Source organism: Tursiops truncatus, chromosome 4, assembly GCF_011762595.2.
Source record: "Tursiops truncatus isolate mTurTru1 chromosome 4, mTurTru1.mat.Y, whole genome shotgun sequence".
Classification (NCBI taxonomy): Eukaryota; Metazoa; Chordata; class Mammalia; order Artiodactyla; family Delphinidae; genus Tursiops; species Tursiops truncatus.
The window spans coordinates 141,544,276-141,684,190 of NC_047037.1; the positions used below are offsets into that span (position 1 = coordinate 141,544,276).

Below are 139,915 nucleotides of genomic sequence, written 5' to 3' on the forward strand. Positions count from 1 at the left end.
CCAGCAGGGTGGCCCTAATCCAATCTGACTGGTGTCCTTATAGGAAGAGGAGATTAGGACACACAGAGGGGTACCCAGGGGCACGGGAGCACAGAGAAGAAGCCATGTAAGGACACAGCGGCAGACCACCTGCAAGCGACCCACCTGCCCACACCTTGATCTCAGACTTCTGGCCTCTAGATGGTGAGATTATATGTCTTGTTTAAGCTGCCCCTTCAGTGGTGTTTTGCGGTGGCAGCTCTAGCCGACTACTACACAGAGGGAAGGGAAGGCGGAGGGTGACAGGATCAGGAAGATGGCTAAGCTAGGACATTGGCCGAGACAGCTCCAACCTGGTCCCACCGGGCTCTGAGGGTGAGCTGCCCTCAGGGGGCACCCTGTCCCATGGCGTCTCCAAGTGTAAGCTGCCCTCGGGGGGACCCCCTTCCAGAGTCCCGGCAGCCGTGAGCCCCTAGCAGCACATAGCTGGGGGTAGGTGCTACCACCCAGCAAAGGGGATCAAGTGGGAGACCGACAGCACCCACTGCTTCACCCAGGGCAGCTCTGCTGGCAGCTCAGCCCGGCTCTCGGGAGCTGACGGATCACTGCTCCGAGCAGGCTATTGGCGTCTGGGTGTCAGAGCCGCAGAGGTGGAAGCCACGTGGCTGCGCACACAGGGACTTTGTGGGGAGCGGAGACCAAACCCTGGCTGGTGGCGGGGTCTCTGCTGCCCCATGTCCTCTGGACTCCCTTTTCGGTATCTGTCTGTCTCAAGGAGGAAAATAAACCTCTGCTCACTGGTGTTTGCAAAAGCCTTAGAGTCTTTTCCCGAGGAAATAAAACCGATGGCAAAGGCTTCCTTAGCTCTCTCTGCCTCAGTCATCCATGAAACCGAAGGGCGTTTCCTCATCCTGTGCTGCCTGTCCAGTAGCCGTGACAATTATTTTTCTTTTAATTTTTTAAAAATAAATAAATTTATTTATTTTTGGCGGCATTGGATATTTGTTGCTGTGCGTGGGCTTTCTCTAGTTGCGGCGAGCGGGGGCTACTCTTCGTTGTGGTGCGCGGGCTTCTTATTGCAGTGGCTTCTCTTCTTGTGGAGCACAGGCTCTGGGCACGCGGGCTTCAGTAGCTGTGGTGCATGGGCTCAGTAGTTGTGGCTCACGGGCTTAGTTGCTCTGCGGCATGTGGGATCTTCCTGGACCAGGGCTCGAACCCGTGTCCCCTGCACTGGTAGGTGGATTCTTAGCCACTGCGCCATCAGGGAAGCCCCTAGCCGTGACGATTAAATCAGACCCTCCCAGGCCCAAATGGGGCGCCCTTGGTGACCGTCCCCCATCCTCATCCCCTCCCGACCGCCAGGCTCAGGAGCCCCAGCACATCACGTGCGGTCCCCTGGTCCCCAGACCCACCGCTCCCCACTGCTCTTCACCACCAGGGCATTGGGCACAGCCAGGTGGCACAGTGGGCCCAGGTGTTGACAGTGTCAGTGATGCTTGTGGTCTCTATGTGACCGTCCTCTACCCTCCACTGACAGGGGCGTTGGTGGGACCAAGACCCATTCGCATCACTCGTTTAATTACAAACCAGAGCAACAATTAACATCCTGTGTTTGCATGGTGCCCTACAGCTTACAAGCCCCTCAAACAACCATGATCTCCTCCCATACTTCCGAGGCATGACAGTTACCCCGCCCTCCCCATCCTACAGACGTGGGAACAGAGCCCAAGACGTATAAATGACGTGCCTGATGTGGCTTCAAATGCATTTCCTCTCCTGATGGGTGCCCCTCCCCCAGGAACTGTCATCACAGATCTCACATCTCACCTGAGTCCTCTGCAGAAACACCAGGCAGAGTGGAAGGGAAGCTCGGACCACCCCCAAACTATTTTATAAATGAACACTTTCCACTATTGAGGCCAAATGCCCAGGGCAGAAAGACAAGGAAATATAATTTCCTTTTAAATCACAACAAAAGCAGAAGCAGAACCACAGCCATCGCGATGGAAATACCTGCTGTCTGGGATGCCCTGACCACCTGCATCTTACAGAGATCAAAAGCTAGGGTCTGTCTTCATAGAGTGGTCTGTTTAAAGAGACCTCTTACGTGAGAGCAAACACAGCACACACGCGCGTGGCCCACCTGGCAGCCCAGATCGCTTGTTATTGCTACTTCCCAGACCTTGTAGGATGTTTTCGGTCGCAGTGGTTTGGGCTGTGGCCCAGTCACTTGGGACGGCACGGTGGGGGGCCTGGCCCTCCTGAACGCTAACGTTTTCATTCAGGAGAGCTGGCCCTGGGGGGGTGGGGTCCCCATATGGACCCTAGGAGTTCGTAGCCCGGCCCAGGGGTCTGGTGATCGCAGCCTCTTTGTTTATAATTGGGATTGGTCCCCTGTGAACTCGGGTGACAATATACAGAGAAATAAGTTTTGGCCAAGAATAGGGTGAGGTAGGGGAGGGAAAGACGAAAAGGATCACTGTGCCAGAGGGCGCTGAGGTTTTCTCTGATGAGCCATGGAAGCTTTGAAGCCCGGCCCGGCCAGACAGCTCACCCCGGGCCGGGAGAGGGACCTCGGCAAACCCTCTTGCCCCTCTCACCGCAGAGCAGAGGAGGCCTGGATACCATTTCCCACCCCCGACCCCAGCCTGTCCACGACTCCTTTGCCTTTCTTGGGGGAACCGGCCCTGCCACCTGGGACCCCGCAGTGGGTGAGGGACACAGAGGGCTCTGGGCGAGACGCCCCCCGCCCTGTGAGCGCCGCCACTGCTTGATCGAGATGCAGGGCAGGATCTGAATCACGGCTCTCAGGGGTCTGCTTGTTTTCCCAGGCAACGGTGTCCAGGGGGGTTGCCCCCCTTGTGTCTTTTCTCACGACCCCCTCCTTCCCTCTCGTGTCACATCTCACGACGCGGCCTCTCTCCCGTCACACGTGGCGTCATCCTCGCTCTCCCGCACGGCGTCAGCTGCTCAGGGAGCCTCCACCGCCACCCAGGCCGCCTGCGGAGGCTGAGGCCACCCGCCCCCGGCTTCCAGGGCAGGACACGCCCCACAGGGGAGCAGGCGCTGCTGACTCGGCCCTCGTGGCCACCCGTCTGCGTCCCCCCACGGGTCACCCCCCGCCCCCCCACTCTCCGCAGCCCAAACGGCTTCTTCATTCCCTGAACTGGACGTGTTCCCAAAGCGCTGTCTCAGTGTGAAAAAACGAATCACACAGTGAATGCTCTCGGGGAAGCAGCTGTCGGTGCTTCTGGAAAATTAAGTGTTCTTTTCTGGGAAAAAAAGAGTCCTTTGGAAAGTGAATAATCTCTTCCTAACGTCCTAGTAGGAAGACGGGTTTTGTGTGTTAGGTCTCTTGAGGAGAGACACCCTCTTGGGATCGTTCAGGATGGAATGTGACCAGGCGGGCGGCCCTAGAGTTTATTGTCCATCTGGGGCCCTGAGGGCCAAGAGGACCTTGGAGCAGAGACCCTGGACCACAGGCAGCAGGTGGTCCCACCCTGGACCAAGTGGTCTCCGAGGTCACCCTGAGCACAAAGGAGGGAGTTGACCTTCCCTGAGGGTCTGTCTTTGCCACTGTTTCCTAGAGTCACCTCCTGGATCCCAGGTCTCCTGGTCGCCCGTCCTGGGGGCATTTCCCTCCCCTCTCCCGACCATAGTCACGTGATCTGGTTTCTGAGGCCACCAGCTCAGCAAGGGAGAGGCACGAGGGTTTCCCCCAAGAGCGTCTTTGCTTCCAGTGCTGCCGGGCCGGGAAGGCACATGGCCTCGAGGTGACCGACCCAAACCTCCTTCCCCGCCTCTCATCCGCATTTTGCTCTGGTGGAACATTTCCCGTCAGGCAGCAATGGTGCAAAACGTGTGTCCCCCGAGGCAGGCAGGGGCAGCATGGGCCGTGTGCTCAGTGGTTCCCTGTCCTCTCCTCCTGGGACTTCAGAGGGATCTGGGCTCCTCCAGTGGCCGTGCCCAAGGGCAGGCTGGTGGCCTCTCCTGTGTCCCGAGGGCAGTACAGGGGTGGGGGGTGGGTGCCGGTTACAGGTGAGCCAGCGAAGGCTCAGCTGCAGGAAACGGTGACCCCCTTGCTCTCCACCATTCCTCCCGCATCTGGGTCCTTGGGGGCTGACTCAGGCCAGGTCAGCTTCCCCAGCCTGAGGGGCCATCCCTGTGACCTGCCGGGAAGGCGAACCCTGGAAAGCAAGCAGCCACTCCGAAGGCAGGTCACGCAGCTGGACAGAGGGGCTCAGTGTGCTCAGAAGACTTGGGCGTTCGGGTCAAGGACGAGCCCACCGCATCTCGGGGGTCAGGACACTCCTTGGGGCGCGTGGCTGGGGACCCCTCACTGGGCTTCATCCTCCAGTTCAACTTCTGATCCCAGGGAAGGCAGGGGCCCAGCCCCGTGCCACAGGAGCTGTCTTCCCTCCTCTCTTGTGCAGGAGAGGGGGGGGCCTGCACAGGAAGATGAGGGGGGCCGGCCTTTTGCTCCCTCCCTGCCGGGCACTGGGCTTCCGGCCATGGGTGGCAGGCGTGGGCGGAGGCTTTGGCCGGGGAAATGATCACAGTGCCCCCACCCGCGAGGAAGCCACAGGGCCATTGCCAGCGCCAGCAGGCTCTGTCCCCTGGGCTACGAGGAGACGGCCCCAGGGCAGGATGCTTTCATCCCTGTCCCGGAACAAAGGGTCACAGCTGATCTACCACCAACAGGCCAGCAGGGCAGGAAATAAAGCTTCCGTCACAAAGCACGGTGCGTTCTCGGGCCTCGTGCTGTGCTCAAAGAGCCTGCCCTCTGCCCTGCAGGGGCTCCCGCCTCCTGGATGGGACGGCCCTCTGGTGAGGCCAGGGCGGTCCACCCTGGCACCCACGTGACGGCGGTGTCACTGGGATTGTGGCCCCGAGAGGCCCCCCGACAGCTGGACACACCTCAGGGCCGCGAGCTGTGACGGGTCCTGCCTCCGGAGGCCCTGCCACCCGAGGCCCTGCTCCCAGCTGCTGGCCGAAGAAGCCCAGGCCCGGGGCGGGGTGGGGGGGGCAGGCCTCCGCCCACCCACCCCTTGACACAATGAGCAAACTGCTCAAGGGCATCAGGACCCAGAGCCAGACAGTCTGAGGAAACCCCTGGAAGATCAGTCGGGCGGGCGGCTGGGGGGGGGGAGCCTGGTGGAGTCCTCCCTGCCCCATGAATAATTCATGCCATGGAGGATTCCCAGGTCTGGCGCCAGTCCCTCCACCAGCCCAGCCCCAGTTCTGAAGGCCAAGTAACAGCCAATGGGAGGGGGAGGCAGGGGGAGAGGGGACCGAACAGATAGTGTCTCGAGGAGGACACCGAGGGTCAGGGTGGCCCCTGGTCTGACCTGGTTGGGGGTGGACGGACTGCTATGCCAGTGGATCTCCATGGCAACTGGCCAAGATGCCACTGATGAAGAGTGAGGACCCCAAGGCTGTCTGGACGCTCCCGGGTAAGAGGCCCTTGGCTCATGACACGCAGCCGGAACCCCGCTCGGGGACTCTAGAACTGGGCACTGCCCTTGTTCAGGGCAGACTGGTTGCGTTTCCTGTGTGTGAAAGGCTGTGCTGGGGGCAGCGGGGGCCGCCCGTAGCCCCCAGACCCCTGCCTGGGTCTCCAGCAGACGCGGCCCAGGGCTGAGCCGCAAGACGAGGCCCCGCCCACCACCCAGGATGCCCGCCTCGGATTTTTGTTTCTGTCTTTCCAGTTCTTGGCTGCTTTCATTGTCTCAAGTCGACTGCCTCATTTATAAAGTCTAAACTATGGCGACAGGGAAAACTCAGTGATTGACAGGGGTTGGGGGGCGGGAGGGATGAACGGGGGGAGCACAGAGGACTTTCAGGGCAGAGGAACTACTCTGTACGACCCTTCAGTGGTGGATGCCGGTCCAAACCCACTGAACGCACAGCACCAGGAGTGAACCCTGACGTGCGCTCAGGACCTTGGGTGAGGCTGACATGTCCGTGTGGGGTGTAGGTCCATCGGTTGTGACAAAGGCACCGCTCTTGTGGGGCTGCTGACAGGGGGGAGGCTGTATGTACGTAGGGACAGCGGAAATGGGAAATCTCTGTACTCTCCGCCCAGTTTTTCTGGGAACCTAGAACTGCTCTAAAAAATAAAGTCTATTTTAAAAAAAAAAAAAAAAGCATATGCCTGGAAGTTCTTCATCTTTCCCCCAAATTCAAATGTATGTTCGTTAACAAAATACTGTGTGTTTATTTTTCAATCTTTGCAAACATCTCTCTAGCGACTGTATGATGTGTTCTCATTCTGTCCAAGACAGCGAAGAGCATCTCGGGGGCGGGTGTCCCTCCCTGCCCCTCATGACCTCCAGGGAGAGAGAGGCCCAGGGAGAGCACAGGAGGGGTCCCCCCAAGCCTAGAGGAAGTGCCCCAAGGCTCCACCTGGCTCAGCTTCCTGGAGACTTCCCGGCACCCTCTTCTCTCACTCCACTTTCCATCCTTCCAGAAGCTTCCCTGACTCTGCCCCACCGACTGTAAGCCTGATGCTTACACATTTTAAGGCACGACTTTAAGAAAAAGAATACAAAATTATATCCACGTGATGTAGGCGCAAAAGTGACTATTCAGAATGAGAAAAAAAATCCAGCAAAGGACAAATTTTAAATGCCGTACTGAGGACAAAATCCAAAAATATGACAAACTTTCATCAGTTAATCGACAGATCTGTATCGTTCCCTTTTTTTCTACATTTTCAACTGGATCCTGTGATTGTCTTTTCGTGTGACAAGGACATTATAATATTTCCTATAAAGAGAGTAAAAAGATAATTCAGCCTTTCCTATCACATGGTTGATCAGAATTTTTTTCTAACTAATAGAAATTTTCTTTACTGATGACGTCAAGCATGTTTTTAGCATCATCAAATTTAGGAAAACCTCTGCCGAGGTGTTCTGTCCTGTCTTAATGTGAGCTCTCAGATTTGGAGGAGCATTCCATAGACAAGCTCTGGCTGTGTTCCCAAGCCCTGTCTCTCCTGTGCCGTGCACAGACTTCTGTGACCCAGAACCGCCGGACGTGCTGGGGTCCAGATCCGACATCTGACCCTGCAGCCTCTGTGTCATGGCCACTGGGGCTGGGACACCAGGGGTAGAATGCTGACAACTGAGGTGTACCCTGTAGACCATCAGTACAGACATCCCACTACACCCCAGCAAAGCATGGCCCCAACTCTGCCCCCATACACCTGGGCCTCCTGCAAGGCTCCAGAGAGGACACGCCTGGGGTGGGGAGGGGTCCAGAGTGGAGGAGTGAGGTCATAACCGCTTGTCCTGGAGCATCTCACTCCTGCAAACTTTATGCCAACCCGGGAGGGCCCAGGGCCCACACTTCCCCTGTCCAAGGCCCTGCCTGTGCCTCATTTGGGGAGCGTCGCCCAGAAACAGCACCTGCAGCTAAGGGAGGACTCGCTGGATGTGCGGACAGGCCAGCGGGAAACCGCCACCAGAGGGCAAAGGTCTCTTCAGCTCCAGCGGATTCTGCTCCCAGCTCTTCAAGAAAAGCCCAGCCCGGGTCTGCAGGTGGCGCAGAGTAGGTGCATCTGGATCTGGAGACCGTGGTCCCTGGGCAGTGGATGGGTCCCCTCCTCCGCCTCCCTTGAATGAGGGTGACAGTCGCCCACGCAGAGCGTGAGAGGCACCCCCTGGAGAGCAGTGCCCCCCACCGTACAGCAGGGTGAGCAGGGAGAGATGGGAGCGGGCGTTGAGTGGGGCTGTGCCAGGGGGCCTGTCACACGCAGCTCGGGGGCAGCGTCCGGGCCGGGAAGGGAGGAGTCGAGGCAGGGTCCCTGAGTGCAGGAAGGGAAGGCCAGCCGAGGGCGCCCAGTGCTCTGCCCCCATCCTCCTGAAGGCTAATGGCTAACGGGACTGAGAGGCAGGGAGGCCAGCCCAGGTGTCAGTGGCGAGGTGACCGGGCGTCCGGGTTGGGAGAGCCCTGGGCTTCCGTCCCCGTGCCTCTGCTGGGTGGGGGGAGGGATTGGAGGGGCCAGGATGCACTTCTGCTTCTAGAACAACAGTGGACGGGGGAGGGGCCTTCATCAGTCACAACGGGCAAGGCCACGCTGCGGTAACAAGCAGCCCCGAGGTCTCCAAAGCTTAAGGCCTCCCGATTTCTGTCTCGCTCCTGGGACACACCCATCACAGTGGAAACTCCCAGAACCCAGGGTCACCACGGCAGGAAGACAAGAGAGACTTGGAGGTGGGGTGCAGGGCCCCTAAAGGCCGCTGCCCCCCCCCCCCGAGGGAGTCTTGTGTCACCCAGCTCAGTTCCACAGGACAGACAGGTTGCATGGCCAGGCGGAAGGGGACCCGCTCCTGCCCAGTGTGGACGGAGAGCCCAGAGCATCTGGGGACTGCTTCAGGAGGGCGGCTGGGAGGGGGCGACCTGAGTCTGTTTGGGGTACGGGGCGGGCTGAGGCACTGAGTGGACCAATCCCATGGAGGCCGGGCTGAGCTGTGGACCCGCTGGTCTGGGGGTGATGGTCGTCCAAGAAGGGGAACAGGTTCCCGAGGGCTTGCTCCTGGCCCCGACAGCGACAGCCCCAGCCACGCGGAGGGGCAGCGCCACCCAGTAAAAAGAGCAGAAATTGCCCCCGGGGCCAGGCTTGCCCTGCGTCCCCCTCTTACTGGGCGTCCCACAGGGAGCGAAATAATTCGTGATCTCTTTATTGGGGTTTAAGGCCAGTTTTGAAATAGCTGTTTACCCCACGAGCTGGAAAACAGCTGCTCTTCCTCACGTTGAAGCCACTTCACACACCTACCTCACGTCCACCTGAGGCCCGGGGAGCAGGGCTCCAGGCCACCCCTCCCTGCCCCAGCCCAGCTCCCTAAGCTCTGCTCGTGGTGTCCCCACCACCCAGGACCTCCCCCCTCACTCACACACCGTCTCCTGCCCGACACGCCTCTCCCCTTCCTCCCCTGACAAGTACTGCGTGTTCCTCCAGACACATCACCGATGTCACCTCCTCCAGGAAGTCTGCTGAGGCTGCCGCACCAGACTCAGCTCCGTTATCTTCCACCAGAGGCGCTGGCAGGCCTCACAGTGCCACCACAGCTCCCCCTGTACCCCATGGGCCTCCACAGCCTAAGGCCAGACCTGTCCCACCCACCCTGAATCCCCAGACCTGGTCCATATCCTCCAGTAAGTGATCACCATGAGGTGACCTGGCAGCGCTCCACGAAGGGACGAGACCTGTGACAACTGATGAGGCCGACGTAGAGGTTTGCAGCCCTCTTTGGACACCAAACCCCCAGCAGAGAGCCTGGCCTCTGGCTGCCACGTGCACTCGGACAGTTAGTTTCCTTGGGCGCCTCCCAGGGCCATGTCTGCCCCCGTCAGGGCACCCCTCCCACACACAGGCCGGGACTCGGGGGACTGGTATTGGGGTGAGGGTGGGAGGGGCAGGAGGTGGGGAACACTGAGACAGCCTAGGAGGGAGCTGTTTCTATGGTGACGACAGCCCCTCCTGCTCTGGGGGCCTTGCCAGGCTGGGGGACCGGGGCAGGGCGTGCCTGAATGCCAAAGCTCTCTTTTCCAGAAAACGCGCCCAAATGTTCAAGGCTGACCCTCTGGGCGATCGGCTCTTGCGTTGTGTTCATTTTCTTCATTTTGGCGAATCTGAGACTGTCAGGTTTTCTCAGCCACCTTTGTCTGGGGGAAGGTATCCGTCAGGGTCTTGCCGTGACTGCTCCAGGCCCTGTGGGCTCGCCCCTCACCCAGCCCGGTCCCGCCTCAGCCCCCGTCCCAGGACAGACAGAGCCCTCACCCTTGGGGAGGGGCCGAGGAGGCAGCTGTCGGGGACCAGGGCGCTGTCCCCTTTTTCAATGAGTCCCCCAAAATCTCTGCCTCCTGGAAGCCCAGCTTCTTCATTTGTAAAGTGTGAGCTGATCTTCCCCCACCCTGTCCCAGGCTTGCTTCGAGGATTAAATCCTGATGCTCTGGGACACGACGGTGCTGTCTGGTGTAAGGACCCCAGCAGCAGCAATGATCAGGGCTTCACAAGCCCCAAGAAGCACAGTGGCAGGAGGCCCACTGGAGTGGACAGGCTGGCACGAGGGGACAGCGCCTGCTGTGTGCAGGGTCCAGGGGAATTGAGCCCCACCAGCCTCCTCCTTCTTCCTTGTTAGCTGATTTCCAGTGCAAACAAGGGGAGGGGACCCAGCCTGAGTCTAATGCACGACAGGTCTAGGCCGGCCACGGTAACCCCACCTCCCTTTGGCAGGAACTGGAGGAGGGGTAGGCCCAGAACTCAGTCTGGCTGAGTCATAAGGGTAAGTCATTGGGGTGGGGGGGGGTCAGTGTCTGGGAAGGGTCTCCTTCCCTGGTAAAAGGAGCTACTCAAGGAGAAACTCTCCTTTCCTTTCTGTTGTGTGAGGATGTGATACTTGGAGCTGTGGCAGCCGTTTTGTGATCAGTAGGGAAAACCAGTAGGGAAGAATTGCTGAGAAAAGGCTCCAATGCTGAGCTGCTGAGGTAACCAACCCTGGAACCTCTCACCCCAGGCTTGTCAACTGAACCATGTTGACTCAAATATTCTGTTGTTTGTAGCCACAGGCCTTCTAAGGGACACTGTGTGTCCGAAGGTACTTGGAAAGCACTGTGATGGAGCTCTGAGAGGAATACAGCCAGAGGTCAGGGCAGGCAGTGAGCTGTGGCTATGGTGTCGCCTCCTCGGTGGGCGTGAGAGTGAATCCCACACGACCTGACTTCTCTGGTCCTCTCCATCCCCCGAGCTGTGTTCTGGGTGAATTTCCAGACCGCCGTCACCAAGTGCCTCTCCAGCTGTATCCCAGGCTCGTGCTTATCCCGCTGATTGAGGGTTTGGTGTCCATGGTGGCATCCATGGTGGTTTACGCTTAGCAGACCATGCTGGGTGTTTTCCTTGTGTCAACCCCCTTCTCCCCACCCCGTGGACGAGGAGATGTGAGCTGCAGGGAGGGGGCGAGACCGCTCAGGCCGCGTTGCGGGGAAGTGCCGTCCCTCTGTCACCTGACGCCCAAGGACCAGAGCCTGTCTCTGGAGACCCTCTGAAAGATGTTTTCTTCCATCCTCCTTGTCTCCATTCAGACCTGTCCACCCTTGTTCCACGGCTCCTGTCTGTTTCAGATGCGCCTTTTTCCTTCCTTTCGCCTCTTTGGGAACCTGAATCATGAGTATGGACGCAGCCAGTCAGATCGGCCTGCTCGATCCATTTCCTGGAGAGCAAGTACTCCGTCACGCTGGTTTTCCTCCAGTGCTTTGGAAACACGGTGTGTGTGTGGCAGGGGGGCGGGGGGTGGGGGAGGAAGAAGGGGGTTTTCTTTTTTTCTTTCCCTCCTCACGTATTAGGTTTCCGTGGCTGCAATTACAAAGTACTGCATCATTTGTCACCATCATCCCAGAGCTGAGGTGCTAAGTGCCTGGATTCAGGTTGCAGCAGCAAAACGGGGCAGAAAGGGACACATGTGAGAGATAGTATGACAGAATAATGTACAGACTTAGAGAGGAACTAAATGCTGAGGCGGAAAAAGAAAAGGGGAGCTGGAGATGGCCATGTGGTACCCAGATTAGGTGACTGGGGAAAAGAGAAGATTCAGGGGCGGCAACCACAGAGGCTGGAGGCCTGGGAAAGTGGGGCGGGGCAGAGCAGAGCGTGGGATGGGAACATGGGCAGGAGAGGATGGGGCCACAAGGGTGACCGAGAGGGACTACTGATGGGGAACATCAGAGGGTCAGGAACGGAGATCTGTGCTCAAGATTAGGCCGAGGATTTGAGCCAGAGAAAGATTCAGAGGAGGAGAAAAGCAGGAAATGGGAAACCAGATGAGGATACCTGGAGTTTTGTTCCTTTGTTGTTTTGGGGTCGATGTTGATTTGTCGTTGTTTTTAGGCTAAAGAAGGCCTTCACCTGAGTCAACCAAAGTGATCAGCCCCTCATTTTTCTAACAGAGGAAAGAGGGGGCCCCCTCTGGGGGAAAGTAATCTTTACTCCAGTGTCTGCAGTTCTTTTAAATGCAATGTGCAGAAGACAATCAAAAATTATGGGACATGAAAAGGAGAAAAATGTGACCCTCTATCAAGAGGAGAAATTTGGAGATAGAAACTGAGTCGTACACAGCTCAGATGTGAGTGTTATTGAGCAAGGACTTTAAAATCGCTATTAATATAAAATTATTATTGTTAAAGAATTTGGAGGAACATATAAAATAAATTAAGAGATGGGCAATTTCAACAGAGAAGTGGAAACTGAAAGAGAACCACTGGGCATCCTACAACTGAGAGCTCAGGGTATGAACTGAGGGATTTGTTGCATGGGTTACACAGCAGACTGCACACAGCAGAAGAAAGGAGAGTAAGACAAAGAAAAGCCCAGACCGGGGCTTAAGCAAGAAAGATGAGTGAACACAGGGCCATCACATCATCTGTGTGTTGGCTTTATGTGAATTCAACAATACATTTTGGGCAAACACAGGTCAATAGAAATTATCCGAAGTGAAACAGAGAGAGAAAAGAAATGAGGGAAAAAAGAGCAGACTTTTAGAGACATGTGACATAATAACAAATAGTCTAACATACAGACATGTAATTGAAGTCCCAGAAGGAGAAGAGAGTGAGGATGGGACATAATAAATATTTGAAGAGAATTTTTTCAAAATTGGTAAAAGATATCACCCCACAGACTTAAGAAGCCTAGATAATCCCAAGGAGGATAAAGACAAAGAAAATCACACCCAGACACATCCTAGTGAAGCTGCTAAAAACTAAAGATACAGAGAAAACCCTGGAAGCAGCTAGGGAAAAATGACACATCGCCTCAGAGGAATCACAATTAGGAACGAGGGAACCCAGGGACAATCAACCCAGCATCAAAGTACTGATGGAGGGAGCTTCTAACCTAGGATTCCACACCCAGTGACAACACCCTTCCAAAATGAACGCAAAACAAAGATATGTTCAGACAAACAAAACTGAAAGAATTTATCAGCAGTAGACCGACACAATGAAAACAGGACCAAAGCAAGTTCTTCAGGCTGAAGGAAAGTGTTCCCAGATGTGAGCACAGATCTTCAGAAAAGAAGGGAGACACCAGAAAAGTCCAGAAAGTAGGAGGAAAGGATGAAACAGGAGGTGGGACAAATGGAAAAACAATAGCAGACGAAGACTTGAACCCAACTATAACAAGTCATTACACTACACGTAAATGGACTAAACACTCCACTGAAAAGACAGAGCTCATCAGACTGGATAAGAAAATCATGACTCCACCATAAGCTGTTACCAAGCGACACAGTTTAAGTATCAGGACATGAATAGATGGAAATTTTTTAAAAAGGGAGAGATAAACCATGCAAACTCTAACCATAAGAAAGCTGATAATACAAGACAAAGTGGACACGCTTCCTCCTCCTCTCCCAGGCCTGCTGGGGGCTTTCTGGTGCTGGGCTCTGCTCTCTCCGAGTGGACAGGCTTGCTGGGGAAACTGCAGGCTGGGAGCAGGCTCTTCTGGACGAACGGCGGCCTGATGCCCCGACAGCTGGCCCCTGGCCGCACGTGCAGGCTGCCTTCCATCCGGGTGAGAGGTGTTCTCTGGACAACCCTGAGCCGGGTCAGCCAAGCAGAGAGCTGGTGTGTGTGTGTGTGTGTGTGTGTGTGTGTGTGTGTGTGTGTGTGTGTGTGTGTGGTGGTTCCCTGGGGACCCCACAGGCTCAGTCCACCGCCTTGGGCACCAGGGTGCTTGCTTGTTGCTGTGTCCCTGTGGAGACCACCTGCCTGCCCACGTGCTTCGTTTCCATCTGCCACCTGGGCCATCCCAGGACTCAGGATTGGGGAGAACACGCAGGCGCGATGGGGAGAAAGTGACGCCTGTGCTCTGCACACCTGGGATCAGATCCGTTCATGGACCTGCGTCCAAACACAGTGTTCGTACTGACACTCAGAACGTGACTCAGGGAGACATGGGCGCCAGACAACAGGGCAGAGGCGTGTTCTTCAGCTCCGACAGCCAGGGAGGGAGCTTCAAAAGCAGACGGGGCTGTCCTGATTCTAGAGGAGTCCAGGCCCTTGGCGGGGCCAGGTGGGATGAGGCACCGCCGTGGCCGTGCTGGGGTCCCTGACCCTCTTCGGGGAGGACTCACCGCAGCCCTCAGGGTTTTCCTGCCTCAGAAGCCCCCAGCCATCACTGCCCAGGGCAGTGGCCAGCAAGGACAAGCAGGCTTGTCACCACTGCTCTGTGTCCCTCTGGGCTGCCCTCCTGTCCTCTAGGTCAGGCCCCTGATGCTGACACAGGGCTCCAGTGGGGAACAAATGCTCAGGGCTTCAGTGTCCGCGGAGACGGCCCTATGCAGATGACCAAGGGGACTCAGGCTCTCGTCGGTCCCGGTCTTTGCTCTCAGAGCCCACCTCAGCCCCATGCGTCCCATCACCCAAGGATGGAAACCAGAGCCCGGGACAGGCCTTAAGGGGGCGCGCTAAGAGCTCACTCATCAAGATGGGCACTATTCCAAGGCAACACTTGGTTTTGAAGCTGAAGCACAGCTGATTTACAATGTTGTGTTAATTTCTGCTGCACGGCAAAGTGATGCAGTGATACATATAGATACACATTCTTTTTAAATATATGTTCTTTCCCATGACGGTTTATCATAAGCTACTGTGCTCTACAGTAGGCCCTTGTTGTTTGTTCATCCTATACATACGAGTTTGCCTCTGCTGACCCCAAACTCCCACTCCATCCCTCCCCCAACCCCCCCCCGCTTAGCAACCACAAGTCTGTTCTCTGTGCCTGTGAGTCTGTTTCTGTTCCTAGATAGGTTCACTTGTGTCATATTTTAGATTCCACATATAAGTGATGTCATATATCTTTCTCTTTCTGACTTACTTCACTTAGTACGATAATCTCTAGTTGCATCCATGTTGCTGCAAACGGCATTAGTTCGTTCTTTTTTATGGCTGAGTAATATTCCAGCGCATATATGTACCACGTCTTCTTTATCCATTCTTCTGTCGATGGACACTTAGCTTTTTTCCATGTCTCGGCTATTGTGAATAGTGCTGGTATGAACATTGGGGTGCATGTATCTTTTTGAATTATAGTTTGGTCTGGATATACGCCCAGGAGTGGGATTGCTGGATCATATGGTAGGTCTGTTTTTAGTTTTCTGAGGAACCTCCCTACAGTTTTCCATAGTGGCTGCACCAACTTACATTCCCCCCAACAGTGTAGGAGGGTTTAGGACAACACTTTTAAAAATCAAAATGTTCATGACGAACAAAACATTCAAACTTTTAAACAAAGGCAGGCTCCAGCCCTGGCCCAGGTCGCCGGGGCCCCCGGCCGGTGCTGCCCCGGATTCCACGGGGACCAGCCCAGGTGTGCGAGCTGGCAGTCAGGGCTCTGAGACTGGGACGGGGAATCCCTGCCAGGAAGAGACTTGGCTTCCTGGGCTTCCTGCGGAGGGAAAACACCAGTCCAGGGATGCAGCGAGGAAATCCCTGCTCCCGGGGAATTTCCCAGAGTGTGGGCGGGTGAATGCAACCTCCGCACAATGGGAACGCGGCCAGGGCGTGCCTGGAGCCCTCAGACCTCTCTCTCCAGGGGCTCCTGGACCCCCGAGACCATGGTTCCCACACACAGAGGAGAGGCTGAGTGGGTGATCACTGAACTGAGCAGGGCGTTCTAACGCGCTGCCCTGCGAGTAATTATTTATGGATTGACCACTAGAAATCAGAATGTAGAAAACATTGGCGTCTGAACGCATTTTATTAAAAGTTCTTACCAGTTGCCAATGCTACTGAGGATAAATCTGAGGAAAAAGTGAAAGCTGCTTCCAGATTTCTCCACCTGGGAAAGGCCTGGGAAAGTCCTTTCTGACGGCCGTTGGCCGTGTCTTTCTGGGGCTGCGGGTGGGCTCCAGGCTTGGGCCTGACAGGAAGCAGGCTTTACCATCACACTGGGCCATTTGAGGAGCGTTTAATAAAGGGACAATTTGCAAAAGTGTCCACAAGCCTTAGGAAGCAAGGCAGGGGTGGGCAGTGTCCACCCCTAGAGCTGGGGGAGGGGAGGGGCAGGGCTGACCTTGTGGGCCTTTGCTGGCCACGGGTTCTGATTTGGGGGCCAGCTATACGATAACAGTGAGAAGGGCCTCGGGGCAGGGAGAGCCCGCCTACCCACCCTTCCACCAGTCAATCCTGCCGCCAAGTTCAGTGCTTCAGCCTGGGGCACCAGAGGAGGAAGAGCCACGACCTGGAGGCCGAGAGGCTCCCCACAATTTCCCCAGAGCCCACACGCTCCGCTTGCTCTGGCCACACAGCCCCTACGGGCAGGAGCGGCCAGTCACTGAAGACTGTACCCACCCATACGCCACCAGGCGTCGTGCGAGGGGCCGGGGGTACAGAGACACCTAAAATGCACATCCCTCCCACCAGGAACGCATCCATCCTGCTGGGGGTGCGGACGCTGCCCAGTCTCCTCCCCTCTGCCAGGGACAAATCTCTCTTTTCTACGGGGCTGACCCCACTGGATAGAAAGACAGACACATACCCCACCCTCTAGCCACAGTGGTTGGTTCTGGGATGCTCACGTGACCCAAGTCACATCCTAAGAACTCCCTCTGGGACTTATCTGCAGAGTGATGGGAGAAAACTCAGCCTGTTCCCACCGGGGCTAATTCAGTGGGAAGCAAATGTGGGATTGCCAAAGGCCACCTCCACTCCGCGGGGAGAGGGTTGACACCCAGAGTGAAGTCAGCCGAAAGCAAGCAAAACCAAGACATGAAGAGAGAGGCAGAGCCCTGAGGCCATCATTTGGGCTCCCGGGTCCAGCCATGCCTAAAACGGGTCCCAGGTGATATAGTTCATGTAAGATAATACATTTCCTTTTTTTTTTTTTTTTTTTTTTGTGGTACGCGGGCCTCTCACTGCTGTGGCCTCTCCCGTTGCGGAGCACAGGCTCCAGACGCGCAGGCTCAGCGGCCATGGCTCACGGGCCCAGCCGCTCCGCGGCATGTGGGATCCTCCCGGACCGGGGCACGAACCCACGTCCCCTGCATCGGCAGGCGGACTCTCAACCACTGCGCCACCAGGGAAGCCCCACATTTCCTTTTTACTTACATTCATTTGAATTGGGATTCTGCACCAAGAGAGTTCTACCTAAAACAGAGAGACCAGGAACACCAGGTTCACATACTAGACACTCAGGTAGGCATGTGCACAGGTGCCGTGGAAACAAGGGAAAGGGCAGGGCTGGATCTTGAAGGACACATGCAGCTACCCGGGCAAAGGCCTGCAGAGCGTCCCAGAGAGGGAACTGCATGAAATCAGAGAGGACGGGGGCAGGGGCTACGCACCATCCGAGATGTCCGTGAAGGGCCAGGTACGGGCAGGGAATGGCAGGTGTGGAGGCCGGGTGCTGCAGAGAAGTGAGGTGGGCAGTCTGTGGATGGTACCACCTCTTTCCATCCTGGATCATGAGGTGACTAAATATACTCACAGCAACCAGACAAAATTTGCAAATAAATTGTTGACCTGCATTTTCTTCCAGCAGCGTGACTGAATTCCTGGACCATAGCATCTCTTCCTAAAACCCCAGTATTCCTCCCGTTCAGTCCTGCCCAGCAGACACGACTCTTCCTCACCCAGCCCCCCCAGTTTAACCACAAATGGATCTCTCCTCCCCTCTCCTTCTACCTCTCTGTCTCCCCTCCACCACCTTGAATCAGGGGGCCCATTAAAGGTCTTTGGACAGCACCCTCAGCCTCCAGGCTGGGAACCCTCGACCGCAGGCCCCCGTGGGCTTCACAGGTGTGACCCACACAGGTGCACAGGCCCCTCACCTGGGGCAGCACTGCTGTTGCTGCCTTGACTGTCCTGGTCATTTTGGACAACGGCTGCCTCGTTTTCCCTCTGCACTGGGCCTCACGAGTAGTGTTGCCGGCTGACTCCCCCCTCCCCCGACTCTCCATCTCCGCAGTGCCACCTTGCATCTCAAGCCAGACCTCGCCTAGGGAGCCCGAGCGTACGGAATGTGGACTCCAGGCCTGAGCCACCACCCTGCCCTGGGTCCAGGGGCTGGTTCACACCCAGGGACACCCAGGGACAGGGGAAGGCCTTGCCTCAGAGCCCCGGGAAGGCTGAGAGGGGCTCCTGGCGCCCAGAGTCAAGCCAGGAGCTTGTCACGGCCCTCAGTTTAGGGTGGACGTGGTGACAGAGTGGGCGTCGCCTGGACAAGCCAGTTGGACGCTCTTGACCCAAGGTCACGAGCAGAGTGCAGTCAGAGTGAGGAAGGGAGCTTCTCAAGGGCTCTAGTGCCTGCGTGAATCACCCCGAAAGCACTTGTCCCAGGCGCCTCCCTGCCAACCCCAATCCATCCCCACCTGGGTTAGACCTCAGGCGAGAAGGCGGGAGGGAGGGCGCTCCTGCAGGAACTGGTCTGGAGGCTTCCAGGCCTCCTGAGTGGGTTGGCTTGGGGCCTTCGCTGAGCTGGGGCCGAGGGGAAGGGGGCGCCTCCACCACAGCAGCCCCAGGGGGCTGAGGCCACTCTTCCAGGCACCAAGACAGAGACCCAGGGAGGGGCCTCCCAGCGGGCAGCACCTCAGGGACCAAGGGGCCACCGCGTCTGACTTCTAGAAGGATCTTGTCCAGGGGAGTTCAGTGCCAAGGCTACTGGGTCTCTGCATTTGGCCCCGAGTCTACCCCCAAATAAGCGCAGAGGGTGTCACCTAAGTTTCAAAGTCAAGGACGAAACGCCCCCGAAGGGGACCCATGTTTATGCAATACTTAGAGTAACACGTGTGCAGAAAAGCAGGCGAGCTCACGCCCGGCAAGTGACTCAGCTCTGCGCCGAGGCCAAGGCCGGCTCCACAGGACACGGAGGCGTGCGCGGGTGGCCGAAACCCCAGCTGCCGTGTCGAGGGGAGATTCTCAGAGCCCCACACTGGACGGAGCTGGCCCTCCGCACACCGGGCGCCCTGCTCGCCGCCAGCGCCAGCGCAGGCCCTCCCACCAGGGCCTTCTTCGAGGCAGGTCTTTATAATATTTGACAACAAACTAAGGCCCCAGGGAACCCTTTGCAGTAAACTTCCTCTTCCTTCCGCCTGGTGCACAGGGTCCCAGGGGACCAGGAGAGGGAAAACCCGCTTTGTGTTTTCTGGAGCAAAGGTGGTGCTGGCCTCAGCGGCCACGTGTGACACAGACCTTCGCCTGGCTCGGCCTCCAGCCCCTCCAAGACACTTTGCACTCTTGTGACCATGTTGCATTTTCCCCATGACAACAGAGGTCTCAGACTCAGGAACACGCACCTGCGAGCACACGTGGACACACGCACACATGCACACTGACACACGCACACACACAGGCAGGCAGCTTTCTGTACACGGAGTCTTCCTTCGTCTCGGGCAAGCACAGCCCTACTTGGCCGGGGGCTGGCATGGGTGACATCAGCAGCTCGGGGTCTCACGAGATGCCCTTCTCCTGCCAGGACCTCGCCCACCCAGCCCGCATGGCCAACAGCACTGTCCCCGGACTCCCGGGCACCTGACCTGGAGTCACACCGGCCACAGCAGCTGATGAGCTGGCCTCTGTCTGAGTCACTGACCCTCCCAAACCTCAGCTTCCTCCTCGGCAGCACGGGGTCCAAGCATTTGCTTTCGAGCCTGTTTTGGTGACCAAGTCAGAACAAGTGCAGCATGGTTTCTGCGCCTGCGTGCGCCCAGGTCCGTGCGCGTGAGAGCCACGGTGTGCAAACGCACACCTACAGAGCGGCCCGCTCGGGCCAGATCCTACAGGGCCTCTGCCACCCCATCCTGTGCCCCGGCCTTCTCAGAAAAGGCGGTCGGGCACGTGCCTCCCACTCCAGGTGAAGCGGGAGGATCCGGGGGCGCCAGGAGAAGTGGTGAGCCCCGGGGCGCAGCCACAGCCCAGAGTTCTCTCTTCCGCTTTCTGCAGCCGAGCCCTGGGACACGAGTGGCCGTGAGGGTGAGCGACCGTGAGTGGCCGCCGGCACAGCAGCCCTGCACGGGGTCCTGCGCCCTGCTCGCCGCGGGGCTGCAGAGCCCGCTAAGCGACCCCAGCACTGGGCTGGTCACCCGCAGGCGGGGACGCCGGCGCCACCACTGAGGATCCCGGCTGTGGTGGCCCGGCTTCGGCCCCTCCTCTGGCCTCAGTTTCCTGCCGGCTCCCCGCAGCCCTTTCTGGGGGCCTCTCCTGCTGTCCCCTGGCCTGTGGACACGGGTCCACGCCCCTGCCACCTCTGGAGCGGTGTCTCCAGCCGTCCTGAGCTCGGGGAAGACTCTCCTTATGGAGGGATCGCTGTGTCCCCGAGAGCAGCAGAGCCCCTGAGGCACCAGGGCCACAACGCCGCGTCACACTTCTGCCACCTCTGCCCGAGTCCCACCCCCGTGAACTGTGGGAACAGGAGTGGGACGTAACCCTGCCCGCCCCCGGGCAGCACTGCTACCCCGCAGGCCCTCACTCGCTGCTCTGGAGGGGCCTACCCCAAAGGGGGAGCCTGGAAGCCGAGGGCAGCGGAGGCGGGTGATTAGAGGGTGCTGCCCGACAGTTTCCCCGCGTGTCCGGGGTCCCGCCTGCAAGTGGGCAGGGGGCCCAGTGCTCTTCCCTGGGGGCCCCGAGGTTCTAGAACCAGGACCAGCCCAGCGCCCGCTGCCCGCTGCCCGCCGCGCCACCTTGTGACTTTGTGTCCTGCACTGGCTCGGCCGCCTGGGGCTGCCCACTTCCCACTGTGCTTTCATTTCCCTTTTTCCCACCGGCCCCACGCCCAGGACCAGCCCGCACTCAGGGCAGCAGCAGATCCAGGCTTGGGGGGCGGGTCTCAGAGTGGGCCTGGGGCACCCAGGGGCAGGGGGAGTTTGGGGACTCGGCGTCTTTCTTAAATTCATGGAGGGAGAGGCACCAGCTGCCCCAGAGGGGACAGGACTCAGGGCCGTCGTCGGGGCCCACAAGTCTGGCTGTAGGCAGCAGCCCTGGAGCAGGGCTAGGGAGACAGCAGGGTGCATGCCTCCCGCCCGCGGCGTCCCTCCCTCAGCCTCACCACCGGGAGGCCGCCCTGCCCTTGCCATCCCCAGGCCACCCCAACACGTCTGCTGGGGTCCCCACCGGCCCAAGCAGACCAAGACGAGCACCCCCAGCAACCTGGGCCCCCGTGCCGAGAGGCGGGGTGAGGCTCCGTGGCCAGGACAGGCGGGATGCGTGCCGGGGGAGCCCCTCTGCAGCCCTGCTCTAGCCACTGGCCGCGGTGCCGCGGCGGGGCAGACCCCGTGCCAGGCTCTTCCATCTCTGGGCCGGCCGGCACTCCCCACCCAGTGGCCCTTGCCCGGCCCTCGCCTGCCCTGGCCCGCCTGCTGGTGGCTCCCTCGGGCCCCGAGCCCTGGGCCCTGGAAGCAAGCCTGCCCGAGTTGCCCCACAAGCTCGGGGGGAGCCATTTTCCTGATAAAACCGGGCCTCGCAGGCAGTCTGCTCTGTTCACCCAGCAGCAACTCAGGGAGGGGACGGTGTCCTTTGGTCCAGGAGGAAGGGGCGCCCTGTGTCCCGGGCTCGGGTCCGGGCTTCGGATCCACAGCCCGGGCACACGTGGCCCCCTCCCACAGGAAAGCACGTGGCAGTGCCGGGCTGGCATCTCACTCCCCCTCCCGAGATGCAGGCTGAGAGAAGCCGGCGCTCCCGGGAGGAGGGCAGGAGGTCAGCAGGGAAGGGGCGGCTGGGTTCTGTCCCCTCTGTCTTCCCGTTCGCCTTTGCCCGCCCCAGTAGGACAGCGTGTCCATCTACAGATACCCCTGCTCATGACACAGTGTGTGTGTCAACCAAAAACACCAGTCTTTGGTAGGAGGAGGAGTCATTTCCTTGGGAAAATGCTTCTCCACCACATGCTTCTTGGCCCCCGCGGCCCTGGGCAGGGTGGCCGTGGTGGGCAGTGCGTCCCCGACCTCTGGCCGGCCCCCGAACCTCCCTGCACCTCTGCGGCAGGGCTGGCTGGGAGCCACGGGCTCTTTGAATTCCCGGTGGCCGACGGCACGCCGCACCCATGAGAGGTGATAATCACCGCCTGACTCAGACAGGCGAAGACTATGGGACTGCCATGCCTATTTCAGGGAAGTTAATTATACCCCACGTGGAGAGGAGACTCACCCACTAAATGTCTTCAATGCACCGGCCCGGAATCCACCGCACAGCCTGCCTGCAGCTCTGGGCGCGGGACAGGGCGGACAGAGCCGCCGGGGGCCCCAGGCGTGGGGCAGGGGTTCCAGCGTGGTGGCCAGCAGGGCTCCAGACCCTTCCAGCTGGGCCCTTACCCCGCCACCCATCTACCACTGATGTGGAGAGCTTCGACTGTGGCCCAGAGAGTCCCCCTGGGAATCGGAGTCTTTGGGCTGGCTCACTGCTGGGGGGCCGTGGGCGGGACAGGCTGGAGAACCTGGCTGGCCCCGTGTGCCCGGGGGGGCTCCTCACCCCCGAGGCTGAGGGTGACCCACGCACAGGGGAGGCGGCCCCTGTGCCCGTCTGGACAGCCCCCCATCCCCCTCTTTTTCCCACTTGTTCTTCAGGGTCTTCTGATTGTCCAGTGAGAGGAGATGGACAGCAGGGTCCTCCGAGGACCAGGCTGGGAGCCAGGCTCAGCTGGCCCCGGGCTCCACTGCCAGCCCCACGCCTAAGGTCCCACCTTCCCCACCCACAGGAGGTGAGAGTTGGCGGTGCCTGCGAAGGTCAGGGAGAAGCTCCACGGTGATAAGCAGAAGCAGCTCACATCACCCGGAGTGCCCGGGCCGCAGCATCCGTGCCTGTCCTCCCTGCTCCCCGGGCGGCAGCATCCGTGCCTGTCCTCCCTGCTCCCCGGGCGGCCAGGGCACAGGGAAGAAGCGGCCGGAGGGCTACAGCCCAGCTTAGCCGGGGGGTCGGCGCCTGCACCCACTGCAGGCCTGCGCAGGTCAAGTCCAACAGGTGGAACCGAGCTTGGAGCTCGTGGAAAGATAGATCCACTGGCCCCAGCTAAGTCTTTATCTCCGCCTCCAGCAGTGAAGCCTCGTGTTCGCAAGTGGTGGCCAATCTTTTGTCGCTATTGTTGCCGTTACCATAGAAGAAATCTTACAAGAACACTGTTGTACAAAACATGATAAAAGTGGTGGTGTGGCTGTGTGTCCACAGCCTGACCAACGGGAGGCGGACCAAGGGAACGTGCGCCACACCCGTCCCCACGTGGAGGCAGACGGTGTGATTAAAATGCAGTCGCGGCAGGCTTCCCTGGTGGCGCAGTGGTTGAGAGTCCGCCTGCCGATGCAGGGGACACGGGTTCGTGCCCCGGTCCGGGAGGATCCCACATGCCGCGGAACGGCTGGGCCCGTGAGCCATGGCCGCTGAGCCTGCGTGTCCGGAGCCTGTGCTCCGCAACGGGAGAGGCCACAACAGTGAGAGGCCCGTGTACCGCAAAAAGAAAAAAAAAAAATATGCAGTCGCGGGGCTTCCCTACTGGCGCAGTGGTTCAGAATCCGCCTGCCAATGCAGGGGACACGGGTTTGAGCCCTGGTCCGGGAAGATCCCACATGCCACAGAGCAACTAAGCCCGTGCACCACAACTACTGAGCCTGCGCTCTAGAGCCTGCGAGCCACAACTACTGAAGTCTGCGTGCCCAGAGCCCATGCTCCGCAACAAGAGAAGCCGCTGCAGTGAGAAGCCCATGCACTGTAACGAAGAGTAGCCCCCGCTCGCTTCAACTAGAGAAAGTCCACGTATAGCAATGAAGACGCAACGCAGCCAAAAATAAATTAATTAATTAAGTAAATTAAAAAATATATATATATATATTAAAAAATGCAGTCGATGCAGAAGCCGTCTGAAGAGGTCATGACAAGGAGCGAAAGGTCATGACAGGACAGACTGGAGTGAACAGTGGGTGGCAGGCAGACACACCCGAGTCACTAGTTACAGTATATGTTAAATGAGCCAAACACAATGATTAAAAAGCAGAGACGCTCAGGCTAGATAAAAATCCAGGACCCAACTACATGCTCTCTACAGGAAACCCACTTTAAAAGTGGGTTAAAAGTGTAAAAATGGTAAAAGATGGACCATGCAACCACAAACCCAAGAAAGCTAGAATCTCCTTATGGAAGTAGACCTCAGAACAAGGAAGATTAACAAGAGAATGAGGGACAGCTCATAATGACAAAAGGGTCAGTTCATCAAGACACAACAATCCTGAAAATGCAGGGACCGGGTAAGAGAGAGCTTCACAACACATTGCTGTAAAACTGAACGAACAGAAGAAAGAGACACATCCACACTCTAACCCACGTGATCTCAACACTCCTCGCTCAGTGTGAATAGAAAAGACAGAAAATCAGTAGAATGGAGGAGAATTCAACAGCGGCATCTCCCACCTTGACCCAACTGACGTTTATGATACACTCCACCCAACAAGAGCAGGGCTCACGCCCTTCTCAAGGGCACCTGGAGCATTCACCAAGGTAAACCACACTCTGGGCCACAAAACAAGTCTCGATGAAATGGAAGGCGTTGCTGAAGGGCTTACAGACAATAAAAGGACACTAACTTAACCCCACTTAAAGGAAGAGAAATAAAGCCAACAACTCATTTGAAATGGACAAAGTCTTGAAAGACATAAACTCCCAAAGCTCACTCAGAGATGAAATAGAAAACCTGACTAGTTCTCAACCTATAAATGAAATTGAACTTGTAATTTAAAACTTTCCCACAATGCGACTCCACCCCCAAATGCCTTCACCGATGAATTCCAGCAAACACTTAAGGAAGAAATAATGCCAATTCTACACAAATAAATAGATGGGATACAATTGATAGAACTCGACAAGCTGACTCTAAGATTTATACGGAAATGCAAAGGACCTAGAAAAGCAAAAGTAATTTAGAGAAAGAAGAACAAGATTAGAAGACTTACATTACCTAACTTTATCAAGACTCAAGCTGTAATAATAAAAATAATCAAGGCAGCATGGTATTGCCATCTGATATACATGTAGATCAATGGAACAGAGTCCAGAAGTAGGTCCTTAAATTTATGACAAATGTGACCAAGTAATTCAATGGGGCAAAGGAGAGTCTTTTCAATAAATGGTGCTGGAAAAATTGGATATCCATAGAGAAAAAAATACACTTCGACTGCCATCCCACAACACAGGAAAAATCATCTCAAAGTGGATTGTAGATGTGGACAGAAAAGTTGAAAGTATAAAACGTCTAGAAGGGAGCAAGGGCATCTTCTTAACTTTGGGGTAGACAGAGCTTTCTTAGGACACAAAAAGCACTGACCATAAAAGATAACATGATAAGTCGGACTTCATAAAAATTAAAACCTTCAACTCGGCTCTTCAAATGAAAGGCAAGCCACAGATGGGAGAAATATTCTCTGAGTGTGTGTGTACATACACATATATATATGCATATGTGTAGATACACATATATATGTGTGTCTCTATGTATATGTACATAGACAGATATACATCTATACACACATGTGACAAAAACTTATACGCAGAATATATAAACAACTCCCACAACTTAATGAGAAGAATTCAAACAGCCCACTTAAAAATTGGCAGACTTAAATAAACTTGAAAAATAGAACAGCCGATAAGCACAGAAAAAGTTGTTAAACATCACCAGTCATCAGGAAAATGCAAAATGAAATCAGAAGAGCCGACCTATTAGAATGGCTAAAGTTGTAAAGATTGACGCTACCAAGTGCTGGCGAGGACGCAGGGCAGCCACACATTACGGGTGGGAACGTAAACTGGTGCAGTCACTTTGGGTGACTGTCCGACTGCTTCTTATAAAGCTAATAGCTATCACACGATACACACAGCCATCGCTTCTACCTGTTACCCAAGAGAAACAAAACCTCTCCCCACAAAGACTCACCCACACACACTCATTATCTGCAGCACCATTTGTAATAGCCCCAGACTGGGAACAACCCGAGTGTCCAGCGACGGGTGAGTGGATAAACACACTCTCCTCCGGCCCATCCACACCGTGGAACTCTACCTGGCAGTGAAAGGGCTGAACTAGTGATGCCCACGACACCTGGACGGGTCTGCAGGTAATTCTGTCAACTGAAAACAGCCAAATGGAGAACACACACCGTATGATCCACTCGTGGGAAATTCTAGGAAATGCAGACTCACCCACAGAGATGAGAGCTGGACCCGGGAGAGGGCCCGGGGGCCCTCCAGGTGATGAAAACGTGTGTACTGATTTTGGTGGCCGTCACACCGTCTGTGCCTTGTGGAAGCTCGTTGACTACACGACAGGTGCGTTTCACTGTGTGTCCGTCACAGCTGACTGGTTCTGGGGGCACCTTGTTTCTGGGGGTTTGCAGCCCCTGCTCTCCTCACCGTCTTCAAACCTCAATCCAGTGGCACCTGGAGCCCCGGGCTGCTCACATAACCCTTTGCTGCTGGAGGTGGACACACTCGGTGAAGGAGGAAAGATACCTTCCCCCCCGATTGAACCCCAACCCCCCAAACCTGCTGGGGAAGTGTGGTTGGCCTGGAGCTCGTGGGCCTCATCCCAGCACACGGCTCCTCAAAGACCACGGGGGGAGCGCTGTCCCCGGAGCCTCCTGAGTGATGTGTCTAGTCTTTACAGAAATCACCTTCAAATAAATGAAATGATGATAATTAAAGAGTGAGTCAGACCGAGGCCCAGGAGCTCCCCTGAGGGGAGGGATTGAACATGCTCACTCTTTTTCTCCCCACTCCTCCCCCATCCCACCTCTCCCCCTTCCCACCTCTCCCCCTCCCCCTCCACTGCCCTCCCAGCCTCACAGTAATCAGCTCAGATTCCAGGCCCCTCTGGTTTCCGCCCTCTCCTCTCACCGTGGACAGTAGCCCACAGAGCCAGACCTGGAAAACCTCAGGTGGGCCCGCTAAGACATCTCCACCCTGGATACCCTCTTCAGGAGACCCTGTCAAGGTCAAAGGTCGTGCCACAGGCTGGCGGTGCCCATCCCCCGGCCCCCACCCCACCCCCGTGCGCATCTGGAACTCCCCGCTGTTATTCTGGAAGGAAAACTCATGGGCCAACACTTTTCCTTCCACCCCCAAGCTAGCCAGTTCCTCTAAGGTCAGGTTCAGTCCCCACCTCGGAGGGAGATGAGCCCCGGCTCCCCAGCCAGGAACCTCCCTCACTCTCCGAACCCTCCGACCCCGCCGTCCCTACCGTCTGTGCCCCATCCTCCCCCACAGAAGCCGCTCTCACTCCGAGGTGCCCAGAAAGGCTTCCTCCCAAAGAGGGCAGGCTCTGGCCACACACCGTCCCGTGGCCCGGCTGGGAGGGCGCTCCCAGCTCTGGGCAGCAACAGTCACACCGACCATGGCACCTGGCGCCTTCAGGGCGAGGCCTCCTACCTCTGCGGGAGGATTCAGTATTTTCAACACCAGTGTGGGGATGAAAGGGGGCCAAGCCTGGGCCCCCCGGCCCCCTGGCCCTTCCTCCCTGGTGGACACATGCCCTCTGGCTGCGGCGACCCTGCAGGGACCCTGCGGGACACTGCTGGGCGCTCCCGGTGTGCCTGGAGCTGTGCTAAGTGGTTCCCGGGGTGTTTAGTGGTCACACCCCCTAAGGGGCATCACGAGGCACGATGCCCTGAACACAGGAAAGCCGACTAGAGCTGCCCACACACAGATGTGCAGTCGTGTGCTAAGGGACGTGCCAGAGACTGGCTCGGCCCCGCTGCACCCCACACCCCACGCCCCACCAGGAACGCACCCATCCACAGCGTCAACTCCTCGCAAAACACCCGAGAAGGTGGGGTCGTCCAAGGTGCAGAAATGCTGGGAGAGCAAGACGCGGTGGCGGGGCCTCGAGAAGACCCTTCATGCACCGCGAGCCTCGCCGAATCCCACGGCCACTGGCCTCCTGTTCTGGGGGACGGGAGAGTATTCGTGAGCGGATCTGTAAGCCCAGGACAGAGTTCCGACATCCCGTGGGTCTACGTGAGGCTCCCTGCGCCGGGCTCATCTCCAACCTGGGAATTCTAGGAAGTGTTACATCACGAGAACAGTAACACCACCACCACCAATAATAAGAATGGCCACACCATCCGCTCGGAGCCAGCAAGCCAGCTCGAGAACAGGGGCTCACTCAGCTGCCGGCTCTTTGCCGAGGGGCCACGCAAGCCTGTCTGTGCTCGGGCCCGTGGGAGTGGGAGTCGGATGAGATATGAGGTCCCCACCAGGAGCTGAGCGTCTGGTTGGGAGCCAAGACACAGGCACGTCAAGCTATTAACACGGCGCAAACACGAAAGCCCAATACGTCAAGAGGCCCAGACGCATCTTGCTTGAGCTCTTCCTGGTTTATAAGACTCTCCGTCCCCAACAGTAAACTGGATTTTCTGGATTTCCCTTTAGTCTTCTCAACAGCAAGCCACAGGGCCTGAGCTCAGTGGCCGAGCCGGCCCCCTCCTAGGTGGGGGGGCAGAGGCGCCAGGGCGCAGAGCCAGCTCCGTGGGCCACGCCCCAGGGAGGCCCGAGCAGGGGTGTCCCCTTGGGGTCGCTGAGCTCTCCTGGGGGCACGTCTGACCCGTCCTCCTGCCAGAAGCCGGCCTCACGGCTCAGTCAGTCACTGTGAACCTAGCTCCCGACCTAAGATGCTAAAACTCTTCTTCAGCAAGCCCCCAAACTGCTGAGACGCCCCAGAAAACAGGGAGCCTTCTGCCGGGGGGACTCCTTCCCACGGCCGTGAGGACCCCCGCCGCTCAGCTCCCGTGGGCTGTCGGAAGGGCTCGGCATTTAGGCAACATGCACCGTTATTCCCAGAACGTGTGGAAACAGACTCCGAGCTTCCCCGGGATTCCCCGTGGATCTCACCCTACGGCCGTCTCACTCGCTTGCCCACTCCTGGCCCCTGGAGCCCCTGCTGTCTGCTGTCCACCTCTCAACCTGTCCCCCTGAAAGAATCTTTCTTCTTTTCATCTTGGTTAAATACACATAAAACTTACAATCTTAACCATTTTTAAGTGTACATTTCGGTGGCCTTGGGTACATTCACGTTGTTGTGTAACCATCTGTTGTGTAACCACCATCTGTCTCTAGAACTTTCCGTCTTCCCCAGACTGAAACTCTGCCCCCATGAAACACTCCCTCCCATCCCCCCCGCCAGCCCCTGGTCCCCACCGTCCTGCTGTCTGTCCCTATGAGTCTGGCTCCTCCAGGGACCTCACGTAAGCGGATCATACAATATTTGTCCTTTTGTAACTGGCTTATGTCACTGAGCATAACGTCCTCAAGGTTCATCCGTGTTGTAGCAGGTGTCGGAAGGTCCTTCCATTTTAAGGCTGAATAATATTCCATTGTGTGGATGGACCCCATTCTATGAATCCATCCATCCACCGGTGGATACTGGGTTGCTTCGACATTTTGGCTACTGTGAATATGCTGCCGCGAGCGTGGGTGTACAGATACCTGTTTGAGACCCTACTTCAGTTCTTTTGGGTCTGTGCCCAGAATTGGGATTGCTGGACGATACGGTCCTTATTTAACTATTGAGGAACTGCAATACTGTTTTCCACAGCAGCTGCACCACAAGCAACGCACAAGAGGTCCAATTTCTGCATCCTTGCAAACACTTTTGTTTTTTTTTTTGATAATGACCATCCTAATGAGTATGAAAGGGTTCAAGAATTTTTTAATCAAAAAAGATTTGCCAGGCATCAAAATGAAGAGAACCTTTGGTCTTCTGGCAGCCCCATCTGCCCTATTGCTAGAAGGTGGTGATGCCAACTTGAAAAGACCAGGAAATAGTTTGGCTGTGAGATTCTTCCAAAGCCTTGATTTCTAGGTGGATTCAGAGAACATTATGGGTGAAGAGTGAAGCGTGAATGGTGCCCTGGGAGGGGACGAACCAGCTGAAAACACATCTGGGTGTCAAGACACCCAGCCGATTAGCAGAGCTGCCACCTGGGAAGGGGTCTGAGCGCCAGCAGGCCTCCCGCGCCCCCAGCCGGGGCCACCGAGCACCCGTCCCTCCTAGCGGGTCAGGGCTTGGGCCTGCAGCTCAGCTGGGCGCGGGAACTGGCACCTGGCCCTCTTCTCCGAGACCTGAAACTCATCGAACCTGGAGGAAGCAGCTCGGAAGGAAGGAGCCCCCCACAGAGAAGCAGCTGGGGAAGGAGTCAAGGTTTCTTCCCCAAATGTTTTATTTAAATATTAAATTAAAAAACATACATCCACTAATCATTTGGCGTACATCTCTCATGTGAACATAGGAAATAAAATAATTAATTCAGTTATGGTAAAAAACCCAAACTATGTACATCTTCATCGGACGGCGTGGTGCCTCGGGACAGGCTCCCGCGTCCAGTCCGCGGGACAGCGCTGCCGAGCAACCCGCAGCACACGCGTCGCAAACACCGGACACAACACGACACACGTCTTGACGGTGACGGGAGGAAACGCTGAGAGTAAAGTGCTTGTCATGGCTCTGAGGCCTTTGATCAACGGCGTTAGGACAGATGCGTTAAGGAGGGAAGCGGCCTCGGGGGAGTCGACGGTGCCTCCGGAAGGCGGAGGCCGAGGCTGGCGCCCCGGGGCCTCCGGCGCTCTCCTGGCCCAAACCTTCCTAGTCACGGGAGGCTTTGGTGACTCCTTGGCAGCCAGGTGCAAGGACAGTCCTTCGTCCCGCTCCTGGACACAGCTACAGAGCAGCGGCGGCGGGGCCGGCGGGAGCGGGCCACACGCACAGACCCGGGCCGCCTCCCCGGCCTCTGGCGACCCGGCAATCTTTGGCTTCTACACGTGCCACCTTCCCCATTCGGCATCACCTGGGCCTAACACTGCAGGCTGCGAGAGCCGACACGAGCTGAAGGCACCTGCGCTGGTAAAGGGACGGCGCTGACTGGCCACAGGGATGGGGAGGGACGGTCCTCCTCAGTCCAGCGGCCTCTGACGGACCGAGCCGCCACCTGAGTTCACCTGCCAGGTGAGCACGCGCCTGGTCCGCTTGCTGCTGGCCCCGCCTCCACACGGACCTGGTGCCGGAGCTTGGTTACGTTACCAGGCAGGGAAGTTCACACCAGGAACACAAAAACGTAGTAAAAAGTATAAAAAATAAGTAGTGTACGTTTGTCTCCTATGTATACACATGTACAGTGTCCGCTTTAAAAAAGAACAAAGCGTGAACAGCACTGACCTGACCTCTCACTTCATTTTCCTAAAACGGAGGCCCACCAAGCGCAGGGCCCGGACAAGGTGGGCCGTCCCCCGACCGCAGGCGGCCCATCCCTGTCCGTCCCAGCATCACAGAATCGCCATATTGCACGATCCCCACTCCACCCCAAGTCAGTTGTTCTTTTTGGACCCTGATAATGAAATGCATAAAAACTTAATTAGCAGCAGAAATAAGAGGTGCAGGAGGAAGAGACTTCCCCAGCTCCCTCGGAGGTGCCCTGGGGCTCCAGGCCAAGTGACGGGGCGGGGGCGGGGAGCCTCCACCTCGCGGCCCCCCCACCCCAGCCAGGTTCCTCTTTGCAGCCCCTCCGAAGAATCCTGGAAAACCAGCTCCCGAGCAGTTTATAAAACGTCTCCTCTAAAATAAGAAAAACTCTCCTCTGGATTCTGATTTCAGGGGAGAGAATTCCAAGAATTTATAGATTATCTTCTCTTGGGCTGGATGTTAGAGCTTTTCAAGAACTGATACGTAAAGCAGAAAGTTCACAGTTTTCAAGTGAAGCCTAAGTGTTCCAGGAAGTGGAGAATTGTGAACTAAAAAAAAACCCACTAACACATGCACGCGCACACACACGCGATGGGGACGCACGGCTCACACCACGGTTTCCTGGGGGCAATCGGCGACCCCCTCCCCACCCCCCCACCCCGTGACCCTGACCACAGCGCTGCCAGCTCCACCCGCTGCCCTCCTCCCGCTTCCCATCCACCCGCCCCAATGACAGGCCCCTGGATTATTATTTTTCTTCAAAAAGTTTCCAGTCCCTACTCGGAGTTACAGTTGCTCAGTGCAAGGGGAAAAAAAAAAAAATCAAACAAAATATAAACTAAAAAGCCAAAACACCAAACGTATTGCTTGTTTTCCTGCTGAAAAGTTCTTGGCTTTGAGTCCGGAAACGTCTTCACATACTCTGAAATTATTGCTTCGAGAAGTCACAGCCCGGCCGGGCCCCTCACTGCACCAAGACGAAGGTGCCCGGCGGGCCCGAGGTCAAGTCCTCCATTTCACAGTCCCCCTGGGGCAGCCCCGCGGGTTCCAGGCTCGGGGACAGCGTGGCGAAGCATGGCTGGGGGGCCACGGCGGCAGGGCCGGGGGCCGTGGAGCTGCTGATGCGCAGGTGGGCGTCCAGGAGCTGGGCGGCCGACACCACGTGGGAGCCCCCGGCCTGCAGCAGCGGGGGCGGCAGCAGCAGGCCGGGCCCCAGCCCCAGCTCCTTCCGCAGTCCCGACACGAGGAGGGCGCCATCGCAGGGGGCGAGGACCAAGGGGGCTGGGGGGGGCTGGGCGGCCGGCTGGCAGCCGGGTGGGGCCGCCGGGTGGTGCTGTAACTGGAGCAACCTGGCCAGGCCGAGGGACAGGGAAGGCAGGTCAGTGCCGGCCGGCACGCGGCTGCCCCCGCCACCCGGCCAGGCTCCCACACGATCGGGTTTCCACCCGCCAGGGCTGAGGGCCCGCCCCGTGGAAGTACGGGCTGGAGCTGCTCGGAACACGCCACTCTGGGCGTGACTCATCCCCTGAGCAATTCCTGGCATTTCATTCCCCGTCTTGCTTTCGTAGCAGCTCAGAGATGCCAACCAGACGTGACATTCTTACCGGCCACCCCCTCCCTCCCCCACTGCGGGCCGATGCTCCCCACCCCCGCCCCCCAGCTACTGGGAAGGAGCCGCACAGATCTCCCCCAGCCTGGGCAGGGCAGCGCTTGTCTGGTTACGTGCAGAAGCGGGAGCTCAGGGGGTAAGGCCGCTCAGAAAAGCCCAAGCCACACGAGCCCTGCCCAGGCCCCGGCGCCAGTGCCACGCGGGCATCTTACCTCTGCTGGTGCAACACCTCCTCCAGCAGGCTCCTGCCCTCCCGGCCGCCAGCCCCGCCGCCGTGCAGGCCCGGGCTCTGTGCGGGCAGCTGGAAGGTGCTCAGGCCGCCCCTCGAGGTCCGGCTGGAGGAGGGCTGGCACACCTGGCGAGCCAGCCCCTTGATCTTGTTCAGCCCCAGAAAGCCTTTGGTCCTCGCGTTCTTCCTCAGCTGCTGCCGAAAGGCTTTCAGCCCTGGGGACAGGCAAAGTCAACAGGTATACGGACCCGTCCACCAGCCCTGGCCTGACGGCCCATCGCTTGCTGGGGCTTCCAGACAGCAGGGGAGTATGCGGGGCCGAGTGGTGTGAACGTGGTGGGATGAGGGGACCCGCACGCCTTCCTACAGGGTCGAGGGGCCCTCTCGTCACCCCATCACTTCACGACAGCCCCTCTCCTGGGGCTGGGACATCAGTCTCTTTTGGGGTTTGGTTTGGGACAGCAGTTCCAGCCCTGAAGCAGCACACGTCTGGGCAGACAGTGGATCCTTCGTGGAAGGAGGGCACGAGCAGTGCAGGGGCCTCGGGAGGGGGCGGGGGCCCCACAAGCCCTGGGAGGTGCCAGGAGACCCCGGCCGCCAAGCATGGGTTGCCTTTGTGGCGGGTGCCTCCCTGACCATCCTCCTCCAAGTCAGGAGCTGATGCCCGCCACCCAAGCATCTCTTGGGCTCTTAGGACCAGCTACTAGAGGCCGTGTGAGCTCATCCTAGAAGCCAGGGTGTCTAGAAGCCGGGCAGCAGCTTCGGCCTGCCCAGGGAGCACAGCTGCTCCACCAGGACCAGCTAGAAGAGGGGTTTGCCACCTGCCGTTAAGGACAAAGTGATGCCCCCCGGGGTGCACACGGGTCTCCCAGGGAAGGCAGAAGTGGCCGAAAGGGGAAGTCACCTTGAGTGAGAGAGGTGTCTGACGCCCTCCGGCCCTCCTGGAAGCTGACGGGGAGCAGGGCGGCTCCTCCCAGGGCCCCCTGCGCCTGCAGCACAGGGGTGGCGGACTGGGTCCCCAGGAGTGGCGAGGCCAGTCTGAGCGGAGAGCAGGCGCTCAGCAGCCCCTGAGCGACCAGGTGTCCGCTGAGCCCAGCCAGGCTGTCACCCGCAGAGGTCAGGCAGCTGTCGGAGCTGGTGCCTTCGGAAGGACTGGCCGCGGAGGGGGAGACAACGATACCTGCAGAGCAGCAGGCGCTGCTGAGGCCAGACGCACCCGGGGACGCCCGACACCCTTTGCAGCAAGTCCAGGTGCTCTGGCCCCGGAGCTTCGCGCCTGCTGCGGCGTCTCCCGGGCCCTCAGATGGCCTGTGGCTCACTGACGGGGCAGATAGCTGTGCCCTCCCCACCCCTAGCCTCAACTCTGGGGGTAGGAAGTCTGCGACAGCCAGATGCCCCCAGAGTCCAGGGAGCCTCGATGGGCAGCACCACGGGGCTGGGGGCGCGGCTACAGCCAACAGGTGGCGCTTGGACCTGGGACACAGAGGGGCCTGGGCCGAGGACCTGCCCTGCTAGCCCCTGAGGGCAGCTAAACCCCACGCTGTCCCTGCCACTCGAGGGCCACCGGCGAGGTCTAAGTATGGTCCCCGTGGCCTCGGGCGATTCAGGAACGGCAAACCCGAAGACGCTGCCCGTCACAGCCCACCCGCCGGGCATGTCCCTGACCCACGGGGACGCTTACATGGAGGGATGCGCGGGGAGAAGCAGGTGGAAACCTCGGCCAGCGTGTGTCTCCGGCCGGCGCTGCCAGGCGGGGGTCCCCGTGCGACCTGCTCCTCGTCCAGGCCCGGGCCCCGCCTGGCCTCCTCGCTGATGGCCGTGTCCAGCAGGCTGCTGGGGGAGACGGAGCGCCACTGGCACACGCCGTGGCAACCGGTGTCCACGGGGAAGAGCGAGGGCTGTGGGGACACACGGAGGCCGGTGACCCCAGCGCTCTGTGAGGCCCGGCCCGGGGCGTCACCAGCACTGGGAACCAGACGGGCCCACCCCGGACACCGCCTGCGAGGCGCTCGCACACCTGCAGTGAGCCGTGGAGGTCACAGTCCAGCTCGGCCTGCAGGACAGACTGCCCCAAGGTCTGGGGCTGTGCGCAGAGCAGGGCGGAGCGGAAAGCGTCACCGGGGGGGCCTTCCTGAGGCACCTGGGGGCCAGCAGATGAGGACAGAGGCCGTGAGGGACAGAGGCAGGGGACGACCGCAAGCAACACAGCGTCGCGGAACAGACTGGGCTGGCTTCCCGCTGACTTAACAGGCGTCGGCCGCCAGCTGCGGGCTCAGGACACGTGTGTAGCCCCCTCCAGTGCCTCACCGGCCGAGCGGTGCCACCAGGGGCCGTGAAGGAACAGGGGGTGGTCGGGTGGGGCCTGACCCCCAGCAGAACGGCTGGCACCCCCCACCCCGCTTCACCACACGGGACCCCTGCCAAGTGCCTAACGGGAGGGGGTAGGTGACCTGCGGGCTCAGCCTGCATGCCCTCCCAGCCATGTCCCAGCAGGGTATTCCTAACTTGGGGACACAGTCCAAGGCAGAGACTCGGGGCTGGGTATCGAAGGCGCCGCCCCTCACCTCAAATCCGCTGAGGTCCGAGCTCCGGGGCCTCTGTTGCCAGGCGTGGCCGGGGCGGGCCGGCGGCTGGGCGAGCCGGAGCTCCTTCAACCGCTCCAGGAGGAGGTAATAAATGGCAGCGAAGTGGTTGTAGCTGCTGTTCTGCAGCGACTGCGGGCAGAGAAGCGGGGTCAGAGCGCAGCCGGCGGGGGGGCTCCTGAAGAGCCCGCCCCCGCGCCATTCTGGGGTGGCCAAGAATACCCTCTCCCGTGGGCGAGCCGCCCTTCGATCAGCCGCGCGCCCGTTTTAACCCGGCTGGCGAGCGCCTGCTTCCCCCGTTCGGCGACCCGCCCCGCCCCCGACCGGGAAGGCGCACCCTCCCCATGGCAGGCCAGGCCGGCGGCGCACCTCCACGGTCCTCTGCCGGTCCACGCCCAGCGTCTGCATGATGCCCAGCGCCTGCTCGTCATAGCTGCCCAGGCTGGAGGCGTAGCCGAGCAAGGAGAAGACGGGGCAGGTGGGCTGCCGCAGGGCGGGGTCGGCCCGCATCCACCTGTGCTCCCAGATCTGGCTGATGGTGATGCGCTTGGTGGGGTCCACGGCCAGCATGCGGCGGACCAGCGTCTCGCAGTCTGGGGGGCAAGGGAGGCGCACTGAGCCCGCGAGGGCCTCCTGCACGCGTGTGCCCAGTGCCCACCTGGGTCCCTTCAGGGGACATGGCTCCCCTGCATGTGGCGAGCAGACAAGTGACCGTCCCAAAAAACGCTGAGGCCGGGAGCGGTGGCCTGGGTGTCACAGACCTGCCGCTAAGGAGGGCCACGGGTCGAGGGATCAGGTCCCTGGGGAACGTGGTCCTAACGTCCACCAGACCGAGCACCACCTAGACTCCCCCACCCTGCTGTGACCAAGCATGTGAGGAAGCAGCTGTCCAACACCTTCCAAAGTGGAAGGGAAAAGCACAGTGTGGGAGGGGTGAGACTCAGGGGATGGGGCCAGCACCCCGAGTGCTGTTGCTGGGCCCCCAGCCAGCTTCAGAGCAGCCGCGTAGGCATCAGCTGGCCCTGTAAGTCGGGCACAGAGAAAGCAGCCAGTGGGTTGGGATTCTCTCGCAGGCATCGAGTAAACACCCCACAGTGACATGGGCCTGGCTCCCAGGCCCGATGGCAGACTCAGAAGACGGTCAAGCAGGCATTTCAGGAAATAAATTCCTCCTCATCCCCCCAAAGTCTCATCCTGGTTACCCAACAGCTCGGGCAGCAGGCTGGTGACCGCACCCGCCCAGAGGAGGCCGGGCACTCACCTACCTCGAGACATGAAGAAGGGGATGCGGAACCGGCCCTCCAGCACCCGCTGCCGCAAGGCCGGCAGGCTAGGCCCGTCGAAGGGAAGAGACCCGCAGACGAGGACGTACAGCACGACGCCTAGGCTCTGAGGAGGACCAGACTTGAGTCAGCGCCTGCGCCCCGGTGCCCCCCGAGCACCCGCACCCCCCAGGCCCTGCACCAGTGGCTCCTACCCAGATGTCCAGCTGGGGGCCTTCGTACTCCTTCCCCTCGAAGACCTCCGGGGCTGCGTACGGGGGGCTCCCACACCACGTGGACAGAGGCTCTCCTGGCTTATAGAAATTCCCAAACCCGAAATCTGAGAGACAAGGAAACAGGCGATGAAGTTGCAGTGCAAACGGCAGGGCCGCAGTTTCAAAGGCTCGTGCGATACGGCATGGGGCCGCTCACCGGCATGCACCTCCCTCCTGCTGGCGCGCTCCTGGGCCCCTCACCTGCCAGCTTGATGTCCATGTTGCCGTCCAGCAACAGGTTCTCGGTCTTGAGGTCCCGGTGGACGATGTTATGGCTGTGGCAGTATTCCACAGCTGACAGAATCTGCCAGAACTTCTTGCGGGCTTCACTCTCGCTCAGGTGCCCGGTGGAGGTCAAGTAATCTGAGGACGGACAAAAGGAAGCTATAGCCCCAAATCCAAAGGTCCGGCCGCCGCCTAGGGCACAACGAAAGGATTCTGGGGAGACCCAAACACTGGAGGGGCGATCAGGACATTTCTTTCCAACAGATACTAAGAATCAGCATGGCTTACCAAACATTTCTCCATTTTTTGCGAATTCGGTGACAATGTAAAGCATATCCTTTGTTTCCATAACCTAAAAAAATAAAGACCTAACGTTTAACCACATAAAGGGAACATACCAATGGTATAAATAATCTACTTGAACCCCAGTAAATTTTTAACTTCTCCAGAATGAGCATGTTCGTTATTTTAAAAAAGGAAAGAAAAGAAAATCTTCCGCAATAAAGAGACAAAGGGGATCCCTATTCAGAAAAAGTTTTTTGGGGTGGGATAGGGAGGGTGGGAGGGAGGGAGACACAAGAGGGAAGAGATATGGGAACACATGTATATGTAGAACTGATTCACTTTGTTATAAAGCAGAAACTAACACACCATTCTAAAGCAATTATACTCCAATAAAGATGTAAAAAAAAAAAAAAAAGGAAGAAGTTTTTTGAAAGTCAGAGGTGAGTTCCTCACTAACCTATCCATCCTGATACACCTCTGCTTCCCAAAAATACCTACTTGTATTGGAACTCTCCTCTATGGTATTTTTAACTCACTTTGCCTCACCCAAAGTGAAGGCTCTGCAGGCCCCAGCAGTAAGAGATGGCGAGAGTTCTGTGAGGCCTTTCTTCTAGAAGCCTAGCAGGCAACAGATTATCCAAGCCAGGGCCGGCACGAGCTGAATAATAGATAACAAATTCCCCGCCCCACTTGCGTTACTGACCTGATACAGGAGGCTGTGAGAGGCCAGCTTTGCCAGGTAAGCTACAAAAGACTCCTCGACTACAGCAAACTCCTCGGCGTGTGTGTCAATAACAAGAGCCAATGTCAAACACACCTCAGAGGTTCATTTACTGATCGAGAATTTTATTTCACGATGAAAAAAAATTTTAAGATTTTAAAACATAACTAATTAAGAAAGGAGGTCAAATTCAAATCTTTGGTACTGAAAGGAGTAAAACAAACTCATGTCTGTGTATTTTAAAATATTTCAGAGGGACACAGAATACATCTTTACAGAAAAAGATCTCTTCAGGGTCCAAAATATAGTTATTCCCTTAAAAAGGCACTTTAAAGACAACTGCCTCGAGCCACAAATCTAACAAGAAAAGCCAACACAATGCAGTTTCGCTACACTAGTAACTACCCTTGCCCTGGACGTGTGCGGTAGAGTGACATGCTGCAAGTTTATCCCTTTCCTCAATTTAAAAAAGAGACAGAGGAAGAATTACGAGTCAACATGTTTGAAGTTTTTAAAAAAACCTCGAGGAAAGAGCTGAAGCGTCTCACGGAGGTTCTGGGGACTGGGCCAGGGGAAGAAAATTAGACACTAGTGTCAAAACCAGAGCCATAACAATCGCTGCTACCCACTGAACCCTGTCTCCAAACAGTTAAAACAGCTCATGGAATGATGAGAAAATTCACCCCCAGAAAAGACCTCTACCGTCTGGCTCACTGGGCTCCTCCCGCACAGGGTCAGCGGAGGACAGGAAGATGAGGAAAGCTCTGGCTCATCCCCCTTGTCAAAGTCAGAGACAGACAGGCTTCAGCCCACTCCTGTGGAAACAGGCTGGGCACATTGCTCAGGCACTGACATCAGTGACCATGGAGGAAACATCTTATCTCGGCCTGACTCAAAAATGACAACAGAAACAAAACACGAACTGGAGTGCACGTGACTCGATCTCGGCACTTAACGATGCTGAGTAAACTGTCATTAGAGGAACACGAGCCCCATGACTCCACCTCATCCTTCACCGTAACCCAGGGCAGCAGCCTCCCCGGGGGGTCATTTCAACCTCAGTCCTCTCCCCTGCCACACTGTACAGCTTCGCCTTGCCAAGGGCACACACACATCCCCACACCGTCCCATATTCATCTCGGATCCACAGGGTTTCGTGAGAATCGTCAAAAGGAACTTACACCCAACACAACTGGGAGTAATATCAAACATTTGCAAAGAACTTATCCTTCTGCAAGTAGAACCGAGTTCATTTTGCAGAAGCACCTGGCTAAGTAAGAGATTCCTTTGCTGTCCTAATTAAATCAGCACTTAGTTTCCAAAGATACAATTTTTTAGTTTCAAGGAAGAACAAAAAGCAAACCAACAGACGGACAGGGTGAGGCACGTTCTTAAAGCAGATTAGACGGCAAGTTCCTTTTGCTCTCACCGCAGCAAAGGTACCTCATCTCTCCGTTTTTGATGGAAGGGTTGAAACGGGATAGACAAATGCTCACTGCAGCCTTTGCGCAGATAAGTTTACGAAAACTGGTAAGAGCAGCTGGTTTTAAAGATTAATAATTATCTGCAAAGGCAGAAGAGTCTAGTTTCACTCAGATTCGTCCCTTCACACTAAATGGTTGACTTGCGGCAATGCAGAGATCTAGTTGTTTGTTTTCATAGTAAATTTAACAACCGACCTCCACGCATTCAAAACTGGAATGAGTAACACTACCAAACAAAACTTTAATGAAGCAAATCTGAATTATGATCCAAGAGCAAGAAAATAATTGCACAGCTTACAGAAGTCAATCTGTTCACCTTATACAATCAACCCCCTGACTCCTACAAACACCCAAAAAGAGGGGCAACCTTCAGAGACTTAAGTTGTTGAAAATTAAAAAAATGATACACTTTGCCAGAAGTAACAGTGGAAGGCAAACTTGCGTCCTTACCTGATAAAGCTTTATGATATGAGGATGACTCAGAAGCTTCATGATCTGAACTTCACGGTATATTTTTTCCAAATTGCTTGAATCTAATCGTGTCTTGTCGATTATTTTTATTGCAACCTACAAATTTTTAATAGATAAAGGATATTTTGTTTGAAAAAGAAAAACCCTCTCATTTAAGCGAATTTACACATTTCATTTTCTGTAGGTTAATTTCTAAAACACTTTATGTCCCCAAAGGTCACAAAAAGTTAGGGAGGAAAATAACGGAAGTAACCATTAATATTACTTAAAAAGCCAAAGATCAATAAATGTCCTAAGTGTCTGCAGGCTCACTTTTCAGGGCTCCAGCTGCGCTCCTAGGTTATTTGCTCATTACCCTATTTGCTGTCCCCCAATATTTGTACAAATTATGCATAATCATAATATAAAGCATTTTTTTCCTTTTCCAAACTAAAAACTGTCAGCGTTTAGACATTAGGACGAAGGACCCCACAAGCTGGGATTCCACCAGCTTCCCCTGCTCCGGGGAGGGGGGGTGTCCACCCGCAGAGGGTGCACCCCCGGAAGGTCCACCCCGGGGTCCCGCCGCCCCACGCACCTGCGTCTTGGTAACTCGATGCCGGGCCAGCTTCACCACCGCGAAATTGCCCTTGCCCAGGGTCCGCTCGATGTCGTAAAAGCCCACCCGGAGAGGTTTCTGCTGTCCCTGGCCCGAGCCCGCGGGGGCCGCGCTCAACTCCGACATGATCACCATGGCTCCGGGCCGCACCTGCGGGCGGGGGGCGCGCTCAGCTCGGCGCCGGCCGGCCCGAGCCCAGGGCCCCCGGCCCGCCGGGCGCGCGGACCCGCTGCCACCCGCCCCCGCCGGCGACCGGCTCCACAGCGACCCCGGATTCCGGGAACCCCTTGGGACGTGCGCCCCGCTCCCACGCCCGCCGCCCGCGCTCGGCTCGGCTCGGGCTCCCGGTCCCAAGCCCTGCGGGGCGCGTGGATCGCCGCTCGCGCTCGGCTCCGTCCCGAAACCCGGACCCCCTCTCCCACGCCCCCCTACGCCGCCAGCCTCACCACAAAGCGGAGCCCGGTGGCGGCGCCCCGGCCCGCGACCCCCGCGCGCGCACCTGCGGGGCCGCGGAGTCCGCAGCCCCGAGCCCAACGGCGGCCGCCTGCCCGCGCCTCACCTCCGCCGCCCTCGGAGCGCCGAGGTCGGGACGCCGCTCGCTCCGCGGCCCCCGCCGCCCGCTCGGCCGCTCGCGCTGCCCGGCCGCCCGCTGCTCGGCCGCCTGCCGCCCGGGCCGCGCCGCATGTCAGCTCTGAGCCGAGCGCCGGGCTCTCTGGCCGCACGCGCCGCCAGCCCCGCCCCGGCCCGCCCGGCCCCGCCCCCACCACGCCCCCACGCCGCCGGCCCCGCCCACGCCGCCGCCGCCGGATTGATACATCCCCATTGACGTCCTTTTGACGCCGGAGCGACGCGCGGCCGAGCGCCAGGCGGAGGGAGAGCGCGAGATCGGGCCGTTGCCAAGAGACTGGCGGCTCTGACGCGCGCGCTGATGAGGCCGTCGCCACGGCGACCGCGGGGTGGTGACGTCAGGGACGCCGGCCGCCCGAGGCCCGCCCGCCAGCGCCCGCGTTCCCGCCGGCGCGCGCCCGCTACCGGACGCCGCGGGCGCTGCGGGCGGCTTAACCCTTTCGTCCCCGGGCGCAGCCTTCCCTCCTGCACGCGCGCGCACGGCCGCTTTCGCCCAGGTCCCCGTCGTCTCGCACCCTGACAACAGGCTTGGTTCTAGCGCGGTTCCGAAACTCCCTGAAGTGCAGCACAGGTGCGGCTGCGTCCTCTTCAGCCTTCTACTCCAGGTTCCTCATTATCAGGGTACGGGTTTCATGTGTCCCCCAGTTTCCGTTGGAAGTGCTCGGCCTTGGCGCCTCTATTAGGAGAAGTACCAGGTGGGGCCCGGGAAACCTCACAGAGTCGCAGAATGGGCCATACGGGCTGCAGGTGACAGCAGGCCAGCTCCCACACCCCAAATTGGCCACCCAGGCCCAGAGGGGAGCTGCCACCCACCAGGGGCCCTCCGGAGCGTGGCAGCTGCATGCATGGAGGACCTGGGCAGCCCACTTCGATTACTCTTGCCTCGTAGGAGCCTCAATTGTTTAGGAAGTTAGAAACGTCCACACAGGAAAGCTGGCCAGCATCTCTGTAACCTACGCCCGCGCGAGGCGTGGGGACGGCCCGAGTGCTGTGAGCCCCCAGGCCGGGGCGCAGGTAGTTCTGGGTCCTCACGCCTGGCCTGGCCCCGCCCCACCCAGGACGGGGCGCGGGAGGGGTCACGTCTGCGGTCAGAAGCCAGCAGGTGACTGGAGGCAGCTCTTTGCAGTGGAGCTCCTCACTGTGATGGAGGAAGGGCCCAGTGGGCTGATTTCCGGGGTGACCAGGTCCAGGTGGGAATGGACCCCACGCAGCAAGGCCTTCCGGTTCTTGGGACCAGAGTATTAGGAAACCCAGTTAGCAGCACCCTCACTAAAGGTCGCGCCTTTGACTCAACTCGTCCAGATGAGGAAAGCGCCCTGTCCCTTGGGGAGGGGGAGCGCCTCCCAAGAGGGCCAACAGGCGGGGTCAACAGTGGGCGAGGACCTCACCCCTGGCGAGGCTGGACACTGCAGTTCCCCCGTGGTCTCCGTTTCTTTTGTCCACTGCCGGGTCCACCATGCTGTTTCCCCAGAGCTGCGGGGGCGTGAGGGGTGGGGACCTGTGCCCTCAGGACCGAGGTGCCCGCAGCCTGGTCCCCGCTGGAGAGGAGGGTATGAAAATGGCCGAGGGTGACAATTTCCACTGGCATCACCGCTCACTGCATGTTCCTTTATGCCTCACCAGCAAAGAAGATGTTTTCTAAGAGAAGACAGAAGGTATGGAGAATGGCATTTCTTAAATATTAGGAAGGCAGCACTTTTGAGATTTAAATTCTGCATCTAGCCTGCAATCATTTTTACCTCGTGTTAAATAAAAGTACCACGTCAGAGGAGGGGCTGGGAGCGAGTTAAGTGAAATGGATACGGAACTTAGACACCTTCTCGGGAGGCTGCCTGGCGAGGGCGCCTGGTGGAGCGGGGATGCCCTTCTACTGGTGACCGATTGCAGGCCTGGGCAAATATTTCCCATCACCCCCTCCCTGGGCAGTTGTGTGTGGGTTTAGTTTGTTCTGAAAGTCCTTTCAAGGACACAAATAGTCCCAGAGCTTTCTTTAGTCTTTCAAAAGTGCCTTCGTTATCTGTCCCAAGTTTATCCATAGAGATTTTGGAGGAATATTTTTTACTTCCTTCAAGCTGAGTAGTTTACAACTGCTTTCCTCTCCTTCGGGGGGTCCCAGCACCCTGCTGATCTCTTCCTAGGAGAATGACACGCAGAGTGAAGAGACTAGGACCTGAATGCGCTCACCTGCTGTCCCTCGTTCTGTGACTTACGAGCTTTTCTCAGGCTCATCCAGGTGACACCCAGCAAGCCGGCCCCTCCAGCCCCTCACCCACCCGCCCCAGATGTAGCCAGAGTCTTCGGAAAGGTCGTAGATGTTTGCGAACGCCTGGCTGGCTGTTTGGAAACATTTTGTCAGTGCGGAATAGGAACTGCAGGCAGAAGAGCCGAAGCTGCCTCCCCAGAGCGGGTCCCTGGACCCAGGCTCATTTCACCTGCTCCCAGCCCTTCCTGAGGGTCCCACCATCTGAACAGCCCTGCGCGGGCTGTGGCCATTCTCCAGCCCCTGGGCGGCGAGCCTGCTCTTTGGACAATGCAGGCAGGGCAGAGGAAAAGGCAGACCTCAGAAGGGCTGTCATCCCACAGTGGGGTTCCTCCCGGCACCCCTGTGAATTGGCTGCTACCGAGCCTGTTTCCCAGGGCCTTTAGTTGTTGCTTGTCTCCTCAGCCCCTGGAGGCTGTAATTCCTTCCAGAATGCTTGCTTTATTTTCATGTTTCTAGTCTTGCATGCTGTGTACACAATACGAGGAAAAGAAAACACTGCGTGTGTGCTTCTACGGGCGTAAGAAAGTGACCTGAGCAATTCTGCACCTAACCTAGTGGAAGAAAGACTCTCAAAGTCTGCAAGAATGGTACCATAGACATAGATATAGATATCACTGCAGATTCGGGAGAAAACAGTAAGTCAGGTTTCTTTTCCATTTGGAATTTCTTAAGCCTGTCTTAGAACTGCAGTGTTTCTGGAATTCATCTTACTGTTTCTAGATCTTGAGCCTGCAGACCCCATCAACAGGTCTCTTTAAACATTCACAGGTGTGCCCACCTTGTCCCCGGTGGGTGTCCTAAACCTGCTCCCCTCCATGACTAAAGGTGGGGGGACGCCAGCGTCCCTCTCCGGGTGGCTTTCCCCTGGTCACCGAGAGTACGACAAGGCACTTTTCTTTCTTGCCACCCTTCTCCTAGGTACTGAAGGCCCTTGTCTGTCCTCCCGGCTCTGTTTCCCTTGGTTTTATGTGGTTCGTTGAGGGCATTAGCCCAATGATTGCAGGCCTCAGGGAAAATGGTCAGCCGCCAGCAGCGTCCGTGGGCCTCAAGGGTGGCCCTGGTCCCTTCTGCTGCGTCTGTAGAGCCTGAGACAGACACGCTTACAGACACGCGGGCACTGCGTCTGGGAGTTACGACCCCTGGCCTGGGGTCCAGGAGGCGGGGGGAGAACCCAGCTGTTCTCAGGCCAACTCAGCAGCTTGGGTGAAGCAGCTGTCCAACGCCGCCAAGCGTGTCAGCCTCCCACAGCTCCGCCTCCCACGCGTGGGATGCATTTGCTCCGTGACTGCTGTGGTCATGGCCGTATTCCTCAGTCCAGGCTGTCCGCAGGCTGGGAGAGAAGGAATCCTGGTGCTGGGCATGTTGGGCCTGGGCTGGAGGTGTCGGGGTTCTGGAGAGGCAGCCATGGGACGGGCAGGGCGGATTTCCAGCACTCTGGGTTTCATAGGCACAGCGGCCGGAGCTTCCTATTCACAGACCAGCTGGCCCCGGGACCCCAAGTTCTAGGCTTTCTCTTGCCATCTCTGTTCCTGTCACCACTGAGGAACGGTGTGCCTAATGGGCTGGTCACGGTTGATACTGCACCTGAGGCCTCGACAGGCCTTGGGGTGTCTGGCTCCCTGGCCCGTGTTCTGAGCCCAGGGAGCCAGGGGTGGGCTGCAGGGGGCGAGGTGGGCAGCAGAGAGCCAGCAAGGGCCAGACGGAGGCATCGCGTTTACTGGGGGGGCTCGTGAGAAAAGCAACATCAAGGTTCCTGGCAGGGGTGGTCACGGGTCGTGACAGCACACCCACAGTACCCGCTGTCCTCTGGTGGAGGGAAGGGCATTCAGGAATGCCGGAGGTTCCCGCCGTTGTACCTGCGGCATCGGCCCGTCAGGAAGAGGAGCCCCACCCCTCCACGCTGCGGAGCAGAAGCCCCTGGGTGTGGGCCTCCTTCCTGCGGGGCCGCACAGAGCACCCCGACTCCTTCTGGGAGACGTCAGACTTCTAAGGGGTGGTTCAGCTACTTGTCTCTGGGGCCCCCACTGGCGTCAAGCACGCTGTACTGGCCTTTGTGTTACACTTCACTCATTCCCCAGATCCGTGAACTTCTACTCTTCGCAAGAACCGTGCTAGGCGCTGCCAGGAGCACAGGTGAGCTTTGTGACAGGCTGGTAGGGACCGCGGGAAGGGAAGGGCCAGGTCAGAGAGAGGCGAGGCGGCCAGGCATGCCAGGGCCAAGGGAGTCACCCACCAGCGCCCACCCAGGCCCGTGAAGCGCCTACCGTGTGCCCTGCGCTCCCTGGGGCTGTGAGCACAATGGGAGGAGAACAGACGAGATGCCTTCCCCCGAGGGCCACCATCCGGCTGAGGAGACAGACGATAAAGACCAGACGGGGGTTGGGGGGCTGGGGGGGGGCTGGGGGGGGATGGGTAAGAAGCTTTCGGAAGGCAGCCACTGGGAGGAGGAAAAGAAGCCAGAGTGATGGAACAGAGTGGTCTGGCCGGAAAGTGGCCGTACACGGGGGGCTCCTCCTGTTTCTGCCAGAGAGAAGGCAGAGGGTGTGGACCCAAGGGCGGGAGGCCGAGAGGACCAGCTGACGTGGGGAGGAGAGGAGACAGGAGATCCGGACCAGCTCCAAGACGGACGTGGCGGAAGTACTGGAATCGTTGAGGGTCCATTCACCAACGATCGCCCAAACAGTTGTGTGAGTTTTCTCTGGAGGTGCTCAGATGAGGACGGGTGTGGCGTAAGTGGGTATGTGGGCTTACCCGGGGTTGAGGCACTGCGGGGTGAAGATTATGATGGGGACAGAGGTGAGGATGAGGGGGAAAGGAGTTTGGGATGATGCCTGGCAGTGAGTCCGGTCTGGAGTGTGGCTTCCAAGCTGGGGAGGAGGGATGGGGACAGGAAGTGGGGGCGCATCCCTGGCGACAGGTCCTGACGGCTCTGAAAGTCTAAGCAGTTTGCCCATTCCGGACCTTGGGGGAGAAGTGAAGGACCCCCCCACCCCCATTCCGGGAGCAGGTTCCCAGGGTGAGCCAAGAGAGGGATGGGCAGTGACGGACAGGCCAGGGCCCCAGCTCTCCCTATGGCTTCCAGATGGATCCCCGGCAATTTCAGCGGCATCAAGTGAGAACCAGATCAAGGCTCCCTGAGCAGCGTGGTCCCTTCTGATAAAGACTTTGTTTTTTTCTAAATATAAACATCAATAGAAAACTCAGTAGGAAATTTAGAAAATACAGAAGTATGTAAAGACAAAACCGAAAAACCCTGGCAGTGCTGCTGACAGTTTGATATTTTTCCATGCAGTCTTTTTATAAAAGGATCGAGATCCTTCCGTGTATGATGCACCTCCTGCCCGTTTCGCCAGCCCTGCGGAGGAAGCCTCTTGCCAGGTCATTAAACCACCATCAGAGTCACGCCTGGAATTCCACGATGGAGGAGGCTGTACCGTCCCCGATTTAACCCCCTGTTGTCCCCCTCCCCCATGCCAACATCTTGGTCACTCTGACAAGCCTTTCTGCTTACATTCTCCAGGAGACTTCCTTGGAGATGCCATGGCTGTCTGAGAGGCATCCGGGGTCCCGATTGGACACCTGGCCCAGCCTGCTCAGGACAGCACAGCCCCGGGGAGGAGGGTGGTACCTGGTGGCCAAGAGCAGACTCTCAGAAACCGAGGGCTCCCAGGCGGTCCTGGAGACCCGCAGGCTCAGGCCACCACAGCAGGGCTTGGGGGCTGTGGGAAAGGGAGAGGCCTCATCCCCCGGTTGCCAAGGCGACGCGGAAGCCTCTGATTGCCCAGGAGGACCCGTGGCTCAGCATCGGGCTTTTTCAGTACAGCCTACAAAGGTGTTTTCGTTCATTCTGACCTGGTTTTCATGGATTTTGGTATTGTTGTGTTGTTTGTTTAAAAAGACAACACGTGGACTTACGTCATGAAGAGGCAAAGACGTCACTGGCATCAGCTAATAAAAATGATCATAAACTCGTCCCCAGACTGAGCACGCGTAATGACACCTGACAGGTACAGTGTGACACCTAATGAGCCGTGCGAAGGCACAGGACGTGGACGAAGTGGGACGAGGTCCCGTGGCTTTAGCACAGGCTGGTAGGGACCGCGGGAAGGGAAGCGCACCATTAGCACAGGCTGGTAGGGACCGCGGGAAGGGAAGCATACCACTGTCGAGCTCGCATCTGCTCGGTGGTTCCCGCTAAACCGGAAAACCAAACTTCGGTGGGAAAAAAGCGAAATTTTCGTGTACGACATAGCTCAGTCTAAAACCCCTCAGAACGGGTGAGAGTTTTAAATAGGGCAGAGCCTTTCAGGGTGCCTGGACCAGGAAGAAGGTCCAACCAGCACTGCCTCAGGGCCAGGAATCTCTGGGTCACCCCAAGGCCTCAAAGGAGGTTTCCAGAACCTTCTTCTCATAGATAAACCACAGACCAGAAGTCAGCAGGCAGGGTTTGAAGACCTAGGCCACCAGCATTGGAACCGCCTAAGTCTCAGATCCCCAAACCAGCTGGGTTTCCTTCCGTTTTCTCAGAATGGGTGTGCAGGTGCACGAGGATGCCATGGGCCACCTCCTGGTTTCCCTCGGCAACATCTGACAGCAGACATGGGATGGTCTATGATGATGTGAGGTATTGGGATCATGTAGAATCCGAAAGAAGTTTAAGCACCTAAAAAAACAGAGGAAGGGCTAGAGGCCTGGGCATTCCCAGCCCACTTCAGCATTTGTTCCCCTCGGACAGAGGGACTCCCAAGTGCTCTCAGGGCGAGTCCGCCTCTGTCCAGGCCTGCAGGTACACGCAGAGTCCTGGGCTGACTTGGGACCCGGTTGAAGCCTCTTTCCTTGTTGTCCATGGTGACACGCAGAGCTGGCTGCAGGACCGGGGACCAGTCAGCGTCACGGCATCAGGGCAGTGGCGGGAGCTGGGCTCTGTCAACTCTGACAATTTTATTTATCTTATTTTTATTTATTTATTTACTTTGGCCACGCAGCGTGGCATGCGGGATCTTAGTTCCCTGACCAGGGATTGAACCCGGGCCCCCTGCAGTGGAAGTGTGGAGTCTTAACCACCGGACGGCCAGGGAAGTCCCAGCTTTGACAATTTTATATCTTGTTTTTTCTATTTATATAAAGGGAATTTCTCTGTGTCATATTATTTAAAGACGTTATCTTCAGCGTTTAATATTCCATTCTGTCTACTATTTATTTCACACTTCCATTTATTTAACATTTCACCTATTTTCAGACATGTGTTGTTTTTACACAAGCTATGTGGCTTCAAACAACAGCAATCCATTCTCCCACAGTCTGGAGGCCAGCGGGCTGGGATCAAGGTGTGGGCAGGGCCGGGCCTCCTCCTGAGGCTCGAGGGGAGGGTCCTTCCCGCCTCTCCCAGCTCCTGTCAGCTCTCAGCAACACTTGTCATTCCTTGGCTAGCCACAGGTTTTTCTCTTCTGCTTGGCGGCATCGTGACACCCGGAGAGCGTGGCCTGACAAAACCTTCTGATGTGACATTGTTATGCAATGATCCCGTAGAGCAAGGGTGCCACGGCAGCCAGCGACACAGCCCAAAGGCAGTGTTTGGCCTCCAGGAAAAAAAAATCCACAACGATAAATAAAAGAAAAATACGTGCAAGAAAGATGTAAAGGACTAAATGTCCTTACTACGTAAAGAATTCTCAGAGTAAATAAGAAAAGCACTCACCCTACTAGGGGACTTTGATTGTGCCCACCCAGTGCCGCGTCTCCTCCATCTGCCACCCTTGTCCGTGAGATCTGAGGGAGGTGACCTCTACTTCCCGTCCAGAGGTGGAACTTGACACACACCTGGCTGGCGAAGGGGCTCCTGGGGTCTGTGGCTGGAGCTACGGGGGGGAGAGGCAAGCTTTCCCCGTGGGCTGTGAAACTGGTAAGAGGTCAGCCATCGCTGCTGCAGTGGGGTGAGCAGCTGCCTGAGAACAAAGCCACGCGGCGGGGGGCGAGGGGGAGAGCTGAGATGCTGGTGAAAAGACGGAAGAGAGCAGAGAAGCGCCGACGAGGACCCGGGTCCAGCTCAGCCTCAACCCTGACGTGCCCTGAAGCCTTCACTGACGTCAACTACGGACTTTCTTTTTTAGCTTCAAGCAGTTCAAGTTGCATTTCTGTCATTCACAACCAAGGGAGCCTTGGCCGAGACCCATTAACAGAAAACAGAAGATCTGACTCGCAGAAGAAGTACAAAGGCCGATAAACACAAAAACAGAATCAGTCCGAGTACGAACATTCCGGAACTGCGCCTTAAAACGAAGGCGCACTGTTGTACGAGTTGTGTACCCCCCAAAAGGCCTAATCGCCAGCACCTAAGAATGTCACCGCGTTTGGAATTAGGGTCGTTTCAGACAGAATTAGCTGAGATGAGGTCATCCTGGAATGGGTGGGCCCCTGACCCAATCTGACAGGTGTCCTTGTAAGAAGAGGCACCTGGGGAAAGGGATGGGCGTGGTGGGCCTACACCAGCATCTCAGCTCTCCCCCTCGCCCCCCGCCGCGTGCCTTTGTCCTCAGGCAGCTGCTCACCCCACTGCAGCAGCGATGGCTAACCTCTTACCAGTTTCACAGCCCCCGGGGAAAGCTTGCCTCTCCCCCCCGTAGCTCCAGCCAGAGACCCCAGGAGCCCCTTCGCCGGCCAGGTGTGTGTCAAGTTCCACCTCTGGAGGGGAAGTAGAGGTCACCTCCCTCAGATCTCACGGACAAGGGTGGCAGATGGAGGAGACGCGGCACTGGGTGGGCACAATCACAGTCCCCTAGTAGGGTGAGTGCTTTTCTTATTTACTCTGAGAATTCTTTACGTAGTAAGGACATTTAGTCCTTTACATCTTTCTTGCACGTATTTTTCTTTTATTTATCTCTGTGGATTTTCTTTCCTGGAGGCCTTTGGGCTGTGTGGCTGCCGTGGCACCCTTGCTCTACGGGATCATTGCATAACAATGTCACATCAGAGCGTTTTGTCAGGCACGCTCTCCGGGCGTGACGATGCCGCCAAGCAGAAGAGAAAAACCTGCGGCTAGTACGTCAGTAAATGAGTTGGCATCTGAAAGCTTATCTTCACGGTGCGGACGTCACAGGTGAAGGCAAAGCAGTGAGACTGTGACAGCACCTAGTGAAAGACCGGCTGTGCCCGGAAAAGCGACCGCGGTTGTGCAACAAGAGGCAGAGGGCACCAAGGGCCCTGCTCCGGGGGTCGGCCTCCAGTGCTCCCTCGGCCTCAAAATTTGTGATAAGGAATGTGACTTTGAACTCGTTAACCTGGGATCGGGCTTTGTACTGCAGGTGAGCGGAGCGGCTGCCCTGCCCGCCTGGGAGGAGCTCACAGGTGCCCCACCCCACCCAGAGAGGGGCCCCGGCCCCACCCTCTCTCCTCTTCTCCTTCCAAGGTGTAGACCCTACAGGAGGACGTCCCTGTTAACGCCGCTGCTCTTCCCCCTTCACCATCGGGGGTCCCAGGTCACATCGTCACTATCTTCAAGTTCAAGGGCGACAGGACCACTAGGTTCCTGATAAGAGGGCTGTACAGCTGTGGGCCCGGGGAGGACACTGCTGGCGGGAAGGAGCATATGGGGGCCGGGCTTGCGGCAGGGAGAGCAGGGAGGGCTGTGGGATGGTCACGGGGTACCTGTGTCCCCCCCACCTGGGGAAGGCCTCCCTGGAGAGCGTGCAGGGTCCCCGGGGCCACCCCTCCACATGCAGACTGGCTCTGGCTACAGAGGCCCGAGCCCATCCCCGCCACAGCCCCCTGCCCAGGGCTGACAGAGCAGCACGAGGCGGGTGACTTGGAGGGGCCATGGGGTGGGGGAGGGGGACAGGGTGTGAGCAATGGGGAGAGGGTCACGTTAGATGCGAGCACCCCCCAAAAAGCAGACACTGTGTTAGTCAGGGTTCTCGGGAGAAACAGACCAATAGGTAGACAGACAGACAGACAGATCTGCTCTGAGGAGTTGGCTTCCAACCTCAGGCTGGGGGCCCAGGAGAGCCTGCGGTGCAGTTCAGCCCAAGCGTGAAGGCCTGAGAGCCAGGAGCCCTGATATCTGAGTCCCGCTCTGAGCGCAAGGGCGGGAGAAGGTGGGACTTCCCAACTCAGCGTCGGGCAAAGAGCCATGTCCCCTCCCTCGGTCTCCAGGGGGGAAGCCCGGCCCCACCTGCTGCTGACGGCCCCTTCCGTCTAAATCCTCAGGCCTCAGAAAGAGGAGTGGGCTTGGCCACCGTCAGGAGTAGCCCAGGGCCAGCTGCCCGGATGGGGCTGGGACCAGGGAGCTGCGCAGGGCCGGGGGAGAGGGGGTCACACAGAGGCCGCCCCCACACACACCCTGACCCCTCCTACTGCCCCTCCAGGGCTGCTTTGGGGGGTCACCAATTTCTGGGGGGTGAAGCAGGACAGGGCGGGGCCGGGCATTACGGGGAGCAGGGAGGCTCACCCGCACCGTGTGGTTTATCCTGGGGCCTGCACCCGGGGAGGGAGGGACTGAGGGTCACAGAGCAGCTATGCGGGGTGCCCACGTTCGGGACTTGGGGACAATCCTGCCTTCCTGGAATTCTACTGTATTCAGTACACGTGATTTAATAGGCTTTTCAGGTAACTTCACGAATCGGAAAACCGATCGCAGCCCTTTGCGGTCAAGCTGGTGGACACAGACCCAGCACCTCGGCCCCAGCACACGCTCACACCCTTCCCCGCCCGCGCGCACACACACGCACCTCCACGCACAGGTACACGTGGGCTCCTCCCCTGCCCCTCCCCCTGCACGGCCGCGCCCGGGCCTCGCTTCCCACTTCCCGCCCGGCCAGCTGCCGGCCGGCGTGACACAAGTGGTGCTCGCGTACACTCCGCTGAGCCCCGTGTAAACACTCCTGCTGCAATGCGTACAGAAGGCCACCCCTCGGGCCTGCTGGACGTGCTTCCGGCCAGAAAGGCCGTGGACCTGGGTCCCATTAGGACGAGGTCAGCCAACTTACCAGCCTTCAGCCAGCTGGCCGGGCCCACACCGCGCCCTGGCTGCAGGAAGGGGGCGAGGCCTGGGCCCCGCAGGGGGGGTCTTGGCCTTGCAGGTGCAGAAGGGCCCTCGGGGAGCACAGCAGGCCGGCCCAGGCCCAGGCCGGCCCACGGCAGACAAGGGACACGAGCGCCCAGGAGAGAGACGCGGGGTGGCCTCGGCAGGCGGGCAGGCTGGGCCCAGGGGGCAGGTCTGCGGGGCCCAGGCTGGAGGTGGGAGGAGAAACGGGGCCTGAGAGCTAACAGGAAGTAGGTCGGGGTGAAAGGAGGGGCCAGAGGGGCCTCTTGCCCGGGCCTCCCCAGCGGAGCCCCGACCCGACCGTCTCCCTGGACCCACTGCGCGTCTGCAGCACAAAGAGCGGTGGTGCAGCAGGCGACGTTTCTTTTAAATCGACCCTAAATCGTGGGATGGCTGTGCAGCCGCCATGTGTGTGCCGGCACCTCCCCTCGTGCAGAGGACCCCGCGGGAGCCCGCGGACTCAGAAGATGGTCCGCGAGGGGACGAGGAGCGAGGGGAGGGCATCGGGGGGCCGGACGCCCAGCGTCCCCGGGGGGCGGCAAGGCAGGGTTCCGCCGGGGACGCCCATCTGCGGGGCAGCCACTGAGACGCAAGGCCCGCTGGGTCCCAGCCCGTCGGTCCCTTGTCCAGGCTCCAGTGGAGGACCACCCGCTCTTAGAGCTCCCGCTGCGCCCCACAGCCCGCGCCGTGGCCTGGCACTGCTCAGCTTCCTGGGAGCTGCAGGCCGGCTGCTTCTCCCGGGGCCGCTCAGTTCGTGCTCTTCTTAACGCAGGGACGGACGGCCCTGTCTCTGACCTTGTCCCAGCTCTGGAGGCGCTCACCACGCCCTCCCGAACGGGGGCCTGGAACCAGAGTCAGAAGGGCGAGTCCTTGGCTCCAGGGCGAAGGGGATGGCAGACTATGGCTCACCGCAGGTTTAGGGGCCACGCCCTTCCGTCCCTGCCTGAGGGCGTTCTCGGGGTATGGCCGGGTTCCTCTGAAAGCCCAAGAGCAAAGTTCAACCCACAGGGCTGGGAGCTGGTGGATAGACACTGGCTTCCTCGCCCAGAGGCACGCCAGAGGCCACCACTTACTAGCATCTTCCCTCCCCCTCCCACCTCCTCACTGGGCTTCCTGGGGTCGCTTCCACGTAAACGACCTTCACCCAAATCCTTCCGTCAGGTCAGCCCTTGGAGGAACTTGAGTTTGGACCAGGGTGACGCTCTGCGCAAGCTCAGGGGCCCAGGGTGGGTGAGCCAACGTGTAGAGTGAAGGCTGAGTTCTCTGCTTGCTTGGCTCGGCGGTGAGGAAACAGCAAGGAGGGCTTACTCAGAGCCGGTGGGCGGGGAGGCGGTGGTGGGGGGGGGGTGCAGAGGCACAGTGAGTCCTTTATCCACAGACGTCGGCGCTGCGTCACAGCCGAGCCTCCTGACGCCCTGGGACATCACCCTGTGTTTGCTCCTTTCCTTTCTCGGCGCTGAGCCCAAGAGCCCGAGAATCCCCTCCGTACTCAGATGGGGGTTGGAAATAACCTCAGCTGCAGCTAATGGCTGATTTAATCAGGGAAAGAAGTAGAACCTATTAGAACACTCCTGGTAATGATTACTCACCTGCAGGTGAAAGCGGCTTTGACCTTGTGGGAGCTCCACCAAGGGCATCTCCACCCGAGTCACTGGGTACCCTGCCTGAGCCTCAGCCTGGGCCCAGCAGAGCACACTCGGAAAATCCAGAGAGCGTGCAGGCGCCTCCCCCAGTGCGACCATCCAGAGGCTTCCCTGGGGAACCGACTTTAGGAACTGATGTATTTAAAATCCAAATTGAAATAAAATGCAAGTTACTGAGAAATGGTTTTCTTTGCATAGTGGTTCCCCAAAGGATTCCTTGAGCCGTGGGATTTTGGGGGTGTTTCTCACTGCAGCATAACTGAGGGCATCCTGAGGACTGAGGGTCCTCCGCTAAAAATGGGGGTGACACGCTGGCCCTCCCACCTCGCCAGGGTGATTGGAGGACCACATCCAAGGAGGACGCCGTTGTAACCACAATGCGCTGTGATGGATGTGTCAGGGTCCTGGGGCCGCCACCACAAGCACAACAGACCAGGTGGCTCGGACAGCAGAAGCTTATCTATCTTCTCACAGTCCCGAGGACAGAAGCCCGGGATGCAGGTGTGGGCAGAGCTGCTTCTCCTGGTGTCTTCACGTGGCTGTCCCTCTGTGCGTGTCTGTGTCCTAATCTCCCCTTCTCACAAGGACACCTGTCAGGTTGGATTAGGGCCACCCCAGTGACCTCATTTAACCGTAAGCCCCCCTCTAAAGGCTGCGTCTCCAAGTACAGCCGTGTCCTGTGGAGCTGGGAGTTAGGGCTCCAACACGTGAATGCAGGGGGACATGTGCCCACGACAGTGGCATACAGGCAGGGGGCCTTCAACAGGGCGGCTGCTGGAAACGGACTCTTCTGTCGCTTGAAAATCACGCTGTGTCTTGTTTGAAGTGAAAAGGGGAGACTCAGCCCTGCTCCTCGGGACCACAGCCGCAGCGAGCACAGGGGAAACCGGTGCTCAGCTCCCAGCCCCTCGGGGTCTGATTACTCGCGGCTCCGGGTTCTGGGCCCATGTCCCACAGCACGGGCAGCGGCCGCACACCGTTGTCCCCACGAGCCACTCAGTCATCGCTCTCGCCGGTGGGGCAGAGGACGGGGCTGGAACCCCGCGAGGAGCACGGAGCCCGCACCCCAGGCCCCTCAAAGCACCACAAGGGATGTGCTGCATCTCTCAGAAAGGCCTGCTCGGACTGCTGCAAAGCCGCGTCCCTCAGCTCCCATGGCTCTAACGAGGGTCCCGCCAAGCTGGCTGCAGCCACAGCAGAGCCAGTTCGCTGAGCTTGTTTTCAGGTCCAAATTAGAGACAGATACACCTTGCAGCCCCTGACCAGACAGCAGCATCTGCTCGGGTGCCCCTCGCTTCCCCTTCTACCCAGACTCTCCCTCTGAAAAGGAAAACTCAGGCAGCGGCAGTCCTCGGGCCCCGAGAGTGTGGTGGGGACGCAGCGTGGCTCACGGAGCCCCCGGAGGTGGCATGTGTCAGCCCCTGGGGCTCCCTCCACCTGCATCCCCGCTGCTGAGCAGGAGAGAGGCGCCTGGGGGTGTCCAGGCCCAGGCAAGCTCCCCGCGGTTCCCAGGGCTGTGTGTCGATTCTGAAAGTTGTCCTTTCCGCTCAAGGACGGTCTGTGGGATGAGTCAGTGGAGGACAGTGTGGGGCCTCGGGGCCGGGGTGGCCAGGCCTGGTGGGAGCCCAAGCGGTCACGGGGAGTTCCCCTGAGGTGGGCCTGAGGTCCCCGCCTCCTCCAGACTCTGGCCCACTACCCCGAGCCGGCTCTGTCTGCACGGAGGTTAGGAAGAGCTCCAAGTCCCACTTCGAGGGACGCGGGCAGCACTGAGAGGACACGCTCGCTGCATTTCCAGAAAGTTCTTTCCAGGTGCAGAGTGATGTGTCAACCCTGTGGATTTGCTCTGACTCTATGAGTTTTCTCATTGATTACATGGCAGTCGGGGGCTAACGTCAGCAAGGCCCCTCAGATTTGATGGAAGGAATCTGGTTGACTCTTTCCTCCTGTGCTGTTCCCTACTCCAAATCTGAAACATGACCAAGGCAGAACCAGGCCCGGGTTCTGCACGGAACGTCCTCTCAACACGACCCTCCTGCACTGGGCTGCACAAGCCCGAGGCCAGGCCTGGACCTGGCCGTGGTCAGGACGCGGGGCACAGGGAAGCAGCCCGGTGTATCCCAGGGAGGCTCAGGGTGGTCCAGGTAGCCCACTGTGACCCAGGGTGACCCAGGGTGGCTCAAGGTGGCTGAGGGCGGGCCGCTGTGGACCAGGGCAACCCAGGGTAGCTCAGGGTGGTCTGGTGTGCCCAGGGTGGCCCAGATGGGCCTGACTCAGCGCTGCCCCTCACTCAGGGCTGCCCCTCCTGCAGGCTCAGGCTATGCCTCTCCCCTTGTCCCGGGCAGCCCTGGTCCACACTCTGGCCTTGGTGCAGGCAGGTGGCCATGAGCCCTGTCACCTGCACTCCCAGCCTCCCCTGCGCCGCGGGGCCCTGACCTGCGGGAGCGCCCAGCGGACAGCCAGCACTTGCTACCCAGCTCAGGGCCCAGCACTCCAGCCCATCTGCACCTCATTCACCCCACAAACCCGAGGGCTCTCACTGTCATTTCTACTTTGCAGATGAGGAAACAGAGGCTCAGAGCGGCCCGGGAATTTGCCTGCAGCTGAGGTGAAGCCGGGGTTCACACCCATGATGGCATCTGACTGCGGCCCACACACCGCCGACAGCTTCCAGGCATGGCCATCTGTCTCTCAGACACCCTCCATCAGAGGGCATGGTGGTGGCCCGGGACCACTCTTCTCTGAAACCTGCTCCAGAGCTGAAATAATGACGGCAAACACCAGAGACAGACTCAGACAAGACCTGTCGGCCGTTACTGCCCTCGGGCTGGCGGTCAGGGGCTCTGCCGGCTCAGCCCACCGGGATCCAGGCCGGGGCCCGCCACTGACCCCCATGCACATCCCCACCCACACATGTCCCTCCCCACGGCCCAGCTTCCTCGTTCGCTGCAGAGTCCCCAGGCCCCTCCAGCCCCGGCATCCTGAGCCCTCAGGAGTCCCAGCTCTGCCCGCAGGAGCCAGAGGGGCCTGACGGAGAACGGAGGGGCTGACCGTCAGCCAGGAGGCTGGTGGGACCCGTGGGGCGTGGCCCCAAACTCTGGGGATGCGCAGTGGGGCCCAAGGCCCCTGAGGTGGGTTTCTCTGTGTCCCTCATGTCCCGGACAGGTTGGCCGTGGGGCCTGACCCCGCCCATCAAGAACCTCCTCATCAAAGATGCACCAGAGCCCTTTGGGGGCAGGAACGAGCCAAATGGGCCCTAGCTGAGTGCCATGCGGGGCCCCGGGGACAGGGGTGAGGTCCCTCCAAGACGTGAAGGCACAGGTCAGCAGGCGGCTTGGAAATGTGACTCCGCCCCCCCCACCCCGAGCAGGGCAACGGGGGACCGGCCCTCCTGTGACTCTTGCTGGAAAACAAAATGCAACAGAATTTGAAGATCTAATTGGCTTTGTTCAAGGATTCAGGGATCAGCATCCCATCTAGTAAACGGAAGGGCTTGAGGGGCTGTACAGAGTGGAAGGTTGTATAGGCAGAAGGAGGGCGGAGCAAGAAGGAATTCATAAAAGGAAAGAAAGCACAGTTTCGGGCCAGGCCCCAGTCTGCTGGAACCCTGCCAACCGGCCCATCCTCAGCCCACTGAACCGCCTGGCCTGCTCCTCCCATTTCCCACCCCCGCTTCCTGACCGGCCCTGGTGCTTCCCCACCAGGCCCTGCGTGGTGTGCCACGCCCCCTTGTCTTGGGATCCGTGAGAAACAGTCTTTCTAATAGCAGTTGGCCCCTGATGTGCTGGCCTCGCTATACCAGAGAATAATGAAACCTTCCTATAAAAACACCTCCTGCGCTCCCCTGGTGGCGCAGCGGTTGAGAGTCCGCCTGCCGATGCAGGGGACGCGGGTTCGTGCCCCGGTCCGGGAAGATCCCACATGCCGCGGAGTGGCTGGGCCTGTGAGCCATGGCCGCTGAGCCTGCGCGTCCGGAGCCTGTGCTCCACAACGGGAGAGGCCACAACAGTGAGAGGCCTGCGTACTGCAAAAAAACAAACAAACAAAAAAACAAACACCTCCTGCACAGGCCTGGTGACTTCCTACACGAGGGGCAGCCTTCCCCATTGACTGACCTGCTCAACCCTCGGCCCTGATGGGCAGAGGTGTGAGCTGCGTGGCCCCAGAGGCCCCTGCAGGTGGGGATCTGGTGCCCTTGCTGGCCCCCCTGCCCCTGGGCCCCGCTGCCCACGTACCACCTCGTTGGTGGGAAGGCTCGGTTTTGCCTACAGCAGCTGAGGCAAAACCAGGGCTCTCGAGGAGGCAGCTTGGGGTGTCCACAGAGAGGAGCCGGCCATGGGCAGGGGACTGCTTCATGAATACCCCTCAGGTCTGCTCACATCCCTGGAGCCCCCGCCTGAGCAGCCCTAGATACCGCAGAGGGAAGGGGAGCCCCAGGACCGGCCCCTGGACCAGCAGGACTCGGGCACATCATTTGTGCCAGCCCGGCCTCCTTCATGCTTGCGGTCGGAACCTCCGTCTGGGTTGGGGCGTTGGCGCTTCTTCATTTCCACCCTCCTTCCAGGGCTCACATCCTACCTCTGCTTCTATTCCGACACATGCTGCTGGAACGGCTGCCGAAGCCACACAACCAACGCTTCCGTTGTCCACGATCCTGTAATCCCTTCGGAGTAGGCCGCCCCTGGGCCAAGCAGGCCTGCCAGGTCTGAGCAGCCCCACCTGCCATTCTCCCGCCCCCTCCACCCCCGGCAGTCGGTGACTCAGGAGCACTAATCCCCGCAGAGACTTGGTTCTCCGCCGGGGCTGGAATCCAGCCGCTACATCTTCAGATTCCATGTCGCTGGAACCGCCTCCGCTTGCAGGCTGCTTCCCTCCTCCCTCCCTGACCTCCAGGGTCCTCGATGCCCTGGTCAGGGGCAGACTCTGTTGCCTCTGGGAATCCCCAGGGCTGAAAAGGATTCTGCTCCCCGCCTCCCTGCCTGCCCCCACTGGCTGTTCCCCACCACACTGCCCAGCAGACACTTGGGGACCGTCTCCTGGGATGTGCCCAACAGGGAGAGCAGTAATGACCAATGGAAACTACAGGAAGCCCAGGCCTCCGCTGCTGCCAAGTGAGGCTGCTCCCGGGGGAGATGGCGTCAACCCTCTGCTCAGGGCTCCTCGGGGCAGGACAAGGATGGGGTGTCTCCTTTCCAGAAAAACAGACCTGGGCTCTCCCTTTCTAAGGGTTTTCCAAAATCCTCAGGAGCAAAGATGGTCCTGCTGTGGAGCAGAAGGCTCCGGCAGGAAGGGTCCAGATTCCCAGCCAGAGACACAGTGGGTCACGACAGTGTCCACAGCGAATGCCTGACCCCAGCAGAGAAGAGATCATCCCAGCCCAGCCAGGGCCCGGTCAATGTTTGAGCAAACAGACCTCAGAAGGGGCAGTGCTGGAAACGGGCTGGGGCAGACCAGGCTCTGCCCTGCTGGTGCCTTCCTGGACGGCCTGGCAAGACGCCCCTTTGCCAAGCTCGGAGGGAAGGATGGAGGGAGGGAGGGCCACTGGCACCCTTCTGAGCGGAGGTGTTCCCTCCCCAGAACCTGAGCCCTGGGGGGCTCTGGACAGAGCCTGGTTGCGTGGTCAGCTGGTTCAGGGTTGGATCCTGACAGGCCCCCTGGGTAGGAGGCCCTGCAGCCTGGGAACCCTCGCTGTCAGTTACTGGGAGAGCATGCCCTGACCTCCTCATCCTCCGGGTGCCCGAGATTTTGGGCTTTATACAAATTGAAGCCCATGTCATGAAGCCTCCCGCAATTAGCTCTTTTTCACTCAATACAAGCAGACCTGGAAATACTGAGGGTTTGGCTCCACACAACCACAATGAAGCAAGTCACACGAAGTTTTTGTTTTGCGTCTGTTTACACTATACTGTAGTTTATTCAATGTGAAAGAGCATTATGTCTAAAAAAAGTGCACACCTTCAATGAAAAATACCTTCTTGCTAAACAGTGCTGACCAGTATCTGAGCCTTCAGCCAGCCATAACCTTTTTGCAACAGTCACATCAAAGGTCACTGATCGCAGAGCGCCATAACAAATGTAATAATAATGAAAAAGCCTGAAATATTGTGAGAATCATCGAAGTGTGACCCAGAGATGTGAAGTAAGCAAATGCTGTTGGGAAAATGGTGCCAATCGACTTGCTCAACTCGGGGTTGCCACAGACCTTCTATTTGTGAAAAAAAAAAAAAAAAAACCAAAACAACCCACAGTATCTACGAATCACAACAAAGCAGAACGAGGTATGGCCGTACTGTGTTTCTAAGCTGACCCACACTGTTGCATGTAACTAGGGGGCGTTCTTTTTCAGTGCTGTGTACTATTCTACTATCACACGATCGCACACGGCATCATCGGAGATGAGCAGCGGGTCTGGACGTGGCCGGGCGGTCCTCCTCCCTTGAGGCTGTGAAATGGGCATGGGGGTGCTCAGAGGCTAAGGCCTGGTGCCTGGACCTCTCCAGCCATCCAGAGAAGGGCCCACTGTTATTTGTCAACCCACTGAAGACCGACGCTTTTGCAAAATACGGTAAAAAGGAATGCCTAGAAAATTGAAATAAAGAAGCCAAGGGATACAAACTGCAAGGCCAGTGTTCTTTCTGCTGTGTCCACAGCCGTGGAGCCGCTTGTGGGATGGTCATCAACATCTGCGAGCGTCACTGGCATTGCTGCTGGTCCTGCTGTGGAGCAGTGACAAGCGGTTCTCAGGCTTGGAGGCCACCTTTGCACAGCTGTGCTGCCCGGGCGCGGCTGGAAGTCCGCTGCCCACAGCCCAGCCTCATTTGTGAGGGAGGAGACAAGCCAGCACCAGCTCCGGCTTCCAGAGCTCCATGGGCGCCCACATCTGTGTGTGTTGCCGCGGTTCCGCGGGGGTGGGGAGCTGGGGAGGGCGTGAGCCGAGGGGCCGGGCCTGCCGCGCCCGCCGCGCCCAGACGTCAGGAACTGGCACCTGGGGCTGGCTCCAGACCACCGATGGTGTGCTGTTCGGGCTGTATCATTTTTGGGGTTGAGTTTTTTCAAATCACATACAGTAGTGGGTTGAACAGTGTGCCCCTCACATTCATGTTAACTCGGAACTCTAGAATGCAGCCTTATTTGGAAATGACATCTTTGCAGGTGTCATCAAGCTGAGATGAGGTCATCCTCGAGTAGGGTGGGCCCTACTCCAACGACTGGTGTTCTTACAGGAAGAGGGAAATTTGGACACAGAGGAGAAGCCACGTCACGACGGACGCAGGGATTGGAGGGATGCAGCCACGAGCCAACGAACCCCGAGGACGGCAGGCAACACCAGAAGCTGGACGGGGCAGGAAGGATCCTCCCCTTGCGGCTTTGGAGAAAGCGCGGCTCTGCCCACACCTTGATCTCAGACTTGCAGCCCCCAGAACTGGGAGAGAGAGAATACTTTCTCGTGCTTTAAGTCTCCAGTCTGTGGTACTTGTTACAACGGCCCTGTGAGACTCACACACAAACACTTGGCTGTCGGGAAGCATCCCGTCCGCGGTGGTTTCTGCATCTTCCGAGCTCCTCTGAGGCCCTCTTGGCACGTGGCCACCACTCACTGGAGCTGACGGTGTGCGGCTGCCACCTTCGTGGGGAACCCACACTGTCCCCAGAGTCTTCCCCCTCCGGACACCCGGCCACTCGGGCACTACCTCCTGCAAGGCCCGGGCCCGGGTCTGGCCACCCCCTCCTGACCACAGGTGACCCCGGAGGGAGGGTGGGGGGCCGCTCTGGGGCTCGGCCCCTCCCTGCTCTGGCCATGCAGGAATACCACCTCCAGGCCAGCCGCCCCGCACCGAAGGAACGCTCTGGAAAACCTCGCCACCAAGCTCCTCTTACGCCTGAGGATGGGTGGTCGATGATTTCCAACAAGACGACATTCCCACAAACCCGCCAGACAGGCTGAAATTCAAAAGGCTGACAGTACCAAGTGGTGTTGCTCGAAGCCCCTCATCGGGCTGCGGTGTGGGGTGGTGAACGGACTCCCCACTTGAGACAGGCCCCCCAAGACCCAGGCATCCCACTGCTAATTACACAGCCAGCGGACACCAGTGTGACGTCCTAAACGGCACGTGCAGGAGCGTTCAGGGTAGCCTTGGTCCCCCAGGCTTATTCACAAACGGGGACCCCCTGCACACCCCCGCACTGACAGAGGGAGAAAGGCGTGGCGGTCTGGTCACCGGCGATACAGCCGCTGCCCAGGGCTGCGCGGAGTGTGTGAGCGGTCACGGTGCTGCGGGAAGGAGCGCTTCTTTGTGTGAAGTTCAAGAAGGGGAGGACGGGGTCTGATGGAGGTCAGAGGTAAGGAGAGCGGTTATCCCTGGGGGTAGTGACTGGGCGGGGACACGGCAGCACGAGGGGCTCTCAGGGGGTGCGGGGAGTGCTCTCGATGTCAACCCCGTCACAGGGACGATGCTTACATACGTGTAGACACATGAAATGCATGAGCTGGGCCCTTAGGATTGTGCCTCTTCTGGTACGTAAGTCACACCTCGATTTCAAAACGCGTCTTTTCAAAAGTCATCCTAGGAGTGTGCTTTTGCCAGAGTCAGACCTACCTGGAAGACCGCTGGCGTGGAGCTGGGGGGCAGAGTCTCCAGGACCTGCCAGGGAGCCCCCTGGTCTCACTCTGGGATTCTCTCTGAGAGACTTAAGTGAGCAAGTGGGTGTCGGCGGGACGGAGCCCTGGCGGCCTTGCTTCTGAGCCTCCCCTTCGGCGCCACTGAAGCAGGGGCAGAGCTGGCCTGCCCCGTGTGACAAGTGTCAGCTGCGCCTGTGGTGTTCCAGGCAGTGCTGACGGCTCAGGGCTCCGGGGACCAGACGTGCAGCTGTGCCTTTAGGGTGTCCACAATCCCTGGAGGACAGTGGCCAATGAGGTGGACTCGGGACCACGGGAGGCCCCCAGAGCCCCGGTGACCTTCTGCCTGGGCAGGAGAATGAGGAAGTTCCCAGGGCAAGGTGACGGGGACAAGGAGAAGTTCCTGGGGCAAAGGAGGGATGTGGGCGCTTCTGAGCGTGACACCAGAGGGAGAGTACTGGGAGGCAGGAAAGTCCTGGGATGCCCGAGGGATTATGCAAGAGAGGGGCCAGGTGTGAAGGACCCCACGCCCCCAGGCCCTGTCCCCATGGGGGTGCCCAGATCAGCCAGAAGTTCTGCTGTGCACCCACCAGCTGAGACCCCGCACGGCTCCTGGCCTCTGAGACTCAGTTCCACCATCTGCAAAACTGGAGAAACAGTGGTACCCACCTCCAAGTTGGAGTGAAATTTAAATGATGAGGCCACGCCAAGCATTTACGTCGTGCCGGTAGGTCAGGGGTGACCTCCTTTGACAGACAGGGAAATGACGTTTGTATGAGGTTCAGGAACAGAAGAACTGAATCGGTGGTGGTGATGGGGGTCACTGAATGACACGAAACTGACCCGCCTGATTCCTGGGCGGATGAAGCCTCATCTTCAACAGAACCGCTTGGGGCTTCCTCTGCGTTAACAGCCCCAGTGTCTGTGCTCTGATCGCAGACCCCCTGGGAGCTCGGGCCACTGATGAGCGCCTTCCGTGCGGGAAGACAGGCCAGCCTCGGCTCATCTTCCCACGGGTCGGATGACTTTCTAAATCAGGGCTTTCCAGGCAGCCTGGGGCTCCTCGAGTGGTCAAACGTGGCCTGGTTACGCCAGCCTTGTCGTCAGCTCTGGGCTCAATCACCTGCCACGACACAGTTTCCCTGGAGCCATCTGCGGTGAGAAGGGTCACACCGGCCCCCACGCATGCCGGGTCTGCGCAGCCTAAGGAGCTGCTGGAAGCCGCCTCCTCCGGGCACTCAGAGCTTGGCTGGGGGCTGACCTTGGCTTTGGGAATACACCCCCAGCACTAAGGGAGCGTACAGCGCTGTCAGCTTCAGCAATTGACCAACCTGCCCTCCCCGCTTAAAATTCACCTCCACTCCCTGGTAAAGAGAAACATTTCTGAAATTAAGGAAGATTCTAGCTGGAAAAGGCAGGGGATGCATCTCAGGGGCTCCAAGCAGAGCAGACCCAGGTGTCACCAGTCTGAGGGGGGCCGGCCTTGAGAGGCACCCCTGCAGCAGCCGGGATTACATAGCAGGGAACGGGCCAGGTCCACCAGGAGGGGTGAAGCAGAGGGAGCAGCGGGGCCATCCCTGCTTTCACGCCCTGGTGGTCCTGATGTCCACAGCCCCTTCCTCTCTCAAGTCGTTCCAGTTTGGGTGATACACCACAGAACCCTGACTGACGGTGCCACCCTCTGTATGCCAGGCGTGCAGAGGGGCTGCACCTGGGTCCTCCTGGGGGAGAAGAGGTAATGCTGGGACCGGCCCCCCGGCCCGGGCTGGCTGTCAGGGGCCTCCATCCCAGCAGCGAGGTCCACGCATGGCAAGGACACCCTGGGTGCCCAGGGGCTTAAGGAAAATGGAAAGTGGGTCCCTTATGTGAGCTTGGCACCCCCAGGCCCAAGGAAGAGTTCAAAATGCCCGCATCCAGGTCTGCCCCCTCCGTGAGCGCCCCGGCACGGCTTCCAGAAAAGGCCATTTGAGGGCTATTCCCCGGGCAGAGCTTAGGACCCTCGGCATGAGGCCTGGCTCTCGTGGGGCCTCAGCACACGGTGAGGGCTCATGAAGGGTCACCATGATGGTGACAGCAAGGTCCCCTCACATGCGGAGGGACAGGGCTGCACCCCGGTGTCTCCCGAGCCCTGAGACCTTGGTGAGGCTGCCCCCCTTCCTGTGTCTGGTCTCCACCGCTTGTGCTCGGCCCCCTCTGTGACTTTTGTGACCCCCGGCTCCCACTGAGGGGAGCATTTGCTCCCCGGGCTGACCCATACCCCTGCCGTGGGGGGATGGGTGTCAGGCATTCGGATTCACATCAAGATGGGAGGAGTGACGTCCCCCACCCCCACCCCCGGTCCACCACTGTCAGCACTGGGGGCCTGCTGAGCGGCCCAGTGGTGTTCAAAGACCTCCGCCCATCCATCTGTCCAGAGCACCCCTCCAGCTCCCCACACCCAGCTCACGACCCCCACAACCCCGCGGAATGAAGGTCCCCGGGAGCCAGCTGCTTCCCTGCCCGCTCCGCCCTGCACAAGGGTACTCCCGGCGCCCCCCTCCTCCCCTTCTTTGCCGTCTGCCCGTGGGTCTGGGGCCTGCGCTTTAGGCCACACTCAGGCCTCCACACCTTCCTGGCTCCCTTATGCCTACTGTACAGCTGGACGGAGGTGGGGAGAGAGCCTGCTGCTCCAGAAAGCCCGGGGGACCCACCCCCTGCAGAGCCTCCACGAGCTTTGGGGCTGCGGGGACCCCCAAGAGCCTGATGGTCTGCCAGCCAATGACCTCTCTTAGGGGCTCAGAGGTGGACACGAGCTACAGGGCCGACCCAAGATGTCAGCTCAGCAGAGGGGAGTTGAGGGGTCGAGGGGGGTTCCCATCTTGCCAGACGTCCCAGCGCATTAGAAGAAATGCAAAGCCTCCCTGGGAACCTTGCAGGTCAGGCCACTGCGGCCAGACAAGAGGTGTTCAGAGCGCCTCCGACGGCCTCCTCCACGAGCTCACCCATCAGCGGCGATTCTTCCATCAGGGCCTCCCAGCAGGGGACACGCGGCCCTTGAGGGTCACCCCTCGAGCCCGGTATCCGCTGATCACTCAGCCCACGTGGGAGTAGCACAGGGGCACGTCCGAGGGCCCGAGGTCCCGAGGCGGGTTCCCGTGGAGAGCTGAGAGCCTGAGTGTTGGGCCCTGGGGACACCGTCTGGCTGTGGGCCCCGGGCAGGATCCCTGGAAGAGGAGGCTGGGGGTAGGGCACGGCACAAGGGTCCTGGGGCCACCGAGACAAACCCCCAGACCCGGCGGCTTAAACGACAGACAGTGGATCTCTCTCAGTCTGGAGACCGGAGTCCGAGATCCCCGGGCGGCTGGGCTGGTCCTTCTGAGGCTGTGACGGAGAACGTGCCCCAGGCTCTCTCTAGCCTCCGGTGTTCACTGGCTGTCTTGGGTTCCTTGATTTGGGGGGTCCCAGCTCCACCCTGAGAAGATGGGGGCTCGGGGGCTCCACGCGATGCCAGCTATTCAGGGCAGGATCCCCCCCCCACTTACCCCGAGACCCCACCTTGGTGACCATGGACTTGGCCCCATTGGAGCCCTGGCTGTGCCGGCCACAGAACAGGGCTTGTGGCCAAACTGTTGCCCGTCCAAGCTGAGCGAGGGGCAGGAGCGCATGGTGACAGAGGGATGGCAGGGTCCGAGGAAAGCCGTGGCCAGCCGGGTCAGCCTCAGGACTGTGGCCTGGAGCTCTCACCCTCGTCCTCACCTGCGGAGGTCACAGTTGCTCAGAAATCTGTTGGGGAGGGACCTCCCTGGCGGTCCAGGCGTTAGGACTCCGCGCTTCCAATGCAGGGTATGGGGTTCAACCCCTGGTCGGGGAACTAAGATCCCGCAAGCCACGAGGCTTGACAAAAGAAAGAAAAGAAGGGAGGGAGGGAGGAAGGAAGAAATCTAGACGGGAGGGTGCTGAGGAAAAAACAGGGAAACAGGAACACTGCCCGGGCCACGGAGGCCGGGCAGAGAGCAGGGATGGGGCTCATTCAGTGACCCCACTGTCGGGGGAGCATGGAGGGGGACGGAAGCAGGGCTGTCCAGGGTCACCGCCATGGGCCGTCTGGGGAGGAGAGGTCCTCTCCCTGGCCCTCCGCTCACCCTCCACAGACAAGGCAGCTGCCAGGAAGGCCTAAGCCCCACAAATACTGAGGGTGAGGCCTCCACCCCAGGGAGCCTTGGGAGGCCCATTCGGGCTTCTTATTTTAGTTTGGGGTTTTTTTTTCCTTTCAAACCAAAGCATCTGAGACCGATGACTGTACGATGTCTGTCAGGAAGGCCATGGCCTGGAGCCGGACCCCAAAGGGGCCTTGGGAAGTGCCCGTGGGAACCAGCGAGCCCAGGAAGCAGCGAGGACATCCCAGGTCCTGTCTCCCTGAAAGCCGTGTCCAGTGCCTTGCCGCCTAGCGCTTCCTTCCCACGAAGAAACCTCTGTCCCAGAGCGGGCCGTGTTCTCTTAGAATCTGCCCAGATTTTGTAGTTCCGAGTTTAGACTTAGCCTTGAGAGTCTCAAAACCACAGGAGGATACGACCGAGTGAATCTGAACTCTAATTCTTTAAATCTCCTGAGTGTGTCTTAAATGGGAGAACCCAAAAGTCTTTTCTCAAAGGAAAAATGTCCCTGGTGGTGCAGTGGTTGAGAGTCCGCCTGCCGATGCAGGGGACACGGGTTCATGCCCTGGTCCGGGAAGATCCCACATGCCGCGGAGCGGCTAGGCCCGTGAGCCATGGCCGCTGAGCCTGCGCGTCTGGAGCCTGTGCTCCGCAGCGGGAGAGGCCACAACAGTGAGAGGCCCGCGCACAGCACAAAAAAAAAAAAAAAAAAAAAAAGTAAAGGATCATTTTTACATTTACAAGATTTTTTAACTGAAACAACAAATGAACTGAATTTGCTTCTCATAAAAGACACGCTTTCCCGTGAGCCCCTGAGCACACAGGGCGGTGACGGGCAGGCGAAAACCAGGACACTCAGGACAGAGGGGCCTGCGGGCTTCAGGGTCATGGGCAGGGGTGAGGGGTCCGCACGCAGCCTCCACCCTCCTCGTGCTGCTTCTTGCCTGACCGCCAGGTCACAAGGCATCCACACTTTCCTTTGTGAACAAGTGCTGTCCCTGGTGGCCGGCTCACCAGCCCCTGGGCCCTCCTGGACCCTCCCACACCCTTCTCTCTGTTTATGCAGTTTGTTTCGTTCCCTGGGTCGTAGAAGGCATTCGTGGACCCACTTCTCAGATGGGGACACTGAGGTGCAGACAGGGCTTTTGCTGGATCCCGGGTCACATGACCAGTTAGGTGCCAAGTGGGGACGCCTCCCCCCTCCCCCTCCCACACCCCTCCCCCCATGTCCCCTCCCAAGTCTCCGGGAGGCGTTGTCCTCCACTGTGGCCCTGGCTCCGCCTCACTGCTGGCTCCATGGGCATCCTCACCAGCCCCCATACTCTGCAACGACCTGCGAAGTGAAGGCAACTGTTTAAATATTAAATAGTCCTTGGAATGCCTGGGATCCCGTTAAGACCCTGAATCAAAAGAGAAAAAGGAACACTTTAAAGATCGCTGAAGTTTGAAAGGCTGAATTATCCACGTCTGTGCTCCGAGGCTGCATCCACGTCCCCACCTCCTTGGCCTCGGGCGCCCGGCTGCAGGGCGGCTCTGGGGTCCGCTGGGCACACAGGCCAGGAGTGTGCACGGTAGGGGAGGGGGCACTGGCCAGGCCCGAGGTGATGGGCTGGGGGTTCTGGTGCGCAGTGGTGGGACTGGACAAGGAGACCCTAGGACCCTGTCACGGCCATGCCTGCGTGGTCACCAGGGGGAGCCCAGGCCAGGACAGTGACCGAGCACCAGCCCCACCTCCCCCCACTCCAGCCCTAAACGCAGCAGGAACAGCAGGGCCAGCTGTGCAAAAAGCCCCCCGACGGGGGAGGGAGGCACCCCGCTTGTTCCAGGCACTCCAGCTACCACTCCCGCCACAGAGCTCACGCTTTCAGTACAGAAAGAGACCTTCCTTTGTGAGCACCACTAACAGGCCCTGCGGGATTGAGCAGGGCAGGGTCCTGTGCCCCCGCCTGCCCAGGGGGCTCTGACAGTGCCCCAGAGGATGGGCGAGCTCCCTGCAGACACCCACCCCGTGTCCATCTGTGTAAGGGCTGTGGGCAGCCACAGGGCCACCCTGCCACATGCTGTGACACGTCGCGGCCGAGGACGTGAGGCCCAGCCGCCAGCTGGGAGGCCTGCTGAGGCCGAGGGCAGTGCGCCCTCGGCCCGCCGACCACGCCGCGGTCACGGTCACCGGGGGGCCCGGCCCAGAGGTCTCCCTGTTCCTCGGACCCCGTCACTCCCAGGCCCACAGCACCCAGCGTCCTGGACGCACCTGGCATGTTGCAACTGGACACTCTGTGCCCCGTGAGTGGTCTTCGCTCTGGCGTCTCTCCTTCCATCAGCTCGGAGCCCAGGGGCACGTGTCCTGTACCCTGGATCACTGCCTCTATCGTCCCGCCCCATCTCGTCCACTCCCCTCTGCACCTCCCAGAAAGCTGTCCCTTTCCCCAGACCTGCCCCGTGAGCTCCTGGCACTGCTTCCAGGGTGCCCCTGCCCCCTTCCCGGGCACAGGGCTGCCGATGCCAGGGCCTCTCAGCCGTGGAAGGAGCCGTCCAGGCCACGGCCTTGGGTGGACGCCGTCCGGGTGTGGGCACCAAGGACACTTCCCGTGGCCCTGACTCTGCCGTCCACCTCCCCTCCCCCAGCCTGGAGCTGCCCCACGTGAGTCTGGGCTCATCTGGGTGCCAAGGCCAAGCTCCACTACGGGGACACGTCCATGGTGACCTGGTCGCGCTGCAGCCAGCCCACCCATCCTCTCCCTGACCGCAAGCAGAAGGGTCCTCCGCACACTCCCAGGCCTCAAGTAACTCGTCCAGGGTCGCAGGACTGCCAAGACCCCCGTGTCCACGCGGGAGGGGGGCGTGACCGCCCACGGCTTTACGTGGAGCAGGAAGCCCTGGGGTTCTGAAGCACCTTGGCTGGCGTGGACAGGGCTCTTCACATCAGGAAACCCGGGGCTCACCACGGGAATCTTGAGCACTCTGGGGGGAACCCCACCTCGGGTGTGCAAATGTGGAGGAGGTGGGGTGTCCAGGGCCACTCTGCTTCTCGGCGTCCCTGCTTGGGGTGGGGGGCAGGCCCCGTGACCCCCAGTCCCTGGGGCTAGGAGACCCCTTGCACCCAGGGACCTGGGGTCTCTGCAGTGGCTCCCACCTGGGTCCCGGCCTTGGCCATCACGATCACGGGTGACCAGGGGAGCTCCGGAACCCCACCACCTTTCAGATTTTACCCCCCAAATTCCACCTGGCTGTGTGGCCTTGAGCAAGCCACCACACCTCTGGGTTCTCATGCATGAAATGGGCAGAGGAAAGCCATCCCCGGGGGCTGGTTGGAAAAGCAGGTGTGAAAAGGTATAGCCGGATGTATGCCTGAGAAAGAAGCGGACAGACAGACGGACACAGCACAGCCGGTCTCCTAGCAGTTCAGGACATGCCAAGAGCACGAGGCCATGGGAGGTGGGGGCCCCTGACCACAGCCGTGCTCGTTTGTTCTGAGGTCACCCCAGCATCTGTGGAACACAGCGCACCTCCCGCTGCTGGGAGGGTGAGCGAGCTTAGCGGTCCACCCACACGGGGAGCTGGCCCTGCGTGGAACATCACACAGCCGCCTCACACCCATTCCCCTGCAGAGGCCAGGCCATGATCCCTCACGTTGACAGATGGGGAAACCGAGGCACAGAGCATTCAATGACTCCCCACCAGAGACATATGTGTGAAGTGGCCAAGCAGCATTTGGACGTGGGCAGCGTGGACCCCCACCAGCCCTGCTACCCACGGCGCCTGGACGTCCAGAGCTCAGCCCCTGATGATTAGCGACATTTGTCTGTCGCGCATCTTTTCATGTACCTGTTGGCCATTTGTGTGTCTTCTTTGGAGAAATGTTCATTCAAGTCTTTAGCCCATTTTTCGAGCAAGTTATTAGTTATTTTTGCTGCTAAGTTTAGGAATCCCTTATATATTTTGAATATTAACCAGTGATCAGGTCCGCAGATATGTTCTCCCATTCTGTAGGTTGCCTTTTCACTCTGTTGATCGTTTCCTTTGCTGTGCAGAAGCTGTTCAGTTTGTTGCAATACTGCTTGGCTAATTGTGTTCCTGTTGCTTGTGCTTTTAGTGTCAAATCATTGCCAAGACCAATGTCATAAAGCTTTTCCCCTATGTTTTCTTCTAGGAGTTTCACAGTTTCAGGTCTTGCATTTAAGCCTTTAACCCATTTTGATTTTTGTGTCTGGTGTAACATAAGTGTTCAACTTCATTCATTTGCGTGTGGATATCCAGTTTTCCCAGCACCGTTTGTTGGAGAGCCTGTCCTTTCCCCATCGTGTGTTCTTGGCTCCCTTGCCAAAGGCCAGTTAACTGTATATGTGTAGATTTATTTCTGGATTCTCTATTCTGTTCCATTAGTCTATATGTCTGTATTTTTAGGTCAATACCGTACTGTTTTAATTACTGCGGTTTGTAATATATTTTAAAATCAGGGAAATGCAAAGTAAAACTACAATGAGATATCACCTCAGACCTGTTAGGATGGATATCAGCAAAAAGACAACAAGTGTTGGTGAGGATGCAGAGAAACCGGAATGCTTGTTCGTGCGCTGCTGGTGAAAATGCAAAACGGCACAGTCATTATGGAAAACACAATGGAGGTTCTACAAAAATTTAAAACTAGAACTACCAAATCATCCAGCAGTCCAACTTCTGCGTATTTATCCAAAAGAATTGAAATCAGAATCCGGAAGAGATACCTTCACTCCCCTGTTCACTGCAGCACTATTGACAACAGCCGAGACGGGGAAGCAACCCAAGTGTCCATCTGCAGATGAGCAGAGAAAGAAAATGTGGTCCATACATACAATGGAGTAGAATTCAGCCTTTAAAAGGATGGAAATCCTGTCGTATGTGGTAACACGGAGGAATCTGGAGGACATTATGGTCAGTGAGACAAGCCAGCACAGGACAAATAACGTATGATTCCACCTCCACGTGGAAGCTAAAATAACCAACTCATAGAAGCAGCGAGTAGGCGGTGGTTGTTAGGGGCTGAGGCAGGGGAAATGGGGAATTTCTGTGGGACGGGTGTACAGTTTCAGTTACGCAGGGTGAATAAGCTCTCGAACTCTGTTTACAGGCGTTGTGTTCATAAATCCTAATACTGTACTGTGCCCTTAAAGATCTGTTGAGAGAGTAGAGCTCATGTCAAATGTTCTTACAGAAAAAAAAAAAAGGAAAGTGGGGCAGAGCCAGCAACCTCACCCCTGAAAACAGCTCAGTGGGGGTTCCAGCTGGGGCAGGCGTCATTTTATTTAGAAAATCTTGCCCAGGGGAGCAGGGGTTTTTTCCAGCCTCACCTTCTTTTTTCTTTTAAATTCTTTTTATTGTTATTTATTTATTTTTATTTTTTGGCCGTGCCGCACGGCATGTGGGATCTTGGTTCCCTGACCAGGGATCCAACCCGCACCCCCTGCATTGGAAGCGTGGAGTCTTAACCACTGGACCGCCAGGGAAGTCCCTGGCCTCACATTCTGAACAAACATGTAATAATGTCCTTTTCTTATTGTGACATTTAGTGTTAGGTTTGGGGTCACTGGGGACCCCCCGCTTCCGTGGCGGGGCTGGTCAAGGGAGGGGGTGAGGGTGGAATGAGAGGTCTTCTGAGAGCCGCCAGCATCCCTGGGCCCCTGGGCCCCAGGCTGGGCTGCCCTGGCCCAGCGGGGGCTGCTGACTGAACTCCGGTGTGGCTGGCAGGGTTGGGGTGTGTCCCAGGAGCAGCGGCCTGGCATCTGTCCCACCCCCCCAGGACCCCCGGGCAGGCCCAGAGCCGATCTCAGCGTGACCCTCTCCTCGGCTGCAGGAGCCGCTTCCCCATATCTGACTGGAGGCCCCTTTGCCTTGCAAACCCCTCTTCTCTTGTCCTCATGTCACCTCCTGGGGTGACAGCTGAGAGGCTCCGCCACGTAGCGCGGGCACAGGCCCTCTCCTGGGGGCTGGGAACATTGCCGAAGGGAGTTCCCGAACTGACTTTGTCCGCAGGGCATTGCAGCTGAATGCCCTTGATTTTCTCAGCCCTCCGCTTCCCTGGGGGCTGCTCACAGGCAGGGCCGGGGCGGGGTCTGGTCCCTGCAGGCGCGGGCCCTCCCTACCTCCTGGCCACTCCGCGGGCAGCAAGACAAGGGCAGAAGCGGCTGCCCTGGCAGGACCACTTCCCCCAGAGCCTCCACCTAACCACAGGCGGCCACTCCCAGAAGCAGCTCCCTGTGCGTGACGGCGGCCGAGACCACGGGGCAGGTGGGCAGCAGCAGACCGTGCTTCCAGCTGCGGCCGCGGGGACAGTGCCGCAGGCACTTGGCCTCTCGTTGCCCCTCCTGGCTCTCCTCTATCCCGCCCCCTCAGCCCCTCCCTCACCCTGTTCCCTGGAATCGAACCTCTAAGGAATCCCCTGTGCCTGAGCAGCTGCCTGCAGACCTAGCCATCCCTTACTCAGAAGTCACCCAAGGCTCCAACTGTGACAGAGTGAGCTCTCTGTGCCCCCCCACCGCCCGCCCCAGGAGACCCTGGGCTGCTGCATCCCTGGAGTAAAGGCCACGGTCCCATCGGGCGGCCTCCACAAGACACCTCTGCCAGGCTCGTGGCTTTTAAAGGGCTGGGTGCAGAGACAGCGCATTACACAGTCCGTGCTGCCAACCCGGCGACTGACAGCTGTGCACTTGACCAGCAATGCCGAATCCCCCCTCCCAGCAGCCTCCTGCCCTTGCCTGGAAAGCTGCCGCGAGCAGCCCATGATGCCCCCTCCCCAGGAAGTCTCCACCCTGGGCACAAGCTGGCCATCCAGCATCTCCGGCTGCCCCCCACTGGGTCCTCACGCAAACAGATGCCCAGTAGCCTAGCTGGGTGACCCCAGACTTGCTGGTCCAGTTGAGTCCACAGCAGGACATCCTGAGTCCACTTGACTGAGGTGAGCAAGTTCCCCAAACATTCTGTCAGCGCTGCTGCCGCTATCACCTGCTGGTGATATCTCGCCAATACCTCCTCCACCATCACCAACATCTCACCAACACCGACACCTCCCCCATCATCCCCACCATCACTACAAGCCTCAGCTCCGGCAAGAGAAGCCTGGCACACGGAAGTGCCCGGCGTTCATTTGTTCATTCGATACATGGGGTCTCAATTCAATTTGAAAGTCTTCATGAGTAAGGACTAGCTTGTAGGCCATTCATGGAGCTCCCAGGGAACCCAGCCCAGAGCCAAGCCCCAGGAGGCCCCCCATGAAGATCTGAGAGAAGAAAGAAGGGAGCAGAGTGGGAGGAAGGTGGAAGGAAGGATGGTGGGAGGGGGAGGGAGGCGGGGAGGGAGGAGGGTCCAAGCCTCTTGGCCACGCAGCGGTGACCCAGAATGCAGCCTGGGATTTCCTAGAGCCGGACGGGAGGTGCCTGTAGTTCTGACCTCTCCTTCCTTTAAAATCAGGACTCCAGAGGTGCCTCTGGCCTTTGATCTATTCGAATGACAAATAGAGACATCAGAGGAGAGAAGCCAGGTCTCCGCTCTCCCCACCTCAGCAGCAGCCTGCCTCCCCAACCAAGCAGGCAGCTCCCGGCACACCTGTGCCCACAGCATCTCCACAGCTCTGGCTGAAGCCACAGGACCTGGAACCCACCAGGACGTGGCAAGGGGCCTCGAGCCCACCAAGGCAGGCCAGGAAGCAACCCCTGGTCTCCAGAAAGGCCGGGTAGATGCCTCGGCACCCAGGAAGGGGGAGGCGGGGGTACAGGGGCAGCCCCCCCACTCCACGGGGCTCCTCTGGGACTTTGGTGTCATTCCAGGTGTGGTCGTGACCGCAGCAGCAGTCCTGCCTTCAGTTGTGAATCACAAGTAGCAAAGTTAACGTGCTGGGTCCCAGGAAGCCCTGGTCTGGCCGCTGCCCACCATAGCCTTGCTCCCGGCCGGCAGCTCAGCCCAGCCCAGCCTCATGGCCTCTGCCTGGTGTGGGGAGAAGCAGCGGACGAAGGATCAAACCACCACATGCTGTGGCTGCGAGGATGAGAAGGACCCTGCATCGCGCTGCCCGGAGGGCTGGAAGCCAGAGATTCAGGAAGGAATGAGCTACAGCCTCGGTTCTGCAACTGTGTCTACTTCCTGACACTCCTCTGACACAGTCACCACTTCCTTCCTCAGGCCAACAGTCACCATGATGCCATCCTCCCGGTGCCCAGGGGTCGCCCCCCCGTCCCACACGTGCAACACACCACAGATGCTCATGCAACATGCGTGCAACGCACATGCAATTCACTCACCCAAGACACACCTGGTCACACAGCACACGCACAGCACACACCAGCCAGCACACACTCAGGCAATGCACACGTGCACGCTTGTGCTTGGACACTTTGTGCAGATGAGGACGTGCTGTGTTCTGACAGGTGGTCCTGTTGAGGCCTCAGGCTAAGGCTACCCCCTCGCCTGCAGGGTCAGAGCTGATTAACCCAACTGACCACATGGTGGGGGGAGGTTTTTTTTGCTGCTGGCCCTGGAGAAGCTGCAGGTCCTGGAGAAGCTGCAGGCCCTGGAGAAGCTGCAGGTCCTGGAGAAGCTGCAGACCCTGGAGAAGCTGCAGGTCCTGGAGAAGCTGCAGACCCTGGAGAAGCTGCAGGTCCTGGAGAAGCTTCTGGCCCTGGAGAAGCTGCTGCCGCTCACCCTTTCCTCATCTGCCCTAGATGGAGACTGAGGCCTCTCCAGCCTCGACCCTCCTGGTATCCTGAGCAGTGAATCATCCCACACACCAGCCCCACCACCTGAGGAAAAGTTTGTACAGATTCAAGCGCAAAGGCAGAAAAACCGTGAAGGAGCCTGGATGGTGTCGCCCGCCTGCCTGGCTCTGACTCCCACACACTGCGTCATATAAAGGGTAACAGGCCAGGTATGTATGCCTTCCGCTGATGTAAACTAGCAGTTTAGTTAATGACAGCGTATCAACGCCAGCTCATCACTTGTACCAAGTGTAGCCACCAAAGCCAGATGCAAACAATGGGGGCGGGGAGGTGGGAGACTGTACTTTCCATCAATTTCTCCATAGAGGGAAAAGTGCTCTAAAAAAGTTGTCTATGAATTTTAAAAGGAGGAGGAGGAGAGTCAGGCTGCAGCATGGTCATTTGGGACAAATCCAGCTTGTGTAGGTCACCAGCCGCACCCCCGAGGCCCCCCGTGCCCCTCAGACACGGCTCCACACGGGCCACCTCGGGATCTGGGCAGCCCGACAGTCTGGGCGGCCGGCCAGGCGGCCGGAGCCTGCGGGCCGGGCTGGGACAGGCCTCTGCCAGCCCGGGTTTGCTTTGACAAATCGCCACGTGGCTTCATGGTGTCAGAAACATGATTTATGGGAGCACAGGCGAAGGAGGTTCCTGGCGAGGGGCCCGCTGGAGCGCGGTGTTTGGGGCACGCTTGGAGAACCTCCCTCGAGGAAGGAGCCGATGAGGACCACCGGACCTGCGCCCCGGAGCTGGATGCCCGCGGCCAGCCTGGGGCCAGGGCTGTGCCCACCGCACAGCCAGCACCACCTGGCCCACAGCAGCCCTCGGGGCCTCAGGGGAGCAGGCAGTAGCGAACTCTGCTCCTGACGACGGCGACTGGGTAGGACTGCTCCCTCCTTCTCGCCTGAGGCCCATCTTTCGGAGTAAATTCATTTTTCTAAGCACACACTCTCACATGCCTCGATATTTCTCTGCAGAGCGTTCCTCTCGCCAGCTCCTCTCAGCCAGGATTCCAGGAGTAGAGGAGGCCTCACAGCAAATCATCCAGGGGCTGTGTTCTCCGTTCTCCCAGCCTGTGGGGAGCCGGTACCTTTCATGATGGTGGGGGACAAGGTAACTCAGGGGGTCTCAGGGCAGCGCTCTGCTCCCTCTTAGATCCCCAGGGGAAGGACATCGGCCAGCTTCTCTACTGCCAGAGCTGTTGTTTCCTTGGATACGTCGGAACAAGCCCGACCTCCACATACAGGAAGGCTGAGGCCCGAGGAGGTGAAGGATGTGCCCACGGTCCTATTGGTGAGGGCAGAGCCGGGCCAAGAGGGGACCGTGTCACTTGCTGTCCTTGGGGGGGGGGGGGGCAGCCTCCTCATGACCCAGCTCCTGCACCTCCTGGTAACAGGTGGAGCTGATCTCTCAGGTTTACAGGAGACTCGGGGACAGAGGAACGTTGTAAATGCCACAACAGGGGAGCAGCCAGCAAATCCAGGACACAGGAGACTCTACTGGACCCGTGACCCGGTGTCTTCAATCAGTGAGTGACAGTTGGGGTGGAGGGAAGGAAGAGGTGAGGGGAAGCAAAGGGAAAGGGGAGAAGGAAGGGAAACGAAGAATTCAGAGAGCCTGCAGCGTCCTAGCAAACTGTGCACCAACTCTAACAAGCAGGTGTCCTTTAATATGCAGAGCCCCATATTAGAGTACTTTTCTGATGAAGTGAGGTCCAGGGATTGCTTTAAAAGAACCTATAGGGAGAGGAAGGGGTGAGGAGAGCAGGGGAGGGGATTAGTAGGTCAAATAAAATGGACCATGATGCTCTGCACTCTAATGTTGTTTGGAAAGATTCTTAATAAATAGTTTAAAATGTTTGACAAAAAGTTAACAGCAGCAAAAAGCAAGCCTGTGCTTCCTGTGAGGCTAAACTCTCTACGGCCCCCAACTCTAAACCAGGGTCAAAACAACAAGGGGAGACGCGTGCGCCCCAGAAACGCACGAGGAGAACCTAGGGACCTTTCCATTTTGCCGCTTTGTACCTCATCTTTCTAAAGTGTTTAAGATGCCTATACTTTATAATGTATAATATTTTAGTATGCTGGTCCACGTGACACGCAAAAATAAATGCATCTGCATATATTGAGAGTATTTCCTCAAATACTCCTTACTGTTAAAAAGATGGGATGTCGGTGTCTTAGTCAGCTCCGGCTGCTATGACAAAAACACAACAGACTGGGGGCTTAAACAACAGAGACGTTCATGTCTCACAGCTCCGGAGGCTGGGAGTCCAACACTCAGTGACTGGCAGATCTGGCATCTGATAAGGGCCCACTTCCTGGCTTGTGGACTGCGTCCTCTTGTGTCCTCACCTGGTGGAGAGAGAAGCGAGCTCCCTCTGGGGTCTCTTCTTAAAGGGGCACTGATCCCAGTTACAGGGGCTCCAGCCTCATGACCTAATCACCCCCAAATGTTCCACCTCCTAACACCATCACACTGGGGATTGGGGTTTCAACATAAGATTTTGGGGGGCACGAACATGCAGTCCATGGCGATCACAAAAACTTGGAGACCACCCTTCTGGAAAACTCCCATGGCACCAAAGGCCCTGCCCTCCTTGACCCAAGGCCATCCTGAGTTCCAAGTGAGTTCCAAGCCCACCACAGCCTGGGCCACAGCTGAGCGACTGTGATGTGCCCTTGGTCCCCAGCCAGCTCTGACCCTCTGCCCGCCACTGTCACCCTGATGTCGTCCCCAAGTCACAGTCTTTCTGGGAGCCGCTGGTGCCCCTGACGTCCGGCTGCAGCTTCCCCAACAGGACAGAAATGCCCGGGTTGCATTTCCAGGTACATCCTTTAGAAGTCACCCTCCAACAGAGAGTTGGGGACTAAGGCCCCCGACACCCCATCCAAACAAGGCCCCGAGGGAAACCACAGGGGAGACGGAGTGTCCCCAGCAAAGCAATTCCAACACATCCTGCCGTCTCCACCCACTCGGACAGCATGCAACGCGGGCTTCTGCAGAAGCAGAGGCCACCAAGGGAGGGGCCTGGCCGTCACTTCTTCAGAACTCAACACTAAAGAGATTTTAGGAACGCCGGGAATCACAAGTTTCCCTCAAAGGGCACTTTCCTGTCATTTCAGATCACGAAGTCCGTGCATGTTCAGTCTTTGGAAATGTCCAAATACTCGAGGAACCCTGACTGGTCGGTTTAACCCGAGTGTGGCCTTCTTTCAATCCCTGTCGGCCAGTCCCACTCCCTGGCTCGGGAAGGAAACAGAAGGCCTAGCTGACACTGTGGGGGCCCAGAACATTCTGGAGCTCTGGTTTCACTGCTCAGGGCCAGCAACCACGCTGACCGTAATGTCCTGAGCTCAGGATGGCCCCTTGAAGTTATTCGCATTTCCCCTAAATCCCTTGCATTAAAAAAAAAAAAAAATTTAAGAGTTCCAGTGGCCGCCTTCTCAATTCTCAAAACACTTATTTCGGGGTGGAACGCCAGGCTCCAGGCCTGGGGAAATTCCCTCTGCCTGAACTTGGCAAGTAGGCTGATGTCTGCACCTCCATCTGCAGGAGGAGAGAGGGGCTGAGCCCCGGTGTACCCCCCGCCCCGGGACCCGCTCACACATGCACACACACATCTCAAGTACACACACCACTCACGCACACACGTCGTACACGCATGCACGTACATCACACCACCCCCCCAAATCACTCATACACACCTGTGCTCACTCACTCACTCGCACCTTAATCTCCCCCAGCCGGCCTGAGACCCACAGAGCCGTCTCCAGGTGCCTGCACCCCTGTCCCAACCATCATCGACACATAAGAAGCCTACGGCTCCAAGGGCTTCCCCTCCCCGCCCACGTGGCTCTGCGCCCCCAACCCATGCCCATCTCCCACCCATCCCAACCCCCTCACCTTCCGTGCACCTTCTGAGACAAGAGGGCATCACCAGACGGCAGAGCCTCCCCTGGCCCTGCGCATCCCCGCGTCTCCTGCTGTAACTGTCCTGGCCTTCCCTGCACCCTCCCTCCCTCCCCTCCCTCCCCTCCACTGGGACCGGGGCTGGGGGCTTCCTGGCCCCTCACCACTGCACCAGACCACGGTCGCTTCACCCTCCCCAAACCCGCACGCTGAAGCACATCTCTGCAGACCGTAGCCCCTCCCCGTGATGCCCCGCGGACCCCGGGGCCCCAGCCACCCCTCCCTGGCACCTGCTCCTGTCTCCCTGGCCGACTAGAACTCCTGGAGCCCAAGGCCCACGCTCCACGGATCTGACCTCGGCCCCTCCTCTTGTGTGTCCTCACCTCCGCCTTTCCCAACAGAGCTACATCAGAAAGGCCTTGGAGGTGGATGGAATCCAGAAAGACACAGCGCAGGGGGCACGAGAAAGGGCCGGAATGCCTGTGAGGGTAGATAATACATCTGTACGTGTGCGTGTGTACGTGCGAGCGTGTGTGCACCTGTGCCTTGGGTGCCGCCTGGCGCGTGGGGCCTCAGGAGACAGGTGAGCGGTTCTGGGCGTGGCATCTGTCCTTCCCCTCTAACCTGACGCAGCCGGGCCCGCCGGGGAGACCAAGACCTGGGACGCTAACCACGTGCAGCTCGAGTTTGTTAAGAACTGAAAGTGTCAGGAGTGCGGTGACGCCAGGGCCTCGGCCTGAAAGGGGACCATCAGCTGACAGAGGGGGCTGTCCCATCGGCACGGACCACTTCCCAGGGCAGGAGGGCCGCTCCCTCAGGCCTGGCAGCTCCGGGTGTGGCGTTTGGAAACGCCAACACAAGGTGTGAGAAGTCGGTGGCCACAGAGGCCGGGCAGGAAGGGACGCGAGAAGGGGTGGCACGGGGATGGCAGTGAGCCGGGGACCGGGTGTCCCACCCACACTGGAGCCACGCGGGAAGGCGGACCACTCGCAGACTGACTGTCAGGAAGGCTGGAAGCTTAGGTGACGTGCCCTCCTTTTAAACGCAGGCGATTCATGTTTAAGTGTTTAAAATGCTGCCGACCAGACTGTCAGGAGTCACGGCGGCACCAGCTCGCTCTCATCCAACCACTTCGACTTGCACACGGGGAAACTGAGGCTGGGGAGGTGGGCAGCATGCTCAGGGTCACGTGGGTGCTTCCTGGCAAAGCTGGCCTGAGACCCAGGTCGTGCCCGCCCAGTTCCACCTCCTCTGATGACACCTGCACCTGCGGATTCCCGGAGACAAAACTGAGCGCTCTCTCACCATGCATTTGTTCTTTTGTTTTTGAATTTTCGAATTTTATTTTATGTATTTTTTATACAGCAAATTCTTATTAGTCATCTATTTTATACATATTAGTGTGTATACGTCAATCCCAATCCCCAATTCATCCCACCACCACCACTCCCCTCCACTTCCCCCCTTGGAGTCCACATGTTTTTTTCTCTACATCTGTCTCTATTTCTGCCCTGCAAACTGGGTCATCTGTACCATTTTTCTAGGTTCCACATACATGTGTTAATATACAATATTTGTTTTTCTCTTTCTGACTTACTTCACTCTGTATGACAGTCTCTAGATCCATCCACGTCTCTACAAATGACCCAATTTTGTTCCTTTTTATGGCTGAGTAATATTCCATTGTGTATACGTATCACATCTTCTTTATCCATTCGTCTGTCGATGGGCATTTAGGTTGCTTCCATGTCCTGGCTATTGTAAATAGAGCTGCAGTGAACATTGGGGTGCATGTGTCTCTTTGAATTATGGTTTTCTCTGGGTATATGCCCAGTAGTGGGATTGCTGGGTCATATGGTAGCTCTATTTTTAGTTTTTTAAGGAACCTCCATACTGTTCTCCATAGTGGCTGTATCAATTTACATTCCCACCAACAGTGCAAAAGGGTTCCCTTTTCTCCACACCCTCTCCAGCATTTATTGTTTCTAGATTTTTTGATGATGACCATGCTAACTGGTGTGAGGTGATAACTCATTGTAGTTTTGATTTGCATTTCTCTAATGATTAGTGATGTTGAGCAGCTTTTCATGTGCTTCTTGGCCATCTGCATGTCCTCTTTGGAGAAAAGTCTATTTAGGTCTTCTGCCCATTTTTGAATTGGGTTGTTTGCTTTTTTGATATTGAGCCGCATGAGCTGCTTGTATATTTTGGAGATTAATCCTTTGTCAGTTGCTTCATTTGCAAATATTTTCTCCCATTCTGAGGGTTGTCTTTTTGTCTTGTTTATGGTTTCCTTTGCTGTGCAAAAGCTTTTAAGTTTCATTAGGTCCCATTGGTTTATTTTTGTTTTTATTTCCATTTCTCTAGGAGATGGGTGAAAAGGGATCTTGCTGTGATTTATGACATAGAGTGTTCTGCCTAAGTTTTCCTCTAAGAGTTTTATAGTGTCTGCCCTTACATTTAGGTCTTTAATCCATTTTGAGTTTAGTTTTGTGTATGGTGTTAGGGAGTGTTCTAATTTCGTTCTTTTCCATGTAGCTGTCCAGTTTTCTTAGCACATTTATTGAAGAGACTGTCTTTTCTCCATTTTATATCCTTGCCTCCTTTGTCATAGATTAGTTGACCATAGGTGCATGGGTTTATCTCTGGGCTTTCTATCCTGTTCCATTGACCTATATTTCTGTTTTTGTGCCAGTACCATATTGTCTTGATTACTGTAGCTTTGTAGTATAGTCTGAAGTCAGGGAGTCTCATTCCTCCAGCTCCGTTTTTTTCCCTCAAGACTGCTTTGGCTATTCGGGGTCTTTTGTGTCTCCACACAAATTTTAAGATTTTTTGGTTCTAGTTCTGTAAAAAATGTCAGTGGTAATTTGATAGGGATTGCATTGAATCTGTAGATTGCGTTGGGTAGTATAGTCATTTTCACAATGTTGATTCTTCCAATCCAAGAACATGGTATATCTCTCCATCTGTTTGTATCATCTTTAATTTCTTTCGTCAGTGTCTTACAGTTTTCTGCATACAGGTCTTTTGTCTTCCTAGGTAGGTTTATTCCTAGGTATTTTATTCTTTTTGTTGCAGTGGAAAATGGGAGCATTTCCTTAATTTCTCTTTCAGATTTTTCATCATTAGTGTATAGGAATGCAAGAGATTTCTGTGCATTAATTTTGCATCCTGCAACTCTACCAAATTCATTGATTAGCTCTAGTAGTTTTCTGGCGGCATTTTTAGGATTCACTATGTATAGTATCTTGTCATCTGCAAACAGTGACAAGTTTACTTCTTCTTTTCCAATTTGTATTCCTTTTATTTCTTTTTCTTCTCTGATTGTCTTGGCCAGGACTTCCAAAACCATGTTGAATAATAGTGGTGAGAGTGGACATCCTTGTCTTGTTCCTGATCGTAGTGGAAATGCTTTCAGTTTTTCACCATTGAGAATGATGTTTGCTGTGGGTTTGTCATATATGGCCTTTATTATATTGAGGTAAGTTCCTTCTATGCCCACTTTCTGGAGAGTTTTTATCATAAATGGGTGTTGAATTTTGTCAGAAGCTTTTTCTGCATCTGTTGAGATGATCATATGGTTTTTATTCTTCAATTTGTTAATATGGTGTATCACATTGATTGGTGTATATTGAAGAATCCTTGCATTCCTGGGATAAATCCCACTTGACCATGGTGTATGATCCTTTTAATGTGCTGTTGGATTCTGTTTGCTAGTATTTTGTTGAGGATTTTTGCATCTATATTCATCAGTGTTATTGGTCTGTAATTTTCTTCTTTTTGTAGTATCTTTGTCTGGTTTTGGTATCAGGGTGATGGTGGCCTCATACAATGAGTTTGGGAGTGTTCCTTCCTCTGTAATTTTTTGGAAGAGTTTGAGAAGGGTGGGTGTTAGCTCTTCTCTAAATGTTTGATAGAATTCGTCTGCGAAGCCATCTGGTCCTGGACTTTTGTTTGTTGGAAGATTTTTAATCACAGTTTCAATTTCCTTACTTGTGATTGGTCTCTTCATATTTTCTATTTCTTCCTGTCAGTCTTGCAAGGTTATACCTTTCTAAGAATTTGTGCATTTCTTCCAGGTTGTCCGTTTTATCGACACGCGGTTGCTTGTAGCAGTCTCTTAGGATGCCTTGTATTTCTGCGGGGTCTGCTGTAACTTCTCCTTTTTCATTTCTAATTCTATGGACTCGAGTCCTCTCCCTCTTCTTCTTGATGAGTCTGCCTAGTGGTTTATCAGGCGTTTGTTCTGAACTTTAGTTTTCTTCCTACGAACGTAAAGGAAACAGGTTTTCCTTCTGCTGTGTTGGCAGCTGGTGTTCCTCCGAGTCTGGCTCTGCCAAGAGGAAAATTCGAGGCTTCGCCCCAGATCAAGGCCTGGCAGCCTCAGAGCTTTCGCATGGATGCCGTGTCCTCGCCACCGTCTGGATAACGTGCCAGCTGGTCAGGGAAGGACCCGTGTGGCTCGGCCAGGACCGCGCTGCCTTCTAGAGCAGCTGATCAGTCCTCCGGTGACACCCGCTGGACCACGGCCACGCCTGGGCCTCCCTGCTCTGCAGATTCACCTGGGCTCTCCCTCCCCAGGCCAAATCCAGGACCCTCTTCTGCAGCCCCCTGGCCACACCTGGCATTAGCCACCCACCTCCCTGCAAACAGTGTCAGAGTTGCAGCTTCCTGGAAACTTTCAGCGTGTTTCTGTCCTTATCTCCGCAGGTTTGTGGGCTTCTGAGTTAAACCCCGGCATCTGTAGCCTATCCCTGCTGGAGCTCAGCTTCTGGAGTCCCATCACCTCTCCCAACATCTGTTCAGTCTCCACAATGACAGCAACATCCTCAATGCTCCCAAGAGATGAGGCGGCCGGAGCGTGGCATTCACGGGCCCGGGTCTCGGGGCCAGCCCCCCGTGGACCCTGGTGTGCCAGGCAGTGCATGAAGCCACGTGGACATGATCCCTCTTCCTGGAGCTCCCCTTGCATGGGAAGACTTGGGCAGGAGTGGACAGTGGTTATGTAATTATTTAATCACTAGGTGATTTAAAGTAAACTAAAACATACACAGATCTAGGACAGCCAGGACAGGCAGGTCACAGGGATGGCCACCAGTACCTGCTGTGGCACTGCCCCCCAGATTTGAGGCAAATGATGGGCTTGACCAACCCCGTGACCTTCCCACAGTTCAGGACAGAGCCCACAGGGGGAGGTCAGCAGCAGGATGCCTGCAGGCCCCGAGCTCCCAGCCCACGAGGGGTGTGCATGGCCTGGGCACAGGTGGACGCATGTGGTCGTCTCCAGGAGCAGCAGCTGGTCACCCCACTGCTCTCCATCCTACATGGCACTTTGGGAGGGCCAGAGAGACCCCACAGACAGCACACGGCTTCTGTGGTCACCGGGGCAGCTTTGTAACTGGAGTCAAACCCCTCGTAGCTGGAGCCCCACCCGTGGAGTTGCCTCCAGAACAGGTTTTTGGGAGGGTGAACCACGGCAGCCCCTCCCACCGCTATCTCCAGGCAGCCCAGAAACTCACTAGAGTCACCCACTGACCAACCTCTATATCACTATTCACCAGCAAGACAGGGGAAAGAGAAAATTCTAGATGTAATAAAGTACAAAAAACATGGTTTCCTCTGATCTGACTAAGATTTATTTCTTGCCATCAGTGGGAATGGAGGTTTCCAAACACAGGTTAAACCGATTCTCTGAAGAATACAGTTACAATGTTTACACACTTGAATCTAGTGGCCTAAAAGTATTGTACCAGCTACACCAGTTACAATGACTTTGCACCATCAAGTGTGGGCTTCTGCTCCTGGTGAAGGAGAAAGCCTGCTGCTCACAACAGTGGGACAGGAGCAGCCCCCGCTCTGGGAGGAGCTCCATCATTGGACAGAGGAAGAGGAAAAGCGGTCCTCGTGGGCTGAAGACTGTGGGAGAAATCCTGGAGAGGAAAGAGCTGGAGAAGAGGATTCCTGATTCTGTGTATGAAGCTGGTTCCATCCTGGGCTCTCTGCTGAACCCTGCTTGGGACTGACCTACAGCAGCACAGCAAAGACCTTGATAGCTGAACTGGGATGGAGACCACAGCCCACAGGAGGTGAGATGGAACTTGTGGTCTGACCCAAGTGGAGGCACTGCTTGCTTAAAAAAAAGAAAAACCAGGCTTCCCTGGTGGCACAGTGGTTGAGAGTCCGCCTGCCGATGCAGGGGACGCGGGTTCGTGACCTGGTCTGGGAAGATCCCACATGCTACGGAGCGGCTGGGCCCATGAGCCATGGCCGCTGAGCCTGCGCGTCCGGAGCCTGTGCTCCGCAACGGGAGAGGCCACAACAGTGAGAGGCCAGCGTACCGCAAAAAAAAAAAAAAAGAAAAGAAAAAGAAAAACCAACATTTTCCGGAGGTTTTTAACAAGACCCAGAGTCTATACAACATAATCTTGAAAATGTCCAGGATGCAATCCAAAATTACACCACATACAAGGAACCACAAAATTCTCAAGAGAAAGACAATCGCTAGATGCCCCCAAGATGACCCAGGTGCTGGAGTTCTCTGACAAAGACTTTAAAGCACCTGCTGTAACTATGCCCCACGTGGTAAAGTAAAATACACTTGAAATGAATGGAAAGATAGAAATTCTTGGTAGAAAAATAGGAACAACAAAAAAGAACTGAATAGAAACCTTAGAGCTGAAAGATAAAACATCTGAAATTTTAAAAAGTCACTGGGTGGATTTTGATAAAAGAAATTTTCACATATTGAGATACGGGAAAGCCGTTCTGGCTTATGCATGAGTTAACTTGATTTTGATGCTGACTAGAACAGCCTGTTTGTGGCCTATCGAACATACACTGTACATCTGCTTTAATTATTAAAGAAAAGAGCACACTGACCAGAAGTAAACAATGTCCATGTTAAAAATAAAGATTAGGGCTTCCCTGGTGGCGCAGTGGTTGAGAGTCCGCCTGCCGATGCAGGGGACACGGGTTCGTGCCCCGGTCCAGGAAGATCCCACATGCCGCGGAGCGGCTGGGCCCGTGAGCCATGGCCGCTGAGCCTGCGCGTCCGGAGCCTGTGCTCCACAACGGGAGAGGCCACAGCAGTGAGAGGCCCATGTACCACAAAAAAAAAAAAAAAAAGATTACATGCCCCTCTTCTTGGGAGGCCAATACTGGTCCTCCTTTGATGATAAGCCTCCCTCTCAGGTGCCAAGTCCACACTGATTTGCTGGGTACGTGCCAGTCTGTTTTTATTTTGAAACCTTGAAGAAATGCATCCCTGACTTGCTAATGTTCTTTGTTCTGACAAGATAGAAAACTGCTAAAAACCCTGCTTCTCCAGAGCAGTTTCTCAGCATAATCTGGGAAGTGGGCTTCCAGGTTAGTCCTCAGTTTGACTCAAATAAAACTCTTTTCTAGTCTTATTATTGATTGTTTATTGATTATTTTCATCGACAACTTAATAGCAGAATGGCAATGACAGGAAAGAGTCAGTGAACTTAGATCAACAGAAAAGTTCCAACCTAAACAACAGAGAGGAATATAAAACTGAAAAAGAAAATGAACAGAGCCTTTGGGATCTGTGGGACAATATCTAACATTTGTGTCATTTGAGTCCCAGAGGAGATGAGGAAAAAATGGTGCAGAAAAATATCTGAAGTGATAAGAGCCCAAAATGTCCCGAATTTGGGGGAAGAAGCAAATGTACAGTTTCCACGAGTTCAGCAAATCGCAAACAGGCTGAAGTCGAAGAACGCCATATGCCCAGACACATCACAAGTAAACCGCTAAGAAACAAGGACAGAGAAAAAGGCTTGAAAGCAGCTAAAGAAAAATGATACATTACACATGTGGGAAGAGCAATTCACACGACCACTGATTTCTCATCCAACACCGTGGAGGCCACAGAAAGACATGAGGAATGCTGAACGTTTATTGCTAAGTAGAAGAAGTCGGTCTGAAAAGGTTACACAGTGTGTGATACTAACATATGGCCCACTGGAAAAGGCAAAACTGGAGACAGAGAAAAGGTTGCTAGGGGCTGTGGGGAGGAGGGATGGGTACACAGAGCACAGAGGACTTTTAAGACAATGGAACTGCTCTGTGTGGTCCCATAATGGTGGATTCATGTCATTATACACTTGTCAAAACCCACAAAATGTACAACACCAAGAATGAGCCCTGGGGACTTCCCTGGTGGCACAGTGGTTAAGAATCTGCCTGCCAATGCAGGGGACACGGGTTCAAGCCCTGGTCCGGGAAGATCCCACATGCCGCAGAGCAACTAAGCCTGGGCGCTGCAACTACTGAGGCTGTGCTCTGGAGCCTGCGAGCCACAACTACTGAGCCCGCACACCTAGAGCCCGTGCTCCGCAACAAGAGAAGCCACTGCAATGAGAGACCCACGCACCGCAGCGAAGAGTAGCCCCCGCTCACCGCAACTAGAGAAAGTCTGCGCGTGGCAACAAAGACCCAACGCAGCCAAAAATAAATAAATAAAAATTTTTTTAATTAAAAAGAAGAGTGAGCCCTGATGCAAACTGTGGACTTTAATTAACAATAAGGTAGCAACACTGGCCATCAGGTGTAGCAGGCGCGCCCCACTAATGCAGGATGTTAGCGACAGGGGAACCTGCGAGCCAGGGGAAGGGGATGGGAGCCCTCTGTACTTCCTGCTCAATTTTTCTGTAAACCTAGATCTGGTCTTAGAAAGTCTATTCTTGAAAAGACATCAGACGCAAAATAAACAGGCGCAAAATTTTTAAAAACAACCAAAAATGTAAGAACCAACATGGAGGCCAGAGGGCCAGCGGGACAGTATCTTTAAAGAAGGGAGGAGGGAAAGGGGTCTGTGTGGTTGTAAGGCTGCTACGTGTTACTTGAAGTGCTAAATATGAACCCTAGGGACTTCCCTGGGGTCCAGTGGTTAAGACTTCGCCTTTCAGTTCAGGGGGTGCGGGTTCGATCCCTGGTCGGGGAGCTAAGATCCCACATGCCTCGCGGCCAAAAAACCAAAACATAAAACAGAAGCAATGTTGTAACAAATTCAATAAAGGCCTTAAAAATGGTCCACGTCAAAAATCTTAACAAAATATGAACGCTAAGTAGACTGAAAGGTTAGGGTTCTATTATAATTGGGAAGCAACCACTTAAAAAATTATGAAGAGATCTAGCCAAAAAGTCAATAGATAAATTTAAATGAATACGGCAAACACTGAAATAAGAACAAGGAAAGAGGGACAAAAGCCAGGGGGACAAACGAAGCCAACAGTAAAATGGAGATGAAACCCAGTCAGATCGATGATTAGGGTCAAGGTCAGTGGTGTGAACTCCCAGCCCGAGGTTCAGGATTACAGCCCGCGTTTCCTAAGAGCAGTTCCATGGTAAGCCAGCAACCACATTACCAAGCGGGGCGCCAGGCGGGAAGTGGGGAGCGAAAGGCTAAAGGCAGGGGAGTCCTGGATCGGGGACCAGGAGGCTAACAGTGACCCAGCGCGAACCCTGAACTTAACAGGGACCACGCGTGACGTCTGAGCCTCTGCCCCAGCGCTAGGACCGTGGTGGGCTTCCAGGACCCCAAAGACTGGTGGAGGTGCTGTTTGGGGGACGGTGGGTCTGCTGGCCACACTCCGCTGGGGCACCCCATGCCCCCCCCAGGCGGGCTCCCTCATTCCCTGGTGGGGCAGCATCCTGGGGTCCCATGTCCCTCCACTGCGGGGGGACAGGAGTGGGTCTCCACCCACGGAGCTGGAAATCCCAGGTGGACTGGTTTGCTCAGCAGCCCCAGAGCTCCTGTGAGTACCCTCCAATCCTGAGTCACTTTGGGGTCCCCTGAGAACATTCCATGTCTGGCCACTTGCTGGGGGTAAAAATGTCCAGAGTCCCCTGAGGGAAGAGGGGCTGAAGGCTCCTGTTGGTGGATGTAGCGGGGGGGGGGGGGGCGGTCCTTGTCCCTCGGCTGGACTGTGCCGGGGCTCTCCCCACCCCCAGGCTGCTGCACTGGGGCCTCCGGGTAAGGAGCGGCTGGGTGACCAGTGGCATCTCCCTGGGCGAAAATACTGCTCTAAAAAGGGACAGCGTGAGGCCGGCAGGGCACGTACCCTGCACCCACAGGGTCCCCAGAGAGGGCCGGCGGGCAGCCGCTTCACAGGACCGGAAGCGGCTGAGGGCGGGCGCGGCAGCGGCTTGGACGGCTGGGCCAGCGCCGATGCGCCGCGCATCTCTGCACGCGTCTGGGGCTGTGTCCCAGGAAGCCGGAGACCAGGCCCGCGGCTTAGTGAGTTGGAGTAACTGCTTTCCCGGGACAGCCACTGCCCAGGGGAGGGGAGGGCCTGGGGCCACGCGGAGCACAGCTCAGGTGAAGGCGGGAGGGGCAGAGGACAGGGCAGCCCCCACCAGAGGAACGGAGAACAAAGGGCCCTCCTCCGGGCTCGGCTCTCCTTCAGACATGGGGGCTGGGCCCATGCACTCTGGGGTCCCAGGAAGCGGTGAGGGCAAGAGATTGGGGGACGCTTTGGCGTCAGGAGCCTGGGTGGGAGTGGGCAGGGGGCTGCCTGGAAGGGGCCTGGGGCTGCCTGGAAGGGGCCTGGGGGTGCCGGGAGGGGCTGATGCTGGGGGCGGTGGGAGGGGACAGGCATGTCCCGGAGTCAGGCCCTAGGGCTCTGAGGCCACCCTGGTCCCCTCCCTGTCTCCTTCCTCCCCTCTCCCTGTCCCCCCACCCCATCCTCACTGCCTCCGAGACTCAGAAGGGGTCTGGGTACCCTGCTTTCCCACCCGGGCAGCAGGGCCGGTGAGGTGGGCTCGGCTTCTGTCCAGAGCAGCTGGGGGGCCAGGTGGGGGTCTGTATGAAACTCTGCATCCCAGGGAGGGAACCGCCACCGTGACCCTCCTGAGATAAGCGGCCGAGGTGGGCGAGGACAGCGGGACGGAGGCCGGGGGCTGGGGGGGGGGCGTCTTGGAAGCTCAGACCCCGCAGGTCGCCTGCACGGCCGTGTGGCCCCGCCCTAGGAGCGGGCAGCGCCCCCGCGTCTGTCTGTCCCACCATTTTCGCCCACAGGGCTGCCCCGCCCAGCGTCCCTTTCCTGTAGGGCTGGGGCTTTCCAGCCATTACTCACCGCTTTCCCGGCGTCTGTCCATCTAGGCTCTCGTCCATCCGCGGCTGCTCTGACTAGCCTGGAGCTTTTCATGTATCTTCACGCTGGTTATGTAAGGAGAGCTTTATGTGTAACCAGGGGGCTCTGCTGTCCCAGGCCCGGGGGGCTGCACCAGCTCCCTAGGGCGCTGGCCCGAGTCCCCAGCGCTCGGACGGGTCCATGCAGTGGGCGCCCAGCCTGCTCGCGCCCCCCATGCGCCCCCTTTCTGCCTTTGCCTTCCCCTGGTAATCAGAGAGCAAACAGCGCTAGGCCAAAGGGCAGCCCCACCCCACCCGCTGCCTGGATAACGATGCTTCTGGGACCCCGAAAGAGAGACAGAGTGAGGGTCCTGCTGAGAGGTCAGAGAGGGGGTGTTGAAGCAGAAGCAGGAGGCTCGCTTGGGGGGGTCCCCCAGAAGCAGGTGCTGAGGCAGTATTCCAGGACAGTTAAAGTGGGAGGTGACCCCAACGCACCAGAAGAGCGGGAAAGGGCAGAAGCCAACACATCCCTGGGAGACCAGGCCACCTGGAGACTGAAGGAAGAGGGTGTGGCCAAGGCCCAGGTCAGCTGCAGGAGCTGCGCTACAGAGAGACGCAGCTGGCGGTGAGGGAAAAAACGCCTCCGCTTCCCCCAGGCTCAGCCTCTGGGCTCCCAGCAGAGCACGACGTTGGCCACACCGGGCAGCAGGGCCTGGGATCCCCAGCCTCTGGGGTCAGGTCTGCCCCAGGAGCCGCGCTTGGCGAGGGGGTCTGGGGGCTCGCGGGCCCAGCACCTCACATGCCCCGAGAGGCTGGGAAGGGAGGCGTGCCTGGGCACGTGAGACAGTGCGGCTCCCTTTTCCGCAGGGGGCGGGAGCAGCCTGGCCGCAGCTTCCCCCCTGGGGAGGCCCCGCTCTTCCAGAGCCGTGCCCTGGTTTCCCTCGCCAACCTCTCCGGAAGCCAGGGCTCTCCGCTTCCCGAATACTCCAGAGGCCTCGCTCGTTTTTATTCCCAAATAGGAAGTCTGCAGCCCTCCGGCCAAATACGTGGGGAGCTGACTTCATTCGCGCAGAGACGAACCGGCAGGAAGGTCATGACCTAAGTGGACGAGGAACTGATAGCAGCCGGAGGGGAAAGGCATCCGGGCCTCTTCCCGGGACCCAGCAGGGAAGAGGCACGTGAGGGGGCGGCCTGAGCTGCGTGCCTCTCGCTGCGGGGGCCTGTCCTCCCGGCTCCTGAACAAGGACAGAAAACAGCCCCTCCCCCAGATATTCCCACTTAAAAATCCTGCGGTTCAACCTAATATTCCCATGATGGGGAAGTGGTCCTAAAAAGAAAAGTTTTCAGCACGTACACATCGTCACCATTTGTCGAAACGTGGAATCAAACGCTGGGTCTGATTGCTGCCGGTGCTGAGGTTGAGACTAAGAGGATTTTAACTTCACGCCTATACTCTGAGGGGTTGCAAGTGTCGGGCCCTGCAGGGCAGAACCGTCTCCCCGACGGTCGCTGTCCCACCCTCTGAGCCACCACTTCCTGTGCGGGAATGGCCCCGAGTGTCCCCCGCGGGTCTGAAGGGGGAGGGAGGGGGTCCCTGCCCTCAGACAGAGCCAGGCGGGCTTGTCCACACAGAACAACACTGTCTGTTGTTTTTATTATTATTTCTGCAGCCCCACCTCCTCAGGTCCCCATTCCTAACCTGGAGCCTGAAAATCAACAACACTGCGGGTTCCCAGGACATCAGCCTCATCAGGGCCTTTTCCTCCCAGAACCAAGGACCTCACTTGGCGCTTGGGACGGCGGAGTGATCATGGGCCGGAGCTCTGGGCCCAGAGCGCTGCAGAATCACGTGGCTGCTCCGGAAATGCACGTGGGCTGGGGGAACAAACTGGCCCTCCGCCAGGGGCTTCCTGGAGGAGGGGCAGCTAAGAGACGGGGGATATCATGGTGGTGGGAATGAGCCATGGCGCTGGGGGCGGGGCCAGGAGGGAGCAGGGCGCCAGGCTGGGAGGTTCTCGAGCGCCGCCCGTCATTGCCCACGACGGCCTTGTGAGGCCAGCGGGAAGCTGAACTCGGGAGGGGTGGCGCTTGACCCCGACGGTGGCCTGGCACAACCAGGAGCGCCCCCTCGCCTGGGGCTCCACCGCCGCGGCCTCTCCCCAGGAGCTGCAGGAAAGCCTGGCTCACGGAGTCCAGCTTGTCCAAGGCCACACAGCGGTCCGCGGGGGACCAGGCCTGAATGCAGCCCCTCTGGCTCCCCTGAGATCCAGCTGCCCGAGGAGGATGGAGGAGAGGCAGCGGCTCCCCGGGTCCGGACAGCGGGGGCACGGGCATCGAGGGGACAGAGCTTGGCCGCGGCCACCGTCCCAGGTGGAGATTGTACATGTGAGCAAGTGAAGGTGGGGCAGGGGGACGAGGTGGCGGGAGAGAGGACAGAGGCCCCGGGGCACGGGGAGGGGACCGCAGCGTCCAGGTGAGGGGTCAGACAGGCTCCTGGCCTGGGTGGGGAAGGGGGACCTGAGTTCACCAGCCGGGCCAGGCCAGTGACCCTGAGTGGAGAGACGGTCCCCGACACTGTCGTCACCTGTCCCTGGTGACGGCCCTGTGTCCACGTCACCTTCTGCTGTCACTCCCATTTCCCAGATGAGGGGACCCCGTGGCCCGGGGTCACACGACCAGGGCCTTTCCCTCTGTTAAGTGAAACTCCAGCAGTGCAGACCTGATTGACATAAAAAGCATGATTGGCGGTTAGGACTGCAGCCTGGCAGACGCAGATTCGAGACACGCCTGAATTGTGCTCTGCAGGGCTACAGGACGGGGCAGGCTCGTGAAGGAGAAAACCGCAAGGCTACAGCTAGTTACGCGAGTTGTTTATCCAGAATTACAATGGGATGTAAGTCAACTATACTTCAGTAAAGAAAACAAATTATAATTGGAGCTGGTAAGAAGTGAGGTGCTGTGAAGTGAGGATTGGTTGGGGTCTGAATGGTTGCGTAGCCACAGGGGAGACCTCGAGATCCCAAGGGTGAAGCTGACAGCTGCCATCCTGAGTACGGCTGGGGGTCTGGTGCAGCTCAGAGAAAGTTCCAGTTCTCGGGGGGGCAGGGACGTGTCTGAGACCAGAGCCTCAGTGGCCTCCGACGGACATTAGTCACACGCTTCGCCCTGTGGGCCCGGGGCCCTGGCTGAGCTCTAAGACCCACAGGGCGTTCAAGTCACTCTCAACCTCCTCTGGCCCCAGAGATCCCTTCCCCGCCCTCAGCCCCCAGGTAGAGCCCGTGCCGGCCGCCTGCCATCCGCGTGGGCAGTGGCTGGCCCGTCACCTGCAAGGCCCAGGGCCCTGAGCTGGGGGGGCGGACAGACCCAGACCTCAGCAGTCATCGGACAGCCACGTGTGAATGTGCGGGGCCAGCATGTGACCTCGTGGGTCACCGTCTCCGGGCTCAGGCCCGCCACTGTCCCAGGACGGATTATAGGAGGTGACGCAGCTTCCAAGGACAGAAAGCCCAACTCCGTGCTGGGGGCGCCCACACCCAGGCTCTCTGCTGCAGACACGAGGGTGGAGGCCGCCCTGTGTCCCCGGGGCACCCTGGGCTTCCCGGGGCCAGCCTCCACCCTGGGCGGCTGTCAGGGCTGCCGAGCGCGGCCACCTCCACGCCGAGGGCACAGACTAGGGGAATCTGAACGAATTCCACCACCCCTCTGCTCTCCCAGGCGCCAGCCTCCTGGCCCTGCCTGGTGTCACCTCCCCGTGGAGCTACCAGATCATTCCCCACAGCAGATCGGGATCCCGAGTTGGCAAAGGCTCAGGCCGGGGGCACAGTGCCCAGGGAGGGGCGTGTCTCCCCTGAGTGCAGACAGAGGGGTGGGGGTGGGGTCCTGCATCCCTGTGGACCCATCAGTGCAGGAGGGCGGTGAGGCTGTGGTCCCCAAGGACCCAGCATGAGGCAGGTGGGGGCATGGCTCCTTCCTCCTGTAGTGTCCATGTCCCCGTGTGTCACCTGGACCGTTCGCTGTATCTTTAAAGCACCCGGCAGCCCTTCATGACGGGTCCAGCGGGCCACCAGACTCTGTCCGACGCTTCCGCTCCCCTTTCTCCCTCTGTCAGCCCGAGCGTCCCCACCTGGCCGCCCCCTCGCACCTATAGGTTGGCAGGTGACCCACATGGCCCACCTTCTCCCCTTTGCACCAAAGCCAGCGTGGACGGGTTCTTCCGGCTGCAACTGAGAATCTCAGCAAATTCAGTGTGTGCTGGGCTAGGGGTGCGTTTTCAACCCACGTGTCGTGGCTTCAATCCTGGTCGCTGCTTCTCTGTCCCCCTCTGACCCGCTTTGGAAGCTCCTCGTACACATGTTGTCCAGCCTCTGCACCTCTCAGCTCCTCCTGTGTGTGTGTGCGTGTGCGTGTGTGTGCATGCGCGTGTGTGTGTGTACGTGTGTGTGGGGGGTGCGTGTGAGCTCACGCTTGTGATTAAACCGTCACCTCTTTCCTCCCTGTTTTGCCTTCTTGCAGCTTCCTCGGTCTGTTTTCCACTTCGCTCACCCTCTTTTCAACAGGTCCTCGGTCCTCTCCCATCTCCTGAGCTTTCTGTCTCAGTGACTGTATTTTCCGTTTCCGAGACTTGCCATTTTCTTACCCAGCTGTCCTTGCGCCGTATCTGCCAGTCGGCCTTCCTGGTTTCTTCGGATGGATGTCATTGCTTCGTTTATCTCTGAGCACTGGAGGCTGCCCAGGGGCTTTTATCAGACCCTCCATACACTTAACTCCATCTGGAATGAAGGCGTGTTCTCAGGATGGATTTGGTTGGCTCCTCCTTTTTGTTCTTTTTTTTTTTTAAATGAGGTAAAATCCACGTAACATAAAACTAACCATTTTGAAACATACAATTCGGAGACGTTTAATGTATTCTCAGGGTTGTGCAATCATGAGTGTCTTCACATAAAAAGGAAATCTTCTAGACTTCTAGGGTTAGATGTGTGTCCGCAGAGACTCATCTCGAGTAGTTGTTCGCTGTTGTTTTCTCGTTAGGGCTTCTGCTTCTGCGTTTGCTTTGGGGCCTCCCTGTCTAGAAGGAGTGCGGCCACCTCCAGCGTCTGTCCAGCCCCAGGGCTCGCACTGGGCTTTGGGCTGCTGACCTGCAGCCATTCTGGCCCTGTTGTGGGCCTGCTGGGACCGCACTTGACGGTGCTTCTCCACCGCCCACCCCAGTGTCCTGCCAGGCTGGAGCGCACAGCACGTTTCCAACCTAGTCGCTCACCCTTAGTTTTGGGCCTGGGTCCCGGCAGCTGGGACCCGTCACAGGGGCCGAGTGCAGACCCACCGACCTCCACCCAGAGTCCCTGGACCTCAGCTCTAGCCCTGCTCACAACCCACTGAGATGATCCCATGTCCCGGCTACAGAGGCACTAATCGTGTTGTTGAGCTCTGTGGTCCTCCACCACCCACCTGCGGGGCACGGCGGAGCGTGGGGTGTGACTGAGACGCACGTCTCACTGGGGCCTGACTCCTTCCCTCCCCCCTTTTTTGGGGTGAACACAAACCCCTCCAAGTTGGGCATTTGGCAGCAGGGCTGTCCTGAAGGAGGAAAGGTCTCTAGTCTACCTCGGGGGCTCCAAGCAGGGGTACAGCCCTGAGCAAACCCCCGCACACTGAACCCCCTTCAGACCTCAGAGGCAGGACACACGTGCCAACATCCCCAGAGAAGAGACTCAGCATCTGTCGGGGGGTAAGGACTGTCACATCTGCTTAAAAGCGGGAGGCAGGGAGGGCGGGAGTGAGAAGGTGGGCCAGGCCACAGGGGGAGAGAAGCTGGGGGGGGCCAGCCCCAAGGGGCCCCAGGAGAGAGCTCAGGAACCCCGGCTTGGGTGGTAGGCTGGCTGCGCCCTGCCGCCCTACAGACAGCCCTCCCACGCCAGGCAATGGACGTGCCTGTGACCCCTTGTCCCCTGGTTTAGGGAACGTGCTGTCCCTGACCAAGCCCAGGAAGCCCCATGGGGTCTCTGTGGATGCTTGTTGGGACCACTGATGGGACCCTCCACAGATAGCAGTTCTCTCCGGCATCCCCGCAGACCCACTCAGGCACTTTGGGGTGTCCTGGGGAAGAGTTTGGATTAAGATATGGGAAATCGATTCTCTAAAAGCCAATTAACAAAATGACCTTAATTGACCAGTTTTCTGAAAGCCAGTTCCCTAAATGATCCATTTACCAAAACTTCAGACAGATATTTTAAACCTGGTCTGGGCAGTTGGCCACAGCTGTTTGCCAGCAGAAGTAGGAGCAGGGAGGGATAATTGTGGCCAGATACCTTAGCCAGGGTCAAGGGCACATTCAGAAGAAAAGACAGTCGGTCAAGCTGGACCAATGCATATTTGGCAAAAATGGCCACCAGAAAGAGAAACTTTGGGGGACATTCTCAGTTATTCACTAATAGATACTTGGGTCCATCTGGCTCTGGGCATATGGGTAGCAGCAAACTGATCTAGTTCTGAAGACACAGTAGCAAGTAGAAGTCAGGAGTGCAGTGGAGTCCCAGCTGTTCCACCGCTGCTAGCCATGCGACCTCAGGCTAGTCCCTCTCCCTCTCTGTGCGCTGGTTTCCCTGTCTGGGTGATTGCAAGGATAGAAGGGACCACAGAGCCCAGTGAGTGCCGTCGGAGGTCACCACGCTCCAGGTTTCCACTGTGTCTCCGCCATCAGCACTCAGGGCCATCTTTGGGTCCATTCATAAGCTGGCCCCTCAGTGCATCAGGGCTTGTGTTTCAGGAAGAAATGAGCTCTGCAGACGCTTCCCTGCCAGGCCCTGGGGAAGGGGCGAGCCGAGGGGGCTTCTCCTGGAAACCCCCAGAAGCGCTCTCTCCCGCTGCTGTGTGGAGACACGGGTGGTGTGCCAGCCGCCCGTCCCTCCTGGCGCCCCAGTTCAGCGTCTTTTCTTTCTTTCTTTCTTTTAATAATTACTTTATTTGTTTATTTTTGGCTGTGCTGGGTCTTCATAGCTGCGCACAGGCTTTCTCTAGTTGCAGCCAGTGGGGGGCTACTCTTCGTTGCAGTGCGCGGGCTTCTCATTGCGGTGGCTCCTCTTGTTGTGGAGCACAGGCTCTAGGCGCACGGGCTCCAGTAGTTGTGGCTCGCGGGCTCTAGAGCGCAGGCTCAGTAGTTGTGGCGCATGGGCTTAGTTGCTCCACAGCATGTGGGATCTTCCCGGACCAGGGCTCGAACCCGTGTCCTCTGCATTGGCAGGCGGATTCTTAAACCACTGCGCCACCAGGGAAGTCCCAGCAGTCTTTGCGCCCCTGAGCTGGTCCTGGGCACCTTGGTGCAGCCGAGTGGCTGGAGTTCTCACTGCCTGCTGGCAGAACCTTTAAACGGCGTCTCCAGGATTTTGACGTCATCATTCGTGCTCTGTTCATTGTGGTCCCATCAGCAAGTCCTCGAGTGTCGTCAGCGTGTTTGCCGCGGCGGGGCTGCTGGCCTATGACTTTCCGACGTCCGCTCTGAGCGCCGGTGTGAATCTCGCCTCCCTTCTTGATTGGATCCCGCAGCTGGTGCTGCCCTCCTGGCTCTGCACCGCCGTCCTCAGGCACCCCGGCCCCTGTGTGGGCAGGAAGGGACTCAGATCCTAGGAGAAAAGCTCTGTTCCGAAGCCCAGCTCAGCCTTTGAGTCCCACAGGCCAGCTGGGAGCTGGTGCCGTTCATCAGAACCCAGCCGCCCAGCACCCACAGCAAGGGTGTCACCAGCGGCCACGCGCGGCCGCCAACGAACCCCAGCTGCCTGGCTGACCTTCCGGGTCTGCGTGGCTGCCTCTACCTCCCCCGCCTTGCACACACCGTGGGTGTTCCCGCCTCTGCTGCCGGCCCCTCCGTCCCCCACCTCAGGATGCCCAGCTCCAGCTGCCCCTTCTCTGAAGCTAGTGTCACAGCAGGTGATGCCAACCCGGCACCAGGTGTACCCCGAGCCCGGCACCGCTCCCAACTCCTACCTCTTCTCTCTTCGCCCTGCTCCCAGCCTAGCTGGCCTGAAAGCCCACCCTCACCGCGCAGAGTCAGCCAGCGCCAGGCCAGCCCAGGGGCTGTCACAGCGGCTGTGAGCTTCCTGGAGCTGCAGGGACGCTGGGAGAGTCACACACCGATTCATTCAGCAGGCGGGAGAGGGGAGAGCCAGCGAGGTGGCAGGACGGGCCGGACACCTGCCCGGCAGCCTCCGGGGCCACGACGCCCTTCCTGCACCTGCTGGGAGCAGACGTGAGCCCCCAGCGTGGGCGAGCAGCGCCCGGCACGTGGGAGGGGCCCATGCGCGGTCCCACTGTTGTGTACACAGTGATTCAGCCGGGCGTCCCGGGACCTTGGGGTCCAGCGGGAATGCGGGGGGCGCTGAGAGTTGGGGGACGAGAGCCTCCGGGAGGGACCCCTCACAAGCCCTGTGCTCAGACAGCACGGCTGCACTAGGCACTCCGGCTCCGGGCCCCCGAGGCGCCTGCTGGTCCCGGGCAGGGGGGTGCCTCTCCCTTGCCGGGCGGCGTCTGCCCCGTCTCCGAGCGTCCAGGGGGCAGGCGGCTCCTGCACAGCGGCCACCTGCCCTGGGGCCTTTTCCCGATTCAAGCCCCCACGGCTGCACTTCCACCGGGCCTCACCTGTCAGGGGAAAGATGAGCGGCTGGGCCTGAGCCCCGGAGCCCCCAGGCCTCCCTGCGTCCCCGCCCTGGGGCTTTTGCACGGAGAGAGGCCCGACCTTTCTCCTCGCTGCTGCTGCTGGCGGAGTGTGGCAGGGGCGTGTCCACCCCGCGGCGTGGGTCCAGTGCCCAGAGAGCCCTGGGCCAAGGTGGAGCCGAGCAGAAGCGGGCCCGCGGCCGGTCCCTACGTCTCTCCGACATCAAACACGCAGCAGGGTTTAACCAGCTGCGCAGCGAGCCCTCAGACTTCACTCACTCATTACGTACCCGTCCAGCCAGCCCTCCTCCATCACCCCACCTTTTCCTCTGATGCATTTCAGAGTGTGTCACGGCAGTGTTCTTTAAGAGAAAAACCCCAAATCTAATGTCTGTCTAGGAGGGAGGCTGGTGAGTAAATACAGCGTAATCCGTATAAGGGGATGGCAGGCCGCTTAAAAGGAGAGACGTTCCCAAGAGAGATAACGGGTGAGTGAAGACAGGCTCAGAGCAGAGAGCAGACCGCTCCCCCTGCGCGCCACGTCCATGTCCCCAGGCGGCCCTCGCCCAGCGGGTCAGCGTCCTCAGAGAAATGGCCCAGCCTCCCTTCCTTCGTCTTTGGAGGGCCGATGCTCAGGGCTGCCCGGCAGGACTGAGCCCCGACGCGCCAGGGAGCGCCTGCATGTGGACCGGCAGCGCCCGGCACGCGACCCTTCTTCACCTGCCCTCTCGTGCCTCCTGGGGGCCCTATCAAGTGACCCACCTACCCCCACGTCTGCCTCAGGGGACCCCCAACTAAGACACGTCTCATAAAATACAGTGACAGGCATGGAGGGCCCCCAGGCCCATGGGGACAGCGACAGCCTCGGGGGTCCACAGGGCGGGAAGCTCACCGCTCACTCTTCCTTCTATCTTTCTGCTCCTTTCGAATCCTGTGTCCTGAGCATGTCTAATCTACCCCAGAAGTACACTGTTGGGCTTCCCTGGTGGCGCAGTGGTTGAGAGTCCGCCTGCCGATGCAGGGGACGCGGGTTCGTGCCCCGGTCCGGGAAGATCCCGCATGCCGTGGAGTGGCTGGGCCCGTGAGCCATGGCCGCTGAGCCTGCGTGTCCGGAGCCTGTGCTCCGCAACGGGAGAGGCCACAGCAGTGAGAGGCCCGCGTACAGAAAAAAAAAAAAAGTACACTGTTAATAACAGTCAGAGACTCCGGTGTTTACCCGAGAGAAATGAAAGCACATGTCCACCGGAAGACCTGTGCACAAATGTTCACAAATGACTCACAGGTCACAAGTTGACTGTGAGCAACTTGACTCCTAACAGCCAGGACGCAGTAACGACCCGAACGCCACCCACAGGTGAGGGGGACCAAGGTGTGGTCCATGCACGCGACAGAGTCACTCAACCTTGGGAAGGAGGGAAGCGCTACCCCGCTGGCCCCGGGTGACGTCAGAAACATGCTGGGTGACCGAAGCCAGAAAAGGAGCACATGCTGGATGGTCCCAGTTACAGGAAACGTCCAGGTGACAAACCTGCAGACAGGAAGCAGACTTGTGGTTGCCCGGAGCTGTGTGGGAACAGGGATTAGCTGTAAAGGGGCACAGGGATCTTCTGGAGTGATGAAAAGAGTTTAAAAGTGAGTTATAGTGATGGCTGTACAACCTGGTAAATTTACTAAAAATCACCAATAAAATGCCTTTAAAACAGGTGAATTTTTTATGTTTTTTTAATTGAGGTATAGGTGATGCCCAATATTATATAAGCTACAGGTGTACAGTATAGTGATTCACAATTTTTCAAGGTTTTACTCCATTTATAGCTATTATAAAATATTCGCTCTGTTCCCTGTGTTGTGGAACGTATCCCTGTAGCTTATTTCATCCCTAATAGTTTGTACCTCTTACTCCCCTGCCCCTGTACTGCCCCTCCCCCCTCCCTCCCCCCACTGCTAACCACTAGTCTGGGAGTCTGCTGCTTTTTTGTTATATTCGCTAGTTTGTTGTAGTTTTTAGATTCCACATATAAGTGAGATCACACAGTATTTGTCTTTCTCTGTCTGACTTATTTTACTTAGCATAATGCCCTGCAAGTCTACCCATGTTGCTGCAAATGGCATTATTTCATTCTTTTTATGGCTGAGTAATATTCCATTATATATATACACCACATCTTCTTTATCCATTCGTCTGTCGATGGACACTTACGTTGCTTCCACGTCTTGGCAATTGTAAATAGTGTTGCTATGAACGTTGGGGTGCATGTGTCTTGTCTAACTAGTGTTTTTTAAAACAGGTGAATTTTAATTCAGGTGGTGGTGTCACCCATGGGCGCCCACCTGCTCCCTGGGGCAGCAGAGGGAGGCAGCAGCGGGGCCTGTGCGGGGAGCCCTGGGGGCTACGCTAGTCCCCCAACACCTGAAGGCAGCTGCCTGGGTCATCAGCTTCCCACCGACACCTGGGATGCGGCCTCACGGCCACAGCAAAGTCCTTCCTCGATGTCATTTCTGTAACTCAAACAAGAAAAACTTAAACAAACAACAAGAGGCAGCCGAGCGGGAGCCACACACGGTGTCCTGGCCGCAGCAGGGACATTCTGTCTGGAGCCCCGCGGCTCTCTGTTTGTGCAGGGAAGCAGCGTGACGGCCGCACCCGCAGCTGGCATCTGGGCCCTGCAGGCGCCCTGCGGTCCCCCTCCCTCGGATGGGCTGTGACCTCAGCAGCACATCTGCGGAGACGGGTGGGAGGCCCGGCTGCACCCTGAAGGCTCCCCGAGCCGCCCAGAGCTGCCAAGTTCTCTGCCCACGCCCTGGGGAGGAGCAAGCACCCAGGAGGAGCGCGTCCCCCCGTCCCAGCCCCTCCTCAAGTTCCAGCCTCTGCCTGCCAGCCCCCCCCACCCCCCATTGCCCTCCTCAACTGAGAGCAAGGCCAGCCCCCAACTCGGGGCGCCCACCCCAGGGGCAGACGGCCCCAAACACACAGAAGGATGAGAGGGTGACGACGGGTCCCCAAAGCACCCGGAGGAAACATGAAGCAGGAGTTCTGAGCGGCATCCCTTTAGCTTCTCAACGTTATTTATCAAACTTAATATAAAAATAAAAGGAACTTTGAAACGCAATTTTTTTTTAGCCATTTAAGGCTTGATTCTAAGCAGAAGCAAATTCCCTCAAACCATGAACACCGTAGTTACTGACTTCGTAGAGATGATTCTTCGGAACACTTTAAACTCCTTGCACGACACAAATATTATCGTCGTCAAAATCATGCCTACAGTTGCACAAAATAGGTTCTAAAACGTACGTGTTCACTTTTATTTTTTAATTTATTTCCATACTTGTTTTTAAACCCTCCTAGCTTATACCTCTGCTTGTTTTAAAGTCTTCCTGGAGCATAATATTAGGTTGATATGTCCTGGGGTTGCAGAAGTCCTATAAGACCCAAAGGAAAGCATTACCTTCTCAACCGACGGTGATCATGCGATGAGCCATCCCCCCGTTGATTGATTTTTTTTGACATTTTATTAGGAAATTGTCAAACATGTACCAACATAGAGAGAAGAGCGTAATAAACATCCAGTGCCCATCACACCCGCAGCCGTTGTCAACACTGACCAATGACCAACGGCCTCTGTCTGCACCTGCCTGTCACGTGCAAAGGTCCTGAGGCAGAAGTGGATCCGTGTGCTCCAGGCTCTGCCATCACAGTGCAGCTGGAGAGAGGAGTTGGCAGCCCCAGGCGGCTTCTACAGACCTCAGATCCCTGAAGGCCTGAGTGAGTGCAATTAGAACCCCCCTAAGATGGTGCTTCGGATGTGTTCCAAGCCACCAGAGGGCCCTGAACCAGCCCCGATCTGCTTTACAAAAGGTAACGCAGAGTTTACAGGTAAAGCAAGGGGAGGAGGCCAGAATGACCCCTGGGGTACGGATTCCATCAGACGCAGGAGTAGAAACTCATATTTGGCTTATGAAGATACAGAGAAACGTGTACAGGTACGTGTCTGCACACGGGTCAGTGTTTTGTTGCTCAGTCAGCCTAGGGGGTCAAGAAGCAATGACACCAGCATCAGTCAGCAGGTTTCTCAAAAGAGTCCACAGTGAAAGGAACCAGGGCTCCTGGAGAAATAGCAGGAAAAATACGAGATGAGCCTGGAGCATTTGCGGTGCCAGAAAGTAGGAAGATGTTGAAAACAAACAAACAAAACAACATCCCACCCTGATCAATGTATCAGTATTGGCTCATTACTGTCACACATGGACCAGTGATGTACCGTATTAATAACAGGTGATAGCAGGGAAAACTGGGCACGAGGCAGATGGGAACCCTTGACACTACCTTCACAATTTTCCTGTAAATCTAAAATTTAAAGTCTGTTTAAAACAAACGGTGGCTCTGACCACTCTGGGCATCAGGGTGGAAACGGGGAGGGGGCCGGGGGGAGGGGGAGGGGGGCTTCCACGGCCAGAGAAGCCTCAGCGCCACCATCAGGATCTTCCTCTGGGGGGTGTGCGGGCCTTTGTCCCATCCTCCTGCTGCCTCCCCTTGGACGTCCTGAACCAAACAGACGGGTCACTGGGGGAGGTGTTAGAAGGCAGGCCCCTTCCGGCTGCTGCAGGTCCCCTGCACAGGGGAGGGGCCATCACGGGGCAGCTTCTGCGTCCTGGGCTGTCTTGGGGAGGTGGGCGGCATCTGCTGCCTGCTGACGACATGCAATTTGCAGTGCAGGGGCGGGGGGTGACCTGGGGCAGGAGCCCTTGTCTGCAGCAGGTCGCGGTCCAGGTTAAAGCTGTGCGCCGAAGTCACGTTCGGGTCAGGACCCTGGCTGCTTCATCTTTTATTTATTCTCAGTGCTGCAACCCAACTTTTGGGTCTCACAGAGCAAAAACGAAGCACAGTCAGGCTCCTCCCCAGCCCCCCTGCAGCCGGGGGTGTGTGTGCACCTGCCGCCTTCCCACCTCGGCATTCAGTGACTTCTGCTGTGGTCTTTACACCATGGAAACTGGTAAAGGCTAAATGCCCAGGTCCGCTGTGCCTTTCTGGACTCTATCAAACATGATTCTAATTGCCAAGAGTGTGGCTGAATGTCTGTGTCCCTAAGGAAAAATTCCGAAAGACCCTGCGATACTGTGATTTATGATAAGAGCATATGTTTGGTCTTCATCCTGTTTCTGGCACAGAGATCTCAGATCCCTTGGGGTTTCCTAAGTGATGTTATTCATCACAAGTCCCTCTCAGCCACACCTGAGTTGATGTTAATAACGTGACTTTTGGAAAGCCCCTGGATAACCCCTGGATGGGGGCTGGTTGCCAGGGGAGATTAAGGTTGGAATTTCCCCTCTGAGGAGGGGAGGGGGATGGAGATGGAGTTCCGTCACCAATGGCCAATGATTTAAGCAGTCGTGGCTATGGAACGGACCTGCCCTAAAAACCCAAAAGGACGGGGTTCAGAGAGCTTCCAGCGGGGAACACGTGGGCGTCCTGGGGGGCAGGGAAGCCCCGGCCCCTTCCAGGGGCCCCAGCTTGTCTCCCACCTGGCTGTTCCCGAATTGTATTTACAATTAATTGGTAGTAGTACGGAAAGCGCTTTCCTGAGTTCTGTGGGCCATCCTAGCAGATTATTGTACCCGGGGTGGTCACAGGAACCTCTGATCTGCAACCACGTGGGACGGAAGTGAGCGACCTGGGGACCGTGGCCAGCTCTGAAGTGGGTGCAGTCCCATGGGTGAGCCCCCAGCCTGTGGGGTCTGTGCTGACTCTGGTAGTTGGTGTCCGCATTGAACTGCCCTGTGGACACCCTGCTGGTGTCTCCAGAGTCTTGGGGCGTCGCTTCCTGGAGGGGAACCCCTGCAGGTGTGAACCCTGCTGGGAGCGGAGGACTGGAAGCCCAGCTTTTCCCTTTGGGTCCCTTACACTTCCTCCGCAGACCCCAGTCCCTGCCCTGTGCGGGGGGGGGGGGGGGGAGCCCTGGGGGCCTTCCTGCCAGGTGCTGCCTGAGAGCAGGCCCAGGGCCACAGGGTCCCGGGCCGTCCTGGTCACAGCAGGAGAGGCCAGGAGGAGGCGACCCAGGGACCCAGGGGTCACAAAGCTGGGCTGCGAGGCCAGTCTCACCCAGAGGACATTCTTCCTGTCCTGGGCCCCCCTCCTCTCCAGAGCCAGACCCCCATCTTTCCAGTGACCCCAGCCGTGGACGTCCTGCCCAGTACCCACGATGGGGACCCGGGGACCTAGAGTGTTTCTCAGGGCAGAGCTTCACCTTCTTAGAAGCAGGTGGGGATGGGGCCGCAGTCCTCGTGGAGGCCCTGGGGAGGGGACAGGAAGGAGACGGGATCCTGGCGCCACTGGTCGGCCTGGGGAGCAGAGGCAGAGCGTGTAGGAATCCTGGCTGTGCCCGGGGCTCTGCAGCGCAGGAGGGCAGGGGTGGGAACCATCCCCAGGGAGCCCTTGGGCGGAACCAGTTCAGAGCACGCTCTCCCAGGCCACCGGGCGGATGGCAGTGTTGCAGTCCCCAATCAGGCAGAGGGCTCGGTGAGCTGTCAGCTGGGGGGGCAGAGCCCCCAGTGCACGTACCATGGGCTCCCCCTTTGCAGGCCCCCCGCGCCCTCCTCCGAGTGATGGCTGCCCCCGGCACCTGCGCGCTCTGGGGATCCCCCACACACACTCAGGGCCATCGGTGATGGGGGAGGCAAGAGCATCTACCTGCTCCAAGACCTCAGCTAAAGCAGATCTGCGTCCTGGGCTCCCTCCTGGGGAGAAATGAGCCGGGAGGAGGGCCGGACACAGGGGCCTCGCAGGCAGGCTGATGCAACCCCGGTGCAGGGCAGGACCAGGCCCACCCTGGGCTTCCGTCCGAGGCCAGCATTTTCCCTGCAGGACAAGCGGGAAGAGCCTTCCACTAGCTCTTCAACGCAGATGACGCTGCTCTGGTCGGTTAGGCTACTGATCCGGACACACCTTGGAAAGTTCCACTGCGTCCATCTCACGGCTGCAGCTCGGCCCCCATCTCTCTCCTGGGTTGGGGGCCCGTCGGGAGTGGTGCCGCTCTGGGTGCCAGGGCCCCCTTGCCCCAGAGAAAGCCCCATGCCAGCCAGTCCCACATGTACACGTCAACTCATTTGCACACAGATGCAAACACGCCACTTGCATCACACGCATGTGCACACGTGTGAACTCACACACACACAGAAGGCAGCCCCCCCGCTGTTCATCCGCCGTCCCCACCCCCGTGAGAGCCCAGGCCCTCCCTGCCGCGTGTCAAGACAGCCCGGCCTGCCCAGGCTCTGCAGGGTGGCCTTAGGATACTGAGGCCACCCCGTCCCCACCCGGAGTCCGGGCTCCAGCCCAGTGGCTATGGGGAGCAGGGTGGCAAGCAGATGGGGGCTCAGCCATGCCCCCCAGGACGACAGGTGCTCTGCATTGTCTTGGTGTTTCTGAGCGGCGGCCAGGCCAGGCTGGCAGCCCCGTGGGCAGGGTCAGCCTTAGCCCTTCCTCGTCCGGCCAGGGCTTCTGCAAAGAGGGCCCTTCTCACGCTGAGGGTCAGGACAACCAGCGTGTACGGTGGGAAGATGGGGGCGGCAGGACCAGGCCTGGGGGCTTCCCTCCACGCTCCCCCCAAAGCCACTGTCCCAGACATAATGCTGACCTCACAGGCTGGCCAGAGGGTGACAGGCGGGGGGACGTATGAGAGGGTCGGCACCTCAGAAACACAGAGGAGGAATATTATTCAGGCTTAAAAAAGGACATTCCGACGCCTGCTACAGCATGGATGAATTTTAAAGACATGATGTTCCGTGAAATGAGCCCGACACGGAAGGACAAATACTGTGACGCACATGTCACTGGAGGGTCCATCTGCCGCCCGCCTGGTCTGTGCCCACCGTCAGCGGCTCCCTGGCTTTAAGCCGTGGATACGCTGAGCCTGAAGGGCACGCTCCCCAGGCCCCAGAGTCCCCACCACCACTCCCAGGCCGGCCGGCCATGGGCCCCATCAGCCCCAGGAGTCTCAGAATCATGCAGACTCCCAGACAGGGGCAGCCAGGGCCAGGAGAGACGCCTCCCAGGGGCCAGTGTTGCTGCAGGCGGGGCCCCAAGAGCAGCCCAGCTCCAAGACAGAGGAGAGCCAGGGCCAGGAGAGACGCCTCCCAGGGGCCACCGCTGCTGCAGGCCGGGCCCCAAGAGCAGCCCAGCTCCAGGACAGAGGAGAGCCAGCGGGGGCCCCAGTCCCAACACTCCCGCGCTCCCTGGAATGGGGGCCGGAGCAGGGACCTCCCAGGAGCGGCCGTGGTCCCATTGGCACCCAGACTCGCAGGCTAGAATCTGGAGCTGGGTGGGAAGTCACCTTCCAGGCCGCTGGGTTCAAGGCTTTTCTGGGTGGTTTTCCATCTGCTGTCACAATAGCAAACGACGCGGAGAGCGTGCACTGTGCCGTGAGATACTGGCTCACGAGAATAGGACACAGATGTAATTTAAGGCGAAAACATACATCGTCAGGGTGTGCCAGCGTCTTGTGGGGGTGACCAGAAGAATTTGGTGGCTCCTGGGCTGGAAGGCAAGTCTCTCTGAGAGGCAGGGTGGGGGCCGGGCTACGACCCTAGTATTTTTAGCTCCAGCTGGGGGCGTGGGCAGGACAGAAGGCCCTTCCTCAAAAAGGACCCGGGAAGGGACTTGAGACAAATGGCCGGCTGCCCACAGAGGTCCTGGGAGGCCCGGCCCGGCGGAGAGTCCGGAGGAGGCTGCCTTGTGAACACTTTGTGGCCATGCGCCCCCCTGAGGTGAGGCCACCCCGAGGGCAGCTCCAGACACGCCAGGCGCGGGGAGGGCGAGGCGAGGCCGGCCTTGCGGGGGAGGGTGGACAGATGCCACTGGCGAGGACTGACGCAAGGGGAGCCTGCCGAGACAGGTGGCCCGGCCTCCTCACCAGACAGTGACCTCCTGTCCCACCCACTGAGCCTCAGGAATGCACTGGGGGCGGCTCGAGCTGCCTGCGGAGCCCGGAGCCTGGAGCGGGGCCTCCTGCCCTCCCCGCCGCTGGGGCCTCCCCAGGCTGTGATGGGCCGTCGGGGCCCCTGGAGACCCAGACGCTCTCTGGGGTCTGCGCCACGGCAGAGGCCGCCATGCCGAGGGTGGGGGAGCACCCACGGCCTCCTGGCTTTTCTGAGTTTTCAAGGAAGGCGACCGATTAAGAATAGTGCCATTTGACCCCAAATGAATTACTTTCCCCAAAACCGGTTCTCCTCGGTAGCTGCCAGGCCGGGGCCGGCTGCGGGCTTGCCCAGAACGGGTGTCTGGTTCGTGCCAACATCAGCTCGTGACGCCACCCACCAGCTCTGCCCGACCGTGACATCCTGGCGACACCGCCACACACCGCTTACTGAATCCCACACACCACGTACACACACACGCTGCACACACACACCACCGACTACCCACCGCACACACACGCTGCACACACACACCACCGACTACCCACCGCACACACACGCTGCACCACACACACTCATCCTGCCCCACGTACCCTCCTGAACACCAGGCCCATCCGTCCTGGCCCCGCCCGGGACCCCGAGCCCCAGGTCCCCAGCAGTGGCTGACCGCGGGCAGTGGCCCCCGCCCCCATGTGTGGTGACGGCCGGGGGGGGGGGTCGGGGACGTGACTTTCCTCTGAACAGGCTCCTGCAGCAGAATCTCCCACCACCTTCCTCAAGACCCTGGGGGCTGTTAGCCTGGCTGGGCCTGGTGGGGGCAGGGGCGGGGGGGGGGGGGGGGGGCGGGGGGGTGTCGGTGTGAGCCCCGTGCCCCGAGGGCTGCAGGACGCTGCGCTCTGTGCAGGAGGAGGTGGACAGGCTGGAAGCCCTCAGGCTGCTCCAGGGACCCCACCCCGGGGCCTCGCCCAGCCCCGCAGCCCAGACATCCATGTCCCGCAGCCCAGGGCACCACGCGGCCTACATCCAAGGGCGTGCAGAGAGCCAGCCCCGCCCTGCCCTCGGAGAGGGGGCGGGAGTGACAATGCTCACAGCTGCCCCAGCGTGGGGACCGGAGAGTCCTGCCCCTCCTCGACCGGGCACCACTTGGGACAGGGCTTCAGAGGGCCACCTGGATGTCTCTACAAAACCGACAGCTGGCAGTGTCGGTGCTGGGTATAGGAGGGAGGTCACCAGTGGGCGACACACGGGAGGACCCGACACTGAGCCACGGCCATCAGGGAACGGTGGGGGAGGCCCCTCCGCGGGCACGTCCTGCAGGGCCACAGGCGCCCTCGACGGGGCCATCATAAGCATACTTGGAGGGAGAGCAGAAGAACGTCGGGTCAAATAACCACATATGCACAAAAGCAAACTCGCCAGAGAGCAGATGCTCTTTCCTGGTGCAGACACGGAAGCTGCTATCACCTTCACAGTGCTCTTCCGACTTCAACATCACAGAATAAAAAATAAGAAGAAGTGGGGGAGACGGGGCTGCAGCCAGACAGGGGTGGGGACAGCTGCAGCGGGGAGGCATCCTGCTGAGCCTGGGGGCTCCGTCTGCCTCTCACCCCCATCCCTGCCCCCATCCTCTCACCCCCATCCCTGCCCCCATCCTCTCACCCCCATCCCTGTCCCCATCCTCTCACCCCCATCCCTGCCCCCATCCTCTCACCCCCCATCCCTGCCCCCATCCTCTCACTCCCCCATCCCTGCCCCCATCCTCTCACCCACATCCCTGCTCCCATCCTCTCACCCCCCATCCCTGCCCCCATCCTCTCACCCCCATCCCTGCTCCCATCCTCTCACCCCCATCCCTGCTCCCATCCTCTCACTCCCATTCCTGCCCCCATCCTCTCACCCCCATCCTCTCACCCCCCCATTCCCAGTTCCCACCTCCACCCCCAGCTGCAGCAGGAGCCCACCTGTGACACGGCCTGCGCACGCCTGGGGGCTCCAACAGGTGGCCGAGGCAGGACACTTGGGCCCCCGCTTGGCCCCCACAGCCAGAGCTGTGCCCCCACTGGCAGGTGTACGTGCCCCAGCCTCTCCCCACTAAGCGCATTCATTCTGCCGGCCGGGCCCGGTTCTGGTGGCCGTTGGTAGGAGGGCTCCACGGGCGGGCGGCCCAGGGCCCATGCGCCCCCTTCCTCTGCTCCAGAGCACAAGGGGTGGCCTGTGTTGGCCCCTGGGTGCCACACCACCAGAGCTTTCCGGGGACAGATAAATACCCACCCAGCTCGCTCACGTCCCCCACTCCCCTTGGGTACTCCTGGGGCAGGAGAGCGGGGGAAACAGGCTGATTCCGGAACCTTCTGAGGGTGGGACCCTGGAACCAAGATCCTTTCAAAGAGCAGGAAAACCTTGGCCGCGGGTGGGGTTTTCCTCCTGTTTTCAGAGCCCTGGTGGCTGGGCCAGGGGCCGGCCCTTGTTTGGTACTTCAAAGGGACCTAAGCTGCCCCAGTGCTGGGCACCCCACCCAGCTCCTTTGGGTGTCACGGTCCAAGGTCTGAGAGTTGGACCTCTGCTCTCACAGCCGGATGGTGATTCCTGACCACAAGCGCTTCAGGGGACAAGAATTCATGGACAGGGGCTTCCCTGGTGGCGCAGTGGTTAAGAATCTGCTTGCCAAGGCAGGGGACACGGGTTCAAGCCCTGGTCCGGGAAGATCCCACGTGCCGCAGAGCAACTAAACCCGTGCACCACAACTACTGAGCCTGCACTCTAGAGCCTGTGCTCCACAACTACTGAGCCCACATGCCACAACTACTGAGCCCGCGTGCATAGAGCCAGTGCTCCACACAACAGAAGCCACCACGATGAGAAGCCCGCGCACTGCAACAAAGAGTAGCCACCACTTGCCGCAACTAGAGAAAGCCCGCATGCAGCTACGAAGACACAACGCAGCTAAAACTAAATAAATAAATAAATTAATTAATTAAATAAATCTATTTAAAAAAGAAAGAAAGCAATCACGGACACACCTGAGGGGTCAGAGCAACTCTGGACGCCCAATGGCAGTAACCCTCCAGCAGCCCCCAGTCCCCGCCCGTCCACCTGCGGCCTGTCCGCGGCCGGCCTTGACCATCACGCCAGGTCTCCAGAACCAGCAGATACTGTGCCTTCAACGCCTCACTGCCCGAAGCCACCAGCCTTCCCGTGTGCCCAGAGCGCTGGCTGTTGCGTGCAGAGTTTCAACCCCATCTTGTGGCTGGGCCCTCCCCCTAAATGGCCGTGTTACCACAGTCTGGCTAGACCTTGAGGAAGACGCCGAGGACAGGGCCCCAGCAACACAACCAGAGCCCGGGGCCTGGTCGGGGAAGGGAGACCAGCCCCCATCACAGCAGCTCCTCCCCGGGGTCCGGCGAGGCAGGGGGGGTGGACAGACCTCACTCCGATGCAGCGCTCACGGCCCCTCGGGGACATTGCTTGGTGGCCAGTGGCCCCATCTCTGGGAACCGGTTAGCCGTGTTTGCCCTGGACTGGTTTTCAACTCCATGGCACGTTTCCCTTGAGGGTGATGGCTCCTTCACAGACAGGCCAGGGTCACTCTGTCCTTCCTCTCAGACACCTGGCTGGGCGGTGGGGGGCCTCCCCTGCACCCCAATAATCTTGCGGGGCCTCTGAAGCCCCCCACCGTGGGTCTCCCAGCCCAGCAGGACTGTGCTCCCGTGGGGATGCCAAGGAGCTGGGGGTGGAAGCCTGCCTCGCTCTGGAAAGCAGGTTGGGCCGAAATCTAGCAGCACTAGACCCAGGGACCCCAGGCCCGTGTCTTTGCAGCCTGGAGACGTGTGAGCCTGGGTAGCAACCACCCCCGCCCTGGCACAAGCCTGCACGCTCGTGCACACACGACGGGCGGGTCTCAAGCGCCTGGAAGATGACTCACAAAGCTGGCTCACAGCCCCCCACTCTGAAGGGCAGGAGAGGGGCCAGGGCTCCCCCTCAGTGGCTGTGACCATGGGGACCCTTCGCCAGCTCCCGGGAGTGGAGAAGTTATCCGTGTCTCAACAGACGTCATCCACAGGAGCCCCGGGTTGGGGGGCTGCCCTTGGGCCTGGGTTCCCCACCAGCACCCCAGATATTTTCAGGAGACCTAAGGGACCAGAAGGGGTCACCGAGAGACCCTCTAATCCGCAAGGGGTCCTTCGTATGTTCAGTCTGCAAACTGTCACCGTGGATCCCGTGTTCAGGCCGGGGGCCAGGTTCCCTGGGACAGGAAGAATGCAGCTCTGCCCGTGTGGAGTGTCCGGTCCAGAGGGGGAAAGGAGTAATCAGGGACCTGGGGCGGCCACAACAGAGGACCACAGGCTGGGCGGCTCCGACAGCAGAGAGCTATTCTCAGCCCGGAGGCCAGGAGTCCCAGGTCAGGGTGTGGGCAGGGTTGGTTCCTCCTAAGCCCAAGGGAGGATCTGTCCCAGGCTCTCCCCTAGCTTCTAGGGGTTTGCTGACAATCTTTGGGGTTCCTCGGCCTGTAGGAGCATCACCCCGATCTCTGCTTTCATCTTCACATGGCGTCTCCTCTGTGTGCCTGTCTGTGTACAAATTTCCCCTTTTTATAAAGACATGGTCATATTGGACCAGGGCCTGTCCTAACGACCTCATTTTACCTTGATCATCCACAAAGACCCTCTTTCCACATAAGGTCACAAACAAAGGTGCTGGGGGTTAGGACTTCAGCGTCCTCTGGGGGACACAATTCAACCCATAACAAGCAATAAATCCCAATACATAGGTAACCTCAAGTTGCGATCAGTGCTTTGGAGAAAAGTATGGAATGCCCCAAGGCAACCGACTTATGTTTCAAAATATTAGCAATGCACTGTTATTAGGACGCTGTTCTCTATTGCCCTTACTTGCTGTCCACAGCCCACCCTGGCTGTTCTCCCTGCTCTGGGGGTCTCGGGGCGGGGGCCATTGGGGAGCACAAACACGTGAACCCAGGCAAGCCCCTGCCAGGCTGACCAGAGAGGGCAGGGGACCGGGGCCACAACATGGAGCCCATCCTCCCCCCAGCAAGAGAGAGAGTCGGTGCATTTTGTCTGTGCCCAGAGCAATCAGGAAGCCTGCGGTTTGCGGTGCCGAGGACGAAGTGGCCAGCCTGACTGCTTCCCCTGAAGTCTGAGAAAGGCCCTCGGTCCCAGTGTCGCCGGTCAGTGCCACAGGCTATGTCACCGCCCGCCGGCCAGGCGCCAGGTACTGCAGACCCACGGGGCTGCCGCAGAGGGCCCGGCTCCGGGGTTCCGGCTAGAATGTGCCCTCCTGGCCTCAGCCCCTGCCCGACAGGGGGCTGTGAGCGCCGCTCCCAGCAGCTGCGATCAGCGCCCCCGGCCCCCGCCCTCCCCCGGGAGCCTGCTCTGGGAACCTGTCACCGCATCTTTCTGCAGGACCAGACCTGCGAGGCAGGGGACGGTGATTTCCAAAGGGCGTCTGCCAGCACGGAAGCACCTCACACCCCCTCCCAGCTGGAGAAAACGTGCTCTGAGGTGCCGGCGGGGGTGGTGGTGTGGGGGTGGGGGGGCACGAGGGTCTGGAAGGGGACGCGCCGCCCTCCCAGCGGGACGGCAGCCTTTGAAGCCAGAGCAGGAGGAGGCGGGGCCGAGTGGCCAGGGACCGGCTTTGGCATCAGCCAGGTGAGGCTCTGAACCCACTTTCTGGCCCCAAGACCCTGACCCCGTACCTCACCCCTCGCAGCCCCCGCTGAAGGTGTGTAAAGCGGGGCACAGGTGACAGGAGGCCAAGCGGGCCTGGACGGAGACACCAGCATCCCCTCTGCCCCTCTGCAGACCGAGAGGCAGCGTCTCTTTGAAACAGCACTGCACCAGATTTCTGGAAGTTTGATACATACTCCTATCTCCTGAGAACACTCAGTGGATTGGTCCTACTTGGTAGGGGTTTTTGTTGTTTGTTTACATCCTAAACAGCGTTATCGAGGCACGACTGACACACAGGAACTTGCACATATTCAGAGTGTGCACAGTGTGACATAAATACACACCATGAACCTCTCACCACAATCAAGAGAGTGAGTGCCGCAGCCCCTCCCCCTCCCCCTCCCCCCGCCCCAATCTCCAGGCAACCACAGATTGCAAACCATGAGTTTGCATTTCCCAGAAGGTACAAGTGGAATTGCTCGGTGCAGCAGGCTCTGTTCTGGCAGCTCTTCACTTACAGCCTTGGGCTCCGTTCACGCCGTAACACCGTCCTCCACGCGCTGGGTGCCCCCAAGTGTGTCTCTGTCCACCCCGTGGTGGACGTGTGCTTTATTTCCAGTTTGGGACCGTTACAAACAAAGCGCAAGTCTTTGCACGAATGAAGGCTCTCCTTTCTCTAGGAATGGAATGGCTGGGTCAGATGGTTGACGTACGTTTAACTTTTAAAGAAACTTCCAGACTGTTTTCTAAAGCGGTGGTACCCATTCATATGCTCACCAGCAAGCAACAAGAGTTCCTGTGCATTCCCAACCTCGTGGGCCGCTGGGATGGTCAGTCTTTCAGATTCTAGACTTTCTAATTAGGGCACAGTGGTGTCTGGTGTGGTCTTAATTTGCATTTTCCCTGATGACTAATGATGAACGTATCTGCCTATTTACCATCGTGTGGCTTCCTTGGTGAACTGTGCACTCACATTTTTGCCTGTTTTTTAAATTGGGTGGTTTTCCTATTTGGGGGTTCAGGGAGTTCTAGATTTAAGTCCTTTATTGGACGTACGCTTTGCAAAGTTTTCTCCCGGTCTGTGGCTGGCCTTCCCAGCTTCTCAGCAGTGCCTTTGGAAGAGCAAAACTCCTCATTTCATGAAGCCCAATTTATCCATTGTCTTTTATGGCTCATTTTGGTGCTGTATCTAAGAATTCTTTTCCTAACTCAGAGTTACAAATATCTTCTCCTACGTTCTCTTCTAGAAATCTTAGTTTTAGATTATATATGTAGGTCTATGATTTTGAGTTAATGTTTGGTCTGTGGTGAGAGGTATGGATCAAAGTTCCACTTGCGTGCCCCTGGATATCCATTGTCTCTGCGCCATTTGTTGAAAAGGCTATCTTTTCTCCATTGAACTGTGTCTGCGCTTTGTTGAAAATTGTCCATATATGTGTGGACCTGCTTGTGAACCATCTGTTCTGTTCCATTCATGTACTTGTCCATCCTGATGCCAACACCACACTGTCCTGATTGTGGTCACTGTGTACTAAATCTTGAAATCAGGTTATGTACGTCCCCCAGATTTATTCTTCATTATCAGATGTATGCTAGATATTCTCAGTCATTCACGTTTCCCCATGACTTCGAGAATCAGCTTGTCAACTTTGGCAAAGACCCTGATAGGATTTAGGCTGGGGTTGCTTTGAAGGACTACATCGATCTGGGGAGAATTGACATTCCAACAATATTGCATCTTCCGATCCATGAACACAGTACATCTCTCCCTTTATTTAATTCATCTTAATTTCCTCCGGCAATATTCTGTAATTTTCAGTCAGGATTGGCACATGGTTTTGGTAAGCTCTATCCCTGAATATTTCATATTTGGGTGTTACTTTTCATTTCAGTTCTGAATGTTTGTTGCTCGTAAGTAGAATACAATCTATTTCTGCACGGTAGTGTTGTGTCAGCCTTGCTGTGCTTACTAGGTCTGGAAGCTTTGTCATATGTTGTCATAGTATTTCCCATGTAGTTGATCCCGTGATCGGTGCATAAAGACAATTTATCTCCTTCTTTCCAATCTAGATGCTCCTTTTCTTTTCCTTGCCCCCTGGCAGGGTCGGATGTCTAGAATGACATTGAGTTGAAGTGGAGAGAACAGACATCCTTGCCTTGTTCCTGACCTTGGGGATTAATTAGGGGCTGAGTTGTGTCCTCCTCAGAATTCGCCCGTGGGACTCCTAACCCCTAGGACCTCACAGCGTGAGCTTATTTGGAAAATAAGGTCTTTGCAGACGTCATTAGTTAAGATGAGGTCATACTGTGGGGGGACCCTAAATCCAGCCTGACTGGGTCCTCATACAAAGGGAAAATTTGGACACAGACATGCACACAGGGAGAGCACCATGTGAACACAAAGGCAGAGATCGGGTGATGCTTCTGTGGGCCAGGGACGCCAGAGACGCCAGCGCACACCAGAAACTAGGGGAGAGAACGGCCACAGACTCTCGCTCAGAGCCCTTGGAAGGCACCAACCTGCCGACACCTTGATCTCGGACTTCCAGCTTCCAGACTGAGAGAGCAAATCTCTGTTGTTTAAGCCACCCAGCCTATGACACTTTGTCACAGCAGCTGTTACAAATTTATGCGGGGAAAAGTATCTAGTCTTTCACCATTAAGCAGGATGTCAGCTGTGGGTTTTCCATGGATGCCCTTCAGCGGGTGGAAACCCTTGTTCTTGCAAGTAAAATAAAATGAAATGGTGCCGATCAGTGTCTGGGCAGCGTGGCTTACCAGGCGTGTTCCGGGGCTGCTTGGCCACCCTGCCCGTCCCACACCGCCTGCGGCCCCCGTTCCCCACCCTGGCTTGGCTGTGTGGACACTGCACTCCGCCTGGGTGAACTCTTCGGGCTCGGCAGGTCCCTCTTCTGTCCTCTGCTTCCTGGGCACAAAGGGCAGGGGGAGGGGACCTGGGGTCTAGGTTCTTTACGGCATGAATGCAGCTTCGCCTCCCGCTGTCTGGACCGGGCAAACCTGAGGCCTGTCCGCTCCCCCAGGCCAGGTGTGGACCACACTGCACAGAGCCAGTCCTCATTCAGCTCACTGAGGAGGAACCGCTGTGGGCTGCAGGGCCCAGACCCGCTCCATGGAGCTGCCGCGCCAGGGAAGCAGACCCACGAGGAAAACCGTGACCGAGATGCAGGGGCCACCGTGGGCAGAGAAACAAGCCAGGGGACGCGGGGAGCCCGAGCTGCCTTACCTGGTGTGCAAGGTGTCTGAGGAACCTCCCAGGGCACACCTGCCTGTCCGAGTGGCTCAGAGGCTGGCCCCGAAAGTGTCCCCTGCCGCCCAGTGTTCCAGAGCCCAGGCGTGGCCCCTCTGCCATGGCCACTTCCACCCTGACCCTGGTGGGGCCTGGCTGGGGGTCCCAGGGGAGCCTCGGAACACAGAAGGGCTGCTTTCCAGGTTTGCTGAGACCTCAGCCCGTCTCCCCCCGCCCACACGCACAAACCTGACACGAGACCCCGGTGGTCCTGGCGTGGAGACCCCCAAACTCTCCCTCCTGCTTGCGGCTTCTTGCAGGGATAAGTGCTGCCGGCTGTGAAAGTGGCCCAAATTCAGGCTGGGGGCGGGGCTGGGACGCCCTGAATCTAACTGGGTCATGGGGCCCTGAGCCCCCATCCACCAGGGCTCCAGAGGGACACCCCAGCCCCCAGAAGCTGGCTTCTCCACGGTGTTTGCACCGCTGTGGCCAAACCCTGACCCTTGGGGGCATGTCCTGTGCGCCCCCTCCCCATGCCAATCGAGGTGGCACGTGGGGGCCGCCCAGCCCGGAGCGCTTCCCGCCACACTGAGAGCGGCACCGGGAGATCACATTTCGGCAATAACCAGCGGCCAGCGTGGAGCTGCTGCCCAGAGATGCCCACAGAGGCCGTCCGGCCAGCCTGACGCTCCCGGGGGGCGGGGCGGGCAGGAGCCATGGGGGCTCCTCGGCGCCGACCAGAGCTGCCCCTGGAGCAGTCACCCTGGTCTCAGTGGCAACAGCACTGCTGTCCACTTAAAACTCCCGCCCGGGAGCTCCCAGACCCACCCCCAGCCCCCATGGCGGTGGGGGAGCACCTGTCCCCACGCTGCCACCCCCGGGAGCTGCGGAAGGGGGAAGGCAGGTCCACGTGGTCCTCGACTGGGTCCCCAGAGAAGAGCCACCCGCACCGGCCACTGATCCGCTCCTTGGTCACCAGTGCTGATCGGATCCCTGGGGACGGTCACTCGCCTTCCCCGTTACTGGCCATCTGCTTCCTCGGGGATGGGGCGGCCATGCTCCAACCCCGTGCCATCCCGGAGTCCCTCCAGCCCCCCTGGCTTCCAGGTCCGTCCCCAGGCACCTGGTTCTCCCCTGCCCCGGGGCCTCTGCACTCCCCCGGCGGCAGGGTCTTATTCAGTGATTCGTCCACGGGCTATTTCCGTCCCCGTCTGAGTCTGCTGTGTCCCGCCAGGCCTCCGGGGTCCACCAGGGTGTCAGGCAGCGAAAGGACTGGGGTGAGAGGAAGACGGGGCCGGGGGCGTGCTCTGGAAAGTGAGGCTCCCCCGCTGCTCCTGGAGATGCAGCGTCAGGAGTCCTGGCATGGCCACCCCAGGGGAGGCGTCACCACGGGGCCGGTAGGGGCTGCTGGCTGGCCGCAGGGTCAGGGTAGGGCAGGCCCACGCCCCTGGGGACCCCATCCCCGCGTCCCCTCCTGCACGAGCTGTACCATGTCCTAAGGCCCCCGACCTTCAGCAGAGGCTAGTTCTCTCCTGTGAGGCCTCGGGCAGGGGGAAACCCACTGCTGCCAGACGCCCCTTGACCTGCTCTGGGGTCCCCCGACGGCGGGAAGGACCACGAGGTCTCAACCTCCAACCGGCCCCACTGTGCAGGAAGCCTCGGGCTGCGGCCCCCTTCAAGCCCACAGCCTTGCTGCCCTGGGGTCCCCGGAGACTCGGGACAGGGCTTGGCCTCATCTCACCACGGGGGACAGAGGCCCGCTGGCCTGCAGTCCTGCCCCAGGTCCTGGCTGGCGCAGCCGTCTGCCCCGCCTAGCCCTTCCTGAGTGAGGACTATTGATCTGAGGCTGGGCCGGAGCCTGCACCGCTCCTTCCCTTTCTAGACCAACAGATCAGCAAAGCACTGGGCACTGGCGTCTTCTGGAAGGCCGGGCATCTCCCCTGGGGCACGGGCTGGGCTGAAGGCATGCCACCCGAGCTTTGGTCCTGCCCGAGGCCCTGGCTGCAGCCCCGCCCTGGGCCAGTTCCAGGAAGCCTGGTCCGGTGTCTCAGGCCGTCCTGGCCTGGAGTGTGGACGGAAGCTGGCCCTGGGCCGGGCTCCCGGATGGTGGAGGCGAGGGCTGGGCTGGTCCGCTCCCCACCCCCTGGGACCCAAGCGCTGCAGGCCGCAGCCCGGCCCCCCAGGTTTGCTCCCGGCATCAGATCTGGGCTCCCCGGGGCCAGCGTGTTTCCTGAAGAAACTTCCTCAGGAAGCACAGCTCGCTCCCCCATCTCCTGTGTTCCCAGAACTGGCAGGGAGCTCACCGGGCAAGGGGCCTTCAGGGAGAGGGCTCAGGACGGACCGAGACCCCGGCAAGCGCCAGCCCCGCCGTGTCCCCGGCTGAAAACGGGGACGCGCCTCCCCACCCCTCCTGGACCCCCAAGGCCCCAAAGGCCAGCTCCCCAGCGTCCTTCCCTGCTCCCGGAACCTTCCAGGGAGAAGAGCCTGCAGAGCCTGTGCGGCCCCTGACTCCCGGCTGGCCGCGCTGTGCCCCCGTCTGTCACAGGGGTTGAGGCGGCGAGGGGGGCGAGGAGTGGAGAGCAGCCTTGGGGCGCCGGGGCTGGGCAGCAGGATGCTCCTGCCTTCCCGGGGCCCCGTCTGTACCACAGAAAAGGGGACGGCGTCCACACCTGGTTGTCGCGAGGACAGAGGGTAACCCTCTAGAGGCCCCCATCCTGCCTGGCTCCACGGAGACGCTTGGGACACACAGGCGCTGGCGCCCTGCCAAGATCGTGGCCCCCACCCGCAGGCCCGGGCCAGAGCCAGGCATCCGCTGGCATCGGGAGTCCCGGGGGTGGGAGACTTCACAGCCCCCAGCACTCGGTGGGACGGGGAGGGGTGGCTGCTGGCATCCGCAGGGTGCCCGGCACCCACGAGGGCGAGTGGGGGCATCACGAGAGAGGAAGGGGCTCCCGGAGGCTGCGGTTTGCGGGAGGGCATGGAGCCAGGGGCCCAGCCTTGCCTCCTGGAGCACAATCGCCATCTGTCCAGAAGGTTCCTCTGCTTTCATTGATTAAACGATGAAAAGAGCACTGTGAGCCTCCCTGCTACACACACACACCACCTCGAGCACTAGGACACCGCAGCTCAGACGTCACCCTCACCCCGCCCCGCCCAGAATTACCCTCATCACACCCTTTTTTCCTTAAAAGTTACCGCGTGCACACGGATGTGGCCGTCTACCCCAGCTCCGCCTGCTTTGAGTGGCCTTGGAAGGGACCCCCCCTCCCCGCCACAGGGGCTTAGGACACGCTCTGTTCCCTCACCCTGAGCTCGTGTGGCCTCGGAGCTGGGGTCCCTCATGCTCGGTGTGTCTGCGTCCAAACAGCTGTTCCGCCCGCGTCCCCGGTGAGAGGCCCATGCGTCTTCCCTGCCCAGCCGGGATGGGCCGCAACAGGGTCCCCGCACGTGAATGAGACCATTTCCTCCCACGTCTCCTGACGAATGACTGTGAAATGCCTGCTGGTGTCTGGCGCCTGTTTATCTATCGGGTTCTTGATCTTTTTCTCACCGGTTCCCAGTTTGTTATTTTTCCATGTTGATCCTGTTGGTCGTAAGTGCTACAAACACCTCTCCCCCAAGGGCAGCTGTCCTTTACATTTTCCTAAGGTCATTTTGATAAACATATGTCCTTTTTTTATTTAATTTTTATTTTATATTGGGGTATAGCTGATTTACAATGTTGTGTTAGTTGCAGGTGTCCAGCAACGTGATTCAGCTCTACCTATACATATGTCCACCCTTTCTTAGGTTCTTTTCCCATATAGGCCATTACAGAATATTGAGTAGAGTTCCCTGTGCTCTACAGTAGGTCCTTGTTGATTGCCTATTTTATAGATAGTCGTGTGTGTATGTGAATCCCAAACTCCTAATTTCTCCCTCCCCCCACACCTTTCCCCTTTGGGAACCATCAGTTTCTTTTTGAGGTCTGTGATTCTGTTTTGTAAATACATTCATTTGTATCATCTTTTTAGATTCCACATATAAGTGATATCATATGATATTTGTCTTTCTCTTTCTGACTTACTTTCCTCAGTATGATCATCTCTAGGTCCATCCATGTTGCTGCAAATGGCAATATTTCATTCCTTTTTATGGCTGAGTAATATTCCATTGTCTATATGCACCACATCTTCTTTATCCATTCCTCTGTTGATGGACGTTTAGGTTGCTTCCATGTCCTGGCTATTGTAAATAGTGCTGCAGTGAACATTGGGGTGCATGTATCTTTTTGATTTATGTTTTTCTCTAGACATATGCCCAGGAGTGGGATTGCAGGATCATATGGTAGTTCTATTTTAGTTTCCTAAGGAACCTCCATACTGCACAAACATATGTTCTGAATGGATAAACCTGCCATAGGGATCAACCCTCCCCTGTGGTTAGAGCTCTCCAACCTTGTTGACAAACCCTTCTGCTCCAGGTCTGTAAACGTTCACCCACTGTTTTCTCCACGAGGCAATATCTCGTCTCCTTCTGTAAATGGCGGCTCTTCCTTCAGGGGGAGAAACTGTTCCTGGGCTGAGTGCCACCGGGAGGAGGGTCCCTGCCCCCACTGCAGGCTTCACGAGCTCCAAGGGACCCTCCCGCTTGGTGACAACTACACCCTGGAAAGGACAGCTGCTTGGGGCATCTCACAAAGGGGGAGGGCCCTCAAGGGACACCCCAAGACAAAAAAATCAAACAAACGTGGGCCAGGCCCCAAACGGCCAGGGTTTCCTCACGGCCTGACCTGGACCCTGGAGTGGGGGCCAGTGTGCACTGCAGCCCAAGGGTCTGCAGGACAGAGGGAGCACTGGGGTGGGGTCGGAGCTGACCCGGCTACGGGGCCCTCGAGGCCAGGCTGGACAAGGTGGTCCCTGGTCGTATGGTCAGTGAGACACAGGTGCAGCCCATGAGGACACAGGCCCTGCGCTGGCCTCAGAGGTCGGAGGTAGGACGGCCCCACCCTGTCCTCACAGGTACGTGGCCAGCAGGAATGCACAGCCCTGGGGCCCAATGAATTGACCATGGAGGTGGATGCATGAGCCCGGCCAACGCCAGGCAGACTTGAGTCAGCACAGCTCACGAGACAGGCAGCAGTGTCCGGGCCAGGGGCTCCGTGGCTCAGCAGAGTGACTTGGGGCTGCAGGCTCGGTTCGTAGATGGAAATGCATCAGGGATGAAAGAGAAAGCAGAACGAACATATCGCAGCCCTGCACAAGGTCACACACGTTCCAGACAGCACAGTGACTGCCGGCGAGGGCGTCTCGGAGGTGCTGCCACCAGCAGACCACGGCTGGACCCTTTGGACAAACCCGGAGCATCGGACTAGCACACAGACAGCCACACGGTCTGGAGACGGTGACCACGTGACACTCGGACCGTGCCCATTCTCCACCAGTGCTTGCTGCCCAGGGCCAGGGTCGGCGGGGCCCTGCCCTCACAGAGCACACCATCGGGCTGCCAGCAAGCACCAGGGCCCTTCCCCGTCCCCACTGCCCTCCATACGAGCCATTTTTCCAGCGCTGGCCACGTTGTGCTGTGGCCCAGCGTCCACACCCTCCCCTCTGCTGGACCAGCATGGTCTGCGGACACGTCTCTTCACGTCTCTGAGCCTCAGTCTCCCCACCTGGGAACGTGGCTGATAACAGCTCCACCTCCAAGAAACGTGAGTGAGAAAAACAGGAAAACGGAAACAAAAACACAGTGCCCAGAGCTCCCAGGAAATGGCATGGACTGTGTCGTGTCCCCCAGATTCGTACGTTGGAGTCCTGGTCCCCCGAACGTCGGAACGTGCCCTAGTTGGAGATGCAGTCTTTACAGAGGCTTTAACCTTCATGGAGGTTAAATGAGGTCACTGGGATGGGTCCCAAGCCCACAGGACTGGTGCCTGATTAGCAAGAGGAGATGAGGACACAGACACACACAGAGGGACAACCACGTGAGGACACAGGAGGAGACGGCCGTCTGCACACCCAGGAGAGAGCCCTCGGGAGGGACAGGCCTGCTGATGCCCTGACCTCGGGCTTGCAGCCTCCAGCACGGAGACAGTCAGAGTCTGTGGTCTGAGCCGCCCCATCTGTGGTATTTGTCACAGCAGCCCGAGCAGACTGAGACGGTGAGAGAGCCGGACCCTCGCAAGCACTCCCCCCGCGAGGCAGCCTGGCCCGTGGGCTCCTTGCTCTGAAGCGGGCCCCTCTGCGACACCACCCCTGGCAGGCGTTCTGGTCCCTCGGCTCCAGAGGGGAGGGTCTTCCGTGGAGGCCGCCAGCCTCATTCTCCCCAGCACTTGCTGACAGCTGTCCCTCCTCCCCAGCACCCAGCCACGGTGCCACCGCTCACGGCCTGGGGCCACCGATCCCCGTGGAAGTGACAGTGTCAAAGGGGCCTCCTTCATACAAGTCTGACTAACGGGGACAGGTTGGCAACCCTGGCTCGGAGGCCAGTGCATGTCCAAGGGGGAGGGTCACATTTGCACATCGGGTGACCCACTCAAGAGCGTCTCAGTGCACTTGCTTCTTCATCAGCAAAGACCATGCCGAGGACGGCCTCCCTTAGAAGGGGGAGCAGGTGGCACGCAGCAGGAGGTCCCCCGAAGTGAGAAGCGGGGAGGCTGATTAGACGGGGAGGGGAGCGGAGGGGAGGGGGCCGCCCTCCACGAGGAGCACTGGCCTCTCCGTAGTTGCCCGGCCCCCGGCGTCAGGCCAAGAGGACCCAGGCGGGCGCAGATCCCACAGCAGCTCGTCCGCCTGCATAAGCTGTGTGTTTAAGCACACTCACACGTGTGTGAACATGCACACATCCCGTTACACGGGATGCGTGAGACGTGCTCGGAACACATGAGCAAGCCCACGGGACGGTGACTAGGGGCTGCTCTGGGGGCTGTGATGTCCGAGCCCATGGAAGGGCCCTGCTGGTCGTCACGCGGGCTCAAGGGGCCCCGGGCCACAGCTGACCCCAAACCCGAGCGCCGGGAAGAAGACTGTGCCCTGAAAGGGAGTCTTAGCCTCCACCCAGCCCCTGGGCCCGCCGCGCTGGGGCGGCACGGGCTCTGCGCGCCCCAGGCTAACGCGGCTGCTCCCGCCGTCCCGCTCCGGACACGCGGTCTGCTGCGCCGCCCTCCACGCGGGGCTCGTCCCCAGCTGCTCGTGCGGCCGCCTCTCATGAAGACCAGACGTCACCCTGGCTGCCGAGTCCCCCCAACAGGAGTTCACGTGGGCGCCCGGGACAGAGGGCAGGTGGTTTCCAGGCCCCAGTCCGGAGCCGCCCCCACGACGGCCTTGACCGGCTGGGGCTCCAAGCCGCGGCTCCCCCTCCGGCTCCGGCTCCCGCCCACTTGCTCTGCGCCTTAGATGCCGGGTCGTGCCTGAGAGCCACACGAGCCTGGGCTTACCTCTCAGCTGCCAGGGAGAGCCTGGCGCCGAGCAAGCGTCTCCCGGGGCCTCGTCCACAGCCACCAGCCGGGCGGGTGCAGCGTGGAAGCAGGCGGAGGGCCTCCGCTGGGCATCGCGGTGGCGACCGGTCTTGTGACTCACTTCCTTCCCCCGCCCCTCTCAGAAAGCCCGGGGGGACTCGGCGATCACACACGCCGACCCCGCTGCAGGGCTGAAGGCGCCCAGGGTTCCATCCGCAGCCCTGTCCTGCTTCCCACGCTGAGGGAGGGTGTGCCCCGCGGAGCGCGTGGCAGCCCGTGGGGGCCCCCAGAGGGGGCGGAGGCCTGCTCGAGCCTCTTTCTCTCCTTTCGCACCCGCCCATCCTCCGTGTGGGCGAAGCCCCCTGAAGGGCCCTCCCTGCACCACTCCCCACTGCCCACTCCCTCCTCCGCCCCCGGGGGGGGCGCCGAACTCTGCGAGAACTAACCTCTCAGGGGTGGCATCTGCTTCATTTCCCAGCAAAGCCGAGAGCACCCCCTTGGCCCCCTGAGAACCATCCACCCGTGTGCTCCGGGGGAGACGCCTGGAGGAGGGTTCAGTTGAGGTTTGGACAGAAAACCTGCAAAGGTAGGGAAGCTGGGGTGACAGCAGCCCAAGGCGGGGACAGAACCCCACGTCCCCCTGGACGGCTGCAGCTGCGTCCGGAGAGGGCTCCCAAGAGAGGGGCTCCGTCAAGCTGGATTCCAGTCCACACACACGTCTGCACACACGCACACACGTGCACGCATCCAGGTGGGCGCCCACACACCCGGCTCCCCCAGGCGCCGCCCCCAGACCCAGCACCACACACTCCTGGGACCAGGGCTCCGCCGTCCACCACACTCCGCCCCAGTTGCTCTCCAGCCTGTCCTGGGCGGCCCCCCTCAGCCTCCTCCAGCTCAGAGCCCCTCCCTGGCCTGCAGGGCCAGCAGATCTACACCAGGGGCTGCAAAGAGAGAGGTCAGCACATGGCCCCAGGTGCTGCAATAGCCCTTGGGCTCCAGCTCAGATGGCGCTGTCAGCCTAGACATGAAGCCGGACGCCAGGACTGGGTAATGTCTATGCTCTGCCCTCCTCGCTGTTTCCCAGGAAGGGCCTGCCTGCGGGAAGTCTCTAGTAACCAGCTTTCTAGGAAGCGCAGGCCTTGCTGATGTCTGTCTCTAGGCGGGGGTGGGGACCAATCTCCAGAAAGGGCACAGCCAGGGAGAAGCTGGTCCAGGGCAGTGCGATGCTGGAAACTTCTGCCGCCAGGGAGCAGCCCTGCCCTCACCTGCCCTCAGCGCCCACGCTCAGACAGGGCCCCTCTCCTGGCAGGGCACTGCCCTTCCTGCCAGCCCTCGCTGCCCACTGGCCCTGAAGGACCTGTGTCCACCGCTGGCCAGGCTCCCACACAGGGCCAGGGCCGCACTGCGGGTCCCTTCTCTCTCTCCGGTAGCAGCAGGAAAGGTGTTTGTGCCAAGGAGATTTCTGCCCAGAAAGAACACCCCCGCAGACCTGTTCCTATCACCCCTGCCACCTGACCCAGAGAGCGTGGCCCCCGGCCCCCAGGGCAGCCTGTGATTTCTGGAGAGAGCTCTGGCAGGGGCCCTCCCTTTCCTGGGCTGCCCCCAGGAGCGACACGGCCATTGTGCTGCTGCGTGTGTCACCCCACCGCACGGCGCCAGGGCCTGCCTCACCGGAGCAGCTGCTGGCCATCCACTAGGGAACGTTCTGGGACATTCCAAACACCGAGCCCTGCGTCTGTGTCCGCTGGTTTCCCCAGCTTCCTCGGGATGGCCTCCCCGCCGAGCTCTCCACCTGAGGGTAGGCGGCCTTCAGTTGAACTCAGCACCGTTCACTGGATGCGGTGCTTCATCTGTCCAGACGCTGGGACCCAAGACTACAGCCTGATGGGGAGACGAGACAGAAGCTTCGAGGCCATGCAGGCCCTGGCTGGCCATCCAGGCCTCGGGACACCCTGCAGCTCCCACTCCCCTCCAAGCAATGCCCTGGGGGCTCTGCCCAGAGCCCGCTCTTCCCGTATGACGCCGTCCCCCGAGTCCTCAGCAGAGCCGTGAGCATCGTGCAGAGCCCAGCTCAGGCAGCGCCTCATCTGTGCTCCTTCCGAAGCCCCAACTCCTCCTATTCGGCCAAGGTTCTACCGTCTAACTGCCGACTCAAGCCCCAACCCACTCTTCCTAGAAATGTGACATGGGACACAGCACTTAACCTCTCAAAACCTCAGTTTCCTTACCTGTAAAAGAACTGACAACTTCAGTCTTTGCCCAGAGGGTCTGGGGGAGGCACCCAGGGCTCAGACAAGGCCCAGGCTTGGGGGGATGTGTTGAGCTCATGGAGACCGTCTGCCCGGGTACTTTGACGATTGACTTGCGTTCTGACCCTGACTTTTGGGTCCGAGGCTGCAGGGTGTAGCCCAGGGCCGGAGCAGAGGCCTGACGTTGAGTCGTCCCATGGGAGGATGCCCAGCACTAGGGGGAGCCCCCGGGGAGGAGGGGACGTGGACAGCAGGTCTCAGAATGGCCTGCCCGTCTGTGCACCTGCTGTCATACCTCCCTCCAAGTGTGAGCGCCCGGGTGGTTCAGATACACTCCAGCCTCACTGGGCAGGACAAGGGTGTCTGCTGGACCCCCCGGGCTCCTCTGCAGCAGAACAAACAGGGCTCGTGAGCAGACCCTGGTGTGTTTCTGGAGAATCCCAAGGAAGAGGGGTGGCTGGGGGCCAGAAGGAACACAGCTACCTCGTGCACTACTGTCGATCATCTCTACGGCTGCTGTAACAGACCACCACGGGTGGGCGGTCCACACAACAGACAGGAGGCTGGACGCCCAAGACGGAGGTACCCACAGATGCAGCGTCTGGTGAGGACCGCATCCTGGTTCAGAGGTGGCTACGTCCTTCCGGCTGTGTTCTCACACGGGACAGAAAGAGGTCATCTCTCTTCTCCTGTAAGGGCACCGTCCCATCATGAGGCAAAGGTCCCACCTCCTAATGCCATCATTTTGGGGGCCAGGGTTTCAACACGTGAATCTTGGCGGGGTGGGGGGGGGACACAAATATTCAGACCAGAGCTGCAACTAAAGCTCGGGGGCCTCTGAGGAGCGGGGGAGCAGGCAGTGTGTGCCCTGCCCCTGGATGCTGGCCAGGTGGTCCCACTGGCCTGTCAAGGAGCCTGGGGAGAGGGCGAAGGACCGGGCAGCTGGGGCACGGCCAGCCACACCCGCGGACAGCAGTGGCCAGAGTGAAGATGACCCAGGGTCCAGGGCTCAGAGCCTCAGCCCACAAGAGACGGAGCTGCTTGAGGCCACGTGGAGAAACACCCTGGGCTGAAAAGCTCTCAGGGTGCCAGGCTGCAAACACTACGAAACCCCTAGCAGCCTTTCCCCTAATCGACGCCCTTTAGAAGGCGTGGGGGCAGATGGCAGACATCAGACGGACGGCCTTGTGAGGCACTGGGCAGCGGAGGAGAATCAGGGCAATCTCAGACAAGTCCCCACTGCCGGGCACAGGCCAAGGGCCAGCAGTAGGGCAGGGGAGTGGGGACGCCGCCCCGCTGGTCAGGCTGTGGGGCTGTGAGGTCAGGCCGCCCCGTCCAGCCTCCACAGGGACACTGCCTCAGGACAGGCCCGCCCTTTAGGCAGTGTCCCCTGCCCCCAGCGAGCACTGTCTGCAGGGCCGTCTGGGTCCCTGGCCGGAGTCCCACCTCCCAGCTCTCACGTGCCTGGGGGGCGCTAGAGAAATGCAGATAGATTGTGCCCCTTCACCCGGCCAGGGGCTCAGACCGCCCTCCTCCCCAGCCCCCAGGCCATCCTCTCTGGACGAGGAAACTGGGGAGCAGCGGCCCTGGAAGGAGGCCAAGCGCTCCCGGCAGAAACAGAGCTGTCCACTGTGACAAAGGCTGCCCCTCCGGAGCAGCAGGGCAGAGCGTAGCCCAGACCGAAATGTTCCAGAAGGACCTGGAACAGAGGAAGCGTGTGCCGAGCAGGGCAGGGGTGGCAGACTACAGGGAAAGGACAAGCCGTCCTGCTCCCCGATGGCCGGTTGTGCAAGCCCGGGGCCACCGGCGGGCACTGGGGATTAACTGGCGCAGACAGTGTGTCCTGGCCACAGTCACTGTGACTAACTGCAGGACAAACAGGAAGGCTTCTCACCTGCCAGAGCCCGGCCAGTGTCTCCTGCGAGACGACAGCATCAGGAGCCCAGAGACAACAGGCAGCTGTGACATCCACGGGGCGCGAGGCAGCGTCCAGCCTGGGCGGGGCTCCAAGACGGGGACCCTCATCCCAGAGGCTGCGCCGCCAGCCAGGGCCTGGTCTGCTCATTTCCCTCTCACTCCCGCTCCCTGACCTCAAGACAGAGCTTTCCTCCAGGCAGCTTCCAGGAACGGCAGTTTTTCCAGCACAGGAAGGAAAACAAGGTTCAGAAAGGGGCTCGAGGTCATAGGACCGTGGGGAGCAGAGGGGCTTCTGCCCAGGCCGGCCCTCCGCCCAGGACCCCGGTCACCTGGCTGCTGGGTTTAAGGGGAAATGCAAACCTGGCCTCAGATGAGCAGGGAGCTTCAGGTCTGTCCTGCAGGGCCAGGGCCCTGTCACCTGTCACTGCTCCCTTAAGCCTGGCCTCACGTCTAAGCACAGCACACTTGGTCCACAGTCAGAAACAGCAAAACAGATATACATCCCCAGAAACGCGGGAGGAAAGTGTATTCAGCGCCACCAGAAGTCCTGCAGCCACAGCCCTCCTGCGAGCACAGAAACCCTAACCCCACCTTACATGGGGACACAGAGTGAGGGGGACAGGAGGACAAATGTCCACTCTGAACCCTAGTCCAGCCTCCTCAGCAGAGGCCCTGTCTTACTCTGGGTTTCCTTAGCTCTGCACTGGAAACTCATGACCTCAACATCAGATAGAAAATAACAACCCCCCTGTGACAGGTCCATTCAGACAAGAAACAGGTGACAAAGGGCAGCCCCAGGCCAGCCAAGTGCGTGGTGTCAGTGAGCCAGCCCTCCCCTCTGTGCCGCTCCCTGGAGGACAATCTCCAAGGATGCTGCTGCTTCCGGATTTTTATTCTTTTACGTGCTTCCCTTCCACTCCTGGAAAAAAATCTATACCTAGAGACTTGGGTTTTCTTATTTGTGGCCAAATTTCTTCCAGGATTTCATGGGCTTGGAGAACAGGCGTAAGAGGGTAACCTGGCTGGACCAGAGCCAATACACCTGCTTAGCGTCGCAGAAAGGGATGACAAATCCCACGCAGGCACACAGACACACATGCACGCGTGCACACACACTTAGAGATGCACACACATGGGTACACATGCACACGGATACACACACTCACAGACAAGATCTGGGGCTGCAACCACTCACAGACCTTCCAGGGACATCATCACTGAACTCGACCCGTGTCCGAGCAGGGAGTGCTGGGGGGCAGGGATGCGGGGAGAGTCCACACTGGTGTGCGTGTGGGGAGAGAAGCAGAGGAGCAGAGGCCACAGGAAAGTGGCCTTTGTGGCTTCAGCCACGGTGTCCCGGCCATCCAGCAGCATGAGTGCTCCAGAGGAGGATAAACTCCAGAGCATGAGGTCAGCAGGAGCCCAGGGCCGCAGCCGCAGAGGCCTCCAAAGGGCAGGTCACTCCTCCCCTCCCAGTCGAGGTGGATGAGAACCAAGACGGCAGAGAAGCAGGGGCTGCTGGGCACCAGCAGTGCAGGGTGGGGGCTCTGCTGCTCCCCCAGGGCACTTTCCTGCAGACCAGGGAACCTGACGGGAGAAGCCCAAGGTCTTGGTGCCACATGGCCACGGTCCGGACGCAGCACCGCCCCAGGCTGCAGCCATGCCAGGATCACAGTCCCATTGGGGTGGAAAGGCCCCGCCACTCCCTGCACCTGATCAGAACCACACCTGAACCACTTCTGACCAACAGGCACTCGGGCCAACAGAGGTGCTGCTGCCCCCCATAACCAGGAGGCACCCGGAGGCAAGAAACTCATCCCAACCCGAAAAGCACCTCCTACCCTCGTAACTGGAAGAAGTGTGTTCAAATACCAAGTGTAGCACTAAGGTTCTGGGACTTGCTTCCTGGCTGGTGGCTACCCTGACTCACCAAGAAGAGTTAAACGTGCCAAGTACAACATATAAGGGCAGCAAGTGTGTGATGTGTTGTTTATATACAGATTGTCATGAAAACGGTTCACCTCAAAAAACAGCTTTGATGCTTCAGGGCCCGGAAAAACACACTTTTCATGAACCTTGTGCCAACCCAAGGGGCTTGCTCCCCTCTGCCCTTAGATGATATCTTCCAAGCTTCAGCTGCCCCTTTATTTCTCCTCTATTGGCATTTGGTTAAAGAACAAGGAGAGGGGCTTCCCTGGTGGTGCAGTGGTTGAGAGTCCACCTGCCGACGCAGGGGACATAGGTTCGTACCCCGGTCCGGGAAGATCCCACATGCCGCGGAGTGGCTGGGCCCGTGAGCCATGGCCGCTGAGCCTGCACGTCCGGAGCCTGTGCTCTGCAACGGGAGAGGCCACAACAGTGGGAGGCCCGCGTACCGCAAAAACAAAAAAACAAACAAACGAAAAGAACAAGGAGAAAAAGAAAAAGAAAAGAAAAAGCACCAGTCCTTCGTGCCAGGGGTCACCTCCCCTCTGGCCCCCATGGCCCCGCCCCAGAGCGGGGGGTGGGGGGGCAGGAGGCCAACTACCTCCAATCCCAGTCACGCCTGGAGCTGGCTTTTGGACTAGAGCAGGTAGGAGAGTTTGTCTGCTCCTGGCCTCATCTGTCTCAGCTCTATGGGATCTCAAAGAAAGACTGAAAGAGAGAAATACTCAGTTATTCCAGGCAAAGGCAAGACAGGCTGTAGTGATCCTGAAATAGGAATAAATATTAATTTTGTAAACTGACCTGCAAATACTGAACAGAACCTTTTAGAAGTCAACGTTTTTCTAAAAATAGAACTACCATATGACCCAGCAATCCCACTACTGGGCATATACCCTAAGAAAACCATAATTCAAAAAGAGTCATGTACCACAATGTTCACTGCAGCTCTATTTACAATAGCCAGGACATGGAAGCAACCTAAGTGTCCATCAACAGACGAATGGATAAAGAAGATGTGGCACAGATATACAATGGAATATTACTCAGTCATAAAAAGAAACAAATTTGAGTTATTTGTAGTGAGGTGGATGGACCTAGAGTCTGTCATACAGAGTGAAGTAAGTCAGAAAGAGAAAAACAAATACCGTATGCTAACACATATATATGGAATATAAGGGAAAAAAATGGTCATGAAGAATCTAGGGGCAAGACGGGAATAAAGACACAGGCCTATTAGAGAATGGACTTGAGGATATGGGGGGGGGGAAGGGTAAGCTGTGACAAAGTGAGAGAGTGGCACGGACATATATACACTACCAAACGTAAAATAGATAGCTAGTGGGAAGCAGCCGTATAGCACAGGGAGATCAGCTGGGTGGTTTGTGACCACCTAGAGGGGTGGGATAAGGAGGGTGGGAGGGAGATGCAAGAGGGAGGAGATATGGGGATATATGTATACGTATAGCTGATTCACTTTGTTATACAGCAGAAACTAACACACCATTGTAAAGCAATTGTACTCCAATGAAGATGTTAAAATAAAGTCAACGTTTCTAATGCTGGCGACCCATCCCCGTCTCCCCCTATCTCTGACTGCCATCATGTGGTCAGGCAGCCACGGGCACCTGTCATGTATGAGCACGTGCTGTCTAAACACCACGTGGGGGTTGGGCAGAAGGCGTAACTGGTTGACGTCTGGCCGCTGTCCTCTGCCTCCCTTGCTTCCCACCCTCTGTGACCCCGTGGGCCTGCTGGTAGCATCCAGGCATGGTGGCCAAAGAGGGTGCCAGAGGGAGCTAAACTGCAGGTCACCAGAACTATGAAAGCCCAAGAGTAGGACCCGACCCTGGTGTGGAGAACAAGTGACCACAGACAATGGTAGACACACACCCCAGGAGGTGGAGGTGACATCACATCGTGATTAAGGGCTACCAAAAAGGGATGCAAGCTCGAATCATGGCTGGGCCACGTGGACAGGCAGTGTGGCCTCCCTGGGCTCGTCCCCTCACCCACAGAAAGTGGCTCTGAACACTGGGCTGGTACAAACTGGACACAAGCCCTGACGGCCACCAGGAAACCAAATGCTCTGTGTGCAGTTGCAGGGCTGACGTCAGTGTGGGAAACCTCACAGTTTCACAGAGAGCATGACGCTATCAAATGCTTTTCATGCCAGAGGGCCTCGTTACATGCCTGGCACTGCACTAGGCCACAGGAACTCAACAACCATGACTCTCACGTCCAGAGCAAGAGGTCCTTACAAGCTGTTGATGGTGGGTTCCCACAAACTCCCAGAAATTGTATAGGAAATGGCACATGTGTGCTTACAGGCATTTCTGTGTAGAGCAGTTTAACGTGTTGTCAAAGCGCTCCGTGACTCCCCAGCAGAAAACACATCAGATCCAGGAATCCCAGAAAGATCAAAATACAATGAGTCCAGAGAGACCCACACCAAGGCACATTATAATTAAAATGTCAAAAGTGAGCAGGAAAGAGAGAATCTTAAAAGCAGCAATAGAAAAACAACTTTTACATATAACGAGCCCCCATAAGCCTATTAGAGGATTTCTCTGCAGAAACTTTGCAGGCCAGAGGGGAGTGGCATGATATATTCAAAGGAAAAAAACTTCCAACCAAGAATACTCTGCCCAGCAAGGTTATCATTCAGAATTGAAGAAGAGATAAAAGTGCTTTCCAGACAAGCAAAAGCTAAAAGAGTTTATCACCACTAAACCAACCCTACAAAAAAAGTTAAATGGACTTCTTTAAGCTGAAAAGAAAGGGCACCAATTAGTAACAAGAAAACATATAAAAGGAAAAATCTTACTTGGTAAAGGTTAAGTATATAATTAAGAAAGTAGATTAATCACTTACAGAGCTAGTATGAAGGGTAAAAGACAAAAGTAGTAAAAATAACTATAACGACATTTAATTAAGGGATACACAAAATAAAAAGATGTAAAACGTGACATCAAAAACTTAAAGCACAGGCTGGGCAGGGGAGTGAAAATGCAGAGTTTTAGAATGTGTTCAAACTTAACTTGCTGAATTCGGTCCTGCGCCAGCCTGTGAGCGACAGCCCTTCCCTCGCACCCGGCTGGGCCTCTGGGGTGAGGAGGTGCTGCACGAAAGGAAATCTGAGGCACAGAGAAGTTAACTGCCTGGTCCAAGATCAAAGAACTAGTTTTCCTAGGGGGATCTTCAAGACGGCGGAGGAGTAAGACGTGGAGATCACCAACCTCCCCACAAATACATCAAAAATACATCTACTTGTGAAACAGCTCCTACAGGACACCTACTGAACGCTGGCAGAAGAACTCAGACTTCCCAAAAGACGTCAGAGGGTCATCTGCACGCAGAGGCGGGGCCAAATCCAAAGCTGAGCCCCGGGAGCTGTGCGAACAAAGAAGAGGAAGGGACACCTCTCCCAGCAGCCTCAGGAGCAGCGGATTAAAGCTCCACAATCAACCTGAGGTACCCTGCATCTGTGGAACACCTGAACAGACAACGAATCAGCCCAAAATTGAGGAGGTGGACTTTGGGAGCAACTGTAGACTTGGGGTTTGCTGTATGCAACTGACTAGTTTCTGATTTTTATGTTTTTCTTAGTTTAGTTTTTAGCGCTTGTTATCATTGGTAGATTTGTTTATTGATTTGGTTGCTCTCTTCCTTTTTTTAATATATAAATATATATATTTTTTTCTCTTTCTGTGAGTGTGTATGTGACGCTTCTGTGTGTGATTCTGTCTGTAGAGGTTTGCTTTTACCATTTGTCCTCGGGTTCTGTCTGTCCGTTTTTTTTTTCTTGGTATAGTTTTTAGCGCTTATTATCATTGGTGGATTTGTTTGTTGGTTTGGTTGCTCTCTTCTTTTTCTCTTTTTATTACATTTTTCTTTTTTTCATTTTAATAACTTAATTTTATTTATTTATTTCTCTTTCCTTTTTCTCCCTTTTCTTCTGAGCCTTGTGGCTGACAGGGTTTTGGTGCTCCAACCATGGGTGAGGCCTGAGCCTCTGAGGTAGGAGAGCCGAACAGGACACTGGGCCACCAGAGACCTCCCGACCCCATGTAATATCAAGCAGTGAGAGCTCTCCAGAGACCTACATCTCAACGCTAAGACCCAGCTCCACTCAACGACCAGCAAGCTACAGTGCTGGACACCCCATTCCAAACAACTAGCAAGACAGGAACACAACCCCACCCATTAGCAGAGAGGCTGCCTAAAATCATAATAAATTCACAGACACCCCAAAACACACCACTGGACGCAGTCCTGCCCACCAGAAAGGCAAGATCCAGCCTCATCCACCAGGACACAGGCACCAGTCCCCCTCCAGCAGGAAGCCTACACAACCCACTGAACCAACCTTACCCACTGGAGGCAGACACCAAAAAACAACAGGAACTACGAACCTGCAGCCTGCGAAAAGGAGACCCCAAACACAGTAAGTTAAGCAAAATGAGAAGACAGAGAAATACGCAGCAGATGAAGGAACAAGGTAAAAACCCACCAGACCAAACAAATGAAGAGGAACTAGGCAGTCTACCTGAAAAAGAATTCAGAGTAATGACAGTAAAGATGATCCAAAATCTTGGAAATAGAATAGAGAAAATGCAAGAAACATTTAACAAGGACCTAGAAGAAACAAAGAGCAAACAAACAGTGATGAACAACACAATGAATGAAAATAAAAATTCCCTAGAAGGGATCAATAGCAGAATAACTGAGGCAGAAGAACAGATAAGTGACCTGGGAGATAAAATAGTGGAAATAACTACCGTAGAGCAGAACAAAGAAAAAAGAATGAAAAGAATTAAGGACAGTCTCAGAGACCTCTGGGACAACATTAAATGCACCAACATTTGAATTACAGGGGTCCCAGAAGAAGATGAGAAAAAGAAAGGGACTAAGAAAATATTTGAAGAGATTATAGTTGAAAACTTCCCTAACATGGGAAAGGAACAGTCACCCAAGTCCAGGAAGCACAGAGACTCCCATACAGAATAAACCCTAGGAAAAACACACCAAGACACATATTAATCAAACTATCAAAAATTAAATACAAAGAAAAAATATTAAAAGCAGCAAGGGAAAAGCAACAAATAACACACAAGGGAATCCCCATAAGGTTAACAGCTGATCTTTCAGCAGAAACTCTGCAAGCCAGAAGGGAGTGAGAGGACATATTTAAAGTGATGAAAGGGAAAAACCTACAACCAAGACTACTCTACCCAGCAAGGATCTCATTCAGATTCAACAGAGAAATTAAAACCTTTACAGACAAGCAAAAGCTAAGAGAATTCAGCACCACCAAACCAACTTTACAACAAATGCTAAAGGAACTTCTCTAGGCAGGAAACGCACGAGAAGAAAAAGACCTATAATAACAAACCCAAAACAATTAAGAAAATGGTAATAGGAACATACATACCAATAATTACCTTACATATAAATGGATTAAATGCTCCCACCAAAAGACATAGACTGGCTGAATGGATGCAAAGACAAGACCCATATATATGCTGTCTACAAAAGACCCACTTCAGACCTAGGGACACATACAGACTGAAAGTGAGGGGATGGAAAAAGATATTCCATGAAAATGGGAATCAAAAGAAAGCTGGAGTAGCAATTCTCATATCAGACAAAATAGACCTTAAAATAAAGACTATTACAAGAGACAAAGAAGGACACTACATAATGATCAAAGGATCAATCCAACAAGAAGATATAACAATTGTAAATATTTATGCACCCAACATAGGAGCACCTCAAAACATAAGGCAAACACTAACAGCCATAAAAGGGGAAATCGACAGTAACACAGTCATAGTAGGGGACTTTAACACCCCACTTCCACCAATGGACAGATCATCCAAAATGAAAATAAATAAGGAAACACAAGCTTTAAATGATACATTAAACAAGATGGACTTAATTGATATTTATAGGACATTCTATCCAAAAACAACAGAATACACTTTCTTCTCAAGTGCTCATGGAACATTCTCCAGGATAGATCATATCTTGGGTCACAAATCAAGCCTTGGTAAATTTAAGAAAACTGAAATCATATCAAGTATCTTTTCTGACCACAACGCTAAGAGACTAGATATCAATTACAGGAAAAAATCTGTAAAAAATACAAACACATGGAGGCTAAACAATACATTACTAAGTAACCAAGAGATCACTGAAGAAATCAAAGAGGAAATCAAAAAATATCTAGAAACAAATGACAATGAAAATACAATGACCCAAAACCTATGGGATGTAGCCAAAGCAGTTCTAAGAGGGAAGTTTATAGCAATACAATCCTACCTCAAGAAACAAGAAACATCTCAAATAAACAACCTAAACTTACACCTAAAGCAAGCAGAGAAAGAAGAACAAAAGTTAGCGGAAGGAAAGAAATCATAAAGATCAGATCAGAAATAAATGAAAAAGAAATGAAGGAAACAATAGCAAAGATGATTAAAACTAAAAGCTGATTCTTTGAGAAGATAAACAAAATTGATAAACCATTAGCCAGACTCATCAAGAAAAAAAAGGGAGAAGACTCAAATCAATAGAATTAGAAATGAAAAAGGAGAAGTAACAACTGACACTGCAGAAATACAAAGGAACATGAGAGATTACTACAAGCAACGATATGCCAATAAAATGGACAACCTGGAAGAAATGGACAAATTCTTAGAAAAGCACAACCTTCCGAGACTGAACCAGGAAGAAATAGAAAATGTAAACAGACCAATCACAAGCACTGAAATTGAAACTGTGATTAAAAGTCTTCCAAGAAACAAAAGCCCAGGACCAGATGGCTTCACAGGCGAATTCTATCAAACATTTAGAGAAAAGCTAACACCTATCCTTCTCAAACTCTTCCAAAATATAGCAGAGGGAGGAACACTCCCAAACTCATTCTACGAGGCCACCATCACCCTGATACCAAAACCAGACAAAGATGTCACAAAGAAACAAAACTAAGGCCAATATCACTGATGAACATAGATGCAGAAAACCTCAATAAAATACTAGCAAACAAAATCCAACAGAACATTAAAAGGATCATACACCATGATCAAGTGGGATTTATCCCAGGAATGCAAGGATTCTTCAGTATACACAAACCAATCCATGTGATACACCATATTAACAAATTGAAGAATAAAAACCGTATGATCATCTCAATAGATGCAGAAAAAGCTTTTGACAAAATTCAACACCCATTTATGATAAAAAAAAAAAAAAAAAAAACCTCCAGAAAGTAGACACAGAAGGAACTAACCTCTACATAATAAAGGCCATATATGACAAACCCACAGCCAACATTGTCCTCAATGGTGAAAAACTGAAAGCATTTCCACTAAGATCAGGAACAAGACAAGTTTGCCCACTCTCACCACTCTTATTCAACATAGTTTTGGAAGTTTTAGCCACAGGAATCAGAGATGAAAAAGAAATAAAAGGAATCTAAATCAGAAAAGAAAAAGTAAAGCTGTCACTGTTGGCAGATGACATGATACTATACACAGAGAATCCTAAGGAAGCTACCAGAAAACCACTAGAGCTAATCAATGAATTTGGTAAAGTAGCAGGATACAAAAGTAATGCACAGAAATCGCTTGCATTCCTCTACACTAATGATGAAAAATCTGAAAGAGAAATTAAGGAAACACTCCCATTTACCACTGCAACAAAAAAGAATAAAATACCTAGGAATAAACCTACGTAAGGAGACAAAAGACCTGTATGCAGAAAACTATAAGACACTGATGAAACAAATTAAAGATGATACAAACAGATGGAGAGGTATACCATGTTCTTGGATTGGAGGAATCAACATTGTGAAAATGGCTCTAGTACCCAAAGCAATCTACAGATTCAGTGCAATCCCTATCAAACTACCAATGGCATTTTTCACAGAACTAGAACAAAACACTTCACAATTTGTATGGAAACACAAAAGACCCCGAATAGCCAAAACAATCTTGAGAAAGAAAAACGGAGCTGGAGGAATCAGGCTCCCGGACTTCAGACTATACTACAATGCTACAGTAATCAAGACAGTATGGTACTGGCACTAAAACAGGAATATAGATCAATGGAACAGGATAGAAAGCCCAGAGAGAAACCCACGCACATATGGTCACCTTATTTTTGATAAAGGAGGCAAGAATATACAGTGGAGAAAAGACAGTCTCTTCAATAAGTCGTGCCAGGAAAACTGGATAGCTACATGTAAAAGAACGAAATTAGAACACTCCCTAACACCATACACAAAACTAAACTCAAAATGGATTAAAGACCTAAATGTAAGGCCCAGGTACTATAAAACTCTTAAGAGGAAAACATAGGCAGAACACTCTATGACATAAATCACAGCAAGATCCTTTTTCACCCATCTCCTAGAGAAATGGAAATAAAAACAAAAATAAACCAATGGGACCTAATGAAACTTCAAAGCTTTTGCACAGCAAAGGAAACCATAAACAAGATGAAAAGACAACCCTCAGAATGGGAGAAAATATTTGCAAATGAAGCAACTGACAAAGGATTAATCTCCAAAATATACAAGCAGCTCATGCAGCTCAATATCAAAAATACAAACAACCCAAACCAAAAATGGGCAGAAGACATAAATAGACATTTCTCCAAAGAAGATATACAGAGTGCCAACAAACACATGAAAGGATGTTCAACATCACGAATCATTAGAGAAATGCAAATCAAAACTACAATGAGGTATCACCTCACACTGGTCAGAATGGCCATCATCAAAAAATCTAGAAACAATAAATGCTGGAGAGGGTGTGGAGAAAAGGGAACCCTCTTGCACTGTTGGTGGGAATGTAAATTGATACAGCGACTATGGAGAACAGTATGGAGGTTCCTTAAAAAACTAAAAATAGAATTACCATACGACTCAGCAATCC

At 57.3% G+C, this 139,915-nt stretch overlaps 1 protein-coding gene and 3 long non-coding RNA genes across 11 annotated transcripts; 2 read left to right on the plus strand and 2 right to left on the minus strand.

The window, feature by feature from the left end:
- Positions 1-30,134: 30,134 nt before the first annotated feature.
- SIK1 (salt inducible kinase 1) lies at positions 30,135-41,622 on the minus strand. 3 transcript variants are annotated; one of them, XM_019923217.3, is made up of 14 exons: positions 41,475-41,622; positions 40,895-41,065; positions 40,297-40,413; positions 37,645-37,708; positions 37,333-37,494; positions 37,072-37,196; positions 36,860-36,983; positions 35,964-36,187; positions 35,577-35,726; positions 35,030-35,152; positions 34,694-34,910; positions 33,917-34,192; positions 32,996-33,227; positions 30,135-32,523 (listed from the first exon to the last, which is right to left on the minus strand). In XM_019923217.3, exons 2-14 carry the CDS (start codon positions 41,048-41,050, stop codon positions 32,139-32,141), a joined length of 2,355 nt encoding a protein of 784 aa, XP_019778776.1. In that variant the 5' UTR covers positions 41,051-41,065; positions 41,475-41,622; the 3' UTR covers positions 30,135-32,138. The 3 variants fall into 3 exon arrangements, with proteins under 3 accessions (XP_019778776.1, XP_019778777.1, XP_019778778.1); XM_019923218.3 differs by lacking the exon at positions 41,475-41,622 and adding an exon at positions 41,362-41,463; XM_019923219.3 differs by lacking the exon at positions 35,030-35,152.
- A 145-nt stretch (positions 41,623-41,767) lies between these two features.
- On the plus strand, positions 41,768-47,778 carry LOC109547805 (uncharacterized). 6 transcript variants are annotated; one of them, XR_012331652.1, is made up of 7 exons: positions 41,768-42,163; positions 43,166-43,197; positions 43,659-43,775; positions 44,262-44,440; positions 45,884-45,938; positions 46,333-46,492; positions 47,098-47,778. It is a non-coding gene; the product is annotated as an uncharacterized lncRNA (long non-coding RNA). The 6 variants fall into 6 exon arrangements; XR_004526464.2 differs by having other exon boundaries at positions 43,681-43,775; XR_012331653.1 differs by having other exon boundaries at positions 41,768-42,113.
- A 20,668-nt stretch (positions 47,779-68,446) lies between these two features.
- Positions 68,447-91,591, minus strand: LOC141278629 (uncharacterized). The gene is made up of 3 exons (XR_012331657.1): positions 91,461-91,591; positions 90,970-91,052; positions 68,447-68,565 (listed from the first exon to the last, which is right to left on the minus strand). It is a non-coding gene; the product is annotated as an uncharacterized lncRNA (long non-coding RNA).
- A 257-nt stretch (positions 91,592-91,848) lies between these two features.
- Positions 91,849-97,056, plus strand: LOC141278628 (uncharacterized). The gene is made up of 3 exons (XR_012331656.1): positions 91,849-93,350; positions 93,771-93,858; positions 95,606-97,056. It is a non-coding gene; the product is annotated as an uncharacterized lncRNA (long non-coding RNA).
- Positions 97,057-139,915: the final 42,859 nt, after the last annotated feature.

Excerpts from the sequence above, each read along its gene's own strand:
- SIK1 (XM_019923217.3), bottom strand. The coding sequence starts at position 41,050 with ATGGTGATCATGTCGGAGTTGAGCGCGGCCCCCGCGGGCTCGGGCCAG. Across the intron at positions 37,709-40,296 it reads ATATCATAAAGCTTTATCAG|GTTATGGAAACAAAGGATAT; the intron begins GTAAGGACGCAA and ends TTATTTTTTTAG. Across the intron at positions 35,727-35,963 it reads ACCGGCAGAGGACCGTGGAG|TCGCTGCAGAACAGCAGCTA; the intron begins GTGCGCCGCCGG and ends CTCTGCCCGCAG.